Source organism: Euleptes europaea, chromosome 7, assembly GCF_029931775.1.
Source record: "Euleptes europaea isolate rEulEur1 chromosome 7, rEulEur1.hap1, whole genome shotgun sequence".
NCBI lineage: Eukaryota > Metazoa > Chordata > Lepidosauria > Squamata > Sphaerodactylidae > Euleptes > Euleptes europaea.
Window position 1 is genome coordinate 61,344,423 of NC_079318.1, and position 144,179 is coordinate 61,488,601.

At 43.1% G+C, this 144,179-nt stretch overlaps 2 protein-coding genes across 3 annotated transcripts; both read right to left on the minus strand.

Annotated features, from left to right (window-relative positions):
- Positions 1 to 6,903: 6,903 nt before the first annotated feature.
- Positions 6,904 to 36,792, minus strand: FBLN7 (fibulin 7). The gene is made up of 8 exons (XM_056852680.1): positions 36,647 to 36,792; positions 32,139 to 32,298; positions 26,409 to 26,579; positions 22,165 to 22,290; positions 19,901 to 20,038; positions 16,278 to 16,415; positions 8,782 to 8,920; positions 6,904 to 7,429 (listed from the first exon to the last, which is right to left on the minus strand). The coding sequence occupies exons 1-8, from the start codon at positions 36,719 to 36,721 to the stop codon at positions 7,057 to 7,059; spliced, it is 1,320 nt and encodes a 439-aa protein (XP_056708658.1). The 5' UTR covers positions 36,722 to 36,792; the 3' UTR covers positions 6,904 to 7,056.
- Positions 36,793 to 55,648: 18,856 nt separating this feature from the next.
- On the minus strand, positions 55,649 to 117,677 carry MERTK (MER proto-oncogene, tyrosine kinase). 2 transcript variants are annotated; one of them, XM_056852676.1, is made up of 18 exons: positions 117,319 to 117,677; positions 115,957 to 116,057; positions 114,534 to 114,707; positions 106,000 to 106,086; positions 103,330 to 103,445; positions 95,496 to 95,679; positions 94,367 to 94,518; positions 85,736 to 85,889; positions 82,885 to 83,014; positions 70,983 to 71,068; positions 69,356 to 69,451; positions 67,181 to 67,261; positions 65,457 to 65,549; positions 63,445 to 63,563; positions 60,376 to 60,485; positions 59,476 to 59,635; positions 58,064 to 58,200; positions 55,649 to 56,355 (listed from the first exon to the last, which is right to left on the minus strand). In XM_056852676.1, the coding sequence occupies exons 1-18, from the start codon at positions 117,591 to 117,593 to the stop codon at positions 55,854 to 55,856; spliced, it is 2,757 nt and encodes a 918-aa protein (XP_056708654.1). In that variant the 5' UTR covers positions 117,594 to 117,677; the 3' UTR covers positions 55,649 to 55,853. The 2 variants fall into 2 exon arrangements, with proteins under 2 accessions (XP_056708654.1, XP_056708653.1); XM_056852675.1 differs by having other exon boundaries at positions 82,885 to 83,041.
- Between the last annotated feature and the right edge of the window lie 26,502 nt (positions 117,678 to 144,179).

Sequence of the window (144,179 nt, forward strand, 5' to 3'; positions counted from 1 at the left end):
AAATGCATTTTCATTTCCAAGGTGCAAACTGGCAGATGTCCATTGACTTAATGAAATCCAAACTTCCTTGGACCTGGCATTTCAAGGACACCGTGTTCTCTCTCATTTATTAATTCAAGCGATGGGTATTCAAATATCACAAGGGTTTTACTCTGGGGTGTTTCTCACAGGAGTTAAGCTATTCACATAATTCATAATGGGAAAGACCTAGGAGGAGGGTGGAAATACAAATTATTTTAAATGATTTACAGGTCTCAGCTGGTATACTGATCATGTGAGCTGGGTGCAGTCAGAACCTATACTTGACTACAGTTTTCAGGATCATATCACAGATCAGCAAGACAAAAACTAAACAAACAAACAAAAAAACACCCTGGGTTTGCCATGATGCGTATACTCAACACCGAGCCACAGCCAATCCTGGCTCACTGGCAAATATACCTGTGTGATACATGTGCATTCAAACACCTTGCTTTTATTTGTTTATTTAAAATTTTATATACCACTTTTCTTACAAGCATTCAAAGCCATTTCTAGGTAAAACCATAAACATTAAAATGTTAAAACCAACAACAACAAATTTAAACAGTCAGCAGAACAGCAGGTCAGTAGCCAAGGGCATATACTGTTTATGCTTTTAGCTGGGTACTTAAGATAACTTAGATGTACAGCTCAAACATACCACATATGATTTCACTATTAATTTAACTCATATTCCCATTCTTTGTCTACAGAGAGCTTCGGTTGGCCTATTCATTAATTTCCACTTGTGGTGTCACATGCTGATCATGCACCTTGCAGCAATATAGGGTGATGCCCATCTGGATTGAAAACAGAAGAGCAAAATGTTGCTTGCTAGCACTTGTTAGATTTACAGTTCATTTCTGAGCTGGGAGGCCAAAAATGTTTAGGAGGCGGGCAAGGACCCATGCAGGCGCCAGGGCTGCTTGTGCTGGTGCCCGGGCCGCTTGCACCACCCAGAGTGGAACAGGCGCTGGTGTTGGACCGCTCATGCGAGCCTCCCTGTGCTGCTGTGGCAACGTGGTCCTGGGACATGCAGCACTGTCCTGGGACACGCATCCTGGACAGCGCACCTCCATCCTCTGGGATGTGCACCGTCCGCCCTGGGGCACACAACCTGGACGCCACACCTCTGTTGTCCTAGGTGCACTGTCATCCCAGGGGGCATTCCCAGGGTGTTCTGGGGGTGGAGCTGGCTTTAGGTGGCTTCTTAACCCCCCCTTCAGTCCAGGAACGTCCCCTTTTCTTTACCTGCAGTTACGCCACCTTTTTAGGTGGTGTAGCCCCGTGGAATGCTATAGAGCGGTTCCATAGGGCTTGCAGGTAACGACAAGGTTTTGGCTTCAGTGTGTGTGTGTGTGTGTGGGGGGGGGTGAATCCTCCTTTGGAGGTGGTGCAGCTGTGCTGCCTCCAGTCAACAGCTCAGCCCTCCCCCTCAGGAATGGGCTGCCCAATTGTATTCTCTTTTTCTCTCTCTTCTTTGGTTTTTTTTTTAAAAATGAAAGCAGAATGTAGTGGACCTCACTGCTTACACCAAAATTGAAAATGTCCTTGCATCCTGAAGACTCAGAAGACAGATTTTGTTGTGTATGTATATAGTTGGGGAGTAAGCAAGGGAGACTTAGGAGCTTGAGTTCTGCACGAAAGATCCTAAACCCTGCTCACCCTATTGGTCAAGCAAACGGACCCCATTGGCTCTAAGCCAATATGTACCATTGGTCACCAGGAGGTTATGTCCCCCTATCACGGATCAAGGGGGGAGTGGCCGCAGGCGGCCAAGGGGGCATAAAACAGGGGTTGCTCATTGTGTTAACCAGTTCTGTTCCTGTAATCAATAAGCGCGGTTGTTGTTTGAACTCCGTCTCCAACCTCGTGAAACCTTCCCACGTGGACTTAACAGTGGCGACGAAGGCTGGAGAGCGACCCGGCTGACCTGCTGAATCACTCCCACTCCGCCGTTTTACAGTGACCGGTATGCAGCCCGGTCCACATTGCTGAATCACACGCCGGCTGTCCCACAGCTACCGCCTCGCTCCGCGACCTTGCTGTGTCCGGTAGGCAGCCCGGCCCGATTGCTGATTCACTTGGATTCTCGGGAGAGATGAACACACCGCACTCATGGCCACCACCGGGTCGTTGGAAGTTTTTGACATCTCCAACCCCAGCAACTGGGAGAGCTACGCTTCCCGAGTCTCTTTCTTCATGGTCGCAAACAAGTTCACGGACACCGTGCAGAAGCGGGCGGTGTTCCTCAGTGTCTGCGGACCCCGGACCTTCCAGCTGGCCCAGACCCTCGTGGCCCCCGTGAAGCTCGAGAAGACCGACTTCAATGCCATCATGAAGGCGCTGGGCGGCCATTTCACCAACGATGTTGGCCCGCTGCCACGAGTTCCACCTCCGCGACCAACGGATTTATTAAGGTGATTGAAAGTTTCTAAGCCCAGCGTGATCCTGCAGAGCTGGCTCATGACTCTTTTGGCACATTAATAGACACCTAAAGTGTCCATTGGCCCTGTGCTTAGTCATGCTTAAGCACATTCAAAATTTATGGGTAGCTTTCCCAGAGTGGTGCACACTGATGTTAAAAATACCCATAGCTGCCAAGTTTAGCTTGGAAAGAAGGTGGCTGAGGGGAGACATGATAGAGGTCTATAAAATTATGCATGGTTTGGAGAGAGTGGACAGGGAGAAGTTTTTCTCCCTCTCCCATAATACTAGAATGCGGGGTCATCTGCTGAAGCTGGAGGGTGAGAGATTCAAAACAGATAAAAGGAAGTATTTTTTCACACAACGCATAGTTAAATTGTGGAACTCCCTGCCCCAGGATGTGGTGATGGCTGCCAGCTTGGAGGGCTTTAAGAGGGGAGTGGACATATTCATGGAGGAGAGGGGTATGCATGGCTGTTAATTAGAATGGATACTAGTCATGCTGTATACCTATTCTCTCTAGTATCAGAGGAGCATGCCTATTATTTTGGGTGCGGAGGAACACAGGCAGGATGGTGCTGCTGCGGTCGTCTTGTTTGAGGCTTCCTAGAGGCCACTGTGTGAACAGACTGCTGGACTTGATGGGCCTTGCAGGGCCTTTCTTATGTTCTTAAGTGCTGAGAGGTTCAAAAGACAAAGCCTCAGGCAAATCGGTGATGGTTTCAAAATGCTCTCAGCTTATTGCAACGTATTACAAGTCAATCATCAAGTCCTGCTACAGGCCACGATCCTTCAAACATCCATCCCTGTGCATTAATCCACATAACCCTCAATTGCTCTGCCCTCAGCACCAGCACAAGAAACAAGAACAGGTGAGTCGAGGCAAAATTAACATTAAAAGAAGAGCTTATTTTCCCATAGAGAAGCCCTGTCCTGGTATGTGTTACTGCCAGGAAAAATGAATGCCAGCATTCACCTGGCTGATTGACATAGCTAAAGCAAATACCGGCATCGGAGAATTAGCAAGGATCCAAATGCCCAACAGGGCAAGCTGAACCCTCCTGGAAGGCACGGTGGCCTGCCTACAAGATGAGGTGCTATTGGGAACCAATGCTGGGTGGGAAATTTGCACACTCGAGTTCATGCACCAGTGGGAACCATCAGCTTTACTTGCTCCTGTGTGCAAATGACTTCGGCTGAGTTCAAGCTTTTCAGACAGTGGCTTAGTCACTTAACTGACATAAATGGCCTGGGATAGCTTTATGTAAAAGGGATTGGATGGAGATAAAAGAGGTATAATCAACATCTGCTCATTCAGAGATCTCCCATCAAGCATCATTAAGTCGGATTTCCTTGGAAACTGGAAGAGCATCAAGTCCAACCCCGAGCCACAAGGTAGCAGGAGCTGTTGAGTTCTTCCTGCTATCCCTGCTGTGACCGAGCCAAGCCTGCCTTTGCGACTACAGCTTGAAAGCAGATTGTATATTGTTGCAACAGTGAAGTGAGGCAACCTCCAGTTCTCTGGCCATTTGCATAGTTTCTAGCTAAAGATAATCTCTTAAAGTGGTGCTTATTGGCTAGAAGACTTTTGCTTCCAAGAGCACTGATCATTTTTGAAAGCCAGTGGCTGCTAGCAGTTGGACATATTACATCTGTTTAAGTGAAGATTGGAGAGAAGCAGTTTTGGAAGCTGGAACGCAGGCTCCAAAATAGATTGGAGTTTTGCAGCTCTCTGGCAAAAAGGATAAACAGTATGCTTTTCAGGAACTGATGCTCTTTTACAGATGAGCACTGTTCCACTGTGCTCAGCCTGTGCATTTGTAAAGTAGTTCCAATGGAGCTGAATGAGCAAAAGAGTGAAACTTCTTACTGCTCTGGGAAGTGAAAAAGGAAGTAGCCCCATGTTATGCTAGAACTCTGAGTTCTGGGATAAGGATGAGATAGTCTTCTTGGACACCAAAGGTGGCACAAGTGCTTTGTGCTTTACCACTCCGGCCTACCTTGCACCACTGACTACAGTCTTGGCCAAATGGCTGTGTCCACTCACTGGCAAAGGGAGAAGACTGAAGGCACAATTTTCTGAGGCATGAGCCAACGTAGTATAGTAGTCAAGAGCAGTGGTTTGGACCGGTGTACTCAGATCTGGAGAACCAGGTTTGATTCCCCACTCCTTCATATGAGTGGTGGAGGCTAATCTGGTGAACTGGATTTGTTTCCCCACTCCTACACATAAAGCCAGCTAAGTGACCTTGGGCAAGCTACAGCTCCGATAGAGCTCTCTCAGCCCCACCTACCTCACAGGGTGTCTGTTGTGGGGAGGAGAAGGGAAGGTGATTGCAAGCTGGTTTGATTCTTCCTTAAGTGGTAGAGAAAGTCAGCATATAAAAACCAACTCTTCTTCTTCATCTCCCCCTTTCTTTTACTACTTCACTTACAAAAGTGCATTCATAGCTGATGGAGGTGGCCTGTACTATGGGGTGAAGTGGGATATCCCAGGAAACCAATGGCAAAGAAGGACATGAGTTGCAGGTAGCTGCACTGGTCCAAAAATGAAAGTCATCTAATACCTTTTATTAGGTATTACATCAGCCAATCGCAATAACACAAAACAATGTGTAAGCTTTCATGTTCTCCAGAACTTTTCGCCAGAACTCTTCTGCCCCCTTTTAAAAACACCCAGCCTGATGAAGAGTTCTGGAGAATACAAAAGCTTGCACACTATTTTGTTGTTGTTGTTTTTGTTAGTTTGGTTGGTTCTAATGAAAGTATTGCAACACCTTTTGGTTAAGGAACAACAAAGTATGCCTCATGGTGCCCTCTCTCATCCGAGCAAAGTGTTGAAATAGTTTGATAGCGCTAAAAGACTCTTTTACCACTAAAATATGAGCCAGTTAGCAGAGGATGCTATTTTATTTTTTTATATGGGGCAAATTAATTTGTGTGTGTGTGTGGAGGGGTAAGGCACACAGAAAGGTTGAAGAGCCTGCTGTTGGGTGTCTTTGTCCAGTCCTGACATAGGGAAACCCATTGGTTGGCAGGAGCAGGGCTAGGTCCTGCAGGAGGTCAAGGTCACCAGCACATATTGTTCCAAAGTTGTAACCAGGCCTGGATCAAGTATTTGGATCAAGAACCCTACAGCAAGAAGGAGTAGTTAGCAACAGGGACTTCAGCACCCTGGACAGGTCATACGGGAACAGAAAACTTGTCCCAACAACTGTTTTGGACAAGGGGTGCACAGCATATACCCTGGGAGAAGTATGTGGCCTACTAACACCTATGGTGCAGCCTGCAGCCCCTCCACCAGCTTGGTCACTTACCAAGCATTGGTGGATCCCCTGCTGTTGATAGGCTGCAGCTCTGAGCATGGGCCAGCTGGGTGCCAATGAAGGAGCAGCACAAGAAATGACACCCAGGACATTTTTTCCCTCTTAAAATGCTAACAACAAATTAGGGAGATGCAGTTTGAACAGTGAAATCAAGCGGAGGTTGGCAGGTTAAACCCCCTCAACCTTCTCTGCACCACCCTGAGACAAACTGAGGGTGCATGAGCCTGTGATTTGCAATTCATTTGCAATATATGGTGATCTTCATATAATTTGTTTGAGCACTAAATGTTGTCAGATCACCAGCATCCTAAACCCTGAAATTCATGGGGCAAGGCCTGGTGATGTCATGGGGCGCGGTATGATTATATCATACCTTTCACAACATGGCCTGATTTGATCCAGTTAAGGCCATTCTAGCCCATGAAAGTGTACAAGTTTTTGCTCCTGTCTTTTACTCACCCTAGTTTGAGCTCCTCCCTCCCCATCTCCATCTCTTTTCCTTCCAATGCGAGTGTTAAGTAAGCTTTGGGCTTCCTCAGAGTTTCACACATCATCATCTTTCCATCAGCTCATTCTATATAAGTTGCCTTTGTTTGCAAGAAGGATCTAAGGATCATGTCACCTTTGGTTATGTGAGAGAGGGTTGTTGTTGTTGTTGTTGTTTTGTGTGTGTGGGAAATCTGACTAAGGGGTGCCATTTTAGGGGGTCCTGAGTCAAGGTTCTCTGGTTTCATGGGTTCTTGATTGATTATTCATTGGGCCCAACACAAGGCACTGTAGAAGCAAGTGTTATTGCCCATGCCTAACTTTGTGACTCTTGTTCCTTGGTTATGATATCATTTGGGGCTGGGGTCATAGCAATATTAAAGATTAAATGAAAACAACAACAACCACAGGGTATTTAAGGAGCATTCACTGTGCTTTTTTATCATTCATTAAAAAAACAAAAGAGATATGGATTCCTCTGAGGAATGATCACAGATGGTCTGACAGGCAGAGGGTGGGTGCTGAGTAGCGGGTGCACATGAGCAGGGTTTAGTTTATGAGCTGCCAGCCCTTTGCTACAAGCCTATAACCAGGAGGGATGGATCTAAAGCAATATGGAAGTAGAAATGCAAGGGCTTCTATTATTATTGTAGTGCTGGGAATTATTGGCTGGCAAAATGAGCAAGTACCCAGAAAGCCAGAATCTCAACATGAATCCTGGCTTTTGCGATGTAGTCCACAATCAGCAAGAACAGTCTGTGACCTAGTTATTTCCTCATCGGTGTAAAAAGTTCCTTTAGAATGCATAAGGTGAGACAAAGATGGTTATCTTTGAGACATGCTTAGCTTGGAAGGTGCGGTCGAGGTATTCTGACATGTCCACTTCCACTTCCACGTTCTGAGGACCCTGGAGGCTCTGAACTAGAATGAGTTCTCCAGTCTGCCTGTCTGAACGCTGCATCACAAAATTACCTTGGCTGTTTCCTCCCACGATGCCAAAACGCAAGCTGTCTGGGCCGGGCCGTCCAGGAGCTGAAGCAGTTGCCATGCGGAAGAGAGGAGTGGGAGTGATGAGGTTAGATGGCAGGGGGAGGTAATGGAACGAGATGGTCTTTGGGGCGTGGTGGCATGATCCGCTGTCCATTGGACATGGGTTCCGCTCACATTGACTAGGAAGGAAAAATGGGGAGGAAACACAAGAAGATTTAGACCTCTGGACGGATTTGCAGGACATCAAAAAGCAAAGAAGGGTACCATCCAACCCACATTGTGTGTGTGTGTGTGTGTGTGTGTGTGTGTGTGTGTGTGTGTGTGTGAAGTGCCGACTTATGGTGACCCCTCTTGGGGGTTTTCATGGCAAGAGACTAACAGAGGCGGTTTGCCAGTGCCTTCCTTTGCATAGCAACCCTGGACTTCCTTGGTGGTCTCCCATCCAAATACTAAAAAGGGCTGACCCTGCTTAGCTTCTGAGATCTGACAAGATCAGGCTAGCCTGGGCCATCCAGGTCAGCCAACCCACATTAGGTACTCTTAAATCCCACTGATTTCAAAGGGAGAAATTTCAGCCCACAGTTGATTTTTCCACTGTACTCTATGGGGCTTGCTCTAAAAGAAAGATCCTACACTAAAAGAAAGATTCATTCCCTTCCCACTGCTGTGATAAGCAATTAAGGCACAGCATGTTGGCTTCCTATCATAGAAATAATAATGCAATCTTTCTGACTGGAGGAAAAATATTCATACTGAAAGTTTTGAGATGTTGTCAGATGATTTTACTGTTTTCTAGTCTATGATCCAACAACACCAGTAGCTTAATGATTATTGGTTTTGTTTCAGCTTTGAAGAGCAATTCTGAGACCTACACAGTGGATTTTCTGACCAGCAATTAATTCTCCCTTTATTTTCAGAATCTCAAAGGTCCATGCATGTTGTAGAAGTGAAGAAAACCTATCTCATTAACTTTTAGCTAAACTTGTAGTTTCCATTCTGGGCTAATGCACGCTCAGTCTTCTTATATGGTTAGTGCTAGGCAGTCGTAAACTTGCATTTGCTTTCACTGTGTATACACAGCTTGCCACTCTAGAAGACCTACAGAGATAGATGGTCAGTGGGGTGATCTTCTCCCCTGCATTCTAGAGGAAATGATCAATAACTTTGTGTTCATGCCATCAGTTGCCCAGACATAGAAGGAGAGGAAGTAAAGAAGTGACAGACATTAAAATGAGAAAATATTACTCTGGCCAGCTTTTGATCAATGCAATTCTACTCAGCATACAATACACCAACATTTTAATTGCCCGGGAGAGAAGGGTCAGGCTGTTTGCTTGACAGCGGTACATGGTTCTGTGCTTTCAAAATGGCCATTCATTCAGTCGGCTGAATAAACTGGAAAAGACTTGAAGATCTTTTCATGTTGTTGATACTCCTGGGAACTAATCTTTTAAAATAATATAGAGACTAAATTTTCTAGCCCTGTTTTTTGGAATGTCTGGAGTTTACAAGAATTTCCTGTTTTACTTACAATGGCGATGTTTTAACGTAGCTGACATTTCCGCTAGTCTTGGGACACTCCGGGCTAACACACTGAAAGCTTCCTCCTGTGTTAATGCACATTGTTCCTCTTGTGCAGTTGTGCAGCGAGAGACCACATTCATCTATATCTGCAAAACAAAGGGGGATGTAAAGACCATGGCACCCGTTTCTATGGATTAGGATTGACACACAGCAGTATAGCTGTGAAAGAGGAGCCCTGCGCATGATCTCCACTCATTCCCTGTTAGGGCAGGTTACAGTTTTCACAGCACCTTTGCTGCGCAGAAAAGGTTCCAGGTAAATTCTTTCCGATTTATTCTATTCATCCCAGAAGCTCAGGGTGGTGTACATTTTTCTCTCCTGCTCTAGGTAAATTATACCCTACATTACCTTATGCATCTGACCAAATGGGTTCACTTCAGCCCAGTGAGAATTCTGTGATCAGATATTCCCAGCCTTTTGTAAAGACAGCAGCTGGTGTGGATCGGGGCTGCGTGGGGGTTGGGGGAAGAAAGAGTTTTAATTCTTCCATCCCTGCATGCCACTTCAATTTCCTCATGCTACTATTAGCTTTGGAAAGGAAAGCAGACAGTCACCCATCTTCTTTTCTGTTGCAAAACTAATACTATCACAAGGCGATGGGAGTGGGAGAGTGTCTCTGGTGACTGAAATGGTGGTAAGGAAAGAGTTAGCCTCCTTTTCCTGGCACTGTTGCTTTAACTATATAAGATCCAGTCACAGATCTTCTCGCATCCCATCTAGTTATGTGTTTAGTCTTCAAATGCCACAGCCCTTCTGAGTTTGAGATCAAGGGAAAAGATCAATATACATGGTCAAAACAGCTGTCACATTGGCTTCCATATAGGTGATCTTCAGTGGCCCCAGTCAGTCCGGAATCTTATGCATACCATCATGCTAACACCTTATGCAGCCTTGATTCAAAACACTCATATATTAGGGCAAATGTGAAGCATAGGAACCTTTACACAATCTATGCAGCCCTTGCTGAAACCACGTAGGGGAGGGGCTGTGGCTCAGTGGTAGAGCATCTACTTGGCATGCAGAAGGTCCCATGATCAATCCCTGGTATCTCTAGTTAAAGAGACTAGGCAGGTAGGTAATGTGAAAGACCCCTGCCTGAGACCCTGGAGAGCCGCTGCCAATCTGAGTAGACAATACTGACTTTGATGGACCAAAGGTCTGATTCAGTGAAAGGCAGCTTCATGTGTTCATGTGCTCACATAGTAACAAACCAGTGGCCCTTTCTTCTGGGTGTGGGGTGAGAGGAAAAGGCAGCTCTACCTAGAGAAGAGCCTCAATTGACTGAATTTGGCCAGTGGGCCTGATACTTTTCATTCCTGTGTGAGATTCGAATGATCAGAGCTGTCTTGAACAGCACACCAAGCAGAACTTAACCTAGCAGTCACATGTAGTGGCACATGCAGTGGCCCACGGGTTGTTTAATGACTGCTCAGTCCTGCATAAACAGAGTGGTTGCCATTGTTCAGCTTTCCTTTCCCCCCAAAAAACGAATGAGTCCATTATCAATCAGGTAGGTACATTCAATAAACATCAAACTGAATTAAAGAATAATAAAGTATAACAGCTGAATCCAGGCCATGCAGAGGTAATGCTGGTTGGGAAGGCTGATATTCTAGAGGGAATGAATCCACTTGTCCTAGGTGGAGTGATGTTGGCTTTTTCAGAGCAGGTTAAGAACTTGGGGTGCTCATGGACCCTGCCTTGTTGTTTGAAAAGCATTCGGGCAAGGTGGCCAGGAGCAGCTTCTATCAGCGGCATCTGAATCTCCAACTCTCTTGTTACCTAGATCCAGCAGGTCTGGCCACGCTGATCCATACTTCTGTAACCTCACAGCTGGATTACTGTGGTTGCCCTTGAAGACAACCCAGAAACTACAACTAGTCCAGAATGTGGCAGCCCGACTATTGTCAGGGGCTAACTCCTGGAAACATATGTAGCCCATTTTGAAACAGCTACATTGGCTGCTAGCCTGTTTCCAAGTTTAATTCAAGAAGAAGAAGAAGAGTTGGTTTTTATACCCCACTTTTCTCTACCAAAAAGAGTCTCAAAGCGGCTTACAATCACCTTCCCCCCCACAACAAGCATCTTGTGAAGTACGTGGGGCTGAGAGAGTTCTGAGAGAACTGTGACTGGCCCAAGGTTACCCAGTAGGCTGCATGTGGAGGAGTGGGGTATCAAACCCAGTTCTCCAGATTAGAGTCCACTGCTCATAACCATTACACCACGTTGGCTCTCAAGGTGATAGTTATGATATTTACAGCCCTTCATGACCTGGGACCCACATATTTGAAGGACAGTCTCCTTCCATATGCCCTTGTGTGCCAACTATGGTCACTGGGCAGCCATTTGATGGCTATCCTACCAGTTAAGGTGGGATAGATTTGGGGTTTGTTATTTTATTTTTGCTTTTAAACTGAAAATGTGTTTCAACTATTATTGTAAGCCTCCTTGATCCATGAGTCAAGGTGGCATATGAATGTATGAATAAATAAATAATAAACAATACATTCCTGCAACTTTGAACGCATTGAATAAACTAACACCAAGTAGCTAAAATGTCACTGATCTGTATTACTGCATTCCATATATTGAATCATAGGTTTCTGAGTTGTATGCAATCATTTTACATCTGCAGATTTCTGATATCCCAACAATCTACTTAATGTAAGCAACTCTCTTACTTTATCCATTCCCTCTTTGAGGAGAGCTAGACATTTGTTTCCAATGTCTAGCAAAAACTAACTGTGCAACAATTATTATATTCCCCCCAAAAACCTGTCTTCCCTTTAGAACCATTATCACATAATTAAGCAATCATCGTTCTGGAAGGTAAGGAAGGTCTGTACCTAAACCAGCCAGCATTTCTTTGGATACCATTTTCCAAACCCTTTGGGCAGGAATGCACTTTTACCATATATGACAGAAGGGTGTGTTTTGCTTACTACAAAACCAAGGCTTTCCCTCTATTTTTTAAAAACACGCCTTAGCTAATTTCCCAGGAAATCATCTTTGCTCAGCTTGTCATGTCATCAGTTGTGCAAGCATGGATCCTTGCCAGGGCACCTTTCCCTCAAATGCACCCTCAAGGCAAGACCTAACAGGATATAATCTAAAGGCACGTGATGCAACATCCTGGAGGGGAGACCTCCCTGGAGTCCTGTGTACATTGTGCTGCCTTGCCAGCATGGCGTAGTGGGTAGCAGTGTCAGACTAACCAAGCTGTATATCCCCCACCCTGCCATGGAAACTTGTTGGTTGACCTTGGGCCAGTCACTCTCTCTCAGCCTAACCTACTTCACAGCATGGTTATTGGGAGGATAAAATGGAGGCAGGGAAAATGGTGTTATAAATTGCTTTGGGTTCCCACTGGAAAGAAAAGCAGGTATAAATAAATAAGTGGCAGATGAGCTAGAGATATAATAAATGGTAAATTCACTCCACAAACTCATGCTGTAGCTGGGTGAATGTTTTAGCTCCAAGCTCCTTTGAGACCCTGACCCTTATTGAGCAGGTCAACAACATGGAGGTCTGGGTTATTTTTCATAGTCAGGGTCTGTAAAGATTTCACACTGCAGTGCAAGTCAGTCCTCCTGAGTACACAGCATTCATTCTCATGCCAAGAGAAAAAGCCGCTTTTTATTTCGAGTTTGTTATCTATCATCAGGTCTAGCCAATCATTTCTACAAAAAAAAACAACGATTTTTTTAAAGAAACATGGTGTATGGAAAATCTAATTAAAACCAATCCATCATATCTACAGCAGTTAAAAAATACTGTTTCATCTGATGCTTTCAGATGTGAAATAACTGAAGTAAGACTGAAAACCCTGATTTATTGGTGTACTTAACTTATATATTACTTCTTTACCAAAGAACATGAAGGTTTTAAATCAGAATTATCCCTCTCAAAGTTATATTAATTAATGTCATCCAGTCCCGGATCTGGATGGTTTACTGACTACCCTTGGGGAGTTTCTTGCTGGCACTCCTGTCAAAGCCCCGATTGACTTCTGGAATTAGGAGATGAGTTTGGGCACTTGACACAATCATTCTTAGACAGTCTCTTTTTACCTGCAGAGCCCAGTGTTTATCCTCAGCGGGTTGGCAAAAGACATGGCCATGTGTAAAACTCACAAAATCTGAATCATTCTCCACCACCGCTACATTGTTGCAGAATTGTCTCAAGTTGTAAGGAGGCCCCTCACAGCAGGTTCCTGACAATGTAAACTCTGAGAACTCCACTGTGACATATTTTCTAGGCATGTCACAGAATGAGTATTTTTACCTGTGCCAGGACTTCACTATTGTAGCCGGTCATTTTCAGGAAGTTAACAGTCCACACTAATTGCAATTACAGTTCAATGGAAGCGTATTGTACCACGGGTGAAGCTTCCTTGTATTGAATGAGACCATTGGTCCATAAGAACATAAGAAAAGCTATGCCAGATCAGACCAAGGTCCATCAAGTCAAGCAGTCTGTTCACACAGTGGCTGACCAGGTGCCTCTAGGAAGCCCACAAACAGCAGCATTGTCCTGCCTGTGTTCCACAGCACCTAATATAATAGGCATGTGCCTCTGATCCTGGAGAGAACAGGTATGCATCATGATTAGTATCCATCTTTACTAGTAGCCATGGATAGCCCTATCCTCCATGAACATGTCCACTCCCTTCTTAAAGCCTTCCAAGTTGGCAGCCATCACCACATCCTGGGACAGGGAGTTCCACAATTTAACTATGTCCATCTTGCTCAGAGCCCTGACCTGGATGGCCCAGGCTAGCCTGATCTCGTCAGATCTCAGAAGCTAAGCAGGGTCAGCCCTGGTTAGTATTTGGATGGGAGACCACCAAGGTATACCAGGGTTGCTGTGCAGAGGAAGGCACTGGCAAACCACCTCTGTTAGTCTCTTGCCATGAAAAACCCAAAACAGGGGTCGCCATAAGTCGGCTGCTACTTGACGGCACTTTACACACATCTTGCTTAGTACTGTCTATTGTGACTGGCTGAGGCTCTCCAGAGAGGGGTCTTTCCGTTTACTTGAAAGCCTTTCACTAAAGATGCTAAGGACTGAATGTGGGACCTTCTGTAACCAACTTGTGTGCTCTGCCACTGAGCCAATTTCCGATATCACTTCTTAACTCTTGCCAGTCATGGTTAATTTCATCTGGTCAAAGTGGACAGGGAGCAGATAAACCTTCCGTAAGGAAGAGGATGTCCCAACTGTCTTGAGGTAGGCAGTTAAAGGCCCCTCCTGAAGAAGCCCTCTTCAAGCATGAGTGACCTAGGGAGCAATCCTAAGGAGGTCCACTCAGAAGTAAGCCCCACTTTATTTGGGTTTTACACCCAGGAAAGTGATCTTGGGATTGCACCATTACAGTGCAATCCTATGCAGTGTTACTCCATTTAGATTTAGAATGGATTTAGACTGGAGTAACACTCATAGGATTATACTGTTAACTGCCAGCTGGTGACAAATATCCCCTCTTTGGGCAAGGCACTCCGGCATTTTTGTTTGTACAACACTGGCCTTTCTTGAAGGCAACAGATTACCAGCTTCTGCTGTAGCTTTGGAGCTGAAACTTCTCTGGTCACTCTGATGATCTTCACTAGAAGACGGGTGGAATGCAACTGCTGATGCTCTTGGACTTCTTACTGGCTTTTGATGCCATCAGAAATAGTATTCTTCTGATCTAGTTGGATGAGATGGGAATTGGGGCTAAGATCTGGTCAACCAAAATCAGAAGACTGTGCTGGGAGACTGCTGCCGGGAGCCCCCTGTCACTGTTAGTTACTAGTCAAAAACAGTTATCTTCAGATAAGTGAACTGTGACTTGTGAAAGCTCATACCCTGCCAGAAATTTTGTTAGTCTTTAAGGCGCTATTGGACCCTTGCTCTTTTCTACTGTTATAGATTAACTGGTTTATGAAGTGGGCAGTAAAGTGTTTAAGCCATATAACATGAATTTGCTTTCTTAAGACTACTCCTGGCGACTAGCTCTGTTTCACGAAAATTTGGAGGGATTTTCTAAAGCTGTCCAAGACCACAGAGTGCCTGCTTCATGGATACAATATCGCTATTCAATTCCCAGCAGTTCTTGGCACCTTCACACCTCCCCACATACCTCAACTATATTACAATGTATACCTTGTCTGGGGTTCTTGCTCTCTTTGGTATTCATAGCTAGTATTTTTAATAGTGCATTACAAACTGCCGTGAAACTCTGAATGGCATTTTGGAAGCCCAATTCTTACTTTGTCTTTTTTCACTGCATTCAGAGGCATAAGATGTATTTGATGTAACATGCAGGAGCAACTGTCAGGCCGGTGAATGTTGTGTTTGGCAACTGAGAAGGGAGGAACCAGCAATCTGCACGTGCTTGAGGCAAATTAGATATTACAGTGGACCAACTTGGGTGTCAGCATAGGAGTCCTGCCAATTCCTGATAAAGTGGGGGGCATAGAATGCATTTGAAACAACGGGCTATTATATAGAGTACAAGCAGGGGACTCACAAGGACTTGTGCGGGCGCATCTCATTTCCCCTCCCCCATGATTTATTCTTTCCCTTCCCTGAAAGACCCCATAGCCTCTCCCCTTTTCCTGCTTCCTTCTCTCTTTCCCATTCACTAGTCAGCCTGCCTTTATCTACCCCTGGGTCTTCAGTTTTCTCTCCTTTCCTCCCCCTGGCAGCCTCTGCCTGGGAAAACTCTGGGCAAGTTAAACAGTGCCAGCTGGCAGTAGGGACGCCAGGTTCCCCCTGGCCACAGGCAGGGGGTGGGGGTGGGGATTGTCCCGTTGGAGAGAGCAGGCAACGTTTCACCTTTCCTCTTAATGTGTTCCAGTCCTGAGTTTGTAGCTCCCTAATGACAACCAGACAGGTCAAATGATAAAACCATGAAAAGCCTTCCAGAACAAAGCAAAAGCCTTAACCAGCCTTCTGGGTTTGTTTTGTTCTGTTCTGTTCCGTTCCAGAGGGCATTGAACGGTTTATTAACTGATTTATTTTGTTGTGGCTTGATTCTGTCCTAACGCTTTAGTGAGGGGGACCAGTTGCTCAGTTTTGAAGTTTCAACGACTACTTCTTAGTTTTACATGCTGTTACTTACAACTGGTTTTTAGTACTAATCCCACTACAGCTTTTTTATCAATTACTTTGTTGCTTTAATTTTATCTGTGTTTTGTCATTGTATATCACTTTGCTATTTCATGACAAAAAAAGCAAGTTAGGCATTTCCTAAAATAAAATAAAAAGTGGGCTTGAAGTCAAATTAAGCTCTGATGGCAAATAAATGCTCTGCATGTGAATCCTACTCTTCTAGCAGTTCCTCATCACCTAAAAGGTCTGAAGGAAACCTGAAAATAACACCACTGTCGTGAATGGCTTCTTTCTTTCCTGCAAAACACCATCTGTCAGACATGTAGCAATTGTAAAGCAATGTGTCACCTTCACAGCTTTTCCCATCACTGAAGACCCTGTACCCACTGGGGCAGGAGCAGTGGTATGAGCCAGGAATGTTGATGCAGGTGTGCATACAGAGACGAGGGGCTCCCTCCACCTTGTAAACTTCACATTCATTCACATCTGCAAGGAGAGAAAAAAAATGACACCATCCCATTATGCTGCAGACCATGGACAAATAGTTCATTTCATGGATGGAAATAAATAAACATCTGGGATATCCCCATTCCTGATGGTATTTGATCTCCGCAAGGAGTCTGTGTTCCAGATCTATGAAGCATATGTAATTTTATCACATTTCTTTGGTACTCATCTACTGGAATGTAGTACTACTGGAATGTAGTACATTGAGGACTACTCAAAGTCTACTAGCTGATAAGTGCCCTAATTTGACTGAAGCAGTTGCCGAATATTTGGCAAATATTTTAACTAAGGGTCTTCGTACCGATAAGTAATAGTCCATTTTATTGCCTATTTTGTTCATGGTGTTTGTTGCGGAATTGTATTACCGAATTTGTACTGATTTTGATCGGTACTGTATTATATTATATTATGTTATGTTATGTTATGTTATGTTATGTTATTCTGCTTTTTCTGTTTTTTATGCCATTAAAGATTTTGAAATTGAAATTAATACTTGAAGCAGCCAGACCCCTGATGCAGAACATCCAAAATAGGTATCATGTGTAGAAGTCTTGTATTTGAGAATTAATATTTAATCAGACATTTCCCATATCTGATCTGTAGCCACTCAAAAATATCTTAAAAGTTTGACACCCAGGAGTGGATTGGGAAGTGAAAATGGCCCTGGAACAAGCCAAGCTGAGTGGCCCCTCCCTGTAGTGCTACAAGCCAGCGCCCCAGCGGTTACTCGGCAAAGTAGTGCAGACAATGAATGCTAGCTCTCCCATTGCTTCCTCCTAAAAACTCAGTCACCAAAATCATTTTGGTGACTGTATAAATTGAGCATAGGAGTGTTCTTTTTTGCATGATTTGGCAATCCCCCTAAAAACTGGCAGCAGTGTGGAATGACACGAACTACTGTTGCCAATGAAAAGGTCTGAGCCAAGAAGCCCTGAGGTTTTGACAGAGTAACATGGTTTGCTGTCTTCATCTATTATAGCAACTGTGGGATAACAAACATGGAATTCAGCTTCTGCCATCAGCACTTACCTTCTTCAGGACATAGCTTTATGAGAAGCCTATGGCTTAACCCCTTAGTCCTAATCTTCTACAAAGGCTGCAATTTTGTGTTCGTTCAAATTGGGAGAAAATCTCATTGAACACACTGATACATCCAATTTGACACACAGTTGTAATCCTAAGTGTGCATAAGCATAAGGCAATGTCTCATACCCATCCTCCTCCTCTCTTCCTTCCCTCTCATCTATCATGCCCCTCGTATTTATTTTATGCATCTCTACTCTTAACCAAACTTGATTCACCAGGCAGCTTACAAGAAAATGAATAATAATGCAACAGAAAATATAAATAACTTTAAAGCATAAATTATAAAATAATCATAATATGCATACACACCCATATATGCTAGTGTTTTTGAAAATTCTATTGCTGATTGTTTTACAATTATTTATGTGTTCAGTTGTCAATTGCATTTTTAGCAGCTAATATAAGGGCGGGAATATAAAATTGCTAAAGCCATCTGATTTGATCAATATCAAAAACCCAAAAGGCTAACGCACTCACTGTTTGAAACATTTATTGAGACGTTTTATTGATTCATGATCGCACCTTCCCCCAACCCTTTGGTGGTGGAACTGTTTCGCAGTCACTTAATCCACGTGGTTTCCAGAAACGCTTATAAGGCAATCTTTTTCATTTCTCCGTTTCCCAGACGGCTTCCCCTGAGGTGCAGATAGCTTTAAGACGCAGTTTATTTCCCCGCCCCTCTGCCATCCACACCCACTGTGAAGCCCATGTCCCCTCCCCTTCCCCACCGGTGGCCATTTTCTGAGCCTTTAAAAAAAAAATGCACTTGGAGTAATGTTGGATCGTTCCTCTTTGTTTCAAAGAAGGGATCAGGATGTCAAACATGGTGTTTAAAGCCTGCAAAGAAGCGACTCATTCTCCAGCCAGTCTCTTTTGTTTCTGTTGTTACGGAGGAGGCTGTTCCTTTTGTTCTGGCTGCAGTAGAATGATTGTTTCAGTTTCTTCTCTCTTCTCTCCCCCTCCCCCCCGCCCCCATTTTCCTCCCGGTGCAATATCCCCAAGGTAAGATGGGAATTATTTCCTGCTCTGAGCAGTCTTTTGTCCCTTTGAGTGTAGCTTTTTAAAAAACAAATCCTCAGGCACCCGACTGTGCCTAAAGTGAACTAAACAAAAAAAGTTGCAGAGAAATTTGGAGAGCAGTTATGCAAGCTCTCTGAGCAGGGATTCCTCCAGGACAGGGGCTTTGCAGACACACCAGCAGCTTTGTGCAGTGTTTATTATAATTAAATGAGTTCTGTGAAGACTGTGGGACTGCAGTTTTCAATTGAAGGTGGCAGCAACGGGAGAGAGTTCCTTGCTTGGTCTTGCAGTCTCCCTCGCTCAACCCTATACAAGTTCTGCCCGGCTTCTCACGTTGCTTGTCCCAATTTGTAGGTGCTTGTGGACATTTTTATAGGGACAGCAGGGGGTCTGAGCAGAGATGCAGTCCCCAGGCTACAGGCTGCCGGGTTAAGTTTGCAAAAAATTAAAAAGGGGGGAAGGGGAGCTTGTCGCACATCCATGACATCTTGAATTATGCGATGCTCCCAGGGGGAAAATGCAGACAGGCAGTGGGAAATACAGCGATGAATTTAGCCAAGGTGTGCGGGGGGTGGGGTGGCGGATCTGACTGCGCAGCCAAGCCACATAGTTAGACCACGCTGATAATTTGGAGTAAATTAATGGTGCAGTAAGCCTCCCAGTAAAGAGCAATAAAAACCAGTATATAAGACATGTATCCTTAATGTGCATAATCACAGCAGAGAGGATGGGGTAAACACCCCCCAATGAACCAAATGCCTGAGGAAAAGGGTAAGTCTTAACTTGCCACCAAAGATTCAACAGAGAGCACCAGATGAACAGATGGGGGGAGGGCACTCCAAAGTCAGGACCCCACAGCTGAGAAGACTCTGTCCCTTGTCACTGCTTACCTTGCTTCAGAAAACAGGGACAGATGACTGAAATTGTAAGGTCCTTGGAGGTATCTTTTTGCTCTTCTCTTTAAAGCCCCATACATAACAATGATGATATTGTATGAATAAAAAACAACAATAATCCCTGTCCAAATTGTCTGCACACACATACGACTTCCTGCTAGAAAACTGTCATGTGTTATTAAAACTGTAGTAACTTGTCCATTTTACACTGGGTTTCTCTAAAATCTGGACATTCCTAATTGAGAAGATTCTCTGTGCCAGATTTCAGACTGATGGGACAAATTGTCTAGATTTTATGAGGAGTAGAATTTTCAGGCACTGTAATGGCAGAATAATGTTGAACTAGGATGGCTTGTAAGGAACAACTGCAGATTACTGTCTCCTGCAACTCTCAGTTACCGATCTGGCCGCCCTGGCACCCAGTGCTGACCCTTGAGATGCATCATTCAATCCATTGCTTACCCTGACATATGCTGTTTTCTGCAGTGCCACTCATATGGAATCCTGCTTCACAGCTGCAATGTTGCATCCGGTCAAATTTGGCACAGCGTGGCTTGCGACTAAAAGCTGGATCATTTGTGACGCTCCATGCTGGTGGCACTGACAGATAGCGGAGAAAAGAGAAACCCTTAAAAACAACAACAGAGATTCCCTCCTACTCTGAGTGTCTTTCTGGAAGGAAGGGTCGGCCAAAACATGACAATACCAATTAGATGCTTGGGTGTGTAATGCAGCTTTTGAGCTAAGGCAGCCCTAGAAAATTTTTAAAACCACTTTGTATACTAACCTCCATTTGCAAGATCGGGGGATAGAAATGGAAGGGAGTTCAGTAGTACACAAAAGCAGTGGATTGGTTCTCGTAGGTTATCCGGGCTGTGTAACCGTGGTCTTGGTATTTTCTTTCCTGACATTTTGCCAGCAGCTGTGGCCGGCATCTTCAGAGGAGTAACACTGAAGGACAGTGTCTCTCAGTGTCAAGTGTGTAGGAAGAGTAATATATAGTCAGAAAGGGGTTGGGTTTGAGCTGAATCATTGTCCTGCAAAAAGTAACAAAGGTAATGTGCTAACCATTGTCCTGTAAGTATCAAGCTAATGTGCTAATGAGGGTGTGGTATGTTGATATGGAACCATTGTATCCTGAGGTGATCTGTTAATGTGTGAAATCCAAGCTAATCTGCATGGCTATTGTTGACTGTGGTCTTTGTTAGTCTGGAGGTTTTCAATACAGGAAGCCAAGCCTTATTCATTCTTAAACTCTCTTCTTAGAATTGTCCAGTCTTTCAGTGTCTTGGAATAAGACCCTGTGTCCTGTTTGTGTCAGTCCATGTTCAGCCACTGCTGATTTCTCAGGTTGGCAAAGTCTGCAGTATCTTTCATGTTCTTTTATCCTTGTTTGTATGCTGCGTTTTGTTGTCCCGATGTAAACTTGTCCACAGCTGCAAGGTATACAATATACTCCTGCAGAGGTGAGGTGGTCTCTTTTGTCTTTTGCTGATCGTAGCATTTGTTGTATTTTCTTGGTGGGTTTAAACACTGTTTGTAGGTTATGTTTTTTCAAAAGTTTCTCCATCCTATCAGTGACTCCTTTAATAAATGGCAAGAATACCTTTCCTATGGGAGACTGTTTTTCCTGAGTTTTCTGATTTTTGTTTGGTTCAATGGCCCTTCTGATTTCATTCTTGGAATAGCCGTTTGCTAGCAGTGCGTGATTTAGATGATTAGTTTCTTCCTTGAGAAACTGTGGTTCACAGATCCGTCTTGCACGGTCCATTAATGTTTTGATTATTCCTCTTTTCTGTCGGGGGTGGTGGTTGGAGTTTTTGTGTAAGTAGCGATCTGTGTGAGTTGGTTTCCGGTAGACCTTGTGACCTAACTGAAAGTTTGTTTTACGGAAAGACTGGACAATTCTACCAACTATTTTGTCAGATTGCACAGAGAAGCCATTGAAATTCATAAACATCAGCACAACTTTAACAGAAAAGAAGAGAGTTTAAGAATGAATAAGGCTTGGCTTCCTGTCTTGAAAACTTCCAGACTAACAAAGACCACAGTCAACAATAGCCATGCAGATTAGCTTGGATTTCACACATTAACAGATCACTTCAGGATACAATGGTTCCATATCAACATACCACACCCTCATTAGCACATTATCTGGATACTTACAGGACAATGATTAGCACATTACCTTTGTTACTTTTTGCAGGACAATGATTCAGCTCAAACCCAACCCCTTTCTGACTATATATTACTCTTCCTACACACTTGACACTGAGAGACACTGTCCTTCAGTGTTACTCCTCTGAAGATGCCGGCCACAGCTGCTGGCGAAACGTCAGGAAAGAAAATACCAAGACCACGGTTACACAGCCCGGATAACCTACGAGAACCAATGAACTCTGACCGTGAAAGCCTTCGACAAAAGCAGTGGATTTGCTGAGACAAAATGGTAGGAGATCAAAGGCTGGGACAGACAAGGAGACGAAATCACCTCTTACATCTCCCAGGATCAGTGCAACTGATGCAAAATCAGGTGTTTGCCGAGTAAAACAGGGATATGCCCTCCTTTGCAGCTTCTTTGAATGACGTGATGTGGTGCAAATAACACATGGTAATTATATCCACAGTGTGGAAACTTGAATAGCTTCTTCCATTTGTTTGAATGGGATGTGAGGCTTAAATATTCTTTGTTCTACCTCCAATAGCTACATAAGCAAATAACATACCTGTCTGTGTTTGATACTGGCAATTGGTACCAGTCCACTCCTGTAGACAAATGCATTTGTACTGGTCAACTCCATCTATGCATGTCCCACCATTCTGGCATAGATGATTTCTGCATTTGCTGATACCTAAGAAGAAGCAATTAAAATACAAAAGGTTATGAGCTTCATTTTTTAAAAATCCATGAGCGGCTTTTGAAGTTCCCTGTGAAAAGCTTTTAGCATTTTTGCCAGAAACCTCTCTGACTGTAATGCGTGGAGCTCTATCTTTATTCATCTATTACAGTTTTATTCTAGAGGGGTAGCTGTGTTAGTCATTTATAGAAAAATGAAACATGAGTCAAAGGGCACTTAAAGACTAACCAGCATAAATTCCAGCATAAATATTCATGAATCAGAGCTCACTTTAGTTTTGATTCATGAAAGTTTATGCTAGAATACTTTTATTAGTGCATCTGAGGCAGTAGCCTCTGACTCAGGAAAACCTAAGATGGAATACATTTGGTACTCTCTAAGGAATCACTGGAGACATCTGTTACTTTTTAACCTGCGTTTCTTTCAGGAAGTTCAAGGCAGTGCACAATGTACTTGCTTCTCCTCTACACCATTTTTCAGAGCTGGACACTACAGCACTTGGTGGAGACAACCAACTTACGATGACAACCAACTTATGGTGACCCCAGCAAGGGGCTTCCAAGGCAAGTAAGAAGCAGAAGTGGTTTGCCATTGCCATTCTGTGCAGAGTCTTTCTTGGCGTCTTCCATCCACATACCAACCCTGCTTAGCTTCCGAGATCTGATGAGATTGGGCTATACCATGCTGCCTTCTCTCCTAGGAATATATTTACCACATGGAAACTTCCCAGTCAGTCATTTTCCTCAGAATGAAAGGAAACTCAAGAAAAATCCCGCTGAATTCCTTTGTTAGCAAGGAAAGGCCAGATTGCTCCTAAACAATTCCTATTCACCTGATTTTACTATTAAGTATTGACAATCCTGCCTTTTGATTAAAACCAATCTTTTAAAAAATGCTCATGAATCAAAATTAATCTAAAACCACAACAGCTGAAGCAGAACACAACTGAGAATAGCAGCAGTGGTCCATCCCAAGGCAGTCAAGACTTCCACCTTTCCCTGGCGTATTATGTGCCAAAATAATTAGTTTGGTGGAACGTCCTTGAAGAAGTAGGCGGTGAATGCCTTGTGGGTTGCAATGGCATCTGTCAGAAGCCAAGCTCTACTGCTCATCAATAGAATATTCTAAATAATTGGGTGTCACCAGACCATGAAAAGATTGAACAAGCAGCCAAGGAGCTTTAATCTCCCCCCATACATTCATTTGAGCGGAGATTCTCATCTGGCTCTCTACGGTGAGCCATGTTCATTGGGCCTCGACAACACCTGGGCTAGGCAATGGGAGGAGGTAAACAAATGTGTGGAAGTTGGAATGCGAGCCGCAGCAACAATCACTGCCCAGGTGTTCTAAAGAGAACAAGTGGCATTTTTTTCCTGACCAGAGGTAAGCTGCCCAAACTTTTCTAGCTCAATGGAGATACTGGTCATTTTTTCACAGACGTTTGGCACGGTTTCGCCTTTGTTTTGCCCTGCGGCAAATTTTTGATTTTTCATGAACGTTTGGAGTTTTAGCAGAAAAACCACGTCAACTCCGCTTCTTCTCAAACCTGTGTTGGTCCATTCTTTGTGGTTGCTACGCGTTTTTTTTCGCTCTATGAAAAACGTTCCTGGGTTCGGCCCTGACTCCCATAAGGCTTCTCTCGAGGCCTAACTCTCATGATCAACCCCTTCATGATAATGACAGCAAACCCACAACACTCTTGTAAATGTGGGGAAATCCTGTAATGTATTCTGACTAGGCTTTGCTGTTTTCTGCCACATTACTCATTTTCTTGCTACCACAGTCCAACACAATGGCTGTTCATCATCATGGAACAGACTTCTGCCCAGTCAGTAATTTTTAATAGGGTAATTATGTATAATTTCCTTGTTTGCCAATCTGGATCGACTACACATTGACAAAAGGGCATGTTTCCAAATAAGCACGTTAGAGTAATTACTATGTTTGGTTCATGCCAGTATCATTTTCAGATGCTGGCGTATGTTATTAGAAATAAGCAACTGCAAGATGTGATTTGTGCCTAGCCCTTCAGCCTTAACCACAAATGAATAACAGTTGCATGGATCTGAAATAATTAGCAGTATTTGGGGCGCAAAGCACTTATGGTGCATGTACAAGAGCATACCTTGAAATCTGGATGAATTGGTTTGGAACAATTGTTACACTGGTTCAAAATCAATTGCACTGATTAATATCACCCTTGCATGAACAAGCACTCTTTTACTTCCCATCTCATCTTGACAATTCCATATCTATATGAGATATGCACACTGAGAGGCATCCTTGATGACTCTTCTGCAATGTGAAACTCTGTTCTCTGGATACTCACCAAGTCTATCTATGAATGCCTGGTGCATCCAAAAACCTGGATGCTGGTAGTTTCTAGAAGTTCCACTCAACCTGATAAGCTATTCCCACTGTGGCAACCATTCCCAGAAATCCTACCTCTCCCACAATCCTTGTGATTTTGGCTTCATGTAAATCCAAGTGATTGTCAGCCAGTCAGAGCCCATGGAACTCCACTGGATGGGTGGGGATGAGCCAGCCTCAGCTTAAGAAGGGGGAGGGATCCCCCCCCCCTCAGACAGGAATTTTGTGGCTCTGGATAAGAGTGTCAGTTTAGCCAGGGTTTTATTTGGATTTAGTTAGTGTTTGGGGCCGGGTTAGACAAGAAAGCTTGTTTTAGTGAGACAAATAAGCATCCTGTTAAGGGCTTGATAAGAAAAGGACATAAGAAAGGCCATGCTGGATCAGACTAAGGTCCATCAAGTCCAGCAGTCTGTTCACATAGTGGCCAACCAGGTGCCTCTAGGAAGCCCACAAACAAGACGACAGCAGCAGCATTGTCCTGCCTGTGTTCCAAAGCACCTAATATAACAGCCATGCTCCTCTGAGACTGGAGAGAATAGGTATGCATCATGACTAGTATCTATTTTGACTAGTAGCGATGGATAGCCCTATCCTCCATGAACATGTCCACTCCCTTCTTAAAGCCTTCCGAGTTGGCAGCCATCACCACATCCTGGGACAGGAAGTTCCACAATTTGACTATGCATTGTGTAAGAAATACTTCCTTTTATCTGTTTTGAATCTCTCACCCTCCGGCTTCAGCAGATGACCCCGTGTTCTAGTATTATGAGAGAAGGAGAAAAACCTCTACCTGTCCACTCTCTCCATACCATGCATAATTTTATAGACCTCTATCATGTCTCCCCTTAACTGCCTTCTTTCCAAGCTAAACAGCCCTAAGCGTTTTAACTGCTCCTCATAGGGCAGCTGCTCTAGTCCCCTGATCATTTTGGTTGTTCTTTTCTGCACCTTCAGTATTACTAACTTGCATGTACAGGTTCTGTGGACTGGGGCTCTCTGTGTTAAAAGAGCACTGTTGAATCTGGAAAGGATCCTGACACCCCAGACGCAAACAAAGAGCAAACAACAATTAGACTTTTCATTGAATCTCCACAGAAGAGGACAGAATGGGTTACTGGACATTCTTCAGTGGGCAGTTGCCTCAGAATCCTCCCCCCTCTCTTCCCCACCATAGTCACCACACTAGTATTAGTATCACACTACCAGATGTTTTGCTTGCTCAGGACCATTTGAGCTTACAGAGTGAACGGAGTGATGGGAAAGGGCTGTAATTGGGAAATTATGGAAGGTAGGATACCTACCCTCTGTTGTCCAAAACTTTTGGGGCAAGTGGGACAATTGTGTTCTCCTCTGAGGATTTTCATATCAGCCTGGCTTTTTCTGAAATTTGATGCCCCATGTATTATACTGCTAGATTAAGCGGACCTTGCCTCTGCTATGCATGAACTCACAAAGTTCATGAACTCTTCATGTAGCCTCTGAAGAAGGCTGTCATTTTTGTGCTATTAACTGATTTCATAAGTCAAAGAAGGGGCAAGAGCTTGCTTGATAAATGAACAAGAAGCAACGTGTGTGGCGGGATCGTACAGTTTTGATTATTTATTCTTGCACAGTATCCCTACACATCAAACAGGAATAACATTTTACATAAGCATCGCTGCCTTGCTGATGTTTTTCTAACCACACCATGTACAGGCTTGTTTGCTAACCTGATAGGACAAAGAAGCAGAAGAACAAATTACCTTTGCATTGAGGAAATTCTCCAGTCCAGCTGCCATTTAGCTGACACACTCGAGAGCTGGAACCAACAAGCTGAAATCCAGCATCACAGGTGAAATGTACTTCATGGTCTACCATGTTCTTGCTGCCGAATCTTTTGCCGTTTGGAGGGGCTTCTTGTGGAGGGCAGAACACTACAAATATAGTTGGGTACACAGAAGTTATCAGCTCCCAGGCTAAAACACTTTCACACACTATTCCGGTGTGTTGTGATATGGATTACTATGTCCATAGTGACTGCAAATTGAATTCATGCTGAAGATGTCATTTGCTTGCCTTACCGTGAAACAATAGTGACTCCTTCAAAAAAGAGAAAGGCATTTTTACACATGCTGAATAATGCACTTTCAGTTCACTTTGCAGCTGGATTTTACTGTGTGAAACAGCAAAATCCACTTGCAAACCATCGCTAAAGTGCATTGAAAGTGGATTGAAAGTGCATTATTCAGCATGTTTGAAAGTGCAAAAAGCCAATATCAAAGGCCCATTCAAAATAATCCTTCTGAAAACAAACCACATTAGCATGTACAAAATGTCTGTTTTCTTAGTAGCTGCTCCAAATATATCCCCTTTATATATGATCCTCTGACTGTTACCTGTACCATGAGAACGTTTACAAATGTCAGGACCCAGTTATGGATACATGAAACACAACTCTTAGTTTCTAGAGGTGCATGATTTCTTTATACTGAAGATTCATGAGGAGATCAGGAAATGGCGTTTCTTATGTTCTTATGGATCTAGAACTTGAGATAGTTTCTTGAATTCCAAATATGAAAATTCTCTTTCCCAAATCCGCTAGTTCTTGGATTTGAAAAGCTTGTGCACGGAAATGCAATGGACAGCTGATTCTGTACATCCACTAGTACAAGTCCAGGAAAAATTGTGCTTGCCAAGGCTTGTTACAAGATGCATCATGCGCACCTTGTGAGTGCCAAGGGTAACAAAGCCCCAGTCCAAAGCATGTTAGTCATACTTTTCCTGAACAGATGTTTTGGGGAGGGGAGAATGAGGGACTGGGGCAAATAGTGGTAACAAGGCAGGAAGCCCTAGAACGTCTAGATAAACTGCAAACTAACAAGTCACAGGGACCAGACAGTATCCATCCTAGGGTTCTTCAAGAACTCAAATGGGAAATTGCTGAATTTCTAACAATGATAAGTAACATGTCCCTAAGATCAGCCTCTGTACCAGAGGACTGGAAAATAACCAATGTAATACCCATTTATAAAAAGGTTCCAGGGGGGAACCAGGAAATTATAGGCTAGTTAGCTTAATGTCTGTTCCAGGTTAATTGATGGAAAGCATTATTAAAGATAGAATTGTCAAGCATATAGAAGGGCAAGCCCTGCAGAGCATAAACCAACATGGCTTCTGCAAAGGTAGGTCTCGTCTCACTAACCTTTCAGAGCTTTAGAGCTTTTTTTGAATGCATGAATAAACATGTGGACAGGAATGAACCTGTGGTCATTGTGCATTTGGATTTCCAAAAGGCTTTTGACAAAGTCCCCCACCAAAGACTGCTAAGCAAACTTCATAGTCATGGGATAAGAGGAAAAGTCCTCTTGTGGATAGGGAGCTGGCTTAAAATAAGGAAACAGAGAGTAGGAATTGGTCAGGTCTCACAGTGGAGGAATGTGAGCAGAGGGGTACCTCAGGGATATGTGTTGGAACCAGTGCTTTTCAACCTGTTCATGAATTACCTGGATCTGGGGGGGTGAACAGTGACGTGGCCAAGTTGACACCAAATTATTTAGGGTAGCTAAAACAAAAAAAAATTGTGAAGAGCTACAAAAGGATCTCTCAAAACTGGAGAATGGGCATTAAAATGGCAAATAAGATTCAATGTGAGCAAGTATGAAGCGATGCATATTGGGGGGGGGGGAATCCCAACTTCACATATACACTAATGGGCTCTACACTATCAGTGACATACCAAGAGAGGGATCTTGTGGGGGTAGTGGATAGCTCGATGAGAATGTCAACCCAGTGTGCAGCTGCTGTGAAAAAGGCAAATTCCATGCTGGCCATAATTAGACAAGGAATAGAGAATAAAACTGTTGCTATTATACCGCCCTTATACAAATCTGTGGAGAGACCACTCTTGAAATATTGTGTATATTTCTGTTCACCACACCTAAAAAAGGATATTGCAGAGCTTGAGAAGGTGCAGAAAAGAGCAACCAAAATGGTCAGGGGACTAGAGGAGCTGCCCTATGAGGAGCAGTTAATGAGGGCTGTTTAGCTTCGAAAACAGGTGGTTAAGGGGAGAAATGATAGAGGTCTATAAAATTATGCACAGTGTGGAGAGGGTGGACAGGAAGACTGGGCAGGGAGTGAACATGGGGTCATCTGCTGAAGCTGAAGGGTGAGAGATTCAAAACAGACAAAAGGAAGTATTTCTTTACACAACACATAGTTAAATTGTGGAACTCTCTGCCCTAGGATGTGGTGATGGCTGCCAACTTGGAGGGCTTTAAGAGGGGAGTGGACATGTTCATGGAGGATGTGGCTATCCATGTCAAAATGGATCCTAGTCATGATGTGTACCTATTGTCTCCAGTATCTGAGGAGCATGCCTATTATATAAGGTGTTTTGGAACTCAGGCAGGATAATGCAGCTGCAGTTGTCTTGTTTGTGGGCTTCCTAGAGGCACCTGGTTTGCCACTGTGTGAACAGACTGCTGGATTTGATGGGCCTTGGTCTGATCTGGCATAGCTTGTCTAATGTTTTTATGTTCTAAGTTCCACTGAAATTACAACACAGTCCTAAGCAGAGTTGTATGCTTCTACAACTGTTGGACTCTGTTTAGGATTGCACTTCTAGCCATCACCAGCTTGCTTGCTTGAATTAAATGTGATACAAGTAGTACTATCTTTCTCTGGACTGAGGCCAAAGTTTTCAACTCAAGTAGCTACCAGGGCTTTTTCAGTTGTAGCAGTCGGACTCTGGAATTGCCTACCCCTTCACTTTTTTGTTATACCACCTTTCTCTTGACCTTCCAGAGATTCACCAAAACCACATTATTCCTGAGGGTGCTAGGCATTTTTGCTCTCTGACAATGCTATTTCAATGTGCTTGGATTGAAGTAATAGTGTTGGTTTAATTGATGAGTTATTAATTGTTTTATAGTTGTATATCATAATTGTTTTATTGTTACTTACATGAGTGTTTTCGCACTGCTGTTTGCTATCTGTTTTTTGTTTTACATCTTTTTAATTTTTTCTATTGTTGTCAATTAGATTCTATTTTAATTTTTGCTGTAAACTTCTTGGTGCTACATTAGTAGCAGAAAGGCTGGATGGAAATCTTCTCCACAAATATGTAACATTAATAGCACATTCTGAGTCAGGTGTACGGACAGACCTCAGTGTGTTCAACACATATCATTTACCTTTGTCTTCCTGTGGGTCTTGTTTTACAGATCCTACAAGCTGCTATATCTTGAGTTTGCTGCTGAATGTGTTTTTTTGTGCTTTTTTTTGATGGACAGTCTAAAGAATTCACCAGAACTAATTAATTCACATTCCATATTGAAGGCATTCTGTGTCTGAGCCGAAAATTCCTCTTATACAGGTGTCTTATCTATCTGTGAGATAATGGTCCTTTCTTCATGGAGGCTGTCAACATTATGGCTGATGTGCATTTACAAAGTCTCTCTGGGATTTTTTAAAAAGCATACTGGAGTATAAAACAGTGGCTGCTTAGTGAGACACTACCCTTTTGGAGGATGCAAAATCATTTTCCATTTTTAAAATATAGAGAAAAGGAAGAAAATAGTTATTGTTTTAGAAAATCCTTCATGTTCTCCCAGAAATGGTGTAGACCCCGCACATGCATTCAAAAAGCTGGATACCATTGTGAAAATTGATTACTCTGAACACTGCTCTTGATTTACTTACTGATAAGGTTTAATTTTTATATCTCTGCATTATATATTTGCAAATATCCATATTTCTGTTTTTAAGAATCTATTCATAGAATTATAGAGTTGGAAGGGACCACCAGGGCCATCAAGTCCAACCCCCTGCACAATGCAAGAAATTCAAAACTACCTCCCCCCTCCACACCCCTAGTGACCAGAAGATGGCCAAGATGCCCTCCCTCTCATCATCTGCCTAAGGTCACAGAATCAGCATTGCTGACAGATGGCCATCTAACCTCTTCTTAAAAACCTCCAGGGAAGGAGAGCTTACCACCTTCCGAGGAAGCCTGTTCCACTGTTCCACGATTCCCACATTTATTCTGAAGTTATTTCATACCGCTAGAAAACTGGCTGGCTGTTATACAAATAATGAAAACCATAGAATACGCCCAGCACAGACAAGCTAGGGTTGCCAGGACTCCCTAGCCACTGGCGGGGAACAGGGTACTAGGGTTGTCAGAGCCAAGTTAGGAAACCCCTGGAGATTTGGGGATGGAGGCAGGGGAGGAGAGGGACCTTAGGGGAGTATATTGCCATAAAGTCCACCCTCCAAATCATCCATTTTCCCCAGGGGAACTGGAGATGAGCTGTAATTCCAGAGGATCCCCAGGTCCCACCTGGAGGCTGGCATCCTTATGTAAAGTTTAGAGTTCCCAACCTCAAGGAGGGGCCTGGTGTTCTCCTGGAATTATAACTGATTTCCAGACTACAGAGATCAGTTCCCCTGGAGAAAATGGCAGCTTTGGAGGGTTGACTTTATGGCATCACTTCCCTGTTGAGCTCCCTCCATTCCACTCTCCTCAGGCTTTGCCCCAAATCTCCAGGAATTACCCAACCAGAATTGGCATCCTTACCTATCCACATACTTGGGGGAATTCCAAGGGATGCAGAAAAATATGATTTTATAAATTAATTGAAAAGGGGGAAAAACTCAAAAACCATCCTAAGGAGAACTAAAAATGCTGCTGAAGTGACTAAATGTTGAGAGCCACTGAGTATCAGTTAAAGAGGCAAGGGGGAGGGAGAAGGAGAAGCCCCTGAGATTTTAGTGGCTCCTGGAGGGAGGGGTGGGGTTCCACATTGTTTCCTCTCCCCCTGCAATGTCTTGTGGGCCCCCAGGTTAATTTTTAATACTTTTTAGTAGGTGGGGCTGAGAGAGTTCAGAGAGAACTGTGAGTAGCCCAAAGTCACCCAGCTAGCTTCATGTGTAGGAGTGGGAAAACCAACCCAATTCACCAGATTAGAGTCCACCGCTCCTAACCACTACACCACACTGGCTCTTTCTTTCTCTGTGCCATGGCCACAATCCAAATCTGGGCCCTGCAGTCTTGGGAAATCAGTGTGACTGACTGCTTACAAGTCAGTTGGGCACAACACAAATATTGTAATACGTAGTTTGATGTTGAGAAGGCCTTGCTTCTAGGGACAGACTGCCTCACCTGAGACAAAAGACGGAGGCTATGAAGAAAACTGGGAGTAGATGGTCCTTTTGGTACCCTAGTCCTGAGTTATTTAATGTTTTAAATGTTGGGACCAGAAGGGAACTGAACCCGCTGGCAGAGCAGTTGTCTTAAGACTGGCACAATGTTTTCTCTGTAAGTGGTGCCAATAAACAGTCTAGCTTTCACACTTTGCACCAACTGAAGTTAGCCTAATCATGGATAGACTCTTCATGGGCTCTTTACAGTAAGTAAACTATTAGTCAGTTACAAGCTGATCTTCCCACCCCCTTCCAATTTCAGATTTAACACACTGAGTTGTTTTTACCAGTTTGGAGGTCCGGTGTAGCTTTAGTCACTGAATTTTGGAGAGTCGTCAGTCGGTGCTTCATGATGCGGATGCCATCTGCAAATCGTGTTTCCTGCCCCTTCAGCAATTGCTGCATTTGGCGGATGGAAGCCAGAAGTTGCTGTTTGTTCATGCAGTTCTGAGGAGGGAGGGATGAAAAGAGCAACTAGATCAGATACCCTATGCACTAGCCCTGGTGCTGAGGCCTTCTCCACCACCACTGTTATGCATCAACCTGAATCAAGGTAGTGCACGAAATCTCCAGCCTGCAAAGGCAGAGGTTGGGCAAGAGCAGCTGAGGCACATCTAAGCTCAGGACACTAGCAAGAGGAGAATAGGCAGTCTCCAGAACAACCCCATAAAGTGACTCTTCACCCCACAAACCAATAATGAGAAGGGATCCGATCATTATCAAGGACTTCCAGGAATCTGTTGTTGTTTCTTTAAGCATCTGCACCCATCAGTGGTCTACGCTTGTTAAGTATAATTAGAAAGCAATTGTTCCAATGTCTTCTTCACTGGACTTATATCCTATACTTCCTCCATAGAACCAGACAAGATGATAGAAGGCCCATGAACACATTGCTGATGTGTTTTTATTCCTGATTTAACAGCCATGTGGGCCTTGGTTCAGATGGGGACAGTGGCCCAGGAAAGAAGGGGTTGACTCTTCCCCCTATCTTGCTTTCCAACTCTCAAACAGCACTCCCCTCCCTTACAGCTGCTGTTTGCCCTTTTGGAAGAAATGTAAAGGTTGCCTCAAAATGATAGACCACACATAGGGTTACCAGCACCAGGTTGGGAAATACCTGGAGATTTCAAAGCCATAGAGTCCAATTGCCAAAGCGGCTATTTTCTCCAGAGGAACTGATCTCTGTTACCTGGAGATTAGTTGTAATAGTGGGAGATCTCCAGCCACCACCTGGGGGTTGGCAACCCTAACTATACAATATCCCATGATATAGTGATTAGGATGGCTGCCATAACAAAATTTGTAGCACATTTTTTGCCTCTTTCCCCCATCTAATTTGGATGCAATTTGCAGGGATTGTATCCTCACTCAAGGGGCATTGTGCAGAAAAGCCATTCTGTGTGTTCCCACTCTGAAGGGGATTTGGGGAGGGTTTCCTCTGTCTCATTATGGTGGACTTGTGCTATCATGTCGTTCTATTGTGTTCATGCTATTTCACAATAACAAATACTCAGTGGCATTACTATAAAATGAGCAAGATTGCACAATAACATTTTTGTTTCTGTTGATTTCAGTGGGAAACATTTCCAGCTGTAATTTTTAATATAATTTGGATGAAATTTTCAGGAACTGTGTTCCTCAACCAAGGGATCAACACCACCAAATACCAGACACTCAAGAGAAGGGCTGCAATTTTATAGACAATAGAATAAATACTCATTAACCTAGAAAAAATAGATGTTGTAGCATGTAGAAGTCTACTTACAAAATTATGATGAAATGTGAGAAAACATTTGTACCCCTAAGGGGATTCTCACATGAACACTCGTCGAAGTAAACACGAAGCATTCAATCAAACATCAAACAAATACAGATCTTTTATTTCTGGCATGTGTGGTCAAAAGGAGGAGGAGAGAGAATAAGCAGAGATCAAGAGATGTGAAACTGACACATCGGAAGCATTCAGTCATTCATCAAAGAGGTATTTTATTCCTGGTATGTGTTTTGCCTTTAATTGTCTATAAAATTGGGCCCCTTTCTGCTGTCTGATACTTGGCAGGCTTGATCCCTTGGAGGAAGGACATAACTCCTGAATATTTCATCCAAATTATGTGGAAATGAACATGCTACAACTGCAAATGTGTTTCCCGTTTAAACCAATGAAAGCAAAAATCCATTATTAATCTTGGTGCTTTGCAATAATGCTACTGTGGATTTATTTATGAAAAAGCACAGGTGTTCCAGGAAGTGATACCAGTCCTCTCTAGGGATTGCCAAAACCCCTATAGTTTACCAGAGTTTTGACCAATTCCTAGAGTGGAATGATGTCACTTCTAGGTTTTCCGGGAAGTGATGTCACGCTGTTGGCCACCAGCCATTTTTAATTTTTTATTTTTCTCCTGCCACTGCTCTGAGGATCCCCAGACCCTACCAGGGGGCTGGAAACCCTACCCAGCACTGCTGCGTCAGGCTCACTCCTCTACATTCCAGGCTGTAAGCATTTGACATTCTACAGAGAAATGCTTACTTCATCAACCATGCATATATACGTTGTCCTTAAGAACATAAGAAAGGCCCTGCTGGATCAGACCAAGGCCCATCAAGTCCAGCAGTCTGTTCACACAGTGGCCAACCAGATGCCTCTAGGAAGCCCCCAAACAAGACAACTGCAGCAGCATTGTCCTGCCTGTGTTCCAAAGCACCTAATATAATAAGCATATGATCCTGGAGAGAATAGGTATGCATCATGACTAGTATCCATTTTTGGTAGTAACCATGAATAGCCCTCTCCTCCATGAACATGTCTACTACCCTCTTAAACCCTTCCAAGTTGGCAACCATCACCACATCCTGGGGCAGGGAGTTCCACAATTTAACTATGTGTTGTCTGAAGAGATACTTCTTTTTATCTGTTGTGAATCTCTCACCCTCCAGCTTCAGCAGATGACCCTAAGTTCTAGTATTATGAGAGGAGAAAAGCTGCTCCCTGTCCACTCTCTCCATACCATACATCAATTTATAGACCTCTATAATGTCTCCCCTTAACCGCCTTCTTTCCAAACAGCCCTAAACGTTTTAACTGTTCCCTATAGCACAGTTGCTCTAGTCCCCTGATCATTTTGGTTGCTGTTTTCTGCATCTTCTCAAGCTCTGCAATGTCCTTTTTTAGGTGTGGTGACCAGAACTGTACACAGGATTCCAAGGGTGGTCTCACCATAGATTTGTACAAGGGCAGTATGATAGCCGCAGTTTTATTGTCTATTCCTTGTCTAATTATGGCCAGCATGGAATTTGCCTTTTTCACAGCAGCTGCACACTGGGTTGACATCTTCTTCGAGCTATCCACTACCACCCTAAGATCCCTTTCTTGGTCTGTTGCTGCCAGCCAGATCCCATCTGTATATATGTGAAGTTGGGTTTTTTTGCCACAATATGCATCACTTTGCACTTGCTCACATTGAATCTCATTTGTCGTTTGGAGAGATCCTTTTGGAGCTCTTTAACCACCCTATATAGTTTGGTGTCATCTGCAAACTTGGCCACTTCGCTGTTCTGGAAGATTTGCCACCTCTTAACTTCATCAATAGCCAGCTTAGTCTGACTAACCAGTTAAGATGCAGCCCCTATGCTATTTCTGGATTTTTTAAATCAGATTTTGAAATGGAAAAAAATGGTCAGAAGTCTCTTTGGGGTATACCAAAATTTATCACAAATCCATGAAGTTTCAAGATCAAGGCACTTCTAAAATATCTAGAACTCAGCTGTTTTACAGCGGAGTTTTCTGGAATTTGGCAGAATTGCACCCATCTCCATGTAGATTCTATGTGCCAGAGCTCAGACTGACAAGAAAAATTATCAGGGTTTTATGAAGAATTGAATTTTCAGGCATTACAATAGAAGTAATTCATAAAAAGTGTGTTCTAGCAATCAGAAGTTTTGAGAAGCTCTAACAGAAGGCTTATATTCAAGAGAGACATACTGAATGGAAACAAAGATGAACAAAGTTGTAGTTCATGTCCAGCTTTTTGCACTTACTAATGGCTTGGATCCAGCAGAGGATTTCTGTGGATGGGAAGTTTTTTTTACTGATTTCCCTTCCTGTTGCAAACCTCCACCTCCTACCTCATGCTGTTCCTGGAGCGGGGGGTTCCTCTGTCCCCCAGGAGCAGCATTTCAGGGGGGATTTTGAGCTGTGGGGTGGGGGCAGGGAAGTCCCACTCGAAGGACAGATATCACTTCCATCAGCTGAAATTACTGCCTTCTTAATAGCTTCCTTGCACTGTTTATCTTTTTGATTTCCCTATATCAGCGTGACTTTTTGACTGTTGGTCTGAAGAGGCTACTCAAAGAATGTCTATAAAAGCCAGAGGGCACCAGCATTCATCATTGTGCTACCCCACTGCATTTGCAAGACAGACAGAAGAGAGCAAAATGAAGGGAAAGAAAAGATCAAATTTGGACTGGAGATACATGCATATTTCCCAATGAAAGTAAAACCTGTCAATTCAAAAGCAACGAATTCGTCTTATATGAAGGAGTTCAGTTTTGCAAATGAATCAACTGAGGAAAAGTCTACTAGCAATCTGTGGGAATCTGGAAGCCCTCCCTCTTGCTTTATTACAGCTACTGCAATGTATGTTTCCCCCCCACACACAAATGCATGTTTGCAATGTATGTTTCCCCCCAAATCAAGTGACTAAAACATGCATGCTGGTGTTAAATGTTAAGCAATGTTATGCAAATGAAACAAGACCACTTGTTGATCTGGAGAGATCAGTGCTAGATGGGAGCTTACCTGGGAAGCCTGAGATTCCTGACATACCGCTAGGCAGAAGGAGAGGAAAAGGCTGTATTGGAATGCAGAAATCATGGTCCTGTTATTTCCAGATAGAAATGCCTCCTTGGATTGCTTTGAAGTGCTTCGCTGAGCAGTTGCTTCAACAGTCAAGTTTCAGTGGCTGTGGTGGTGGGGGTGATGTTGCCAAGCTTTCCTTCCTGAGCTCAGGAATGACTGCAGCATCCCCCAGAAGGGGTTTCCGTAGAGTAAAATCCTCGGCTTCAACTCCTTATTGGTGGACTTCCTTTGCTGCAAGTGTGCTCCCACACAGGAGCTCCCCCTTCCACCCCTTGAGATTTTACACAGTAACACCTAAGAGTTTTGGCTTCTAGTGAGCAAATGACATCTCATTTCTGCCAATGTTGATTTTTTTTCCACTTTAAGAAGCAGCATGTTGAGTGGAAAAAAATATGAATATTTCCTGGTGCGGAGTAGTCAATAATTATGGATATTAATTTTGATTTAGAGCCTATCCCAACCTAAGAGCTTACAGTAATCACAATTGTTATATATTTTTCCCCCCAAGTTTGAGTCTCCCATATGTTTGTTTTTGGCTAGTCAGGAAGTGGAAGACATAATTTGTATACCACTTGAGTGGGTTCAAAGTGCTTCACATACATTAGCTGAATAATCCTGAGGGAGTCAGGGAATGAGAATCCTCCTATTGACAAGATCCATTTTGAAACTGAGCCCGCATGGTGTAGTGGTTAAGAGCAGCAGACTCTAATCTGGTGAACTGGGTTTGATTCCCCACTCCTCCACCTGAAGCCTGCTGGGTGACCTTGGGCCAGTCACAGTTCTCTCAGCCCACATGAAGACAGGCAATGGCAAACCACCTCCGAATGTTCTCTTACCTTGAAAACCCTACGGCAGGGGTGGGGAACCTTTTTTCTGCCAAGGGCCATTTGGATATTTATAACATCATTCATGGGCCATACAAAATGATCAACTTAAAAATTAGCCTGCTATATTTGGTCAAACATTTAGCCAAGAGGCACAACCGGAGACGGCTCCGAGTGTCTGCCATGTAGAGCGACTCGCTTTTGAGCTCTGCCATCCCCAGCTGGGCCCAAGAGATTCAGGCAGGGCAGCAAACACAAGACGGAGTGAGCGACAAGCTGTCCGGGACTTGTAGGCGGAGCCTGGTCCAATAACGCCCCGATCCAGCACTTTCCCACCCTAAACGTCTTTTGCAGGACTTAGAGGGGAAAGAACCAGAAGGGAGAGGGGGTACCGACCAAGCCCCAAGCAGGCAGCTGCCCAGATGACCCCCCGGCGCGGGCAAGCAGGCAGGCATCCAACCAGTGGCGCACTCACCCACCTGGTGGCACAGGATGGTCTGTTGCACCAGCAGGGTGTAGCCGTCCAGCCGCACGCTGGAGTTGCTCCTGCTCCGCATGGTTGGGGCCGGATTCTATAGCCGGCTCCTGCTACCTCCGCCTGCAGGGATGAAATGAGGACACACTGGCTAAGAACTCACCCCCACACATTCTGGCCCTGCCCCCTTTAACCCCTCCATTGTCTCCACTTCTGCCCCCAGCCCTCTTGTAGTACAGAGAAAATATGTTTCCCCATGGCCCGGGTGGGAAAGGGTTAACACAGGTTCTTGGGCGGTCTTAGCAGCTCCATAGCTAATAACTCTTATGCAAGGGGGAAAGAAGGTTCCTTTTCTCGGCAAAACAAACTCACATCTGCCTTGAATAGAGGCTATTCCTGTCTGCAGGAGGGGGCAGATCACCAGTCTTAGGGGTATTCTTCACGCAGATTTGCTGCTGTTTCGATGCTGATTTGTGTCGGAGGCAAATTTTGGTTATTCACTGCAGATCCGTGTTTTCCCCCACTGAGCAAAATAAGCCGGGTTAAAAGAGAGGCAATCCAAACCACTTCTGAGCCGTATTTTCCAGTAGAAGAGCGTTTTGTTGCTCGGATGCCCATGAAAAAATGTTTGCTTCGCTCCCCGGGACGTCTCCTTTCTCCTCCCCCAAGAACGGTGATTGGCTGGGGGAGTTGCCACTCTAACAGCATCGCACCAGCAGGAGGGAGACCCAAAGCAGACTGGCTGCCCCTCGTCAGAAGGGTGATGGGGGTTTTGGCTTGGATTTGCCGCTCTCAGGATGCCCACCCCCAACACACACACACATAAGATCTCACCGGCTGGAGGGAGACCCAGAGCATACTGGCTGCCCCTCTTCAGAAGGGTGACGGGAGTTTTGGCTTGGATTTGCTGCTCTCAGGATGCCCCCCCCACACACACATAGGATCGCACCAGCTGGAGGGAGACCCAGAGCAGACTGGCTGCCTCTCTTCAGAAGGGTGACGGGAGTTTTGGCTTGGATTTGCTGCTCTCAGGATGCCCCCCCCAAACACACACACACAGGATCATGGGAAGAGTGGGCAGGATTAGGCGGATTTGGAGCGGTGAGTCATGAGAGGCAGCAGACGTAAGCAGCGCAGAGAAGTGCGCTGTTTCTCCCGTGAAAAATTGAAAATGCCTTGGGATGGGGGGAGAATCTGCGCTGCCATGAAAAAGCTATTTAAATTGGTTTATTGTTTCCTCCGATTCGAAACCGAAGCAAAATCCACTGTGAAAAATACCCCTTAGATTCTTCTGAGCTAGAGATCTGTCAGTACCCACGAAAGGCCAGACCAAATGATTTTGCGGGCCTTATATGTTCCCCACCCCTGCCCTACGGGGTTGCTATAAGTCAGCTGTGACTTGATGGCCCTTTCCACCACGTTGAAATTAGACTTTCTCTAAAGACCTAGAACATATGTTATGTAGTCAGAGTGCACCAATTATGTATTTTACACCAATTATGTGAAAATATATCCTAATGTACAGGTAGTACCAAGAAATGTTGCTGTGTAGGGCTAAGGTTTGTTTGACCAAACTGGTATAATTTGATGGTGTCCTTTGAAATATAGGTCACGAACAGCAGAGGAAATGGTCAACCTGCTCTTGAGTTGAACTCTTCCAGAGTACAGTGGGATTCACACGAGTGAATCTTTGACTTACAAAAAAAATCCTTACACATAGAAAATTAGATGTTGGGAAGAAGTGTCCTGGCATAATCTTCTTTCTAACCACCTGAGAGCCAAATCACCCAGGCTTGCTAGAGATATCAGTTGTGTAGTTTAAAAGTAAAAAGCATTGGGGGCGGGGTGATGTGGGATGCAGCCATTGAAGTGGAAAAAGTGGTGATTAATTCCCCCCCTTGTGCCATTTTCTGGATTCCAAACATTCCCCAGCTATTATAATCCTTGGGAGAAAAAACAGGGAGGGGAATTACAATATATAAATGCCTAACTTTTTTTGCCTTCTAGGATTTAAAACAGTTTTCAATCCAGGAAGCAGCACAGGGATATTGTAACGGGTAAAGTCTAGAGATTTATTTTCCCCCTCCCCAATCAGTGCCCTGGCCCTTATTCATACTTGCTGCTTTTCATGTCCTTGCTGCTTTTATGCAGCTCAGCTTTACCTTTGTGGATTGGATCACAGATCCTCAGAATCATCTATAATTTGACCTTTTATCTCTGTCTATGGAACAGCACTGCAGCTAGTTAATCTGACTGCGTGCTGTAAGGTTAAGTACTTGAAAGATACAGCTGCCAGAAAATGCTGTCCTTAGCCTGCAACACAGACCAGTCCACCGATATGGGCTACCCTATGCTTTATACTAAGCTTTATGCTGTGCTTTAAGCCATTGCTGATACAGTTCAGGAGAAGGAGGGATTCAAAAAAAGAGCAGTTGTGTGGGACATCTTTTTATAAGGTGTAAGCTGAAACACTAACCAAAATAACACAAAAGAGCTTTTGAGTTCCCTAGAGGTCTTTATCATACTGGATGTTGAGGGGGCAGTGGAAAGACGTTTCAGGTCATGAAGGAGGAATCTTATGCACGTTTACTCTGAAGGAAGTCCCATTTAATTCAGCAGGGCCAGCTCTTTAAATGGACTACAGGATGTGTTGTGGACTGAACTGGACTGTGTGATGCTGGATGAAAAACAGATCTCTAGATGCATCAATGGCTGTTGGGACACAGAAGCAACAGCTCTCTGGTACTGTTGTTGGGAATGTGCCACTTTCCTTAGTGGTGGAGGTGAACTGTGGTTTCTGCTGTCCTGCTTAGTTGACATCCGCAGATGCACTCTGAGAGTGTAACAAATGCAAATGCCGTGGACCAAGGTGGATCTGAGGACCACTAGTTGCACAGGGGGTGCCAATTGTGCTGGTGGGCAAGCCCTAGTGAAAACACTAATGCTAAAAGGTGGCTTGTTTACACTATTTAGAAGTGGGTTGCCTAGGATAGCTCTTCACCCTCTCTGTGATCAGAAGCAGCAGGATAAATGGTACACCTCAGAAACTATAACACAACTTATTTAATTGGCATCAGTGGTAACTGCAGAATTTTGTTTCCCTTCGTGAAGAATATTTTATTTATTATTATTATTGATCATGATTTGTTTTTTCCCCAACAGAGTAGATATGCCATTCTGTCACAAGTCAGTAACTGCACAACTTCAGTCAGTCTTGGAAAGGAAAAATTATTTAGATTAAGGCTTGGGTCTAGTTGGAAATGACTTTGGTCACCCTGATTTATGCTGAGTGTGACAGAGGAGTGCGCCCCTGTTGATTCTTCTGGAGCTCTTAGTGGCTTGTGATACCATCCATTAATGTATCTTTCTGGAGAGGCTGGCTGAGTTTGGGGTCCAAGGCACTATGTTATAGTGGTTTTACTCTTACCTGACCAGTCATTTCCAAATGTTGGTGATGTGGGACAGGCATTTATCCTACAGGGTCCCACAGGGTTTCATTTTGTCTCCCAAGCTGTTTAACATATACTTGAAGTCACTGGGAGAGATAGTCTGGGGGTTCGGACTGAGGTGCTACTAATATGCAGTTGACACCCAGTTCTGTTTCTCCCTGACATCAGAATTGGGTCAGTCTGTGGATTCCTAGCCAATTGATTAGAAAAGGTAATGGGATGGATGAGGGCTAATAAAATGAAGTGTAATCTAGACAAGACTGAGGTGCTGTTGATCAATGAAAAAATGTGACTAAGGACTGAGGAGTGAGTCTCTCCTGGTGGGGCTTGTGCTCTCTCTAAAGAGCAGGTTCATAGCTTGGTGGTGGTGCTGGATCTCTTGGTCTACAGCTGGAAGCTCCTCTGTGGTGCAGCACCTTTTATTAGCTTCAGTTGCTACACCAGCTGTGCCGGTTCCTTGAAAACCATGTCTTGGCCACAGTGATCCCTGCTCTGATCACTTCCAGATTAGATTACTGCAATATACTATATATGGAGCTGTCTTTGAAGGTTGTCTAGAACTTCCAACTGGTCAAAATGAAATGGCAGACTGCTCTCATGGAGTTGGATATAAGAAGGAGTCTATCACTCCTGTGCTGAAATCTGGGCCGCTAATGCATTACCAGGCGCTACTTAAAATGCCAATGTTTACATTTAAAGCCCTGAACAACTTGGGGCCATGATTTCTCAAGGACAACCGTTTTCCTATACTATCCTGCCTGCCAGCTAAAATTATAATCACAAACTTTGCTAATGGTGCCCTCACCAGCAGAAATCAGGCAAGTAGTGAACAAGTCAGGGCTTTCATAGTAGTGGCTCCCTGGTTGTGAAATGCACTCCCCCTTGAAGCTTGGCTGGTGCCAACTTTGTTGGCTTTTAGGTTCCTGGTGAAAACATTTTTCTTTACTGGGCCTTTCTAACCTATCTCTGTATTTCAACACTCTCCTTATGACCTACTAATTGTCTGTAAATTTTTATAAGCTGATTTTACTAATTTTGTTTTATTACTGAGAATTTTACTGCTGAGATTTTATTAATCATTTTAACTGTTGCAAACTAATTATTATTTGGGAGGGAAGGCAGCATGGTATAGCCCGATCTCACCACATCTCAGAAGCTAAGCAGGGTCAGCCCTGGTTAGCATTTGGATGAGAGACCACCAAGGACTACCAGGCTTGCTGTGCAGAGGAAGGTACTGTCAAACCACCTCTGTTAGTCTCTTGCCTTGAAGACCCCAAAAGGGGTCGCCATAAGTCAGGTGCGACTTGATGGCACCTCACACAATTATTATTTATTATTTTATTCTTGTTAGCAACCTTGGGCAAGATTTTTTTGGAAGAGGTGGAATAGAAATATTCTTTAATTTAACAAAGAAGATGAATAACCCTGGGAGAAACTGGATCAGCCATGCTGTGCAATCAAAAACCAGGATTTGCAAAAAACGGAGTATAAAATTGTACAGCATTATGAGAAACAGTTCATGGGTACAGGGTGACTGCATAAATTGCTGGGGCCCCAAAAAACTTCCTGCTGTATTGTGGATCAAAAACAAAACAAAAACGGCACAAGTAGATCCTGAATGCTGGTGAGGCGGTATTGGTCTCCACACCTACAGATGTCGCCACCAACAAACAATGGACATACAGAGTGTGGGAATGAGTACAGAGGCACAGTAACATACACCTCTAGGTTTCCTGTTGGAAAATATATCAGTCTCCATCCCAACTGCTGGCAGGTTGGGGCATCCCTGCTTCCAGGAGCCAAAAAAGGTGGCAAAAATATGGTGGGAAGGGCTGGCTGTGATTAGTGGTGCACACTGTAAACTAGGGTTGCCAGCTCTAGGTTGGGAAATACCTGGAGATTTTGGGGGCGGAGCCTGAGGATGGTCGGGTTTGGAGAAGGAAGGGACTTCAATGCCAGAGAGTCCAATTGCCAAAGCGGCCATTTTCTCCAGGTGAAATAATCTCTGTCGGATGGAGATCAGTTGAAATAGCAGGAGATCTCCAGCCAGGAACTAGCCTCTTATTCAGCCAATATAGAGGCATACAAGAATAAAAAAGTAACACGCGATCAAGAAGATTATGCACAAGACCGTGTATACTTCTGGTTAGGCAAAGGCACTAGACGACCCCGTAGGATTTCCCCTAGGGAGGGACCAGTCCACACATCAGACAATTCCTCCGGGGAGCGAGGAGCCTCCAGTACTTCCAGTTTAGGTTCCTACGGATCATCTTACTCCTTATGCTCAGGAAGGAGGGATTTTCTCTTTTTTAAAAAACTTTTTATTGCTTTTTCCATAAAAATAATACATTTCTTATTCGGTATTTCATATAGCTTATTTTCCCATATATTTATGAATAATAATGCATAGCTTAATGCATACCTTCTTAATCAAATACGTATAATAATTTGAACTTCCCCCCAACTTCCTCTAACCCATTCTTAATCAGATTACTCCTTTATTTTAGTATTTATCTATTCCTTCTGAGCTAGTATATATTTATTTAAAATTGTCTATTTCTTTCTAGTGTCCATATATACTCCATTACTTAGTAACCCAATCTCTAATATATTCAATTAGCGTTAAAGAAATTTAAAATATTATTAGGTTACATAATTACTCCAAAAACAAGGATAGAACTATATATTCTTTACATTATCAAGTAAGTAAAAAAAAAACCTCATTGTTATTTCCCTGCACCTCCCTTTATTCCCAACATTTCAGTACCCTCCGACTCTTTATCCCTTCTTTTTAAAAGACTTTTTCTGTCGGGGGTTTCTATTGGTTTTTTCTTGCTTTCTTAATGTAGTCTCTTGGCATCCATGGTGACCAGTTACTGCATCTGGCCCAGATGAATTTTCATCCCGTCATATTTCTTCTTGGTCTCTTCCTTGAGTGGGATCTGTCAGTTCTGTATTTCTTGATAGAAATCTTTCAGCCTCTGCTAGTGAGTTGACCGCATATCTGATCTGTTTGTAGATGAAAGTAAGCCCTTGTGGTGTTAGCCAGGCGTATCTTATTCCATTTTTCCTCAATATCATTGTGAAATCCTTATAAGCATTTCTCTTTGCAACCAAGTGACAAGGTATATCTTTTAGCAATATTAATGATAATCCATCTACCAAAAGAGGGCTATCATATTGGATTTGCATGATTGTAGTCTTCATTCTGAGATCATGAAAGGCAATCGCAATTTCTCTAGGTGCTGATTTCTGCATTTTTGGTGACAAGGGAGCTCTGTATATTTTGTCTATTGCATATTTCAATTTTTGTTCATTTAAATAGAAAATATCAGCAAGTGACTTTATCATCGTCCCTCTAGTGTCTCCATATTTTTCCGCGAGATTGCGTATTCATAAATTGGATTCTCTCGATTTCATATCCAAAAGTGCAATCTGGTCCTTTAAAATCTCTCCTTGTGTTTGTAAATCTCCAATTTGTTTCTCATTATCCTTAGTTTCCATGCGAATTTCCTTTTGTTCTTCCTCCACTTTTGTTATGGTAATTTCCATCTTTTTCATATCTGTTTTTAACACCTTCACCTGGTCTTTAATTGTCTTAATCTTGATCAAAAGGTTGTCAAGTTTCTGGTCAAGTAGTTGAGACATTTATCCGTTGTTGAATTTGTTTGTTGAGTGTTTCAGTGTGCTGCATCAACAGTTCCTCCAGTCTTTTGTAATCCATGGTTCCCTGTGGAGCTGGTTGTATAGGCGGGCAGTATTAGTGTAACACAGACCATCAAGTTTCAAGAGTCCTCTAGTAAAGCCTTTAAAGACATCCGGTCCTTCCACAAAGTCTCCTCGTTCTCACAGCAAAACGTGGCAAGAAGACTCTAAAGCGAAATTATTTCAAATGGCAAATAGAACTTCGTCCCTCCCCCTTCCAACTCTGAATCTTCAGTTGCTGCATACAATGTCACTCAAATCGTCTGTTGTTATGTCTACCCGCGGGAAAGATTTAGTCCGGTTCAGTCCGGTTGGTGATTTTTCTTATTTTGTCAGATTATCTCTTGATCTTATATGGGGGGGGGGGGTTTATAGCTAGTTGGAAAATCTCCTCAGTCTTTTTCTGATTGAAAGGCAAACAAAAGGAGTTCTTAACACTTACAGGTCTCAGATGTCGGGGTTTCAGTAGTTTAAATGGTTCAATAGCTGGTGTTTGGTAGAGGAGATCTGATCCTGGATCCACTAGAGGAGCTCACAGCGGTGGTTTCTTCCTCAGCCGGGCGGGACAACATACAACCCCCCCGGGGTTTCATTCCCGGGGGAAAGTTTGGGAGTCAAAACCGCACTCTTTGGCAGCAGGAATTTCCTGCTCCACGTTCCACCTTTTAGGAACGTGGATCAGGGCACTAAAGTGTCCCGATTTTGGAGCGTCTCCAGGTTCTCTCAAGAGCTCTTGAGAGAAGTCGCTATCAGATCCGCCATCTTGCTGGAAGTTCAGGAAGGAGGGATTTTCCACGGGACCCCCGACCCCGCGGCCGCCAGAAAAAGACCTCGTAGTCAACCTATCTTCCAGAAACCTTTCTCCTTCTGAGATTCAAGTTCTCAATTTAGGTATTAATTTTGTTTTCACTCCCCAATATTCTAGGCTTCAAACCCACATCGATTTATTTAAGTTTTTCAGAATCTTAAAACTTAAAGAACAATTCCAAAATTCAGAACGTACTTTACCTCCTCGACAGGTGTTTAAACCTAGGTCTACCTACATTCCTAAAAATAGTAGCCATTTCATCCACACTTACCAGTCCCTAGTTCTATGGGACATTGACAAACTGGAACTATGCAAGGCTAGTCACAACAAAAATCACAGCAATTTGACTCCTGAACAATTTACTATTTTGGAAGATTTAGCTGCAGATGATTCTTTAATTTTCCGCCTTGCGGATAAAGGTGGCAGCCTGGTCGTTTTGAATTTTGAAGACTACAATGATGAGAATCTCAAACAATTGGACAACACGTTATACTATAAGAAATTACATGTTGATCCCACAAAAAAGATTTCTAATGTCATCAAAACAGTCATTCAAGAAGCTTTAGCACTCAACTACATTAACAAGAACACCGCGGACTTCCTCCTTGCTAAATTTCCTAGAGTACCCATATTCTATACTGTTCCTAAAATTCACAAATCTTTGCTACACCCTCCTAGTAGACCCATTATTAGTTTGGTGGGATCTTTACTTGAACCAATCTCAAAATACATTGACTCTTTCTTACAAGAGTTTGCCAAGGACACTCCATCTTACGTGGCTAATACATGACAACTGATTCAGGATATTGAGAACTTGACCATCCCTACTGAAGCGGCTTTAGTCTCCCTCGATGTGACTGCATTATACACTAACATCCCCCTTGAAGAAGCCCGACTCATCATAGAAGACAAACTGAAAACTCAACCTGAGGAATTGCCTCCTACACACTTCTTAATGAGTCTCACTGATATCCTTTTTGAGAACAACTTCTTTAGTTATGATGATCAATTTTATTTACAGGTTAGGGGCGTAGCAATGGGGGCAGCCTGCGCCACCTCCATTGCTAATATGTTCATGGCACAGTTTGAGAGCACATATATTTTCTCTTCTTCCATGTTTTACTCACAGTTCCTTTGGTATTGCCAGTACATTGATGATTTATGCATAATTATTACACACAGGGACTCCTTTCATCCTGTGTTGGACTGGATCAATTTCTTACATCCGTCCTTATCTTTTTCGGGCTCTGTTGACACCAAAGCTATTCCGTTTTTGGACGTTATTATCTACCGCACAGAGGCCAACACATTAGCTGTCAAACCTTACAAAAAACCTACTGACTGTGGCAGCAATTTACATTTCTCTTCACAGCACCCTCTACACATATGTAAGAATCTGCCTTACAGCCAGTTTCTTTGCCTCAAACGTAATTCATCTGCTAACACTGACTTCCATGTTGCGGCTTCTGAACTCTCCCATACCTTTAATAGGAGAGGCTATCCGACACCTGTCATTCAACAGGCATTTAACAGGACACAATCTAAGGACAGGTCCTCTTTATTCAACAAGCAGATCATCACCAAGAATGATGAGTCTAAGCGTATCATAGCTTCCTTGCAGTTCCCCCACCTATCTTATGACATCAAAAAGATTCTACAGTGCCATTGGCATCTAATACAGAACATTCCTGGGTGTCATGATCCACCCATTTTAGGGATGAGGAAAACCAAGTCTATCAGGAACATCCTAATTAAAACTGATATACACAAGGAACGTGGAAGCATCCACCCTAAAGGGCATTTTAAATGTAGATGCTGTTCAATGTGTCCTTATAGCCTTCTGATTAATAAAGTCAGCTCCCATGCTTCTAACTTTACCTACACCTTGAACCAGTTCAGCAACTTTGCATCTTCCATGACGGTTTATGCTGTGGTCTGCCCGTGCCGGCTTATGTACATCAGCTGCTCGACATGCCCTGTTTGCCTCCAGATCGGGGAACACCGCTCCCGCATTCGAGCCAGAACCATTGACGCTCCCCTCGTCCAACATTACATCACTAAACGGCATTCTGACACCGACTTGTTATTTTTCGTCCTATGGCAATTTAAACCCAAACTGTTTCTGATTCAAGACAGTCAAAAGATCCTCCTACAACAAGAAATGCGCCTAATATATGCCTTCCAAACTCTTACACCTAAAGGTCTTAATAATGCGTTTGATCTGGCATGTTTCATCTGATCCTGTATGTCTCACATCTCTACATTCCCTGGCCTTAGTGCTTCTGTCCCTTTAAAGCCCACCAAGACTATGCATGAATGAGTTCTACCCCTTTGATTCTGATTGGCTGATCTTTCTATTTGAGATAGAATAGAGCCGAACACTATACCGCTTTCAGAGGAAAGAATGCGCGATTGATTGTTTCTTAGGAAGCATTTCCCCGGGTAAGATCTTATAACACCCCCCACCAGGAATGATATAGGAATACTTATTTTGTGTTGTATAGAATGTAGTTCTATCTTCAAGAAGGGGAAAAAGGAGGATCCAGGTAACTACCGACCTATCAGCTTGACTTCTATACGAGGAAAAGTGTTCGAACAAATCATCAAACAGTCCGTCCTTGAGCATTTAGAAAGGATGGAACTGATCACTAAGAGCCAGCACGGGTTTCTCAAGAATAAGTCATGTCAGACTAATCTTATCTCCTTTTTTGAGAAAGTTACTACCTTGCTGGATCAGGGGAATGCTGTAGACATAGTTTATCTAGATTTCAGTAAGGCTTTTGATAAGGTTCCACATAGTATTCTAGTTGACAAATTGGGAAAATGTGGGTTAGATCCTATTATGTTAGATGGATCTGCAACTGGTTGACAGATCGTACCCAAAGAGTGCTAGTTAATGGTTCCTCGTCCACTTGGAGAGAAGTGACTAGTGGAGTTCCTCAGGGATCTGTGCTGGGCCCTGTGTTGTTCAACATCTTTATAAATGATTTGGATGAAGGAATAGAGGGGATGCTTATTAAATTTGCAGATGATACTAAATTGGGAGGGGTAGCAAATACGGTAGAAGACAGAGCCAAGATGCAGGATGATCTTGACAGGCTGGAGAAATGGGCTAGAACTAATAAAATGCACTTCAACAAAGACAAATGTAAACTTCTGCATTTAGGTAGGAAAAATCAAATGCATAATTATAGGATGGGGGAGACTTGTTTGAGCAGTAGTGTGTGCCAAAAGGATCTTGGGGTCTTAGTAGACCAAACACTGAACATGAGTCAGCAGTGTGATGCTGTAACTAAAAAGGCAAATGCAGTCTTGGGCTGCATTAACAGTAGTGTCCAGATCACGCGAAGTGATGGTATCGCTTTACTCTGCTCTGGTTAGACCTCAACTAGAGTACTGTGTTCAGTTTTGGGCACCACAATTTAAGAAAGATGTAGACAAGCTGGAACGTGTCCAGAGAAGGGCAACAAAGATGGTGAGGGGTCTGGAGACCATGTCCTATGAGGAAGGTTGAAGGAGCTGGGTATGTTTAGCCTGAAGAGGAGAAGACTGAGAGGGGAAATGATAACCATGTTCAAGTACTTGAAGGGCTGTAATATAGAGGAGGGTGCCGAGTTGTTTTCTGTTGCTCCAGAAGGTCGGACCAGAACCAACCGGTTAAAATTAAATCAAAAGAGTTTCCGTCTAGACATTAGGAAGAATTTTCTAACAGTTAGAGCGGTTCCTCAGTGGAACAGGCTTCCTCGGGAGGTGGTAAGCTCTCCTTCCCTGGAGGTTTTTAAGAAAAGGTTAGATGGCCATCTGTCAGCAATGCTGATTCTGTGACCTTAGCAGATGATGAGAGGGAGGGCATCTTGGCCATCTTCTGGTCACTAGGGGTGTGGAGCGGGGAGGTAGTTGTGAATGTCCTGCATTGTGCAGGGGGTTGGACTTGATGGCCCTGGTGGTCCCTTCCAACTCTATGATTCTATGATTCTATGATTCTAGTTTTAAGCATGTTGTTTTTTACAGCGTGACGGTCTGATATCGCCTATTCCGGATACAATTCGTCCTCAGATTTTGCCAGTTCTCATTAAGCCATATTGAGCTGAAGAAGCCTTTGTGAAACATGGATGTATGACTAGCCACACGTTCTCTAGTTCTCTAGTTCATGGTTCTTTGGACTCCAGCCTTCGGGCTTTCTTGGACCTCTCACACCCACTGGATTTCCTTCTGAAATCTCTGGGGTATTGCTGTATGTTAAAGGCAGTGTGCCTATTCATTTTTGCGTTGTGCTTTACTGCAGGCAGTGTGCCTTTATTTTCCTTTTTGTAGGCAGTGTGCCTTTATTTTTGAGTTTGTGTTTTCTTGTTTATTGTATTCATTTTTTCTTGTTTATTATTTATTATTGTATGGACTCTGTATATATCATATCTGTTAGTCCTTTTTTGGCATGAAGTTAATGCTTTATAATACAGCATGATATCCATCAGTGTATGTTCTCTTCATATTTAATTGGTTAGTATACCATTTTTGCTTATTGCTTCTGAGCCCTCGTGCTGCCAATTTCTTCAAGTTACTTTAACTCTGGCACAGGTGTGCTGCATTTGGTGTAACCACCTGGAGGTTGGCAACCCTACTGTAAACTTAGTAGTGCATGGGCAAGGCAGTGCACTATTGACCCTTCACCTGTGAGTAGTTCCATTGTCATTACTGGATCAATGACCGTACCTTCATGGACTCATGTTCTCTGGACCAAGTCAGGACCAAGTCTGCCTAAACATCTGGTGCCAGCTTGATGCTTGTGTGTCAAGAAACTATCTAAAAGGCAGACTTGGTCCTGCCTACCCAGAGCTGACCTTTGGACGATTACACTGCATACAGGCAGGCACATTAAATTATACTCACCCACCTTCCCTGCATCATTCTAGGAAGGCATTTTTCTGGAACTACCATGAAAGCCAAAAAAGACGGGGCGGGGAGTGGGGGGGAGACAGGAGGATGGAAACTAGAAATAATGAACAATGCAGAGCACAAAATCCCATCTCTCTATACAACTGGAACCCACATGTACATACTCCAAAGTCTTACAGCCTTTCTCAAGCATTTGGGAATTTAATTTTAAAATCACAACCCATGAATCTGGGAGCTGAATATTTGCTTAGGTAAAAATGCCTACCTAATTCTTCAGACACCAGATCACATTGCCCCAACTGACGTCTCAAGTTGGACGAAAGCATTAACGCTAACTTTCAAAACCTGAAGGAGGGTATTAATATCCTGAGTTTTAGCACCACCTGCTGGACCAGATTTTAAAGATGATTAACACCCAGAGATACATAATGCTAGGTTAAATTTTCCTGCTGCACTGGGTAGAAAAACTCTTCTAAAATTAACCGACCTGAGGATTCTATTACATAAAAATAAAAGAATACATTAACTGCCAGTGCCAGTGAATTGGAAATAAGAGAAGAGAAACAGCCAAGCACTTAAAATAAACAAACAAAATTGAAACCATCTTCATACTACCAAGGCAATGATTTTCACCCATGAACATGGACAAAATTTTCTCTGTAAAGCACCTGCATGAGTCAGTATTATAAAGCAGACAGAAAAAAAAATGTGCACAGCAACAGAGGTTGCAAGGTGTTTATCTAACAACTTGTAGCTACTACAAAATAATACAAAATATCAGTAACACTGAGGTCCCTCCCCTCCCCAAATCCCACTCTCCCCAGGCTCCACACTCAAAATCTCCAGATATTTCCCAACCCAGTGCTGGCAACCCTACTCCCACAAGTCCCTTGCACTCATCATCTGGCTAGAAACATTCTTTGCCTCCACCTGCCGTCAGGATGGCCAAGCGGTCCAAAACACTGCTGTTAGGCCCCAGTTTCCCTCCACAGGTGTGGGCTTGAATCCCACTTCTAATACGCTTTTGGAGAGGTGTGGGAAGCGTGGGTTTGCAGGCTTTCTCCTTTGGCTGCTGTCACACTTGTTGAGGCGTCCAAGGTGCTGAGTGTAGGCTGTAGCCTGTCCCATGTATGCTTCTCCTGACATGCCTTTTTTGGCTTGTGGCTTTGCAGGCACATTCCCCTAGGAGGCCCTGCAGCTTTGGGGCCATCAGGATGGCTAAGCAAGTCCAAGGTTCTGTATGCAGGTTGCAATCTTCCACTAGAGCTGTGGGTTTGAATCCTACTCCTGGCAAGCCTTTTGGCAGGCATTTTTGCCTGGAAGGCCTTCTGTCCCAGACTATCATCAGACTAGCAGCCCAAGTCACTGAATTGTCACACTATCTCACACTATCCCTCTGCTGGTGTTCAAATCCCCTTCTTTACATGTTTTTTGGGATCAACAGGTAAGGGACTGCAGGCTTTTTCACCAATGGCTTTGGACTTCCCCTGTCTGCCCCTTAGGGTTGCTTGAGCACTTCAATGGGTTGCGTTCCTGTTGCGGTCTCTTCTGGCAGGTTGGGTTGAGCCCCCCACCCCCAAATAGGGCATCTGTGCCTTTTTTCCTGAGCTCTGTCAGCAGGTATGTGGGGGTATGTGGTCTCAAGCATTGCTAGCCACACTCCTTTATCTTTGCCTTGCCCCATCAGCCCTACATGCATGTCTGACCTAGGGGGCTCTCCAGAGTTGGTTGCCACCAAAATGGCCAAGCTGCCCAGAGTAATATTTTAAGGTCAGTTTCCCTCTGGAGGTGTGGGTTTGAATACCACCCATGACATGCCTTTGGGCTTGGGAGGTGCAGGTTTGCAATGCCTACCCCTTCTCCTGTCGAGGCAAGACCTGGAATTCACCCAAAATAACAACTGATCTACACACTTTTTTTTGCTATCAAGTCACAGTTGACTTATTTTTCCACACTATAGAGATCAATTCCCTTGAAGGAAATGGGTGCCTTGGACAGTAACATTTTGGTTTTCCATAGTCTAACAGAAACAGAAGTACTAGAGTGGCTACAGCAGCTGGATGCTCCGGGACTTCTGCTTCTCCTGTGGTACCCCACAGAGTATATGAGAAACTGACCGGTTGTTGCCTGTAAAGACTAAAAAGGCCAGTTGGGAATGAAAGAGGGATGGGACCTCTGTTGGCTGGTGTCCTAGAGGTCTTCAGACAGATTTTTTCTCCTTAACACTGAGAAAAATCTGAAGAGGATTTTGAGACATGCACACATCCACACAACTCTTTCATGGACCAGCCATTCACACATGCACCCTCCCCCCCACTCTGGTAGGGTTGCCAACCTCCAGGTACTAGCTGGAGATCTGCTATTACAACTGATCTCCAGCCAATAGAGATCAGTTCCCCTGGAGAAAATGGCCGCTTTGGCAATTGGATTCTATGGCATTGAAGTTCCTCCCCTCCCCAAACCCCGCCCTCCTCAGGCTCCGCCCCAAAAACCTCACACCGGTGGTGAAGAGGGACCTGGTAACCCTACACTCTGGCCTTCTTGGAACCGAAGCCTTTGTATGTATATATTGCAGACTGGTGCAGTATTTTCTTATACAATGAAACCATTGTTCTAAAAAGGTTGACTTCTATTAACTACACATGGATAGATTGAAGGCAAGACAGAAAGGAAAATGTAAATGTCTGTTGGCAATCAAAGTACTTGTCAAGTCAAAATAAAATATTGCAAATATCTACTTGGGTAAGTTATAATTAAATGATTACTAACATCTTTGATGATTAAGATACCCAGTTAAGTCTCACTCATGGCTAGTCCATGCATGGATGTGTGCGTGTCTCTAGAGAACATGAAAGGAGGAAGGCTAAACGAGAGGGAAGGAGAATACAAAGTAATGCAAGGAGAAGGCTTGGGGATCAGAGATAGAGAGGGAGAGTTATGCTGGAGAGCTGGACAAAAAGGGGGGCTGACGGAAGCCACAGAAGCAGGGGCCCTGGAGAGGGATGTTGGGAGGCTAAATGGCATGAACAAGGAAGAGCGTCAGAGCAACGTGGAGAAAGAGTGAGGGGACCATGTGCCATAGTGAGAGAACAAGGGAGAGATTGAGCCAGAGGGAGAAGTTAGATCGCAGCTACCAGTCTTGAAGAGTGAGTGCTGTCTCCTTAGTGGCGGAGGTAGGTTTGCTGGAAAAACCTGACCTGGAGTGTATGGCTGAATCCCAGATATTATATACTTAATTTCCGATCATCAGGAGGCAGGGATCCTGTGATAGTGAAGTCAAATTAAATTGTCTTATCTGCTAATTGCATGACTCAAGGTACTTTCCTTTGCCAATATTTGTTTGGGGCAAAGCTAACTGTGACCTGAGATTGTGTCCATAACCTGACTAACTCAGAAACAATGATAGAATATTTGTTTATCGATGTATTAGGACTCAGGAGATGAGGTTTAGTCCTTAAACTCAGGAAGATTAAGTTGCTCTCTTGTAAATATTAGCTTAAGAAAATCCCTTTATGTCTTCTGTAATAATTGTCCTCTGTTGTCACAAAAACTGACCATTTCTTGTGGCTGGAATGTGAAATGATCACAGTTAAGTCAGGACTGTTTGCTTTTAGGATGAGCATTCTTGCAAAGGGTTCCTAGAAAGCTTGTTCTGCATTTTAATGAATTTTAGCGATTATTTCCTCTGAGTCTAATCAAGCTGCTTCTTTCTCTTGGCCTTTTGGCATCTCTTCCCTGGGTATGAAAGGGAGAGGGGACTTTAGCTGCTTCCGTTTCTATTTTCTAGGACAGCCTGAGGCCTTAGATGACTATCAAGGTGAAGGCATAACAGACGGGGAGAATTGGAAGAGCTGGTCTTGACCTGGGCACAACATCACAGCATGTGATATCATATGCCCACTGAGCTCTCTCCTCCTCCAAACTCTGTGTCCTCCCTACCTGTAACTGTCCCTAAATTGCTAGGAATTTCCCAAACTGGAGCTGGCAGCCTTCTCTCGCCATCATAGAGGGTTATGTTTTAGACTGTCAGGAAGGGGGCAAATTATGTTTATTGTTCATTTTATTTTTTTCCTTTGTCAGTGGTTGTTAGACAATTGTTTATTTCACTCCACACTTTTCCTTTTAGTAACCAATGATAGAAAATATCAATGAAATATTATAAAATTGGCGTTATGGAGGTATGTCTGCACCCACATTAAGGACTAATATGGCTCATGCCTACCAAGGTATAAGGTGTGGCGCCTAGATCTAAAATGCTGTTAACAAGGCTTCCCTTACATCCAGGGTGGGTGCAGTAGGTAGCCAGGCAAGACCTGAGATTCTTAATCTAAAGAAGAATCTTTTAAGAGACAACAAAAGAGAGCCTAACAGTATAATCCGAAACAGAGTTACACCTTTCTAAACCCACTGGGATTGGCGTGGTCAGATTATGTGATTATTTTTAGAATTATTGTAAAAGAATAATAATAAGGATGTTTTATGGATTGTTTTTATGGTTTACTTGGGGCAAAATTTTGCTCCCTTTGAGCAAAATGGAAAAGCTGTATATAAATATTTTAAGGAAATAAATAATTCTTAGCCACGACACTTGATTGGTTCATGTTAATGAATCTCAAATCTTGCTGAAAAGTTCTGAGAGTACCAGAAACATTAAAAAAGCTGCAAAGAAAGCAGATGATGAACCATGTGTGTGCAAGACTGTAACTTGAGGAAACACTACAGGGAAAGGGGAAAAGACCTTCAGACTGAAAACTGAGATAAATATGAATAAAATAGACCATCATCATGGAGTGTTTATTAAAATATAATCTCTATAAAGATACCATATTATACAAATAGAGAGACAAAACATTACTTCTATAGTTACTTGCTGTACAAGATTCAGAGAGAAACTATACATGACTGGCTTTGTATGGCTTGAACAATGTCTGACAAAACTATTTCTGGTGAAGGAGTTCTGATCTTCAGCCCACAGAAGGTCCTATTTTTGCTTTCACAGCAGAATTGTAGAGTCCTCCAAGGAGTCATCTGCATACCGAAGCTCATCCGTCAGCGTGCTTCCTACGGGAAGTGTGCTAGCTTGAGACCACAATCTTCCATTTTGAGAGAGGGCATGATGAAGCAGAGGAAAATCTTCATTTTCTGTTCTCACAAGACTGGCTATGCGTTCCTCACTTGCTCCACTTAAAATGTACCTGTCCCCCATCCCATTGCTCTCGTGGACATCAACAGTGACCACTGTGGTCTCTGGTCTTTGGGAACAGGACTCTATGATGTCATGAGGATCAAGGTCTATATCTATCTGAGGAAACTCAGAGTCTTCCATTTGCTCATCTGCATTTTCCTCCAGCAGATCAGTGTTAATATAAATAACACTGTTTGGCTCACTCTGTGCAGGTAAACTTTCTGACAGCTTCTGCAGGTGAAACTTAAGTTCCGAGAAGGTGGGTCGATCCACAGGATCTGCTCTCCAACATGAATACATTATTTCATACCTGAAATAAAAAAGAATATGCTAAAATAATTTATTTCTGTAAATAAAAATGAAAAAGCACCTGGGCTAAAAAACAACCCCAGAAACCTATGCATTTTGCCACTGGGGCAGTTTTCCAACCCAAACCCTTTTAACAGATTGGGGTAAAAATACCCCAAGAGTTCATTCAGAAAACTCTGATCCAGGGAAACATTTTTAAAGAGAGAGAGCGAGAGAGCGAGAGCGAGTAGAAGTAGAAAAATGTCCAAAATATCAAAAACATTAGAACTTATTAATGTTTTAAAATGTTTTCCTTTAAGATTCACAAATATTTATGTAAGTTATATAATGCCTTAGGTTCAAACCCTAGTTTTTGTTGTCGTCCCCCCATAGCTTTCCAAAGGAATCTTACTAGTGTGAGTTAGTCAATGTGTCAAAGGGGAGGGGTGACTCTCTACAAAGGAAACATTCTGCCTCATGCCAAAGTGTGTTTTCAAGGTAAGGATTGTTTTAGTACTGTGAAACACAAAGATTTTTGTCATCGAAAACAAAAACAGTTGTGTAGGATTTTTTTTAACCTCAAAACACATTGGAATTTGGCTTGGGGTAGACATATATCCCAAATGTAATATGTGTAAATATTTTACATTGTTGTTTAAACAAGAGAGACCACTGCTGGCACAAGGTTGAGATATCTGCTAACTCCATCTGTTAATCTCTCTTCCCTCTGCAGAAGGGTCCAAAGTTTAGTAACAAAAACCTTACTTTTTGTTTAGTGGAGAGAACACAACAAGAATGAAACAGAAAGAGTGCCTCAGGGCTTAGCGAGGTGCACCTCAGAATCTCCATTTTGGCAAGCATTCCTTAAGAACCACAGTGCAGTAAGATCTGCTTCCCTTGGGAAGGAGGAGGTGCAAAGTGATCAGGTGTAATTCTATTTCCTATGGGAGGAACTTCCTGAGCAAGATGAAGGAAAAGCATTCAGCAAGGAAAAAGTCCGCCAAAAAGCAGCAGATAAATAGACCTCAAAGAGTTCAGCTTCCAAAGATGGCACCTTGGTATTCTGCATAACTGTAGAATTGCTACAGAATTATTAATAAATTATTGTATTTAAAATCAAGTTAGATGAAATATATACATATATCAATAAATATGAGAGCAAAAGCAAAGGCCAGAGAGCTGCTGACGGCCTGGTTCATACATTCAGGAAAATGAAATAGGAATGAAGCGGCCAAATACTGATATGGTAGGATGGACTGCACCACTTCAGATGGCAGGTAGTGGGTTCCAACTCCTTGTCATAAAAACTCCAAGCAAGTTAAAAAAAACCCAGAAACACCCTAGCACAGCAGGGAGACAGGTTCTTTGCTGCGCTGGTTTTCTGTTTCATGGGACTTTCTAACATAGCTGAGCCTTCCAATATTTGTGCATCTGCAATCCTCGACCTGCAGTCTTGAAATGGAATTTCACTTTCTTGTATGAAAACCAGGCTAAAGAGACCAACAATGGCTTGAAAGAACTTAGCTGGGGCAGCCATGTGCTTTCAGGGAAAAGCATGAGAGAAGCAGCCCCTGAGGCTACAGAGTTCATATCTTCAGTTCCTGAGTGACCTGAGGTAATGTTTTGCTGTTTACTCTTTTATCTTTCAGTATTTTAAACTGTAAACCACCCTTGAATGCCTTAAAAGAAAGATGGTAATATAAAGGCAGTGAATAGATACGTTTACTTACAGTTCGTCCAAGCAGCCTTCTGGCTGCTTCAGCCTGTGTCCATGAAAAAGGTAGTCATAGATTTCATGGTTCTGCACTCCCGGGTATGGAGTCATCCCTCGGGTTGCAATCTCCCACATAGTAACACCAAATGCCCACTACAAGGAAGGAACAAAGAGGGGAAAAAATACCAGGATGTCATTTCAGGAAGAGCAAATCATCCTAAATATCTGATCTGTTCCCTCATACGTTGTTGGCAACCATGTCCCCAATATTCAGTTTGCACAATTGTGGGGGGACGTTTGATATTATTTTAGTGGAACTTGCAACATCTGAAAAGCTCTGTTTTGGTACATGCAGTTCTCCTAGCAACCTGGGCAAGTATAACTTGTTGATCAGGGCAGATCTACTTTGTAATACATTTTTGCATGTGAGGTTTATCAGCTGTTTCTTGCTAAAGAGCAACACTACAAAAAAGCCAGTGTGATGAGTATTGGACTAAGTTCAAATCTCCCCTCTTCTCTGAAGGTCACTGGGGGATCTTGGGCCACTCAGTGTTTTTCAGCGTAACTAATCTCACAGGGTGTTATGAGGATAAAATGGGAGGTGCCATGTTTACAATTCTGAGCTTGCTGGAAGAATAACGCTTTTACACTTTGAATAACATAATTTTCTTCAAGTTTAGGGGCTCCAAAGTTCCATCTTTGGGTTTCTCCATTCAGTTCAGTAGAAAAGGCAGCTCTGCTCACGGATTCCTTGTGCACATATAGAGATATCCTTTCCAGTGAAGTGACCGGGGAAACTTGTTTGTGCAGGGACAAAGGTGGTGTTTGGAGTGCCTAACGTTATGAAATAGTGGCAGCGCTCTTATTCCCTCATATTTTGGATATTTACCTTGCTAAAAATAGTTACTGAAACTGTTTCAACAATCTCCCATCTAATGTGGGAGCTGTAGCAGCAATTCATTAATGTGAGAGAGCTGCGTCTCTGGATTGTCACATTTACCACCAGTGAACTCCTTGGTCCACCAGCCACCAAAGGAAAAAGCCTGGAATCTGGGCATTTAATCAACTGTCGGAGGTCGGAAGAGACTGCCATGAACTTATTCCTAATACCTTATGTTGTATCTCTGTGTTGTACTTTAACATTGTGAGCAGTTGGCTGGAAAAAAAAGTAAATATAAGCAGTAGTCAATAAATCTGACTTACAACAAAGACCTGAATAAGCAATTCCAGGTCAAAGGTAGATCTGCCAACATTTCAACCAGCCAGTGCAGTTAGCTGTGTCCTTAACAGAATCTTGATGTAGTTAGCAAATAATTAGCTACAAATAGTTCCACCTGATTCCCTCATAGCTGCTGTCTAGCAATCCAGCACTGCCTGTTGGTCATAATGCAGCCCATTTTGTGAGAAACCTTCTCCATATTTACATACCACATCACTTTTTGTTGTGTAGACTCGATCGGCGAGACTTTCTATTGCGATCCACTTAACCGGCATCTTTGCAATGCGTCCTTGACGATAATAATCTCCGCTATAGATCCTCTTGGACAAACCAAAGTCTGCTACACACACAGTCATGTCATCCCGTAACCTGTCGGTTGATTAAGGCTCACTATTAATATGAATCAATTTAAAAAGAGTAAGAACTACTTGAAGACACAAAATGATGTTGTGCACATGCTTCAGGAAAAGGCAAAGGTGGAATTACAAGGCTTTGAATCTGCATGGCTTTCCTCTGAACATGCAAATTTATAAAGCACTGAGAGATTCCTAATAGAGAATTCTCGGCACCTTCAGAAAACCACAAATCCTAGGTTAATTTGGGAAAGCTGTGTCAGTTAAAAGGGGTTGTAAAACTACTTTAATTGTATAACTTGTATGCAAGTTATAACTTGTATGCAAGTTTCTTGCTAAAGAGGACAGTTCCAAAATAGTATCCAAAATGTTATTCTGAAATCTCCCAGCATGGTTTCAACAAACACAAAAAACCAGGTTGCACAGCTTCTTCATAGATGCAGGACGATGTTGGAATGGATTACACTCTACTTACTGTATGGACCCTAGAATTATGTATTTTATTAAAATATATCTAGCACAAACTGGAATTGATGACTGAAACCTAGAATCTTTGCTGCCTGGCCAGACTAAGACCAACCTACACAGAGAAGGGCTAAGCAATTGAAAAAACATGGGTTCAAACTGCCCCAGATTCTGGTACACTGAAACCACCAGAGAATATCAGAAACATCTAATGTCCTCTTCTGGAGTTACAAGCACAGATGAAGTTGAGATATTTTATTCTGAGTAGGAGAAGGGAATTTAGGAACTTACATGCAGTTTCGAGCAGCCAAGTCTCTATGGAGGAAATTCTTGTTACTGAGGTATTCCATGCCCAAAGCGATATCTATCATAAACTTCAATAAAGTCTGTAGCGGTACATACTGAGGAAGAGAACGCAAACAAAAAATTATGATGATTGTTTCATAAAAATAATAAATCTCACACAATTAGGGCCAGGTGTCAATTGGATTTAATGCAACTGGAAACTCAACTGGATGGGAAACTCTGCAGTGATCTAATGCTTAATATTAAGGAAACAAAAACCAAAATATATTTTACCTATAATTCCATAGGGAGACAAAGCTAGGTGGCAAAAAACTGCACTTACATATCCCTCTAGTTGCATCATATGTTACTGCAAGATCACTTAACATACATTTTACTTGTTATGCTTCTTATCTGACTCCCCCCCCCTTAAGCTCAACACAACTTCCCTGCGAGGTAGGTTAGGTGGATAGATAATTTATAAAATAAATAAATAAATATGTGTTCTTATTGTGCCTGAGTCAGATAACTCACCCCCTTTTCAAGGCAGTAAAAGAACAAAAACAAAAGTATGTTCCCTTCTACACACCCTCTTCTATTACATACGATGCCCCTTCCCTCTGTCCCTTCCATGCATACAGTTAAGTGTATTGGGGATTTTAACCCATATTGTTGAATGTAGGGCCTTGTTCCCATCAGGCGAGGGGGGGCTATTTGGGATTTTTTTGTTCTTTGTAATTTGGATTTGTAAGGCTTCAATCCTAAAAACTCTTTCCCGGGAGTAAGCACAATTGATTAAAATGAGACTTGCTTTTAAGTATACCTCCTTAGGCTTTCTCCCTTAACAGCCTTGAGCCACGAAAAAGGGAGTGGAAAAAGATGGTTGGCACCCGGGAGGCCAACAGTCTGTTTCGGAAGTTTAATAGTTTGCTGAGAGTGGGAGATGCTCCCACATAGTCTTTCTCAAGTAAAATTCATCAGGCAGTTTATAGCAATGAGAGAATGCAATTTAAATGACAATAAATACAGCAGTGACAGGTAGGGCATACTCAGGGAGGACAATGGCTCCCTAGGGCTGTCTCAGGTCAGGAAAATGGTGTGCCACTGTGATGCTTAACCCTCCTCCTTGCCACACACTGCAGATCCAGTTCCAATTGCCCCCCCCCCCACAAAAAATTAAATTTCAGCAAGAAACTTCTAGTGCACATCTGCTTGACCGTGAGCTATGGCAGACCCAGAAACACCCTAAACAGGTTCCAGAATGCCTCTGGAAAAAAAAAATTCCCCTAAAAACAGATAGCGATGGCATTATTCTGACCTCCTCAGGCAGGTCACCCTGACAAGAGAAAAGGCCTGGGCTGAGGACGAGTGGACACCATTCAGGAGGGTACAGTGTGCAGGAGTTGACGAGTGGCATGACATTGGCATGTGGAGACATATGTGGTCGCTATTACCAGTGAAGTAGAGATTTTATATTACAGAGTGGTTAATTTGTGGTATATACTTATAACAATATCCTGTTAGATCACTTTACCAATGGAAGAAGAGGCTTAAGCAAACTGGAGGCTTTTAAAAAAAGAAAAACAATTACCACATTTGGGGCAAGTGAATGAAACTAGTTAATTTTTCTCAGTTCCTTCCCTGCAAAGTATACAGAAAGTCTTCTATATATTTCTTCCTCAACAAATTCTATGCAGACACTGTATCTAGCTGCGTCCTACCAAATGAGAAAATGATTGCATCCGCCAGTCCATTTCCCACTCCTACAAAGGCTGCCTTTGATAATTCCCAATTACATGCAAAGACATCATTTAATTTTCCACTTGTTTGCAACTCGAGCAAATTCATATGCCAAGCCCTGAACAACTTCATTGTTTACAGCAGTTCAACATAATCATTGTTGACTTATCACAGGGTTTTTACTTTTTTAAAACCAAAATAAAGTATGGGAGATGATAAAATTAAGCAACTGAGTCATATCACAAAATGGAACATCAGCAATAGATTTGCTTTCTGACTGCTAAAACCTGCAGTGCATTGTCTAATACTAATAATGCTCCTCTGTGAGAAAAAGCAATCAAGACAGAACCGCTTCCGTCTTAAAATTCAGAAAAGCCTTCTCTCCCATAGGTATTGTTTCTGAAACAACTAAAGTATTTTTTCCACTGGCCTAATAGAAGAATGGCCATATACAACAATAACAAAAAAGTCTAGAGGCTGCTCAAGCTGAGGGAAAAAATGTCCCCCCCCAAATGTCATCTACCTCAATCTGACATCAATGAGCTTCTGAACAGTCACTGGTTTCCCCTCTCTTTAGCCTATCTGGCCTTTGCATCTCTTTGATAATGTCACACAACTAAACCACACATCTAAGCCAGGAAATGGCAGTGCAGCTAAAGCAGAGAGGAAAGCAGTCCCTCTTTATCCAACCTTAAGTGACAAAGCAGATGAATTCTAATACCTATTTTGGTTGGCATAAGTGCTGTTCACATGCAATTCCAGGTCACAGCATCCTAGGGTTGCCAAGAGGCCTGGTGGAAAAATGTCCTGTCCCTTTAATGGAGGCATAATGGGATCTTATTTACCACGTGATGTAATTTACCTCTATGAAAAGCTTCAACTGTTATTTCCACACTAAGTCTCTACTAAAGGGAGAGGACATTTTCTCTAGGCTTGCTGACAACCCTACAACATCCCTCCCATTAAAATTCTAGGTAGAAATAATTTTTAAAACATACATGATATGTGACCACTCATTTTTAAAAGACATTGAAAGTCCACACCACTTAGTACCTGAGAACACAGTAGGGACCTTTCATTTGTGGCCCCTGCTATATGGAATTCTTGCCCCAAATGATTCACCTCAGCCCAGACTTCCAGTTCTTTTCTAAGTGCCCGTAAAAGTTTTATCCTTTGAAGAAAGGCTTCCAGTGAATGTGTTTAATTTTTCATGAATGGTATTTCTTTTTTGAAATAACTTAATTTTTAAAATGTTGCATTAGAATATTGGCATTAATCTCAGCCCTTTTCTATGCAGCTTTCCAGTCCTTTACTGCAGGGTTAGTTGGTGTTTACCTGTGGGCCCATTCCAAGCCTTGAACGAAGAAGGAAGCTGTGCAAGTCTCCGTATTTCATGAATGGGAGAATCACCATGGGCTTTGGAACCTGCTGAGAACTCGGTTCTATACACACACCTGGAAAGACATTGGCAAGACACTTTTATTCAGTACTCGGGAGCAAGAAACAATGTATGAAGTCATCAGTTGAAAAGCAGTAGCTTACCATAGAGGCCATAAAGTCAGATACAAATACATACAAAATAGGAAAAGATAGGTTTCTAAAAATAAAACGGTAGGATGGCAGAAGTGAAACAAATCACAATATTGCCTGTTGTATGCTAGTTAAACCCTGCTGGGTAAACCCTTTTCACTCTATATATTTCTTTGTGACTCAAACCCATTAACAGGACAACTTTATGGAAAAGATCCACATTCATCCCATCCATAACATTCTACCATGTTATGCAGTATAGAAGCCAGGTTGATGAAGGGAACAGAACGATGAGGGACTGAGGTCATCAAGTGGTAGAGTGTACTTCAGGCTGTAAGTTGTGGATCACGTTTATTTATGTTCCCCTACTCCCTTCAAGTAGAAAACTAGTAGAAAGAGGGGAGAAAACTAGTAGAAAGAGGGGAGAAAACTAGTAGAAAGAGGGAGCAAGCTGGGATAAAACTCCCCCCCGCCCCGGCATACTATGTTAATTCAAACAGGAATTCGGAAGAATATTTACAAACAACAATATCTTCCACCTGCAACCAATTTATCACACTGGAGACAGGGGAGACCAGGATGGCTGGGAACACCCTTGTTCAGGGTCTGCAAATTCAGACCCCATTGTCCAATCCCCTTCAAATTTGTAGAATCTTTAGGAGAGGGAGTGGACTTGATAACCAGCAATTGTGGTGCCGTTTACTCTAAATACCTGCTCCAGATTCCCTCCCCCCCCGGAAAGACTTTTTATTCCACCTGAACTTATTTTGTGGCTTTTCCCTATAATTTTATTTCCATAAATACACAAATCAACCCAAAAAGGCATTTTTTGGGGGGAGGGGGGTATATTTTTTGGTTCATATCCCTACTCTGGATCCTTACAGAAAAGAACAACAGTTGGAAAACAAAGTTTCGAGGTGGAAAGCGACTGGTAAAAAAAGGCTAAGCATCTCCTGCCCCTTCTCCATTGCAAGGGGGTCTCTCCATGTGTTGGGCTGATGCCTCATGTGGATGCAGAGGAATTAGTGGCTTGGCCCTAAAGTCACAAGAACGGTTGCTAATTTTTCCAAAGTAGCTAAATAGATTTAATAACAAACTACCAGGGCAAAAATGTGGGCAGTGATATTTCTAATGCAAGGTCTACTAGTCAATTAGCAATGAAGTGCTAATACAAATACGTGCAGGATACTCTACTCTCGTATGTACAGGCACATGTGCCCTGTGATAAAGCATTTGCTCTGCTTCTAGAAAGTCCCAGGTTCAGGGACCAATTTCACAATAAATCTTCCCCCAGTATGTCTCCAGGTCTGATCTACAGATGTAGTCTGGGCTTACGCATTCCCAACACACTGTCTTCCTGACCTGATATAGCCCCAGGAAGCTGCTATTTGCTCTGCTGAGGAAAACTAACCTGTACACACATTGAAGGTTGGGAAAAAGTTATGTGGATGGGGGGAGGTATAAGCCCCCTCTCCCCTGTGCACTACAGTCCCAATCTGTAGTGCACACTTCTCACACACCTCAGAAGAATGGAACTCCCAGATCACATCCATTAGCTGTACCCAAGCACACACTCAGGAAAAAGTGTGTCATACAGTTAGGCCCTGGCATCTCCCGTTTAAAGGATTTCAGCTAGCTGGTGTTATGAAAGGGCTTTTCTCTGCCACTTCCTGTTTCTAGGTCCATATTTCAAACTATCTTGAGGACTAACTTTACTGAGAAAGGGCAATTTGTTGGATGGGCAGAGATAATAACCCCTTGATTTTGCTACTGATAAAAGCTAGTAGCCCACAACGACTAGGTGTTGGTTGACCCACCAAGAAGTTTGATGACATTGGGATGGTCAAAGTCTTTCATACATGCTGCTTCCCGAAGGAATTCTTCTATTTCTCGTTGGGAAAAGTTGTCCACTGAAAGCAAGAAAATTGTTGCATTAATAATCCAAACATTTCTTTTTAGTTGCAACATATCCCTTTGCCTGCCATTTCCATATCTGTACACTGGAAGCAGTAACATGCCCTGAACAGATAAAAAGACAGATCATCCCTTGGGGATTGATGTAAGAAGGTTATTTTGGAGGAAAGGAAAAACACATTTTTTCTCAAGTTTACGCAGGTCAGTGAGGATGGAATTTCTCCAGAACAGAGTTGTTACTTCAGCAACATTTTTAGAGCAAGTACATGGATATTTTGGATGGGTTTTGGGGACAATTTTCTGGATTCAGTTTTTTACAAAAAATATTTTATTTAAATCCCTTTTTTCCATGGAGTTGAAGACAGGTATTCAAAGGGTACTCAGGACATCTCCCATCTGAGCACTGGCAAGACCCAGGCCTGTAGTTGATGCATTAAGAATGTTGCCGTCACACTATACCCTGAGGTGAAATTATAAACTAAAGTTACCTATTTGATCCATTGCTACTGGATTTCGACCCAGTTCTTCCAAGTGTATGAGTACAATCCTGGGGGGGGGGGGGGGGAGGGAAATTGGCATAGGAGTCGGTGTGACCCTGCACCAGCATAAGTGCCCATTTATCCTGGGATAAGGGGCATTTACACTGGTATGGCGGGCGTTCACACTGGCCCCAGGATGCCACGCTGCTGTGCGAGGCCCCACCGCTGACACTGCCTCCTGGCAGCATTCCAGTGGCGCAAGTCCCCGCACCAGCGTCCTGGGAGGTGTTCTGGTGGTGTTCTGGAGGGGGGCGGAGTTGCCTTTAGGCAGCTTCCTAACCTCTTTTGCCCTGGGAATGCCGTCTCATGTTGCAGCATTGCTATGCCACCTTTTTCGGTGCCGTAGCCTCGCTGTTTTCTGTGGGGGCATTTCCCCCCTTTTTTCATTTTAAAATGTTTTTATTTTATTTTCAGCTGCCAGGAAGCCTCTATGGAGGCCTTATGGCCGAACCGCTCCCAGCATCTGAGCATCCACCCCCCCTTTCAGGAATGGGCTGCCCAGCTCTATCTTTGGACCCATGTGGAACCCATGTATTTTTTAAAATAAAATTTGTGCCATTTATTTCATTCTGTTTTCTGAACTGACAAAACCTAACCTCAAGTAAAGAACTGCCATATGTTCTGGTTCAAGAAGAACATGCATTTCTTTATGAATTTTAGTCCCCAAAGCAAGAGACACTATAGAAAGGTAATGAAGAAATGTAGCCCTCATCCCTTTCTTAAACTATGCTTAAGTATATGGAATTGAATTGAATACATACACTTTCCCAGTCAGTCTTCTCTCCCATCTTCCTCATTCTATAGCCTCCTCATCTCAACTTTTAGATTATAAACTCCTCAGGGCAGAGACCACAGCCTTCACTGTTACTGTGTAAAGTTCCATGCACACTGATATCACTTTTTATTCTTTGATGACGCTTGGATTGCACTGAGGGAGTTCACTGGTCACTAGATTTTGAATACAATGTAGTACGTTTTCAGTGATAAACTCTGCACTGCTGCCCAGCTATTTAGAACAGCATACTTCAAGGAATCTGATTTTTTAAAAATAAACAACTTCTGACCTGTCAAGCTCTGTGGCTACTTACACTTCATTGTTTTCACAGCTACTTTCTGAGTGGATCCATCAGGATTGCTGAGGTTGCCTTCCATCACTGATCCAAATTCCCCTGCATGAATGAAAAAAATAATCTGCATTTCTCTCTACCTTCAGAATCACACCATCTAACACAAATGAGCAGTTTCCTTATGAAAGAGGCTCTAGCACCATGGCTGTTCTAAAGATTCTTCAGGTCCATGACCCTTTAAAGAAGCTACTAGGGGTAGACATAGCTGCTATTTGAACCATACTAGCCTGTCACTAAGTCATACCTCTGAAGCATTTGCTTCATCTCAGGGCAGAACCAGACACTTGTGTCACATACACACGGCCCCATCACTGCATTGGCTGAGATAGCAGGAAGGACCTCTCCTCCCATATATTCCTGCCTTGGAATTAAGATCACAGGGAGAGGCTCTTCTGATTGTTCCATCAATCAAAGTAGGTCGTTTGGTGGATACATTTCAGTGGCAGCCCCCTGGTTATGGAACAACCTCTCCAGGGAGGTGTGCCTGGATCCTTTACTTTTGCTCTTCAGGAGGCAGTTGAAGCTGATTTTCTTAAGGACTGCATTTGTTTAAGTGTAATAGCAGTCCTGAGTACTGATTTCAAATTTTGGTTTTATATTTTTAATGCATTTTATCCCATGTGTTTTATCTATTTTTGTAAGCTACCTGGAGCTCCGTAAGGAAGAAAGGCAGCTAATAAATATTTTAAATAAATAAAATCCAGGGATACACTTTATTTATTTTATTTGTTATTATTCTAATATCCTGCTCTCCCTGGTAATCAGCCTGGCTCAGAGCAGCTTTCAGGCTGATGGTAGGTAATGACCCCTACAAACACCTCTCATCCCACCAATGTTTGCCTGCAAATGCCATCCCATTTCTTGAGTACAGTTTCCCCCAAATGGACCCATTTCCTATTCCATCTGGAGAAAAAAAATTAAAAACTGATTGGGCAGGATGGTAGATGGGAAGAATTAGTGGGTAGGAAAAGGGTCAAGCATCCCCTCTCGCCAAATACAAATTCTCTCTAGCAAGTTCTCCCACCAGCCCTACATTAGTGTTACAAGAGAAACTCCACATCTAATTGTGACCTCAGATATAGTAATAACAGAGACTAGGGGCTTATTCACACGATTACAGAATAGCTACCCAGCTGAATTTAGAAAAGTACTTTGGGATGAGGAACCAGTCTCACGGATGCTTACATGTGTCAAGGCAGGGTGCTTGTGAAGAGCACATGGTCCAGCATTCTGCATGGTTTCGCCCCCGTGGAATACATGTGTAGACTGCTGATTTGAAAGTGTCCCTGTGTAAAAGTCTTATTTAACATAGCTTCCTCCTTTCTCTGAGAGGCATACACTGTACATATAAGGGGTGCCTGGAAGTCAAACAAGAAATGCCCCATGTGTACTCTGAGGGCCTCCTTTATATATTACGATGTCCTTATGTCTCATTTTCTCCTCCTTGCAATACCCTGTGGAGCTGCTATTGACTCCATTTTTGATATTATGCTATTTATGTGGCTGCATGAAAGTTTCCCAATGGAGCAAATAGCAGAGTATTTTAAAAAGGGGGGAAGGTACAGAGGGAAAGGCAGCCGCTGATTCTGCCTTTGCACACTGGGTGTGAAAAGAAAAGGGCTTGTGTGAATATGGGAGACACAAAACTCCCACTGAAAATCTGATTCTACATCCTTGCATCATTGCTCAACAGAGACAAGGGCACTGTAACATGTAAAGAGGCCCAAAGGCAATACTATGTAGCATGGAAGATTATACAACATGAACCAGTGAGTCACTTCTGAGGTTCACCATATCCTAACTCAACACACTTGCAAAGGTGTTCTAAGATATAGCAAGTCATGATCTCAACCCATGTGCATTCTCAAAACCAGTCTGCCAAAACGAAATAATCCAACAAGCCAAGTCAGGGTCATCTTACCATATAAGTATCAAATAAAAAAAGCAAATTTGTTGGCCCATAATCTCTCCCTATTTCAAACAGAAGGAATAAAAAACCTTTCATGAATTAGTGGACCAAACTGACCCTTGCACCAGGTCTGTGATGGGCTGGGATGTAATACACGACAGTATAAAGGAGTGAGTATAAGAAGTTTTAAAAGGAACTGGGCTGTCAAAGGGGTCTGGGGTACTTACCCTCTCCCAGGATCTTCCCCAAAGCCAGGTTGTTCCTGACAATCACAACATCCTGGAGTTTCTTCTGCAGTTCTTCACTGACACCAAGACTGCCCACTGTAAGAGAGTGACTTTGAGTGCGACGGAAAAAGGGACAGAGGATAGATTCCAGTTATCACATGCCTGAGACAACCAAAAGGCCACCAGCTGGTTCAGAAGAAAACCAGTTCTCATTTATATTTAGTTTAATGCCAAACTGCACATACTGGAGAACTGATCCATCACTAGGCATATCGACCTTCACTAGGGTTGCCAGGTCCGACTTGAATACACAGGGGCCATTTTTTTCATATACAATCCAAACTGAGTGGCCAGAGTTCATATTAATGCACATGGGTGTCACAAGATAGTACAGGAAAAGCAATGAGAAAGAAACATGTTTTTTTAAGTGCCTCAGTGGAAAAATTAATTTACAGTTTAAGGGCAGGGACAGTGTATCTGGCTCAGGGAACCTCCCTCTATTTGTAAGACAGAATCAAAGTTTCTGTATAAAATATATAATAGAACACTGACATTATCATCCTGCACAGAGTTACTCCAGTTTAAGCCCACTAAAATCAATAAGCTCAGACGAAAGTAACTCTGTATAGACTGGCAACGACAGATCATCCCATACATATTTTCCTTTCTTCTCTCATAGGGAACGTTCTCAATATGAGTCTCCCTCTTGGAAGAGAAAAATAATTTACAAAGCAGTGGATTCATTGCAACTTCAGTGAATGAATGATGGTTCCTTTAATCCATTACGTGGTCGGCAAGCTGATGAAGGATTTCGAAACGCGTCCTTGCTTTATACCCACCTGTTCATCCACCAGCTCAGGTTTCTTTGTGTTGAATTATGGACTATGACTTTGAGCTTTTGCACCAATTATTTGATTTGTTCTTTATAATAACAGCCTGGTGAGGCTTCAGCCCGGTGAGGCTTTTGTTTCCACCTTTAAATACATTGTATATAAGCCTAGTGAGGCTTGTTTCAAGTTTTCTTTACTGTATCCATTTTTTTCAGTTTGTTTGAGGCTTATACATTGTAACATTGTATACACTGTATCCTATTCGCCTTGTTTGTAGTTTGGGGTTTCCGTGTGCATTCCAACACAGATTATGTGACCTCATTCAAGCTCCTGTGCATTATTTGATGTATGCTAATTATTTGATGTTGGTGTATTAATATTGTTTTGGTTTAGAATTAATCACCCTTGCAGTTCTTTTCATACATATATCCCAATGTGGGTTTACTTTAGTTTTACTATTGAGCCACGTGCTGCAACAGTCTCCACTAGTTCCAGCATAGGTTATTCTCTTAGTACCTGGAGGTTGGCAACCATAACCCTCACAGATTGCCATTTTCCAACTGCAAATAAAACCAACTTCATTTTGGAAAATGGTCAACACAACAAAGCCACAAAAAAGGGCCAGGACAGTAAGTATCAACTAGTTTCTAATCATTTTTTAATGCAGAAATTCCTATTGATTCCATAATTACAATTATTGTTTTATAAATCTTTGAGTTACCCAGTGGCATTGTTAGGGGTTATTTTGGCTGTTTGTTTTTCTGTACACATCTGGAGTGACAAATCCTAAAACTTACATGTCAGCTCAACAGCTCTACGGCAGTATGACTTCTTTGCTTTATAACTAACTGCCAGCTCTGACTCATCACTGCTGAAAGCATACCTAATGGGAGGGAAACAAAAATACATCTTAATGCCATCACAATTTATTCCCATCATCTTGAATTCTTCAGGCGAGCTGCAGCTGTACAAAAAGCCATTGACTTTTTTGTCAGAGAGCTGTCACAGACAGGTGGTTGGCTTGTAATGAATAACAACAATGCAAGAGAAATGCTCCATTTTTCTTGCCTCTTTGTTATACGATACACCTGTTTCCAGCATTTTATTATAATATAAACTTGGTAAACTATGCTTGCCTATAAAAAACATTGAGTCACTCAAACCTTGGGTGGGGGTTATGGGGACATACTGCTCCACCTACGTTAGTTATTCATTTCCTATTCCTATAATTGTGTTCATTTGTGGCAATGTAAAACCTATGAACTTTCACTTCCGTACACTGTTTTCCCCTACATGACTTAGCAGTCCAGGGCCTGAAAACGAAACATAGACCTTTTGAACTGTAACATCCTGGCCTCAGTTTACCCAGTCAGCTCTATACTTCAACTCCTTTACTTCCTCCACTATGAAAAATTTCTCCTGGAACAAAACAGACACAAGCCCTGCCTCCATTTCAAAATATCAAAAATTACTTCCTCTTCCTGACATTGAATTTATTTTCTTCAGAGACTCAGAGAAACAGGTTAAACCCTTCAAACCTGAGGCCAAATCCTGACACTGGGCAGCTGTATTTATGTGAAGAAGCCTATTATTGTGGTCTGGTCTATACAAGAAGAAAAATGAGTCGGTAAAATCCAGAGATGTTGGGAAAGCATACATGCCAGCTCTGCAGTAGTCCCAATTTTCTGGCATCTGTCCCCTTTTTAAGCTGAAAGTTTGCCTCTGAATGTTTTTGATATGGTGAAATGCCTGCTGTCTCTAGGTTAAATTTTGGTGGAGGGGGGAGATGTCTCTAGTGCACATGCAAGCAAACATAAACATTAAGTTGCCATATAATGCACAACTTGCCATTTCACAGCCTGCAGATAACGAAATTCATTATGAACTGCTGATTACACAATATGGGAATATCCTTTCCCATGGTGCAGAGTGTTAAGCTGCAGTACTGCAGTCAAAAGCTCTGCTCACGACCTGAGTTCGATCCCAACGGAAGTCGGTTTTAGATAGCTGGCTCAAGGTTAACTCAGCCTTCCATCCTTCCGAGGTTGGTAAAATGAGTACTCAGCTTACTGGGGGTAAAGTGTAGACAACTGCGGAAGGCAATGGCAAACCACCCCGTAAACATAGTCTGCCTAGTAAACGTTGGGATATGACATCATCCCATGGGTCAGTAATGACCCGGTGCTTGCACTGGGGACTACCTTTACCTTTTTAATAGTTCTTTTACCAAAACATAACACTCTTGATTCTAAAGTACCACCAGACAGATTATTGTAAAGCTAAAGAACACAGCATGTAAAGTGATTCCAGCAGTAGTTAAACTGTTAATCGTGACAGGCTGCTGGGAAGACACTGAGGCTGTGATCCTATTGTGAGGGATATTACAAGTATACAAGAGCGTTCCAAATTTCATCTGTGAGGGTGTGCTATAGCAGACAGCTCCACTTCAGGCTGAAAGTGAGAGATGCTGATGTCATTTTAAAATGCCTCCTACAGAAACACTCTCTGCAAGTAAAATACTCTGAGAAGAATGGGTCCAGGAAAACAGATATGCTAGTTTACCATTTGCATAAAAGTTTATAATGTGCTAATCTGACCATTATGATATTAAATGTAGTATTAGGAGGTAGAATAAGACTTTACTCTTAGATTTTTACTTCCTGATCCTTTCTGTCTCTCCCTAGCATATATATATAAAATCCAAGATCAGGCAACAGTTGGGTGACTTGTGGAGTCTGGGGATCTGGCCATGAAATCCTACGCAGAATTACTTCAGTCTACACCCATGTAAAACAAGGAATAATTCTGTATAGGTTTGAATTACAAGGCATGGAAATATTCCTGGGTTTTCAAGCTTCAGAAGTTTCTTGAGGCAGCACTGATTGCTGGATGGGAACTCCAGAAACCCTCCCCCACCAAACCTGCATAATATAGTTGGCACTTTGATACATTTTGGACTATATAATTATGCTTCTCAAGGACCGGTGATGGTATTTAATCTACAAGGGTATAACCATTCCAACAGAGGAACAACCCCATAAACTGTTGCATAAGTGTGAAGAAAAAAGAAAAATAATGACCTTACAGTAAGGTTTCAGCGATGCCAAATTCCCAGAAGTGTGTTATGAAAAAATATTTTCTGTACCATCATAATGGCTGGTTGTTTCAAAAGGCTTTGTAACTAAAGGGCAAGCGCAGTTCTGTTTGGAGCTTCATTGTGTAAAGTCACAAGGGGAATGAGTTCTGTGAACCAGGATTACAATGGAACTTTGTTTGGCTGTATAAAACAATTCATCAGATTACATAACACGGCAGAGAGTGGAGAACTCATTGTAGAAAACATTAAGGATTAGAAGTGGTGTGTGTTATAGGCCGAGGACTAACTGTCACACAGCACAAGCTGTTCCATTTCCAGTGAGCTGTGTCGCATGACCTGCTATAGACCCCAATCCCCATTGACGGTATGACTCCCAATTTTACAATAAACAATGGCTTGGATCCAATGCAGGGCTGGTTGTAAGTAGAAGGATTTCCATCCATGGAATGTGACTTTTTTTGCACACACTCCCTCCTGCTGTGGTCCAAAGTGCCCCCCAAATGCTGCTCTTGGGGTATTCCAGAAACAGCATTTTTCTGGGGCATTTCCAACTGCAGCGGAAGTCAGGAGGAAGGAAAGACTCAGTGTGTAGGTGAAGATCCTTCCGCCCATGGAAACACTGCGCTGGATCCAAGCTAATGACAGAAAGTTTACCCCATAGGCCCATTTTTATCACCAAATACATTTGCTGAAATTTTCATTTAAAAAGTCAGTCCTCAGATACTCAGAATACTCCAATCAACTTAATTTAAGCATGTACCTTAGTCTATTGATTTTTTTCCAATTGTTGACATCGTTTGCTTCCAGCCTATTGCTTCCAGACTATTTTAAGAGGATCTTTTCATGTAGCTAAATGTTTTGTGCTGGTTTTTATGTTTGGTTTGGACTTTGATCTGGAGAACCAGGTTCAATTCCCCACTCCTCCACATGAGCGGCGGAGGCTAATCTGGTGAGCTGGATTTGTTTCCCTGCTCCTACACATGAAGCCAGCTGGGTGACCTTGGGCTAGTCACACTCTCTCAGCCCCACCTACCTCACAGGGTGACTGTTGTGGGGAGGGGAAGGGAAGGTGATTGTAAGCCGGTTTGATTCTGCCTTAAACGGTAGAGAAAGTCAGCATATAAAAACCAACTCTTCTTCTTCTTTGTTAATCTTAGCCATTTTTATGTTTTATGATTTTCATAATCTTTTACATTGTAAGCTGCCTCAAGCTTTGTGCTGAAAGCTCCCTCACTTGCCTTGAAAGGATAGATGACAGAACATAAAGAAGAATAGGTGGTAGAAACCATGGCCACTAAGTCTCCTGCTGTATGAGGGAATTTAATTGATAAGATTTCTGGGCTTGAACCTGGCAAGCCTAGCAAGATAGTGGCAACTATACAACTAGAGCCCTCTCCTCGCATCTACAAGTTGCAGCTACTAAGGCCAGTGGGAAAAGAGCAGCAATCATGCCAGGAGTGAGACATCACACCCTCCCTGAGAACCTTTTAAAATCATATTTAATTGCTAAGAAAAGCAGGGTTACATACCATTCTTATCGTTAATAATACATTGTACCAAAGGCTTAGGGGGCAGACTAGAAAAGGTCTACAGTTCAGCTATTATGATGCTGTTCACAATCACATGTTCAAATGAATCATGCCTCACAAAAAAAGAGAACCAGATTATTAGGAGCATCACAGGAAGCATGTGCTCCCGACACATGTAGTTGCCACATGCCAGTATGCATGGATGTATGTCTGAAAAGGGCTAGCAAGCAAGATGATGGTTTTGGTGGTGTCGCTCCTAGATAAGATTTATTCCCAGGGCTAGCATCTGCAGGTGAAGGTGAACATGAATTCACTCTGACGCTCTGCTACCAAAAGAGACTTCCCTTCACCACCTCACTAGTTTAACAAAACGAGGATAGTTTATTGATTCATCCCAATATAAAAAGTTGATCAGATAGTGATGTGGCTAGTTCTGCTCACTCTGTCTCGGGAAAGAAGACCCATAAAACACAGCAGTCTGCCTTTTCTGGAGAGGGACTCTTAGAGAAACAAAAATCTGACAAAATAAGTGTGGTCCATTCATCTTCTTGTATAACCCGGGAAGATCTCACAGGACCACTGGCAAATACTCAGGCCAGGCTAGAGAAAGTTGCCTCACCATTTTGAAGATGAGTTTTCAATTTATGTTTGGTGGAACCCCATCACTTTATGGAATTTTATCAGCTGTTCGACTAAGGGTCAGCAGGGGGGGGACATGACTGAGATTTATGAAATTATGCATGAAGTGGAGAAGGTGGAAGTTTGTATGCCCTGCCTGTGGCTTGCTTTTAAATAGCTTATTTTAAATACTGATAATTTATGTTGTTTTATGGTGCTAAGGTACCGTTTTTACTTGCAAGCTGCCTATAACTATCCTAAATGAATTAATGAATGAACAATAAAGTTCATTTCTCCCTCTCCTATAATATCAGAACTCCCACGCAGCTTATTAAGTTGGTGACGAGAAAATTAAGGATGGAAAAAAGGAAGTACTTCTTCACGCAAGATTAATTAACTTGTGGAATGGCTTGCCATAGGGTGCAGTGACTATCATTTGTGTGTGTAAAGTGCTGTCAAGTCGCAGCTGACTTATGGCGACCCTTTTTGGGGGGTTTTCATGGCAAGAGACTAACAGAGGTGGTTTGCCAGTGCCTTCCTCTGCACAGCAACCCTGGTATTCCTTGGTGGTCTCCCATCCAAATACTAACCAGGGCTGACCCTGCTTAGCTTCTGAGATCTGACGAGATCAGGCTAGCCTGGGCCATCCAGGTCAGGACTATCATTTAGTTGGCCTAAAAGGGGGATTAGCCAAATTCATGAAGGATAGTCATTCAATGGCTATTAGCCACAATGACTAAACGTCTTGAGGCAGGAACCTTCTGAATAACAGTGCTAGGGAGCAACAAGGGGAAAACTTTCTTTAAAATATTTGTACCCCCTTTTATCACCTTAGAATCCGTCCTTCATGTCCTGCTTGTAGGTCTTCTGGGAGCATTTGGTTGGCCACTGTGAGAAACAGGATGCTGAACTAGGTAGGCCATCGGTCTGATCCAACAAAATAGCTTTTCTGTTCTGCAATGAAAAGATCGGTAATGGCAAACAAGTAACAACTTGCCTGCCATTACTGACTTTGCCCTGCCGCAAGGGAGCGTTGGAGGTGGACTAGGATGGTCACACACTAAGTTCACACGAGGCAACAGGAAGCCCAACAGGCCTGGCCAGCATCTTGTGCAATTACAGCATGCACATTACATCTGCCTGTTGCCCAAAGCCCGCCAGACCCTTCTGCATGTACAACTGATGCTTACTCAAAATAGCCAGCTCAGTGCAACTCAAGTGAGTTGCTTCTAAACTGAGTGAAGAAGGCTTTGCTCTGTTCCTGTTCCCAGAGTATTTAAGGAACCCCTCCTACTCTAGCAGGATCAGCTCTTCGTTTCTCTGTTGCTGCTGTTTTACCACATGACTTCCAAAAATAAGGGGGGAAGTCTTAAAAGGTGATCTACTGGAAGTTGGGGGAGAAACAGAAACTGCAGCACTTCATTAAATGACAAAACATCACCCTTGTCTTGCAGCACTGCTGTTTCCAAGATTTGACCTGTAGAAGCATTGTGTTTATTTCAAATGCTCTTCCCTTCCTGTTCCTCCCTTTCAAAATGATTAGATAAATCACTGAAAATTAGGCAACAGTAATTTCTGAAAACCACTAGACTCTTCCAGCTTATTTATGGTTATTCAATGCCATAGAGTCCAATTGCCAAAGAGGCCATTTTCTCCAGGGAAACTGATATCTGTCGCCTGGAGATCAATTGTATTAGCGGGAGATCGCCAGCCACCACCTGGAGGTTGGAAACCCTAATGGTTATACATCTGCAATGCTGATTTCTGTAAAACTGGTGGTAGAAAGTGCCATCAAGTGGCAGCTAACTTATGTGACCCTATAGGGTTTTCAAGCCAGAGACAGAGATGGTTTGCCATTGCCTGCCACTGTATAGGAACCCTGGACTTCCTTGGTGGTCTCCTATCCAAGTACTAAGCAGGGCCAACCCTGCTTAGCTTGCAAGATTCTGACAAGGTTGGGCTAGCCTGGACCAACTAGGTCTGTAAAATTATCAGGAGTATAAAGAAAGACACATGCAAAAATAATTTCACTTTCATTGCCCAGGCCCAGTTCCATGGCTCTGCCTTAGCTGAAGAGAGTTTTGCTGTTGTTATGAAGGCAGTCTGTGGAACAAGGGCAGAGAAAACCATCCACCCTTACATGTATGTATCCATCACAAATTTAAAGATAACACATAATCACTGAATAAAATGCACTTGAAGCATCGCATGAAATAAAACTGACCACGCACAATAAAATGAAAAAGAAATCTGAAACAAACGCAATGCAAGGAATATCCCTGGCTGCATCCACACATCATTGGATATTACGATATTGTTGTGCTATAGCTATCTTTGCAACAGGGCTTTCCTGTGAGGATTATGCAATCCAGATGTAAATGACTGCTATAGCACAAGAACAATATAATATGAAACAATGTGGATCCAGCCCTTGACTAGTTGGAAGAGAGGCACCAAGTTGCCCCAGCTTTCCTATGACTCTAGAGTCCTTTTGGCTGCTAGAATACCTCTCCATTCTTGTCCAAAACACAGCAGATCACTACAAATATTCTTCTAGTGCATCACCATGCAAATATTGGAGAACCAGGGCAGCAGCTGCTCTGTTTGCAGCAGCCCTCAAGTCTGACCACTGCTAGGCCTGCTCAACATCTTATAAATTCACACCGTTGTCCTCAAGTGTGTCGCCCACAGCGACAAAAAGAAATCTTGTGTTGCTAAAAGGATGCACTGATCTAAATCAGAAGAGTGCTTCAGTGCAGAAGCAAATGGCCCACGAAGATGTGACAAAAAAAGAACCCCTGTGAAGGTACAGTTTGTGAGCAGAGAACTGACTTGGTGGTAGGTGTTATGTATGTATATAGTTAGGCTGGTAAGCAGGGGAACACCTAGGAGACTGAGTCCCCACGAAGGCTCCTAAACCTGCACGCGCCATTGGCCCTAAGCTGGCACGCGCCATTGGCAACCCGGGGTTCTTCCCCCCATCACGGATCAGGGGGCGAGTGGCTGCGGGCGGCCAGGGGGGCATATAAGCAGGGCCAGTTCACTGTGTTCTCTAGTTCTGTTCTGTTCACAATAAACGCGTTGCTGTTGGAACTCCGTCTGACCTCATGTGTCCTCCCCACGCGGACTTAACAGTGGCGACGAGGATGGGATATGAGCCCACGCGTGCAAGCACAATCGACGCCGCCGGCATCCACCCGATGCCCGCCAAGGTCAAGGCCATCCACTGCACCCCCCACCCCAGTGCAATCAGGAGCTTCAGGCGTTTCTAGGGCTCTTAAACTTTTACCACGCCTTCCTCCCCAACAAGGTGTCAGTCGCCGAGCCCCTCCTTGACAAGACTACCCCGTGGTCGTGGGGCAAGCCCCAGCAGCGCGCTTTCGAGGCTGCCAAGGGCCTCCTGTCGTCATCCAGTTTGCTCGTGCACTTCAACGAGCGGCTGCCAGTGGTGTTGACCTTCGATGCCTCGCCCTATTGCATCGGAGCAGTCCTCAACCACCTGATGCCGGACGGTCGGGAGGACCTGATCGCCTTCTACTCTCGGACCCTCTCTATGGAGGAGCGGAACTACGCCCAGATCGACTGGGAGGCACTTGCCATCGTGGCTGTGTCAAAAAAATTCCACGACTACATGGGCTTGTTCGTGTCAGATCGCCAGATGCTGCAGATCCTGTCCACTTGCATGCTCCGCTGGTCGATCTTCTTGAACGCGTATGACTTCCGGCTACTGCATCAGCCCGGGAAGTGCATCGCCAACGCGATGCCCTCAGCCGCCTGCTGCTCGGGGGCCCCGACCCCTCCTCGGCCCATGACATCCCCCTGCTGGAGACCCTGCCGGAGCTGCCCCTGCATGCCGCGGACATTGCCGCCCACACTGCCAAGGACTGCACCCCGGCCGGAGAATTCACACCGTTCGCCACCCACCAACATGAGCCAGCGCAAGTCAAGGCGGTGGAGACCGAGCGCGCCGAGGGGCGACCATCAGCGGACGAAGAGGACGCCCCCGAAGCCCGTCCGGAGGAGGGACTGGCCGCCGAAGTGCGTCCAGCCCAGCCATCGCCGAACAAGCGGCTACCCCCGTTCCAGCGACTCCCGTTCCAGCGCCGCGTGGCTCACAGCGGACACGAGCAAGACCGAGCCATCTCAAGGACTTTGTGTGTTCGTGTACTGTTCGGACCTAGGGGGGAGGGGTGTTATGTATGTATATAGTTAGGCCGGTAAGCAGGGGAACACCTAGGAGCTTGAGTCCCTGACGAAGGCTCCTAAACCTGCACGTGCCATTGGCCCTAAGCCGGCTCGCGCCATTGGCGACCCGGGGTTGTTCCCCCCCATCACAGATCAGGGGGGTTGCCGCGGGCGGCCAGGGGGGCATATAAGCAGGGCCGGTTCACTGTGTTCTCTAGTTCTGTTCACAATAAATGCGTTGCTGTTGAAACTCTGTTTCTGACCTTGTGTGTCCTCCCCACGCGGACTTAACAGCAGCAGAAAAATTCACTTTGCTTTTTAGAAAAACGGGAAAGCTATGAAGAATATCATCTGGTTTGTATTTGGATGTTTTACCTGTGGCTAGGTAAAATCCGGAGAACTTTCCCCCTTCTTTATATGTGGCATCAGTGACTCCCAATGCCTAGGGCCTCTTATGCAGGGCTGCTTCCCAGCGGTCAGCCCCGCCAACTGTTTTGGGGCTTCCTTTCAATTATGCATGCCTTTCCTGACCGTCAGAGGTCGCCTTGTGCTCCCCATGGGTTTCTGCGAGTTTTGCCCATGTTTTCCAGATTTTGGCTAAAACAGCATCTGGAAAACACAGGCGAAATGCACGGGGAGAGCAAGATGACCTCTGACAGTCAGAAAAGGCATGCATAATCAAAAGGAAGCCCTGAAGCAGTATACGGGGTGACCTCGAGGGAAACAGCCCTGCATAAATGGCCTATATAAGCAAGCTATTGCATGGTGTAGTTTAACACACTATACTCCCCCTCGGGATTATTCAGGGTGAGGACAAAAATAAAATTTATAGATACATGAGGACAATTTTGAAGCACCCTCACAACTCTTAGTATATACATACACATTCTCCCCTCCTCCATTTTATCCTCACTACAGCCCTGTGAAATAGGTTAGGCTGAGCGAGAGTGACTAGCCCTATGTCACCCAGAATCTATTCTAACCACTCTAACCACTGCACCACACTAGCTCCCTAAATAAATCAGTACAGTGCAGAATTCCAGCAGAAGCCTGGCAAGACAGGCAGCTGGTAAAGAACATTGATATACTGTAGCAGGGGTGGGGGTGGGGACTAAAGCATCAGGTACAGACTAGACAAGTCTGAAGCTAAGAAGGACTTTACTGGTGTGCTTCAGCCAAAAATATATATCAGATGCTCAAAACATCTAGCATTTAAAATGCTGCTTACAATCACATGTCTAAATGAGTCATGCTTCACAAGGATACTTAGAACCTCTCTTATCTTAATCTTCTGAGTGCGTGAATTCCCTTTTCTCTATCCTCCAGATTAGAGCCATAATAATACTTAGCATTTATCTAGCACATTTCCAAGCTTCAAAGAACATCATGTGCAGTATCTCAGTAATCACAACAGCATTGGAAAATATACAAGGATTATTATTAACCCCAGATCTCTATAGGGAAGGGGAAGGGTTAGAACCGAGAGAAATGGCTTCCCACAGTCATTTAGTGAGATGAGCTTCCCACCAGGAGTCTTGAACTCGCAGATTTAATCACTATGTTAACATCAGTGATGACACCATTCCAGAATGTAAAACAATCCTCATGCTTTGAACCTGTTGTGCATAGCCCTAAGGTGATGGTTTCTATGATATTATTCAAATAACAATGTATTTGTGGAGGGTCTCTCATATGTGCAGGTTAATATGCATTAACGTGGTTAAAAACTTTAAAAACTATCTTTTAAAATTAATACTGATCCTTCCGAAGCATAATTTATTCATTTGGTCAAAGTTAGAGCAATGTCTTTGATAATGATGTGTCTATCTTCCCTTACCATTGCACCCTTCTGGAGGGAAAGAGGTCAAAGCAAAAGAAGGAAAGCGACTCATATGAGCCACCGGTATGCATTAGCTACCAAGGATGATGGGGAGGGGTTTCAGCAGGGAAAAAAGACTTAGGGGTGGGGAGGCATTGTCCATTTTTTTCTGCTCCTGTACAGCCCAGTTTCACAAATTAAGTCCCTTGGCTATTACATTTGACAAGAAAACCTTTCAGGTGACTTGCTCCCTCTGGATGCCCAGCTCAGCATGAAAGATCCCTTTTCACTTCGGAGTTTTCTACAGCATCACAGGGACCTCACTTTGTGGTGGATGTGAGAAACTGAACTGCAGCGGGCAGCCAGTGAGGTGGCGCGTTGGGAAATAAGAAGACACTGCTGCTGAGTGGTAACCAAGGGGGAGAAGGATATTGCAGATTTGAAGAGGCTGCTGTTTGGAGGGTCTGCCTAAGACAGGAGTTAGACCTGGGTTTTTTTTTTTTTTTTTGGCTTCTTCCAATACTATAATTTATTGCTAATGTTAATCTAGAGCCAAAGTTAATACACAAAGTTGGTTTCAATGGGACAGAATGTTGAAGTCTCCTACTGAAATCAATGGGGCTTAAGAGTGCTTAACTTTCAGTGGACGCAGCACTTGGTATTCAGAGCGCTTTATAGTTTGTGGATCCAGTGCTTGAAGAGGGGTAGGGTGAGATGGAGTGCTGCCTTTCAGCACTCTGCTGCCAAAGTTACCACTCTTTGATGGTATATTACAGGGATCCCCAACCTTTCTAAGCCCGCAGGCACATTTGGGATTCTGACACAGCATGGTAGGCGCAGCAACAAAATGGCTGTGGAAGGAGGTGGAACCAGACACAAAAATGATTGCCACAGCTTAACTTCAGTAACACAGTACAGATCCTTGTGTTGTGGCGGCAGCTGCTGCCAAAGCAACATTTTAAAAAATCTGCACAGCCAGTCAAATCTCCAATAGTCAATCAGAAGCCTTGCTGGGCAAAAACCCTATCTGGCCCTGCCTACTTCCTAAAAATACTTGGTGGGTGCCAGAAAAGGTGTCAACGGGTGTCATGGCACCCACAGGTACCACACTGGGGATTAGGTATAGGTTTCAAAAGGGTTTTTTCTTGGCTACCAAGATTGTGCATATTCTAAAATAATGCAATTACTCTGCTTAAACATGGAAGGTGAGCATTAACTTCAGCTCTTGCACACTGGTTTTGGGAAGTAATCAACTCTCCTAACAACCAAAAAACGGAATTGTGGCTAACAGTGCAGTCCTAAGCAGAGTTGCACCCTTCTGAGCCCACTGAAGTCAGAGGGTTTAGAAGGACGTTTAGGATTGAACTGTAAATGACTCATATGGATAAGTCTCCAGAAACCTCTTCTCAAGCTTAGCTTAGCTGTATTTTATCTTTCCTTATGTAACTTACCCAAACTTATTTTCCTCCACCAATTTTTTCCTGATAATCACCGACAGATACAGGATTAATCCAACAGCAGCAATTCCACATATAAATCCCAGGACAATTATGAATGAATCTGAATTTCCAGATGCTGGAACTGATGAAGGTGCAGTGGATATCAAACCTAGGACAATAAGATATGTTACAAAGAAAAGGGGCTATTCCTCTTCATACAGTTCTTTGGGAGGGAAGGCTGCTTTACAGTGGTGTTTCACATCAACAAATTTGGCTTGCATGTTTTTACTAAATTTACATTGCTCTTGGTTCAAGATCTGACCAGATTGCAAAACAATCATTCCTGGAACAGTCTCAGCCGCTCCTCTGAAACAGGTCATACGATTTATCACCCACTTAACTACCCAAATGTCTCCTCATAAATAGTCTACTTACATGAGTTGTGTGACAAATGATAGAGAGTGGCCTAAGCAAACTTTGAGGCCTTCCTCCACTAAGCAAACTCTGAGGCCTTCCTCTAGCCTAAGGAGCTTTGGGCTGTGGAAAATCCAATTAAATTGAAAGAATGCTCCTTAGTATGGAGGATATTGCCCAAGGAGTTGCACAGACTACTTCCACTAACAGAGCATGCCAGGAACAAAGAGACCAGCAACCAAGGAACTGCTCCAACTTCTGTTAGGATTCTTATCAGAAGTTATACCGTTCACACAAATAAAGCTATGATCACAAGCTGTTATTTGAAGAGATTCGTTGGCTGCAAGAATGCATGAACCCTATCTCTGCAAAAGCTGAATGAATAGACCCTACGCTATGAGCGGGAGAGAGTTTGAAAAGCATTCTGTGCAAGAAGCAAAATTTAAAATTAAGCAGAAAGTCCTGGTTCAGCTGCGGAAGAAAGGAGGCAACGAAGCATAATGATTAATCCATCTTTGTCCATGAAACAAAGTGTAACATATGACAAATCGATCTTGTTTAGAGGATACTGGCTCACCACAAACCACACATCATCAAGCACATCTGATAAGAGAGAGTAATTTCATTCATAGCATAAACAATTTGCGATGGTTTCACAGTCCCTTCTCTCCAAAATTTCCAGCTCAGATTTAGCAGTTCTGATATATTTTGTCTTGGTTGTTGAGCAGTGCTGAAGCATTTACTTCTGGCTTGGATTTCTGGCATTTGTAAAGGCTGCTGTAATGGCACTATGAATGTGTAGGTTTCCCCCCCAAGATATTTTCCATCTTTGAAATCTCCCAAGGAAGTGTGTACAAAAAAGGACAAAGAAGAGAAAGAGGAGATGAAATCTGCAATGAGAAATGTCAATTTCACCTCACTGTTATTGACCTTACTTTAACTAATAGGACTCCCTGCAGAGCTCAAGAGAAAAAAACGTCAGTTTCAGGCAATGTGCACTTGCCCTAGTAGAAATTTGTATTACTTTTAAGTTAAAATACATGCTGCACACAGCACTAGTACAGTACTTTGATGGAGGGGGGGGGGGAACTGAAAACATATAGCCTGATCCTATGCTCAGAATAAAATCTCAATGGGCTAACGTGGAGGGAAGTGTATGTCCTTATACATTGATCTTATTATTTGTAATATGCTTGTTTTTTGGTGGCTAGACACAACAGAATATGGATGATAATATCCATTTGAATTAGTAGCAGTCACCAGTACAACTAGGATCCCCATTCAAATCAGAAAGGGAGATTGGAATTCAGATGCAGTTATACATGCTCCATAAAATAGTTATGTTGTTTCAATATGCACAATTGCTTGTGGGCATGGTTCACCTGCAGGAAAAAAGTAATCCACACATGCAAATGAAGGGGACAAAAAACTTGCAGCAAGGGCAAACTGTAGCAATTCTGAAACTAATTATGGAGATTTGCTATGCACAATCAGGAGACCGAGCATAACACTAGACACAGCCAATTTACAAGCCTAACAAAACAGAACAGAAGAAATCCATCCAATTTTAACTATGTGGAGGGCAGGGACTAAACTAAGATAGGAAATTCTAGTTGGAAGATGCTGTTTTAAAGCTCTTTAACTTGTGGAATCTCTCTGCTTGTAGAAAAGGTTAAAGGTTAAGCAAGTATCCTTCAGATATGCTTTAGGAATGCAATACCCTAAGTATATAAGGAACTGTGTCTTACCGAGTCAAACCATCTCATGCTCAAGCTGCCCTGAGCTAAGAGGAAAGGTGGGGTATAAATATTTCAATAAATAAACACTGTCTACTCTGGCAACAGTTCTCTAAGGTAGTGATATGCAACTACAGCCATCTCTGGCACACTGGGTCCCACCCTTAGCACATTCACAGCAAGAGGAGTATGTGTAGTACGGTATATCAGCAACAGGCCTTTCTGGTAGTCTATACTACAGGCCAGGAATCTGGGCCTACCATCCTCCCTCTCCAAGCGGGTCTTCTGAAAAACCATTTGTTGATCATCAATCCAAGATCTCAGGTGTCCTGACACCCTCAAACTAGATAACCAGGGACTGAATCTAGGATCTTTTTTTAATGCAAAGCAGATATTCTTGATAAGATGTGGCACCTCTCTGGTGTAGCTGTGGAGCTGCAGGTTCAAGTCTCAGCTGGGCACTCCCTGCTAGAAGGGAAAGGAGATGAACCTTTAATTGTGGATGGGGCATATGTAGGGATGCCAATCTCCAGGTGGTGGCAGGCGATCTCCCACTATTACAACTGATCTCCAGCCGATAGAGATCAGTTCACCTGGAAAAAATGGCTGCTCTGGCAATTGGACTCTATGGCATTGAAGGCATGGTCCCTTCTACATTCTGCATTTATTTAGATCCCAGCCTTAACCCGCATCACTATGTTATTCTGACTCACCATTCCCTGGAATAAAAACTTCTACTGGATCACTGAATGGCCCAACTCCACCTTTTGTGACTGCTGCTACTCGCACAATGCAGGTGGCATTAGTGGCAACAATAGGTATATGGATGGCACTGGTATCTTTGCTGGTATGGGAAGAGAGATTCCTCTGAAAGAAAAGTAAAGAAATAAATGCCTAACTCATTGGAAAACATTTACTTTTCATTAGAACCATTAAATAATTAGCTGAAAACCCAAGACTAATCCCCATTTACAGATTTCCAGATTACATTTTATGCTTGTTTGTCTACAGTAACTAGCAGGCATTAATAAGAGGCACAAGAGAACAACAATCTATAAATAGACAGTGATAAAGTGGTTTATAAAAGATAGTTCAGCAATCGGATGGGAACAATGAAGTAGCTGACAAGCATTTCTTTATAAACCCTCTTACTGTTAAAGCTATAACTCAGTATAAATTTGACCCAGTTGTACAAGCTGCCGGCTGTTGACCATTAGACCTAGTCATCACGAATCTGTCCTCCTACTGGTAAACCAAAATAAAATTAACAATAAAAAGCTGAGTTTTGTGGAAAAACACTGGAGGAGAACAGTTTGCAAAGTCTATTTATTTTACTATACTCAGCCTTGTTTTTCACTTTCTGACTTTAGAAAACCACAGGAATGATTCCAAATCTTTTAAACAGGATACTTCTCTGAGCTTTCTTTTGCAATCATATTTCTTTCTATGGTTTTGTAGATATATTCACTTCATCTGCAAATTTTACTGCATTAATGGTGACGGTGGTTCTTCCCTATTTCTATCTGAGCTTCCTAAAGTTCACTTCACAATACAGGCTTAATCCAGGCAAAGTTAAGTGCATACATCTCACTGATATCAATGAGAGACATGAACAGTGCATTTCTGAGCTTTCGGCGTGCGGGGATGGCTGGGAGAAGGCGCCACTATGGCGCCTCCTAACCCGTTTCCCCGGCATCGAAAACTCAAAAAAAAGCCTTTAAAAAGTTTTTTTGATTTTAAATGGGCTTTTTGCCCCATAGAGAACAGTGAGGCCACACCTGCTAAAAAATGCTAAAAGCAGGCGCAGCACTACTGTTCTCGCTGCTGGCATGCCGGGCTGAAAATTCCTCTGGCACGCCCAGGAACACCTCCAGGGATGCCAGAACGCCTCCCAGAATGCTGGTGCGGGACTTTACGCCAGTGGGACGCCGGTGGAAGGTCCCATCGGAGTTCCAGGACGGCGCTGCTGCAGCAGCGCCAGGAGACAGGCCTCCCAGCTGGCGTTGCAGCCACTTATGGTGGTGTAAGTAGCCCGGATGCCTGTATGGAGGGCCCCAATGCATGCATGGAGGGCCCCAACTTTCTTCCTCAGAAGTCAGGAATGTGCTGTTAAGAATACAGGTATTGCTCCTGTTGAAATCAACAATATAAATGTGCTTAATTTTGGGTACCCAGTGGAGGATGTACTTAAGGCATACCCTGATTTTACTGCCTTGTAATATGCAAAACGCTTCCTAGGAGTTAAGAAGATGAGAATATAGACAATAATTATTTCATGAAATGGGGATTGAAGACAACTCAGGCATTCACGTTCTACATTTCGCAAAGCCCTAATTAAGACTGACTTCTGGTTAATAAACCAAACTCAAACCATGAATCGAATAGACCCTACCTAGCAAAAGCTAGTGAAGTGCCCCTTATTAGCACTATCATTAGTACAATCAATAGTTGGTTCAATTGAACCATAATTTCCTGTTAAATCTGTGCTGAGACAAAGTTTGCTGCTAGACTATATCCTTATTGAATAAGTCAGTTCTAGGAGGTGCTGAGTAATTGTTGAATTCTTAATCACGCACCTTTATCCATAAACATGAACACCAGAACAAATTATAAATATTGTAATATTAAGGAGGGATGAGTTGCAAACACTTTCTCCCCATGAAAAATCAAACACTCTTCCTGCAGTTTTAGCGAGGGGGGGTCACAGATAGCAGCAAAAGTGTATGCACATTCAGAGTAAGGATAAGAAGTATTCCCCCCCTCCAAACTTTCTGAGAGACGTTGGTACACAGACAAATCCAATAGGATATAAAGCATTATGATATTGGCCCAATCTCAGTCTGAATTGGTTTTATAATGTGGCTATGTGATTCTTGATTGGCTGGAATAAGAAGATGAATGCTTCAAATTATTGTGCTAAAGCAGCAGCTGCAAGAGACAGAGAGTAGATGTGAAAAGATAAACATTTCAAAGATGGGGGGGGCATTCTGGGCACTCTAAAATCCTATCTCATGCTAAAAAGTTCTCCCATGCAAACATTTCATACAGTCATTGTCACAAGCACCATTAAGATCTTCTTCATGGACACGCACATTGTGTCCTTTTCAGGCTAGATGCCATTCTTGTAACTAGAATTTCTCCAGTGATGAGTGTGTGGAAATTTATTGTCTCACATAGTCAGTATCAAATAGCAACGCAGATTGTTTAACAGGCTCAACTAATACACACTGTCCCAAGCAAATACATCTCTTGTATTCCATCTCATAGTTTTCCCGTCATGCTTTGGGGAAAAAAGAGATTCCCTTTCCCGTAAAGTCAATGTTATTTCCTGGATTTCTAGTGAGTCAGCTGAACAGCTGAAAGAGCAATACGCAGCACTTCCTAGAAAACCGCTGCTAAAAACACACATGCACACATCTGTTCAATGACACACAATACAGCTGGCAGGTTGGCATGCAATGTTCATAACAAAGCCATAATGTATCATAATGCATGATAAACCACTATAAAAATTCAAGGTAAACAGGAACTATCCACTGTGCACAATTATAAAACTATTATGTTGCCAAATGATTTTTTAAAAATGTACCAGCACATCAAGATGGGGAGGGGGTGGCAAAAATTGGACAAAGGAATCACTGGCTGTTGGTTAAAATGGCCAAAGCAGCTCAAGACGAACAGGACTGAGGGCTTTTAACTGTGTGGTATCCCTTAATTGCCCTAGCTAGCTTGATCTTGTCAGATCTCAGAAGCTAAGCAGGGTTGGCCGGCCTTGGTTAGTATTTGGATGGGCAACCTCCAAGGAATACCAGGGGTGTGATGTGGAAGCAGGCAAAGGCAAAAACCACCTTGGAACATCTCTTGCCTTGAAAACCCCATGAGGTTGCCATTAGTCAGCTATGACTTGGTGGCACAAAAACAAAATCCCTTGATTATTTCTTTTCACTTATATCTAAATAATGTAAAAATAAAATTCAATATATTTCCACATTGCCTAAGCCAGAATTTAAAACAGTGTTAATAATATTCTCTGATATTGGAAGCTACACTTCCCTCATGCAGTTCTGGCAAGGGCTAAATATTTTAGTGACTCTGTGGAATTAACTCTCAGAGGGAGCTGAAACTGTCAAAGTCAAAATTATCTAGGTGGCCTTCCATGTATAATAAAGCAGAGAAACATAAAGCAATCTGTTGTGTTTTAATAGCTGCACTCCCCATTGCATTCCCCTTAGAAGGAGCAAGGAGTCTTCAAGATTAAGCAGTGGAGAGAAACTTTAATTGTAGAGATAGCACAGCTGCTTTAATTGTAGAATAGCACAGCTGCTATTCATTGATGCCCTGAAACTGCACAGGTGTAAAAGTAAACCAGAGTCTTGATCTGTTATTTAGTTCTCAGGTGCGTTTTTATCGCACACTTCCTTCAAAGAACTCAGGGTGGTGTTCATCATTCTCCCCTTTTTGTCTTTTATCCTAACAACAACCCTATGAGGTAAGTTAGTCTGTAGAAACTGGTTGAATCCAGCCAACCACCAACAGAAAGTGGTGATGGCTGTGGATCTTCCCTACATCATCCTCTTGCCAGTAGTCTTTTCCCCAGGAACCTTAGGAAAGTTTCTTTCTAGTGTTGCTGGACCCACATGGACTAATAGGCACATGGATTGGGAGGTTGCAGTGGGGAGGGGGAAGGCGACATAATGCTCTTTCAGCCTCTTCCATCAGTTGACAGTGCATTGTGAAGAGCTATAAGAGAATCTATCCAAATTGGGTGAGTGGGCAGCACTGTGGCAAATTATGTTCAACATTGATAAGTATAAGGTAAAGCACATTGGAATAAAATATCCCATTTTATGCTGATGGGTTCTGAACTGTCTGACACCAAGACTGAAAGACTGTGTGGATCCTTTCCAATCAGGTTCCAGGCATGGTTATGAGACTGAAACAGGCTAACAATTGTGCTTCCATCTACTGGGGAATATCAACTAAACAATGAAGATATTTTATTACATCTGAGTAACTATAGGTAGATGTAAAATATAAACTGTAGAAATAAAAAAAGTTATGGTATCAAAGAAAGTCAAACACATAATTTATTTTATTTTTCCGAGGACAAGGGAAAGGAAGTGCAGCCCCTTCACCTCCTCTGCAGTATTAAGCCGATGAGTTAGCATTTCTCTTGGAGTCACAAGATCTTAACACACTGTTTTAGTGACTTCAGAATGTCTGGGCCATGAGATTTCTAAAGCCCAAAAACATTTAAGTAAAAAGGGAACAGAAAACTCAGTGTGTCACAGAACAACAACAACAAAACATATGAATCACTTTTTCTTCCCCTGTAGGAAATTTAAGTGTGCAATAATATTTAATGCTTCACATAATGGATTGTACAAAATCACTCTAAATAAATGAAATCAGTTAGGGAACCAAATCACAGCAAGTGAGGAAGCAGGATTTGTCTAAGAAACATGATCCTATCACAAGTGCAAGCTTCTGTTTTTGCTTTCCCATGAGATTGTTTGTTTCAAAACTGTTAGGTTAACTCAGCATTTTACGATGCAGAAGGCATTTGACACAACAGGACTGTTCTCAAACAACTGCTGACTCAAAGTCTGGGAGAGATAAGTGAATCTTGCTTTGGCCTTTTATGCACAGGTTGTTTCCGTTGCTGTCGCCCTCCAAGTACTTCAAGGCTTTGTTTTCATTATGTAAGTTTTCTCCAACCTTTAGAAGTCCCTTCGCTCTAGCCTCATGTTTTCCCTGCCTTTTCTGGCTGCTGTTTTACCCCAAGGTTAATATCTACGTCAAGCCCAAATAAATTGCTAGTCCTGTGCGTTGAGATACCAAGACATTTGTAATGGAATAGTGCATTGGTGGACATTTCTCCTTTTGGTAATTTTGGGTGGAACTGTGGTAAAATAGGTGTGTGGAATTGGACCCTTTTTTGTGTGATTCTTTGCTTTGGTTGTGAAATGGCTACTTGGTTCAGTTAAAAGAACCCCAACAATTTATTCTGTTTGCAAGTACAAGATTAGTGATAAAACACTGAAATAGCATAAACGACCATGCATATTTTGAATAAACACTACATGAGTGCCTTTTTTTGCTCGCAATCTAGTGATCTATCATTATAGCGCATATGTAAACCAAAAAAAAGAGGATGGCAAGCCACAAAACAATGATGACATTGGTGACCACTCCCCCATTACTTCAGACACTCCGCTTTTGTCCTAGTAATTCAGAAATTTAATCCCAAGTATGAGGGGAATTTATTTGGAGGAAAAGCCCCTGTGTAGAGTGATTTGAGAATTTGATTGCAAATACTGTGCATCGAGAGAGCAGCATATCCAGTGGAAACAACCAGTACCTAAAAGGTCTTTGAGCCAGACTGCCAGCTTACCAGTTCAACTAGTTCTGAAAAGCCAGTTCTTCTCATCATGTGTCCAAAGTACGAAAGCCTCCGTTTAGTAATTTTAGATTGCAGCACACAAAAGTTGCAAAGAAAATGTGGAATGGATGTACAACGAAGGCCTCCAGGTCCAGACAGACTGCTCTGGGACTGGAATGAGAGCCCCCAGAGTGGAATGACAGCTCCTGGGGTAGCATAAGTGCTCTGGGACTGAAATGACAGCCCCCTGAGTGGAATGACAGCCTCTGAGACTGGAATCAATGATCTGGGCCTGGAATGACAGCCCTCACAACGGAATGATGGTGCCAGGAACCAGGTAAACTGCTCTGGCATGATGCCCCCTAGGTGAGTGGAATGACAGTCCCTGGGAGTAGCATAAGTGTTTTGGGACTGGAATGACAGCCCCCAGAGTGGAATGATGGCCCCTAGGATCAGTGCTCTGGGACTGGAATGATGGCCTCTGAAGAACCCCCAGGTTTCAAATACATTTGGTCAATGGTTCCAATTCTGTGGGTCCCTGAACAAGGTGCCCCCAGCCATCCCACATTGTTTTCAAATGTGGGGAAATATTCATGCTTTCTCCAGGGCAAAAGCCAGTAACAGAACACACTTGAGCATTCTGAAACAACCACTGGTCAAATGCTTCCCATGCAAACAGAACCAACAAGCCCAACAGAACCAATGCAGAGACAGGGAATCTCAGCAGAACCACAAGCCAATGTGGCAAGCCCAACAGAAGCAATATCAATCCAGAGAATCCTAGAATAACTTAAGCAAGCCCAGCAAAACCAATGGCAATCCACAGAAGCCCAGCAGAACCAGAGACAGCCAGGCAGTCCTATAAGACACTGACACAGACACACAAGCACACACACTAACATCCGTTTCCCCAAGGTGCAATTCCACTTGCCTATGACAACTGCCTCCCCTCCTCCTGTTACCTGGGAAACCTGCAAAAGTGTAAAAACCAAGCTGCCTTTGAGAGCTTTAAAGTTTAAATTGCTGGCTCTGGATATACCTGAATAAATCTGGATATATTCGGGACTGGATTTACCAGCTTTGGCAGAGATTTTTGTGTGTGTGTTCAGATCTGGATATACCCAAAAAATACCAATAAGTTTCTTTTTGGGGTATATTTTGGATCAGATATTTCTGAGTGCACATCCCTAAACTCAGGAATTTTTAATAATATCAGATCACTAAGTCTTTGCAAATGTTCCCTTCAGATCAGAAATCTAGGCCTAATTCCCCTTCAATTTATAAGGGTGTGACTATGGAGTAAATGTAAACCCAACAGCCCCTATTCCTTCACCATGGTTAAGTAATCAGAAGCTGATCAGAAGGACACATACTTCATCCTCAGAGTGATATCTGCTCCCATCAGGCCTAATTACTGTCTTCTTGCCCCCTCTTGCCTTAACAATGGTTCAGTGATATGTCAGCACCAACTTCGACATGAATAGCATTAATCTGGTTTCCCACTCAAACAGGATTTCAAAGCAGGATTCAATACTGGTTAAAAAATTGATAAGTTTGGAGAAGAATGTATTCTTTAACCTTGGCTAAAGTGGAGGGTGGGGGCAGGAATTTGCTTTAGTGACAGGAGGAAGCATGCACCATGCTCAAAACCATTACATTTGCACTGCCCCTACCAGGCTTTCCAAGACAGAAAACAGATCCTACAGATGGTTTCTCCTCTGCTGCTACCTATTTTAGACAAGTACGAAAAAAGAGACATTTGTGCTAAAACTAAATGCAACAGTAGCATTTTCTGTGGCTTTAACATCCAGAACTGCCCCAATCACACATAAACTGGTGGCGCTCTAGAATGCTCTAGAAGTGTGCAGGTAATGAGCTCAGCACCCTCCCTCACCAGCAATGTCGCTCAAGTGATCTCAGCTAGGCGATAAGTGTTTGGGAAGAGAGAACATCAGACCAGAAGAAGAGCCTGCTGGATCAGCCAGTGGTCCATCTAGTCTGGCATACTGTTTCAGACAGCAGCCCACACCCAGTTGTCCTGGAGAGCCAAACAAATCCAGCATAGAGGCCAAGACCCTTTTGTGCTGTTGGCTCCTAGCACTGGCATTCAGAGGTTTGCTACCGCTAGAGATGGAGGCTCTCTTCACTCACCATGGCTAGTAGCCACTGATGGAGCTCTCCTCCGGGAATCTGTCGAGCCCCCTTTTAAAGCTATCTATGCTCATGGCCATCACTACCTGCACTAGCAGCGAACTGCACAGTTTAATTACTCATTGAGTAAAGAACTATTTCTTTTTGTCTCTTCGGAACCTATTTCCCAACTATTTCACTGGGTGCCCCTGAGTTCTTGTATTATGAAAGAAGGAGAAAAAGTGCTCTTCACATTCTCCACCCCATGCACAATTTATAAACCTCTGCCTTGTTTCCCCTTAACTGTCATTTTCTAGTCTGCAAAGTCCCAGACTGCAAAGTCTCCAGCCTTTCCTCATAGGAAAGGTGCTCTAATCCATCTTGGTTGCCCTCCTTTGTGCTTTTTCCAGTTCTGCAATGCCCTGTTTAGCGGCTAAGCTGCAAAGGGTTTTTTTGCCATCTTCTGGGAATGGAGCAGGGGTCACTGGGGGTGTGAGGGGGGAGGTAGTTGTGAATTTCCTCCATTGTGCAGGGAGTTGGACCTCGGTGGTCCCTTCCGACTCTATGATTCCATGATCGGAGGAGCGCTCTGCTTCTCACACCTGTGCATCCTTTTTTTGCACCTGCTACCTATTTGTTTGGGGCAGCTTCCACTGGTAGAAAACACCTTTTTTATGCTGCCTGCGAAAACATTTAATATTGCAGATGTTTCCACTGTGGACAGCACACAAAATGCTAACATTTTAAAGGAAGAAAAATGGAACCAGGAGCAGCAAGCCATTTCCTATGGATTATCCCCCCCTCCAAGGTTATCTGTTTTCCCCATACTTACAGACACATCAGAATTCTGCCACATGTGGGATAGTCTGTAGCCCTGAAGTTCACCATTCATCTGTGAAGCAGGAGGTTTTGCCCATGAGACTACCACCGAAGAGCTGGACTCATTAATTGACAGAGTAACATTCACTGGTGAAGCTGATGGAGCTTAAAAACAGAAACAGAAAAGGCAGATCAATTTTTTTTACTCAATGTGTTGCTTTCAAAAATGAATAAAAACATGAAATAAGAGGAAGATGCCCTAAATCTAAAGGTGGTGTACCCCCAAGTTTTCTCTCACCTAAACCTCATTACCCCCAGGGGGGCAATTACCCATGAACAACAGAGAAAAGGGTTGCATTCAGGGTGGCCAGCTGCCGGGAGGGGAAAAAAAAGTCCTGTTCCTTTAACAGAGCCTTTATGGGGTTGTCATTTACCAGGTGATGTTCTTTACCTCCATTCCATCAGAGGTTTCAGATGGCCATTTCTACTTATTAAGCTTTTGCTAAAGGGACAGGACATTTTTTTCCAGGCCTGTTGGCAAACTTAGTTGCATTTCGCATCCACGTTTTTTAAAATAATGGAAGATGTATGCCACAACGCTGTTGAAGTAAAAAATATGTAACAGGCATAAAACAGACACACAAATAAATTAAAGCAGTTCACAACATGGTGAGGAACATGAAAGAGGGCACTTGCTAACGATTTCTGCTTTTTTTAAAAAGTTTGTGTTTTAGCAGACATACAGCTCACCATCTGTGCTTCGGTGATACAACAGATGACGCATACCACAAAATGGCACAAGACAAGGGGCAGGAGAGGAGCTACATTGTTCATTACAATGACAGTGATGTCACTGACACTGTCCAATAGGTGCCCATGACAAGAATGGAGAGATTCCTAGCCATACTAGAGAGTGTTGCTTAGCAGACAGATCTGGATGGGAGAAATAGGGATTTGGAACTCTGCTTAGCCATGAAGCTTCCTAGATGACCTTGGCCCAGCTGTATTATTTTACCCTATCCTACCTTCCAGGGTTGGAGGGGCACTCTTCTTTTAGCTTCCCTGAGCTTCTTGGAGGAAAGACAGGATACAAACATAATAGAATGAATTAAAAATTACTTTAATTGTATTATTTTTCTTACCTCCTTCTGTTGTACTGGCTCTAACCCAAGGGCTGAAATCAGACCAGCCTACTTCATTCATACAAGAAACACGGATGTTATAATCATTCACAGGCCACAGATTTTGAATGCTGTACCGATGAGGTGGTATGGAAGTATTAAAAATCATAACAGAAGCATTACCCAGTGAAACAACATCCTTCACCTAAAATGAAAATTAAGTTGATAAGCAAAGATTATTGAACAAGAAGCCCCAACACTACCAGGAATTCAGACAACATATCTGTAAATGTGTGTGTGATCAAGTCACAGCTGACTTATGGGGAGCCCATAGGATTTTCAAGGCAAGAGACATTCAGAGGTGGTTTGCCATTGCTTGCCTCTGTGTGGGCTGAGAGAGTTCTGAGAGAACTGTGACTGGCCCAAGGTCACCCAGCAGGCTTCACAAAGAGGAGTGGGGAATTGAACCCGGTTCTCCAGATTAGAGCCGGCTGCTCTTAAGGTGACAAGATTCAAGTTGGGCAGGAAGCCGTGCCTCACCCCCAGAATCACAGAAAGTAATAAAGATGAATTAATGGCAAGGACAGTTCTCTCTGCACATGCTCATCCACACTGCCACCTCAACTCAGCCTCTACGAGTTCATAACTGCCAACTACAGACACATGTAGATGTACCTGTGTGGCTTCCACATGACATGGAGGTTTTGCTCAGTTATGATATACAACTGAATGGATTTTTTTTGAGCATCCAGATGATGTCCCAATTACTGATAATTTACAAAGTGAAAAAAACAAACAAGCAAAACAAAAAGAAAAAAGCCCTCCAGTGGTACAGCAGGGGAAAAATAGAAACATAGAAATATAGAAACATAGTGCTGGTAGGAATATCTCAGGCGTCATCTAGTCCAACCCCCTGCACAATCCAGGAAATTCACAACTGCTTCCCCCACCCCAACTTCCACAGTGACTCCTACTCCATGCCCAGAAAATGGGGGGGGGGGAGAGAGAACCCTCCAAGATCCCTGGCCAATCTGGCCTGGAGGAAAATTACTTCCTGACCTCAAAATAGCAATCAGCATTACCCTGGGCATATAAGGCCATGAGAGCCAAGCAATGACTCATCCCTTCCTGCCCTCCCTCTCATAATCTGCCTAAGTTCACAGAGACAACGTTGCTGATGCCGGCAGAATGGTGGCTGACAAAGGAAAGAGGACACAAAACATCTGTTTTGTGAGAGGCTCCACTGCTAGTGTGAATTATAGAATCATAAGAGTTGGAAGAGGCCATACAGGCCATCTAATCCAACCGCCTGCTCAATGCAGGATCAGCCTACAGCATCCCTGACCAGTGTTCATCCAACTGCTGCTTGAAGACTGCCAGTGAGTGGAGCTCACTGCCTCCCTAGGCAGCCAATTTTACTGCTGAACTACTCTCGCTGTAAATATTTTTTCCTATGTCCAGCAGCTTCTGCCCCCAATGTTTTTTATTTAAAAATGTATTATTATTTGTGGTTTTTCCTGCCCTGAATTTGTACCCATTATTGAGAATGCTTCTGCAAACACAGCAGGGAAACACTGAACAGGCCATTCTGAAGTTATCTTTGTTTTGACATTCCTCTCTTCCCCTGTATAGCTGTTACAAAGACAGAGATCTGTATTCATACCAAAATGGATAAGTATGGTTGATAGCAGGAATCTGGAACTGCCAGCCCAGAGGCCAAATGAAGCCCCAGGGTGCTCCAAATCAGGCCCCCCACATAGTCTCAGATACCAAGGACTCCGCTTCTTTTTGTTAGGTTTATCATATGTTTTGTCCCAAGCTGAAACATGAGTAAACAGCAGCAGTTACAAAATAATGGAACGGCTGCGCCAACCCCACTGTTGCTGTTCACACCAGAAAGGAAGGGCTTAAAGAGCCCTTTGTCTGTGGCCTGGCTTGTGTGGGAGAATTAGTGGACACAGAGACAATCCTAACGATCCTTCAGTCCATGCTCAACTCAAGCTATGGTTGCTGTTAAAAACAAAACAAGGCAGCAGCTGAACCAAGGGCTCAGCTATTAGAACTGGGTTTTCATCTCAGTCTAAGAGAATCTCTTCAATGCTCTAAAAGGTAGAAAGAAAAGCAAAACGAAACATTCTGTTACGCTACCAGATGTTCTGGCAAGCAACTGTTAGGACAGTAATCATAACCAGATGTTTCTATTTTGGGCACATTTCATTTTGTATGAAAGAAATCAATTTTCTGGCTCTTGTATCCCAAAGCAGGCAAAACAGTAGTGTCCACAGTAACCAAACCACACAATCTTTCACAACATCAACATTATAGTAATTCTGGCCTGCTTTTGCAAGTTCTCATGTGCTCTGTGATTAAAACACTCACTAGTCTTAGAGGTTTTGAATGCTTTCTAACTAAGAAATCTCCTTCTGCATGCATCACGATAACTGTACAGAAACCAATACAGAACATGAAATCATAGGAAATGTTTTGGACTCTCCAGCCTATTTCCGGAGGTTCAATAAGAATGCAGAGTCAAATACCATCAACATGACAGCATATGGAAAGAAAAAACACCTCCCCATTCTTTATCCACCCACTGTACCCTATGAGAGTTTATTCTGAACTGCCAGAGGAAACGACTCTAAGCCAACAAGTAGGAAATGGATATGGGTAGACTCATGGGCTTAAATTATACTACAATTTTTCAGAATCTCATTCTATGGTTCAGGTGATAAGAAGGCAGTGATTCATGCGTGTGAAATGTGATGCACTAAAGCTTTCCCTAGCCTTTCTTATGAATGAGTACCAGCCCCAGGAAATCCTGATTATGTCCAGCTATCTACAAGCAAGGGTTTTTCTTCTGTTGCATATAACAATTCTTAGGGGGAGGGGAACAGCACAGTAACAAAGGACACCAGCTGCAAAGTTGATGTGTAGACATGACTCCAACCCATTGCAAGATATTGGCCTGTATGGTGTTGTAGCCTTCCAGCCAAGCCCTTTGGCGGAGACTTTCTCCTGTCTGGACAGCACCAAACACCTCACTACGACTAAATTAATGTTAAGCAATAGCAGTAGCATATGATTTAACATTAATTAACGTATATATGTTAAGAATGATGTTCTTTTATGCTATAGCTGGCTTTGTTTTTCATCCTTTTTTAGCGCACAAAATGCAATGTTTGCATTTTCAACTATTTACAATGCAAATCTAAAATCTGTATGGCACAAATAACCCTTCCATTTTAAAATGCCTCTCTGACTTTTGATCCTGGGTTGACAACATTTGTGTGGACAGAAGCAGCACAAGAGAGGCACTTTTGGTGTTGTGCCCTGAGTGGGCGGGGGGCGGGGGGTAGTCAGTCTCCAGCATAGAAGAATAGCCCAGTGCACAGAATAGCCCAGTGGTACTTAATTGCATATACACATTATATGCACACATATAATCAAACCCCATTGATTCCCCCCCAACCCCCAACAAATATTGTTTTGGAAGGGAGACAATTTTGAGAAGCAGAAGTGCTGCTTTACCCTTTCCCTTCCAAACAGTTCTCTGCTCAAAATCTGTGTGTGTGGGGGGAAGCAGCTTGGCAGGGGAGGCAGTTTGGGTAGTCTGATCTCAGATCTCAGAAGCTAAGCAGGGTCAACCCTGGCAAGTATTTGGATGGCAGACCTCCAAGGAATACCAGGGTCGTGATGCGGAGGCAGACAATGGAAAGCCGCTTCTGAACATCTCTTGCCTTGAAAACCCCACCAAGGGTCATCATCATGAGAAGAGTTGGTTTTTATATGCCAACTTTCTCTACCACTTAAGGGAGAATCAAGCTGGCTTACAATCACCTTCCCTTCCCCTCCCCACAACAGACACCCTGTGAGGTAGGTGTGGCTGAGAGAGCTCTAAGAGAGCTGTGACTAGCCCAAGGTCACCCAGCTGGCTTCATGTGGAGGAGTGGGGAATCAAACCCAGTTCTCCAGATTAGTCCACCGCTCCAAACCACCACTCTTAACCACTACACCATGCTGGCTCTCCTACACTGGCTCTCATAAGTCAGATGTAACTTGATGGCAAAAAAAAAAAAAACTCACGGGGAAAGGGGAAGCACCCAGTTACTCCTAGTCCAATCAAAATTACGTCCTTTAGATGCAGGTGATTTGAAAAAAGAAGAAAAAACGGGCACTGGGGCTCAGTGGCCAGCATTTGCATGTAATGTGTAGTTAGATTCTAATATAGTCATACATCTGTGGCTTATGTGTAACACTGGATGAGGATCCTAATCCCTTCCTTTGCAATAGCACCCCCAGTATTATTTATTATTTCATTAGATTTATAACCTGCTCTCTTCCTGGCCAAGATCAGGCTCACAGCAATATCCCTGGAACTGGCATCCTTCCCAAAAAACCCTCCTCCCTGTCACACACACTGGCAATGCATGTGTATGTTTCCTGTATTGAGAATGCCCTGTGGGAATTTTAATTGCCTGAATAAATAGTTTACATACCTGTCCTGAAAGACTGAATGTTATACAAGCCAGTTTTGTGTCATGGGAAGAGTTTGGGCTCAGCCTGGGGAGCCTTGGGTTCAAATCCCTCCACAGGCATGAAATTCTTGGGTTGCCACTCTGGCTTGGAAAATTCCTGGAGCTTTGGGGTACAGCCTGGGGAAGGTGTTATTTGGGGAGTGGGATATAATGCCACTGAGTCCACCCTCTGAAGCAGCCATTTTCTGAAGATCCCTTGTAATTCTGGGAGATATTCAGGCCCCACCTGGCGGTTGGCAACTCAACTTGCCCTAGTTATGTCTTTCAGTCCAACATACCTCATAAGGTTGTTGGGAAGATAAAATGGAGGGAATCAGAAACTGTGTATGCTGTCCTGAGCACATGGAAGAAAGATGAGCCAAACATGTAATAATAAATAATTTTAAGCATCCATGTATAATTTGATAGCTCTGCTTGTCCCCCCGTATCCAAGCATGTGTCTCCAACTCCAACATTCACCAGATAAATTATTCTGGCCATCATCCTGCCCAGTGTGAAGCTGTCTAAACCTTCCAAAAGTTAATGGGATTCAAGCAGCTCAACTCCCCGTAGGATGACAGCCTACTTCTTCAAGAATTTTTTTATAGTCAAACAGTTATTGTGAAGAAAGCTGTTTCAAAGAGGATAAGGGCCTCCCATTTCAGCAACCAAACATATATACTCCCCTCCAGGATTTATACCACACTTATCATGTTGCATACTTCTGTCCGTTTGACATATCTTGACCACAGGAGCAAATGAAAGCAAGGGCACTTCATAGATTATGGTGAAATTTCTTAAGCAGCTCACATGGATAACCTCCATCCATTTTCTAACTACAGAGCATGGGTGGATACAGCACACAATAAGCTCTTTGTCCTGCATCAGAGTGTTATCGACAATGTAATTAAAAAATACAAAGAATTCATAGAGGAGGAGATCTAAACCAAAAGCTCCTATGCAAGGAGGTTAGGAGATCAATGTTTATCCTTATTTCTTTAAAACTGACTTTCATTTCCATTTTTAGTTATAGAGTACTCATGGTGGCATACAGTAAACTCTTGCTTAAATATTTTTGATATATTGTAAAGCATGTTTATTACTGGGCAGTAAAGAATGACTACATATGATTTGCATACAATAAAAGAAAAAGAAAAAAACATAATAAAAAAGTTCTTCTCCCCACAACCCTCCCCCTCCAAATGAACCCACAACAGACTCTGGAAAAACTTCCCAGTAAATAAGTTTTCAGCAGCTAGCAAAAGCTACAAAAGGAGGTACCAAGCTGATCTCCCAGGAGAGATTTCCGAAGTGAGAATGCCACAACAGAAAAGACGTTCTTTTCAGCCAATGGGACTGCTTTTTTAAGGAGAACGGTATAGGGAAATAGGAGCTCACTCACCTTCCCTACCATTTTCTATCTGAAAATAAGCAACCCTTGAACTGCTTTTACTTCTACACTCACAAGTACCCATGTTTTTTTTACATTAGAGGCACAAGCAGCTTGGCAGTGAGAAAAAGAGAAATGAGCCCCCCCCCCATTCTTCTCCTTGAAAAAGTTTTGTTAACAGCATTTGCAAAAGAAATAAAAGTATACTTTAATTAACACAAAAGAAATGTGTGGTTTGAGCCTTAGTTTGTCTACAAAATAGGGTTGCCAACCTCCAGGTACTAACCATAGCCCATAAATTGTTTTTCTTTGTACTTGAAAGCTTTCATAGCATTGTTCTTCCTTATCTATAGAGCCCGTGTGCTGCCAATTGTTACAGTTACAACCTCCAGGTACTAGCTGGAGATCTCCTGCTATTACAACTGATCTCCAGCCAATAGAGATCAGTTCACCTGCAGAAAATGGCTGCTTTGGCAATTGGACTCTATGGCATTGAAATCCCTCCTCTCCCCAACCCGCCCTCCTCAGGCTCCACCCCAAAAATCTCCTGCCAGTGGCGAAGAGGGACTGGTAACCCTAATACAAAACCACCTCTTCCAGATATTTATTTGCACATGGTACAGTGGGTGCTGGAAATTTGTTTATTGTTGATATTCTCATGTAAAGGTTCGCAATTCCAGATGAATTCTGGGAACACTGGAGATCTCAGATCCACAGTGAATATTTGGACAGTACTTGGAGGCTGGCAACCCTAGGCCCCACCCGCTTCCTAAAAACACTTGGCGGGCACCAGAAAAGGTGTTGGCGGGCACCACATTGGGGACCTCTAGCCTACAGTATACATGTAGTCCAATACATATTAAGTTTCCCCAAGGGAGTAAATATCCAAGGTCAGGAAAATGGCGAGGGAGGGGGCTTAAGCTCCTCCATGCACGCAGCAGTCCCCATCCATGTGTCAACCTGAAAATGTGCCAGGTTCTGAAAGCTGGAGCAGAAGAGAGAAATTCTGTTTATGGAACTCCTTCCCACTGGAAATTCACCAAGCCCCAAGCCTGAGTAAGCACCGTTTAAGCAATTTGGGCTGGTGTATAGGCTCAGTCAGTAGGAAGCAGGGGGCTTTTAATGCACTAGGATTGTATTCTGGATAGCTGGTGATGTTGCCCATTGTTAGGATGAGTGGGAGCATTGCCTCTTTACTTCTCAGGTGATCAGCAACTGTCACCGGACACTTCTCCACAAAGAGGCCTAAAGAGTTCTCCATAGTAATTGCTTATTTGTCACATTTAATTCCTGCAACTGGCAGCAGACACTTTGCCCTTTGGCAAGAATGAGTCACCCTGTCTAGATATGACACCCTGGATTCTTCTTGAGAAGGAATCAAAACTGTCATCTCCTAAGTACAAGGAAGCCAATTATTTCTTCACCTTTGCAGTAGGACAAAGTGCACTTTGTAACCTGTCCTCTTTTATTTGGATAAGAAATGCAGACAGGAACCCACATAGAAAAGGGAAAGATCTTGCTTCTGTTTCCTTTCCACATAACATATATTATTATTTGACGAAGGGAGCTTTGACTCTTGAAATCTTGTATCTTGAAAATCTTGCTACTGGACTTGAATTTAGCTCTTCTACAGCAGACCAACATGGCTACTCTCCTGAAACTATTGCTATTAGGGAAACCATTTGATTAAAAAAAAAAAACCCTTAATCATTTCATTGTAATGGATTTTAATCAATTTAAACAATGATCTCTTCATAAACCTTAAAGAAAACATTGAGAGATCTAATCCCAGATCTCCAATGAACCATGTAACATGGCCCTTAGCCACAAAGTTTACTATTTGAATTTCAATGGAGAAGACTGAAACTTACACACAGAATGAGGATCGGCATGTTTTCATTGCAAATACATGAAATGACAAGTATTATGGAGAGCAGTTGTAAAGACTTACCTGAACACTACAGTTGCTCAAAGGAGAATAACCATCAAAACCTGGGACCCAGGACACAACTATTGTGTGAGCAGTTCTATTTTGAATACGGACTTCAACAAGTGGGGATGGGATTCCTGCATTAGAAACAGCAACATCTTCAACAGTTATGTTTGCACATGATATACAATGCAAAATCCATGCAACTGAAAGGCAATTTGGTCACAGCACAAAACCACTGGAATTACTTGAATGTGGTGGGAGAAGAAAGGGCTACAGGCAGGTAAGTAGCCACATGGGAGGAGAGGATATGGAGAGGGAGAACAGAGCCTTGGGGTGCAGCTGGCGGAAGTCTAGCTCAGATAAACTTCACTGCAATTCCGTCTGGTAAACTGTGTCTTGCCCTTCCTCCAAGAAACTCTTCTCCACAGACTATAGCCTTACACTAACTCTGAAGTAAATCAGCCTGACAGTGTGACTGGCCCCAGATCACCTAGTGAGCTTGATGGCACCATGAGTATTTGAACCCAGGGCTCTCATATCCTGGCCCAACACTCTGACCACTACACTACACTGGCACCACAAGGTGTGAAAGCAAGGTGTTATCTTCCTGCTCCCAACCAACAGATGTATCTTTTGCAGATCCGGGCTGACATGCAGGTATGTTTCCACAAAATCTAACATATAAACTCCAAATTATGTAGAGCCAAACCAGGGCCTCCAAGCAATGATTCCACCTCATACCACCTCATACCCAACCCAAATATCATATGAAAACACACCACATGATATTCTGTTAGCATTAATATTATAATAATGGATTATTTCTAAGTGGACCTAACCTTACCAGGCGGTTGCCTACTTCTCATGGGAGCGCTCCTGCTGGTGGGACCGCCCTCTCACCCCTGCTGCCTGGACCAGCAGAAGAAAGATCTGAGGGTGGAGATGAAAATGTGCAACACATGACATCACATCTGCCCCAGACCCTGGATATGGGGGGCGTTCTAGCCATCCTTGAAAACCCCATGGTACCATGAAGTTTTCAGGGACAGCCAGGTAATCACATTGGAGGTTTGTGTGGATATATATAATGTCACATATTGTGCAACATTTCCACCCCAATCACTCCACCACTAAAGCTCCTGGGGACGCCAGCCAACAGCTTGGCATCCCTAATTCCTTATCCCCCCTTCCTCCAAGAAGCTTAACACAGCGTACAGAGGATGGTGCCCCCATTTGATCTCCAGAATAGGCCTGTTCTGTAACAGGTTCTATTGAGATGTGGCACTTGGGCTGTTAAGTTCCTTGCAGCTGCTGCAGGGAATACAAATGAGTTAAGGAGAACACCGACCCGATTCACAGCCATATGTCTTGAGTAGCACATGGCTGAGCTGCCTGGTATCCTTAGGTAGCAGAACTGAATTAGATTGTTATCCTGCCTGGGACTTTGGCTTTTTCCTTACATTTGTGGTTAGAAAGAGAAACATCCATGATGAATAAATAAACAGATTCATGGGGTCCATACCTGTATATCTTCTTTGATTAGGTACCAAAATAATGGGAAGCATATGAAAAAGTGAGTATGTGAAGACTGTATGACAAGGATCTGAAAGGACATCCTGGGGGTTCACCCAACCACCGCACTGTTCATGGACAACAGTCCTATGCCGTAACAATTTGATTGTAACAAATGTGACCTAATACAGTTTTGTTTTTAAATTGCTGTTAACTTTTGGGAAGATGCAGCCTAGAAACGCAAAGAAAAATTTTAAGTTAAAAGGTCCATGAAGCCAAAAATGGTCACTTTTTGTGCACTCGAAATAAAATGGTCTTTTTACTGGCTTGGCACTAACAGTACAACTGGTTTAATTTTGCTAAGAACAACAAGATATTTTATAGCTCTCCAAATGGCATTACTGCATTACTGTGAGAAAAACATTAAAATGGAAAAACCATTAGGGTGGACTGTTTCAAGAATTACAAAGTTATTTACTGCTTATGCAGTACATTGCAAGACCCTGAGAAATATACAGCTGGTAGGTTGAATCACGTAGATCAGTTCCTGTAATAGCACCATCTTCCCGTCTCTGCTCTTAGAGGAACAGATCTGCAGTCATGCCACAACTCCGCATGTTCCAACTGTCCCCGTATACTAGGCCTATACCTATATATTTCTGGTACTTGTTCCTGGTCAATCATTTGTGCATCTTTTTTTTTCTTTTAGGGACTGCCTGCTCAAATTTTGTTATTGTAAGTTGCCGGTGTTTTAATTTTTTATGGTCTAGAAGTTAAATCGCAGGGCGGAGGAATGGACGCAGTGCACAGCCTACCATTTCACAACCAGTTCTGAGGTAAATTTTGCAGTGTTAATCGACTGTTTTAGGACAATGTTGTTCTTCTAGTATATGGTTAACCAAAAGAACAAACACACTCTTGGCTTTTTAAATCACAGTCACAAGGTAAATGAATGCTACCTATAGAAGGCAGAATCGTCTTCAGCAATATGTAACAGTGTGTGGTGGAGGGTTGTTGAGCAATGGGCCTTGATATGAGAATTGGGGTATTCCAAGCATGTCCCTATTTTTTGTCTGTAAAACGCTAGCAGTCAGGTGGGTACTCGTGTGCATACCAACCCATTACATTAAGAGCAATGAGCTAGAACAAGCTAGGCTTCTTGAGACTACTACTGACCTTTTATGTTGACTCGTCCTTCCGTTGAAGTCGCCAGTCCTTTCTCATTATGAGCTTCACAGTGGAAAATAGCAGCTTCATTAAGACCTGGTCAGATTAAAATAAGCCATGCAAAGTGAGAATGAAACAATACAGCGGGAAATGCGATTGTGACAAAAGGGAAACATTTAGCCCATTTCTCTTCTAAGTTTTTTTTAAAAACACAGACCGCAAAAAGAAACCAACTCCCAAGTGTTGTTTTACAGTTTGGATAAACATGTCTTCAAGTACAGCACTTCTCTGACCGCAAAGGGAGACACTTCATGGGAAAGGCTGGCTTCTTTTGTTATTTTTTTTAAAGCTACTTTCCTGTGCCAAAAATGTGACTGAACTCTTTGACATAGCTATTTAAAACCTGCCAGTGCCTCATGTTGCAGCTCAGACCAAGCACAGGGGGAGAAAGCCATAGAATGGAAAAGTTTAGCAAGCCAGAAGCAAGTAGGAGGCCGATAATTCAAGGGGAAGCATGCCAATTCTGCTGCTTTAAAGTCTCTGAGCTCTTAAGCACAGGCAAATCACAATGGCACCCCTCTCATTTCACCCCGTGCCATGGATTAAGGTGCACTAGCAAAGTTCCCTCTTGCACTTTCAATTCAACTATCTAGCATTACACCAGAAAGGCAGGAACGGGGTGCAGAAATCCAAGTGTCTCCTCAAAACTTGTCAGCAAGTAGGTTGCTAAAAAAGGCAGGAACCAGATCTCCTTTTCTACTTCTAGTGTACTGCTGTTTGCAGGGTCTCCAAGATTTCTCTCCTATTTCTGACTCCACACCCATCAACCCTCATTTTTATTTATAATTGGGGGAAATTCCTATATTAATTTTGGGCTGTTGTTTTCGTTAAGACAAGTAGTCAGATCTATTGGTGACTCTATAAAGGAAATAAATGTACCCTTCTTGTTTTTCTTCTTATTAAGCATCATTAATAAAAGGTACCACATATCATAGGGAAAACTGGATTAGGTTTAGATGAAGGTGGAGTAAAAACTGTTAGAACAGGTGGAAGATATGCAGATGACACCACATTACCAGCAGAATATAATGAAGACTTGAAATGATTACTGATTAAAGTTAAAGGAGAAACTGCCAAAGCATGATTACAGCTGAACATCAAAAAGACAAAAGTAATAACTACTGAGGAATCACACAATTTTAAGTTGGATAATGAAGAAACTGAAATTGCTATAGGATTTCTATTCTTTGGCTACATCATCAACCATAACGGAAACTGCAAGCATGAAATCAAAAGAAGACTAAGACTCAGAAAGGCAACCATGAACTCGAAAAGATTCTTAAGTTTAAGGAAGTGTTGCTGATAACCAAAATCAAGATAATTCATGCCATAGTATTCCTCTTGTTTTTCTTTCTTCCTCTGTTCCTTCAGTTCTTTACTCTTCCTTCACTTACATTTTGTTCTTCCTCCCTTTCTTCCTCCTTCAATGATCTTTTCAGCATTTCTATCCCTTGCGTTCTTTTCCCATACAGTTCTCCTCTTTGTTATCTGCTCTTTCTAGAGTTGCCTACTTCAAGTTGGGGAATTCCTGGAGATTTGGGGGTAGAGACTGGAGAAGTTGGCAACCCTAACTCTTCTCCCACTTTTTTACTTTCTCAGCAACACTCTTTCTGGTTACTTTTACTCATCCTTCTTAGGAAACTTCTTTTCCCCTATCTTTAGTACTTCTCCATTTCTCCCTGCCCCCACACACTAATTTTTAGCTTTCCCCATCTGCTTTTTGTTTCAAACTGCCTATAGAAAAGCTTGTTGGCTTCCAAGTTTTATAATAAAATAAAATAAATTGCACCTGAATACTGAGGTTTTAGTTTAGAAAAAACAACTCATACATTAACATATTTTGTCTTAAAAGAAAAACACAATAACAGAGCTTTTAATGATACAAACAACTTTTTATTGAAAGGTAAAAGTTTGCATTTGGAATGCTTTTGAACAATTAATGTGAGTTTTGCTGTTGTATGCATGCTGATAATTTGTCTAACCTTGGCTCATACTTTGTATGAGAGCAACACATGCAGCACTCAGGTCATCTGTTAGTCTGTTTCTGGTGTCAGATTTGATATAATTCAAAGCTGAAAACAGCTGCTCACAAGCATAAGATGATCCAAACAAGTGCTTTCATTATTGACTTAAAATTATTTGGCAGAGAATTCCACACTTTTGCAGACCTTTTGGCCTGCTCTGAAAAAGGCATCTGAGTGCATTTCCTACCTTTGATTCACCTCTGCTGTACATATATTGGACCTATGTAGTCCAGCTCCTGTATCTCACAGTGGCCCACATCTATAATAAAGAGGTAGCACATACCCATCAGGGCAAGTAACCCATGATGGACTTTTCCTCCAGAAATTTGTTCAATCCCCTCTTAAAGGCATCTAGGCTAGATGCCATCACCACATCCTGTGGCAAGGAGTTCCACAGGTTAATTACATGCTGGGTAAGTGGGTGTTCCTCTTTTAGTAGGGAATTTCACTGAAAGGTGGGAGGCGCCGCAAAGCCTGCGCTGTGACCCGAGCGCTCTGCTCCCCTCCAGCTATGCCACGCTGTGAGCTATGCTCCCCTCCAACCTAACTCCTCTCCAACCCCACCATGGGAATCACCTTCGCCACAGACTCAACAGGCTGCCATCTGCGCCGCACCCTCATGCTCGCATGTGAGCCGCCCAGCCGCATGTGACAGGGGAGGGAGGAAGCGCTCCCATTAGGGTGCTGGGCAGAGGGCCGGGTGATGTGAGAAATGCCCTCAGGCGCACATGGAGAGGGGAGGGTAGCAGCCCGACCCCACATCCCTCTGGCTTTCTAGTAACGAACTCAGGCGAACTCTGTGCTGGGGCGACGGTGCGTGTGCCCACAGAGAGGGCTCTGAGTGCCCCCCTTTGGCACGCGTGCCATAGGTTCTCCACCACTAAAGAATGGGCAATGAGTAAAGTCACTCCTGTATTATCCACTGCAAGAGCTCTACCCCTCAGTCAGTCTGGCTCTTCTGCGGCAGGCCTAGACTCCAGAGCTTGATTTAAGGAACTGCTAATTTCTTTGCAGGTATGGCACTGGCCCAACCAGGGAGACTTTGCATATTGGAAGTTTCCTTTCTAGAAGATTTCCTTGGTACAAAATCTTGAGTTCTTTGTACTAGGCCACTTAAATAAATTCTGCACAAGCAGAAAAGGAGTATTTATTTATCTGTGAGGATTTTATGCCCCACCTTTCTATTCCTAAGAATAACCAAGGCCAAGAACGCATGGTCCCTTAACCCACTTTATTCCCCGTTTCAGCTAAGATCAAATTGACCCAGGATAAGGGAAAACTGTACGCATTACTTTGAAAAGCAGGGACAAAACTGTGTGCAAATCCATCCATGTAAACAGAAAGTGCGGGAGACGTGCACAGTTCCTGTTTAGCTTGCAACACCCTCGCCTCCGGTGATTGGTCATTTCCCGGGGCAGGGAAGGCCCTCATTGGTCAATTTGAAATGACCATTCACTGGGAGCATGGGGTGCGTGCCAAACTAAACAGGAACTTCATGTCTCCCACACTTTCTGTTTACATGGATCGATTGGCACAGTTTCGTCCCTGCTTTTCAAGGTAATGCGTACAGTTCCCCCCACCCCCCCGGCCCGGGTAAATTTGATCCTGGCTGAAACAGGGAATAAAGTGGGTTAAGGGACCATGCGATTTTGGCCCAAGGCAGCTTTAAATTAAAATAGCCTATAAAACACCAACTACTAAAACAATCAATGGCTAAGAACAATAACATAAAACCAGCTAACTGGAACAGTTCAGCATTGGCTTATACTATAAACGATAATAAATGAGCAATGAACAGTTAATTCAATGGCAGTCAAAGATCTAAAACCCGGCAGGTAAATATGAATTTTCTGAAGATCTAATTGCCCTAGAAACTGTTTCCAGCTCTCCTAAGATATAACAAGAAGTATCATATTCAGCAATGCAATATGCTGCCCTGCTGATGTTTTAGTGCCTGACCTTAACTGTACAGTCTAGCAATAAATGGAGCATCAACCTGGTTCCTTAACAATGCAGGAATGGGTTCTCTGAATTGCAGTGCAGCCAGACAAGCAGAGGACAATGAAGTGCCCCAAATAAAGGTATTTTACCTGTGGCACTATTAACTGCCCCTGTGTACATAAACAGGTGCAGGAATCCTCCTTTTAGACATGACACCCGTGTAGATAAATGCGTGTCAAGAACCACCACCTCGTCCTTTCTTTTCTCTTTCTCTCAATTTAGTTAGTTTGCATAAAGCACATAATACACTAACATTCCTCAATGTTGCAACCTCCCAAAACAGCGGTTTCCTCTACTTTGCTAGCGCGTTATCTATTACAAAGACCTTTGTGTCCCGGCAAAAGACTTTGCTTTGCAGAAATGCTTGTTGATCTCAGTAGCCAATAATGACACCATGGGAACAATGGGAAAGTATCTATATTGTTAGAATTCTATAAAGGTTGCTGAATGTTAAGCGGCAGTGTTCTTCTTTCTTTTGCTTGCGGCTGGGGAAACTTGAACCCAGTCTGTATTGTTAAACTGGTATACCATTAAATAGCACAGCTGTAAAAGTACTTCCTGATCTCCAGTGCGTTATCCTTGATCAGATCTACCTGGGGTAACATTTTCTAGGCACAACAGCAAGACAGGGAATATCAACCCAATTGCCTTGATAATACAGAACTGTGGTCCCTCTCCACCTGACACTCCCACCCTACAATTGAATTATTTATCCTCCATTTGCAATCTCCCTATAAACTACTACTTATTTGCTGTAACTAAATTTCGTACAGTTAAGGAATGCCTACAATATCTACATGCACACTTGTTTTATGCAATTACATCCTGTGCTCTCAGTCAAATTTGGACCATCAGTTTGCTTACATTAAAATAAACACAATACAATCCGCTGGAGAAAAAAAGTTAAAAAAAATGGCAAGAGTGTTACAGTGCAATCCTATGCGCAGTTATTCCAGTCTAAGCTCATTGAAATCACTCAAGTTTAAGCCTAGAGCTAAACTATTAAAAACTTAAAAACAGCCTTCTTCCCATATACTTTAATCTCTTAACTTCCCCAACCCAAAGACATGCTTTCACCCTAGCAAGACTAAATACATTCCCCACACAGGTTTTAAATGGCCACTTTCTAAAAATCCCATTCAGCAATGCCTGTGTGACTGCAGAGTTGGTGAAATTGAAACCCTAGGACATCTAAGTATAATCTTCCTTTAGAACTCTAGATCATCCCTTTTATCAGATCTAGAGGTGGATACTGAGAAAATTTATCAGGTGGCAAAATACTTAACTCAAGTAATTAAGTTTAAGGAAGTGTTGCTGATAACCAAGATCAAGATAATTCATGGCATAGTATTCCTCTTGTTTTTCTTTCTTCCTCTGTTCCTTCAGTTCTTTACTCTTCCTTCGCTTACATTTTGTTTTTCCTCCCTTTCTTCCTCCTTCAATGATCTTTTCAGCATTTCTATCCCTTGCGTTCTTTTTCCATACAGTTCTCCTCTTTGTTATCCACTCTTTCTAGAGTTGCCCACTTCAAGTTGGGGAATTCCTGGAGATTTGGGGGTAGAGACTGGAGAAGTTGGCAACCCTAACTCTTCTCCCACTTTTTTACTTTCTCAGCAACTCTCTTTCTGGTTACTTTTACTAATTCTTCTTAGGAAACTTCTTTCCCCCTATCTTTAGTACTTCTCCATTTCTCCCTGCCCCCACACACTAATTTTTAGCTTTCCCCAGCTTATTTCTCCCTAAAGCTAAAATATAAGCTAAAAAAATAAGGTAGTTTCATCTCCTTGACAGACTACACGTTGAAAGCGACTATCAAGCAAAGCACCAGAAAACCGCTAAAACTTCTCACAGCTTGAGAAGACAAGAATCACTGGAAAAGACAATAATGCTAGGAAGAGTTGAAGATAACAGGAACAGAAGAAGCCCCAACATGAGATGGATTAACTTTTTCTGAGGGGACCCATGGTAGTGCTCAACAACTCTGCTTCTTGCTGAGGAACCTCTAATAAACTCCTACTGAACTTCGGGTTCTCCAGTACACAGCTGAAAAACCCCTGGCTTAAGCCATAGCAAAATATACAGGTCATTTCTAAAACGTACAAAGAAATGTAACCTCATTAAGTAACTCAAGATTTCAGATCAGAATAGAAGGAACTGATGAAGAAATATTACATTCTAAGTCAAGGCAAGTTCTTGTTTAGTAGAATTCATAACCTCATTCCTCCCTATTAAAGTCATTAAATTTTGCAATTTTTCTAACTAGATTATCTAACGTACAGTGATTTAATTTTTCAAATGTAAAAAAAGGAAACACCTAAAACATTATGTAATACTGGAATTATTTTCACAATTACTTGGTAAAACCAGATAAACCTCTTTTAGAGGCAGCACTCATTCAAACAATTCCTCAAAAACTAGGAAGCAGTGGCTCTTTCAAATTGTTTTAAATACCTCAAGTTCTTCAAAGGAATTTGACCAAAGAAAGTAAGTGTGGTGTAGAGCTACGTGTTTCAGACTTCTGTATTCCTAGTCCTATTATACACTTTTAATCTCCCTCAAATCTCCGTGAAAAAAGCAGACTGTAAATAAAGTGAATCAATAAATCAAGTAAATAAACCCCCCAGGGTTAATCCTCGCTCAGATATGCACTGGAAGAACTGGGACTAGTCAAGTGTGAAGGTAGGCAAGCTCATTTCTAGCTCCTCGAACACATGTTTTCTCTGTGGGGGTGTAAAGGTTTCTGCCAACTCCTCATTGGGAAATTCCTGGAAATTTGGAAGTGGAGCCTGAGAAGGGCAGGATTGGGGAAGGGACCCCAGCAGGCATAATGTCTACAGTTCACTCTCCAAAGCATCCATTTTCTGTAGGGGAACAGATCTCTGTAGTCTGGAGATCAATTGGAATTCCAGGAGATCTCCCTAAGTTTGTTTCATCTTACAGCAGTGTCTAAGGGCCAAACCAGGTAGGTGCTGGGAATGTGATATCCGGAGCTCCTAACTATTTTTAAATGCACTGTACTCGGGGTCTGATTTAGAACTGTAATGCCTGAAATCATTATATTCTATGGGAAATGTATTAGAAATGGATTCTTTGATTTGAAATATATTCTTTGTAATCAATAAAGTATAATCTGCACTTATGAATATGCCAGACTCAGCATATAAGAGTTGGCATCCATTATAAAGTCACACCAAGCACACATATGTTAAAGGCCTTGAGTATAAGAGGCCCAGTTTTGCTTGTTAGAAGTTAATTAGAGAAGCTATAGAAGATCTTAGTATGCTCTCATAAGCTGGGCCCCCCCTTCCCTCTTCGGGCCAGCCAGGAACACTCCCTTAGTTAGCCTTGGCAAGTGTGAGGATCCAAGATAAGAACTTCAGTAGCTTAGGATCAAAACATAGCAGCACCTGACACTGAAAACTCTTCTTGCTCATTAGTGGACATGAGATCATAACTTTCTCTGCAACGCCTTCAATGCTGTTATAGGCTATTCTAATTTAGAGGTCCCAAGTATTGGGCAGTTGGGTCTTACGTGTGTATTACGCCTCTGTAACCACCCATTATCGAAGTCTATATCCATGCTTGCAACCCTTTGATGTGTGTGGAAATTGCTCTGCACTTTAGGCAATTTTCACCAGGCTTTTTGTGTATTGACCAATAAAAACAAACTGCTTTGAATCATCAACTTCCAACTGTTTTATTGTGATTGAATATTGATACGATGAGACAGACATATCAGAACAAGACCACACCACACAGGGAGGGATAGGGACCTGAAAAAGCCCCAAAGGAGCTGCTATTTTGCATGTGTCTTTATGGCATAATGTGATTTTGTTCTATTTATTTATTTAGAAAAAAATTATGCTCCCTCTCTAGGAACCTGCCCAAGGCAGCTTACAAAATAAAAACAATAAAAACAGAACATTAAAAGTTATTAATTAAAGTCCACTATTAAAAACTCAGCCCAGCATCAAAACACAGAGCACATGTTCTGGTTATTATGATTTCTGGTTTTGAGGTTATTCACTTCCTAATTTTAAGAGCTGGATTTCTTGTGCCTATAGTCTTGTTCTTGTGGTTCACCTCTTTCTCTTTTTTACTATCACTTTCCACTGGTTTCTTCTGTGCGTCATATCAAAATCATGGCATCATCAGTTTTCTCAAAAATATAATTAAAAGCCAAACCATTAAAAAGTTGTCCAAGTACACATAAGTTTAATACAAGTTAAACCCAAATAATGCTAATGACTCCTATACGGCCTTGCAAGGAGCCTTCCAAACACATATATTAAAATAACACAATTGGCATAATATATTTGAAAATTAGATAGTTAACTGTCTACCCAGGGGATGTTAACACATTCCTGTGTGCATGTAGAATGGCAAGTGTTCACACCGACACACACACAGACATGCAGACACACACACATCTAGAAACCAACATGCTGTTCAACTTACCTGGCATCATCAAGACAGATGGCGAAATGTCAGGTTTCTCACGAACTTTGCTGCTGTTCCAAAACCAGTGAATCACAACAGGTTCAGGAGGCCCCACAGCATGGCATGTGAGATTGAATGGCTTATTTCGGGTAATGTTCAGCTCCCGAGGCTCCTTAATGAAGTACGGCAGCCCTGTATAAAGGTAAGGGAAGAGAACTGTTATAAAGACTAGAAGGACAAAGAGGCACACACAGTATAAAGCAGAACAGCAGGCACTTCAGATTGACCTATGGCAGCTCAAATCCTAGAGATCAAGAACAGGGATGCTGAAATGGAAAACTCCAAATCTGGAAGAGAGAAGGGAGACATTTACTCTTTGTGCTTCAAAAGTGCAGTGAGTTTGTATTTTCCCCACACATAGATCATATCCATGTGGTGCATTTGTAAAGGATGTATTTGTAAAGGGGTTCTGGGAACTGATTGAGAAAATAATTATGTCTATTTTTTTTTATGTAAGAGAGGTGAACCTTCAGTTTTAATTCTGGGGGGGAAATGACATTTTTGGGAAATACTGCAAATCGCTCTCTGCTTGCTTCTTCTATAGAAGAAGAGTTGATTTTTATATGCCGACTTTCTCTACCTCTTAAGGAAGAATCAAACCGGCTTACAATCACCTACCCTTCCCCACAACAGACACCCTGTGAGGTAGGTGAGGATGAGAGAGCTCTAAGAGAACTGTGACTAGCCCAAGGTCAACCAGCAGGGTTCATGTGTAGGAATGGGGAAACCAACTCTGTTCACCAGATTAGCATCTGCCGCTCATATGGAGGAGTGGGGAATCAAACCGGTTCTCCGGATCAGAGTACACTGCTCCAAACCACCGCTCTTAACCACTACGCTGGCTCTCTATAGTTTCCAAAACTGGTTCTGTGTCTAATTCAGTTTTTCTCCAGTGCTCCTGGAATAGTCTCATTACTGTGTTGTAGGGTTGCCAACAACCTGGAGAAAAAATGTTTTGCTCCTTTAACCAAGGTTTAATAGGATGTTATTTACCAGGTGATGTTATCTACCTCCATGCAATGAAAAGCTTCAACTGCTTGTTTCCATACATTAGGCTGTGCAAAATCCCCTAAGCGGGAAGCAGCTCTCAGTTCAGTATTTCAATAGCTGTCTGTTAACATCACATAGAATCGTAGAGTCATAGAGTTGGTAGGGACCACCAGGGTCATCTAGTCCAACCCTCTGCCCAATGCAGGAAATTAACAACTACCTCCCCCACACATCCCCAGTGACCCCAACCCTCCCCCCGCCATGCAGGATACCACAATCAAAGCACTCCCGACAGATGGCCATCCAGCCTCTGCTTAAAGACCTCCAAAGACGGAGACTTCATCACCCTCCGAGGCAGTGCATTCCATAATTCTTTCAAATCTAGGCTTACCTTCCAACAGGACCAAGATAGGATCTGACACTATTTCATGACTGTTGACCTTCAATTTGCAGCAGTAAGATCCATTATCAGAGCGTTGGACGTTGATTATACTGCAGGGGAGAAAGGAAGAAAACCTTAGAAAGCCTTCAATGCTTACATGGTGACAGTCAAGAAGCTAGCATTTGCCATGTATGCTTTTTGTTAAAAAAATGCTGTGGTATTTTAAAACTGATCTAAAATAAATATGGTATGTAGGCAACGTTGGGAACTGCTAAACACAAAGAAAAGTAACCTGTGAATAATCTAGTTTTGATCAGAATTCTCAAGGGCTTGGAAGCATTCCGAATTTTTTTTAATCTGTGGATCTAGTAAGTACATGATATACTTTTTCTAGGTTTGCCAGTCCCTCTTTGCCACCAGCAGGAGGTTTTTGGGGTGGAGCATGAGGAGGGCACAGCAAATAGCAATTCTCTTGGGCGATTTCAGGTCAGGGAAATGGCTTAGGAGGGTAAAGCTTAAGCTCCCTCACATTGCATGGCATGGGCCCAGTCTGAATTGGGTCCACGTGAACTTGGGGAACATGGAACTCCCAGACCACATGTGTTGACCAGACTCAGGGTAGGCCCGGGGAAAAGTGAGGGTTGCCAACCTCCAAGTGGTGTCTGGAGATCTCCCGCTGTTACAACTGATCTCCAGGCAACAGAGATCAATTCTCCTGGAGAAAATGGCTGCTTTGGCAATTGGACTCTATGGCATTTAAGTCCCTCCCTTCTGCAAACCCTGCCCTCCTCAGGCTCCACCCCCAAAATCTCCAGTTTTTCCCAACCCAGACTCCTGGATGGCAACCCTACTCCTGGATGATGTCACTTCAGGAGTTCTAAGTAAGATCCAGTTCCCGCATTACAAAAGGAAAAGAGCAGACCTGCGGCCTTTTATGCAGAGATGTTTCCCTGCGGTCACCCCCAGTGACTGCTTCGGGACTTCCTTTTGCTTATGCATGCCTTTTCCAACAGTCAGAGGTCGCCTCCCTCTCTGTGCGCATTTTGCCCATGTTTTCCAGATGCTGGTTTAGCCAGAATCTGGAAAATGTGGGCAAAATGTGTGTGGGGGGGGGGAGAGAGAGGGGGGACCTCTAATGGGCAGAAAAGGCATGCATAAGCAAAAGGAAGCCCCAAAGTAGTCGGTGGGGATGACCGCGGGGAAACGTCCCTGCATAAAAGGCCGTAGGTCTCCCGACAATTCCTCTTACGTTAGTTTCTTTATAATGTATGCAATGGTACTAAAACTTTTGTAACCTTAAGATTCTAACATGTAGGTTTCTATACGTTACAAAAATTAACTGTAAACTTTAAAATTTTGTAAGTTACTTACCTGAAAGTAGATACCATTGAGGTTACTTCATTGTCATCAAACTGATAAAACTGGCTGGCTAGTCGGTCAGCATCCAACAACTCCTTCCCATTTTTCCACAAGGAAATAAGTGCAGAGTCTTGGTTGATTAGTGAGTTAGGAACATTGATGGAGCAATTAAATTTAATTTCCTTATGTTCAGCAATTAGAATAGTCCCTACTGTAGGATTAAATTTAATTGACTGAAGAGAGTGAGCTGTATAACCTTCACTAGAGGGGGCCTTATTTGTCCTCATAGTACTGGATTCCACAGGATGTGTTGATGCAGAGATGACAGAAATATTCTTCAAAGAACGGGGTGTACGGGGTGTAATCTTAGAGTCTTTTGAAGGCAGATTTGATTTTATGGAAGATGAGAAATCAAATCTCTTCCTTTCTTGTCTCCCTTCAATCGGACCTGCAGATTAAGACACATGATGTTGTTTCATCAAATGCTGTTTTTCACATTGTCATACATTGTGAGTTTCTCATTTCATATCTGCTGATAATAATAACTTTAAGATTCCTACAAGTAGAATAGCCATTTCTGGTTTTACTGATGTGAGCCTTTTGCTCTATACTTAATTGTTGGTTTATATTGCTTTTGCTTACCTTTTTCTTGACTGATACTATAATTTACTTCAGAGATTCCACTGATGAAGGGAAGGCACATAGCAAGTGCCTTGATAGAAAACACACACAACTGTATCTGAATCTTCTATACACTGAGTGGGCTCAGATCTTACTTGTGGCAGATTTGATCATTTGTGATACATATTTCTATAATTCCTTACCAACTCATTCTATGAATAACAAATTAATAGCAACTAACCACACCCTCCTAAGTATGCAAATTGCTAGAGTAACCCCAATAGTCTGGACTATCCCAATCATGTCAGAAGCTATGCAGAGGAAGGCAGTGGCAAACCACCTCAGTTCATCTCTTGCCTCGAAAACCACGAGGTGGAACTTCATGTGGTTGCCATGAGTGAGTAGCGACTCAACGGCACACTTTACCTTACCAGGAGTTGAATCCAAGCTCTTGGGTTTCTAGGAATGAAACTGAGCTTGCATACCTCTGCCCAAGGCAAACTTGGTGAGAGAACTGCAGGGTAAACACATGCGTTTGCCTGATGCAATTTACTCCCCTGGATTGAATGGAAGGAAGAATAATATTATATATGTCTCCCTTGTGGCTCATGCTCATTCCTTCCGTCTAAGCACCCTGAAGATGACTTTTTGTTGCTGCTCTCACTGCTGTGAAAACAATCCTCCTTCACCTCACATAGCCTTGTTCTGTCATCTAGGAATGGAGCCAGCCACGCACAACACTGGTTCCTTCTGCGGCTATAATATGACAGCAGAAAGAGAAGGAAAAAAACATGCTGCTGGGGAATGAGGCAGGGCTTTAAGTAGCTTCTCCTTATTGTGTAGCAGTAAAAACACCTGAACATTCTGGGCCAATTCCAATGGCTCCTTTTTCAAGGCTCTTATCTAGCAGAGCCACAAATGTATTTTGTGGGGCTAAACTAACTCAAATTCTGTGCCAAGAAGAGCTGGATTCTACAATCTGCATAAATTACATGTACTGCAGACACAATCCCATCTATGTCCCATGCTCAGCCATCTAATGAGCAGCTTTCCACACAAACAAGTCTTTCCACCCACAGGAAAGGGATGTGTGTCAGCCAAACAGGAGACAAGTAAACACCTAAATATATTCGATTTGCGTATTTTGCATAGTTTATCTATGGGGCAGGGAGCCCGACTCTTTGGCCATGCCCTCTTCTACCTTTTGAGAGTTCGCCAAACAGTACTAATGCGCTATCTTCATAACCATAAATTCTAGAAGAGCTATTGTGATGCAGTGGTTAGGGAGTTAGGCTAGAATCTGGGAGACTTGGGCTCAAAGCCTGTGGTGCAAGATCTTGGGGCAGTCATTCACACTCAATCTAAGCTACCTCATAGGGTTGCTGTGAGGATAAAATGAGAAACTAAAAGTGGGGTAAAAATGTCAATAAATAGTATAGAAGCTTGCTTTCTTTTTAAAAAGAGATTCTCAGAAGCTGCCATATTCTGTGACTATTCTATATCTATATGGAATTGCTTAATGTACACAGATCTGACTGAGGGTTACATCCTCTCCATGTTTACTGTGAAGATAAGAGCAATAAAGATGAGACAGGTCCAAAGTCTTCCAATCATACAGACATTGTGGCACATGCTAAATAATAGTTGAGAAATAAAAAAACAAAATCAGAAATAGTCAAATGAATGTGGGCTGTAAATCTTGTTGTAATGAGTACAAATGCTTAACCTGAAGCATTTGCTGCGCTCTCGTTAATTTACATTGGGGGGAAAAAGATTGGTCAGTTTGGGATAAACAGAGTATGTGGTTTGCACCCTGCCATCCATTTACTCCATACCACTCCCATGTATTTTATAAGATTATTCTAGAACAGGGAAAGTCAACTTCTACATTCTTAATGCCACAGCACACCACTCCATTCCAGATATTACTCTGGAGGCCTGAACTGTCCATCTCCTCACCAACAATAGTCAGGTTCCTAATACATAACCATTACCTTCTTGTTACAGCAGGAGTTCCTTCTTTGTTCAGTCTCACTGTTACCAACTTCAAGATGGGGTCTGCAGTTCTCTCAGAACTACAACTGATCTCCAGACTATAGAGATCAGTTCCCCTGGAGGAAATGGTACCTTTGGAGAGAAGACTGTATGGCATCACATCTGCACTGAATTCCCTGACCTCCCCAAATTCTGCATTCCTCAGACATCTCCCCAAATATTCAGGGATTTCCTAACCAAGTTTGGCAACCCTAGGTCTGCATGCACGTTTGGACTTTTAAAAGGTTATAGGGCTGCCACAAAATGGCTGTGATGGTAGATAGGGCCAATCACAAAATGGCTGCCATGGGAGTGGGACTGGTTCTTTGCTTTAGAGAGAGGGTTGCCAGCTCTGGCTTGGGAAATCCATGAAGATTTTGGGGGTGCCTGAAAAGAGCAGAGTTTGGGGGTGAGAGTATGTGATGCCATAGAGCCTCCAAAGCTGCTGTTTCATCCCGGGAAACTGATCATTGTAGTCTGGAGATCAGTTGTAAATTACCAGGAGAACTCCAGGCCCCACCTGAAAAGCGGTAGTCCGATTTGGGGCAGAGATGTTATTTGGTCTCAGTTTTTCAAAGAAATTGAAAAACTCCCTGCACAGTCACAGGGAGAGCTTTTCCAAACCAGGTTATCTTTTTCTCTAGTATTGACACCACTCACTGGCTAAACATTCTCCTGAAAATGTTTTGAGAGTTTGCAGCCTATACCACCTAAGCTTAAAGGGCAAATGACCAGTATGTGCCATAACAATAATATGTAGCATTTTAAAGCATTTTGGGGCATTCAAAAAGTTTCACATACCTTATCTTGGAACAAGGCAGTATTATTACCCTCACATTAATGCTGGCTGAGCCATTGGTGAGAGAGGATTTGTCTTGCCTAAAATCACCTAATAAGCTCATTGTAGAGGTGAGGTTTGAGGCAGGGGCCTCCTGATGTACCTTATGCTTTTTAGCCACTATGTGGTATATGCCCATGTGTAAATGGTTCTGTTTCCTTGCAATAAACACAAAAGCAGGCGATGCAAGAATTAATTGAGTTGGAATAGCAAAGGGCCTAAAATCAATGAATGAATACATATACAATCCAAACTGGGTGGCCAGAGTTCATATTAATGCACATGGGTGTCACAAGATAGTACAGGATAGTACAGGAAAAGCAATGAGAAAAACATATTTTTTAAAAACCGTCTCAGTGGAAAAATTAATTTACAGTTTAAGGCAGGGACGGTGTGTCTAGCTCAGGGAACCTCCCTCTATTTGTAAGACAGAAGCAAAGTTTCTGTATAAAATATATAATAGAACACTGACATTACCATCATGCACAGAGTCCAGTTTAAACCCACTAAAATCAATGAGCTCAGACGAAAGTAACTCTGCATAAGATTGCACAGATAAAATCTTTTATACTGACTTCAAGGAAGTTGATTTTCAGAACCATCATCTACTACATTTAGGGTTGCCAGGTCCCTCTTAGCCAGCGACAGGAGGTTTTGGGGGTGGAGCCTGAGGAGGGCGGGGTTTGGGAAGGGGAGGGACTTCAATGCCATAGAATCCAACTGACAAAGCTGCCATTTTCTCCAGGTGAACTGATCTTTATTGGCTGCAGATCAGTTGAAATAGCAGGAGATCTCCAGCTAGTACCTGGAGGTTGGCAACCCTAACTACATTAATGGTACTTCAGTATACCAAAGGATCCACCTTCTTCTTAGAAAACCTCAGCTGAGAGCCTGATATTATAACATACTTTGCCAAGAACTCATCGTTATGCTTACTCATAATAGAATACTTTGGAGCGAATGAGCAGGCTTTCTAGTTAGAGTCTCCTTTTGTTAAGTAATCAGAAAGGCTTGCCTAATCTAAAGTGCAACCGGCACTGGTAATTCTCCTTCACAGGAGGTACAGTCCTAGGCAGAGTTATAGTTTTTGGTCTACTGACTTCAGTGGGTGCAGAAAGGTGTAACTCTGCTTGGGACTGCACTGTAAAAACAAATCCAATCAAAACATAATCTGAATGCCACAGCACATTTATAGTTGAAGGCAGGGGCTAGGGTTGCCAACTCCAGGTTGGGAAGTACCTGGAGATTTTGGGAGTGGAGCCAGAGGAGGGTGGGGTTTGGGAGGGGAGGGACTTCAATGGGGTATAATGCCATAGAGTCCACCTTTCAAAGTGGCCATTTTCACCAGGTGAACCGATCTTGGAGGTTGCCAGCCTCCAGTAGTAGCTGGAGATCTCCTGCTATTACAACTGATCTCCAGCCGATAAGAGACCAGTTCACCTGGAGAAAATGGTTGCTTTGGCAATTGGACTCTATGGCATTGAAGTCCCTCCCCAAACCCTGCCCTCCTCTGGCTCCGCCCCAAAAAACTCCCACCGGTAGTGAAGAGGGACCTAGCAACCCTATTAGCAACCCTAGTAGGGGTGCCAACTCCAGGTTGAAAAATTCCTGGAGATTTTGGGGGTGGAGCTTGAAGTGGGTGGGGTTTGAGGAGGGGAGGGACCTCAGCAGGGTATAATACCATAGAATCCACTTTCCAAAGCAGCCATTTCCTCCAGGAGAACTGATCTCTGCAGTCTGGAGATCAGTTGTAATTCTGGAAGATCTTCAGGCTCCACCTGGAGGCTGGCAAACCTAGCTTGAAGGTCTTCTCCCAACCAACTGATAAACTAAGTAAAATAAATATCTTTCATTAAGACTAAGTTAAATGTTGATGTAGTGACCAAGCTTTCAAGTTCCCCAAAGCTCTTCAGCAGGCTAAATGTTAAAACAAAAATGGGGCGAAGAGGAGAGTGGGCATGCTGGCAAAATTTCTTTGTCAGCAGATTCTAACAGAGTTCAGCGATGTGTAGCTTCTCTACTTCTGCTCTCTGCCTTCCAAGAGGTGGATGTGTTCTGCGTAACACTGGAGAAAGACCTGAATGGCTCCCGGTTTGTATGTTTTCAAAGAAAGAATTGCCCTGCATTTGTCCCAGTGGTCTTAGTCCAACCTGATAACTGTACTGCATCTAACATGGCTTAACCTCATTAAGTCTGCATAACTTATCTCTTATTTTATTAAAGTTCCAGCGCCAAACTAGAAGAGGCACAAGGAAATCCAAGAATGAATCACCTAAGCATTTTTTTAAAAACTGTTAAATAGTAGCCAGGGGCGGGGGCAGTGTTCTGATCTGGAACCTGACATGGAGGAGTTTAACCCATTCTCTCCCTCCACTATTTTCCTGATTTCAAACAGCCCCTTCCCCATCTGCAATTTTCCATTTGCATACAGGCAACTTGACCAGTATGTTCTCCCCCCACCCCAGTAAATAGAAGCTCCAGAGGACAGAAATTGGGAAAACAGCTTAGGGGAAAGGACTAAATTGCACTTCCCCTCCTAACCCCTGTCTGAACTGGGGGTGGGTAGAGTTTACCAGTAAAGTACTTTGGGAGATACATTAATCCATCTCAGCATTAATTTGTTTTCAAATGAGAAAGTTTCTAGCCCTTGTGGTTGTAAGTGTGTGTGTGAGTGTGTGAAAGAGAGATTTCAGCAGCCCCCCCCCATCTTTTTTTTCATGTATCTTAGCTCTTCCTGGGAATTGTAGGGCATGATCAAGCCAAAGTTAAAAGCTATTAAGTTCCACTGATTTCAGTGGGAAAGAGTTAACAATCAGTTAAGGATACGTTTCTATTGAAAGCAACAGAATTCAGATGGGTTCATGTATGTGTGGATTCATACTCTAAAAAAAGATGGTTTAAAAATGTGAATGATCGAGCCTGATTTATGTGATTTTAAATTTGGTAAGTCACAAGACTACACACCCATGTACCCCTGGACAATCTCTCCTTCTACACTTCTGTTTACCATTAAAGGGTGACCCTTTTTGACCTTTACCTAAGGTGGTAAGAGACTTTCCAGTTTAACCGCCTCTCCCTTTTTCTCATTCACAAGATCAGAAGGCTTCTTTCTAGTGCACATATAAAGGGAGCTTGTCTAGTGGAAGACTGTAGTGTTTGCTTCCCAACCAAGGCTGATTTTCCAGTCTCTCAAAGTTGAGGATATAACAACAACATACATAAAAGGTTTTTCAAGTATCATCATGCTGGCTCCCTATTATTATCTTATAAAAACAAACCCTTAAATACCACAGGTTTCCCCACTATTTCATGAGAATTACTTTGCAAATCCAAACACATGCCTCTTGGAATCCTACAGGATTATAAAGGCAAGACCTTTATCCCACTGTATTCAGCAAGAATGTTCAGATTAATGAGCAGATGCACGTATGTAAAGATCTGGGGATTAGGGGGAAGGTAGTTGTGAATTTCCTGCATTGTGCAGGGGATTGGACTAGATGATCCTGATGGTCCCTTCCAACTCTATGATTCTATGATCTCAGGTTGGATCAAGACTAAATCAGTGATTTCCACCAATTTTTCCCTTCCCATTGCAGACCCCCTTCATATCATTCCTCAGGATCCCCTGATTAACGGGTAGCATTTTGTGCTGGTTAGCGAGCTGCAGTACAAAGGGGGAGGCGGGAACTTTCTATTCCACTAATGAAAATTTTAGTCTGGATCCAATCCTGCTATAGCATCAAATTATCTACATAATAAACATTTCACAGCCTTCCAATTTAAAACTTTTAAGTTTTCCCCTCAGTGGTTAAATAAAATAAAAGCTCTTTGTATCTAAATGGGTTTCCATGCATCCCCCTCTCTGCTTCTTCCACCTAAGTGACAAGCAGGTGTTGTGTGGGTTGTTCCCACATTCTCTGGTATTGATACCATTCACTGGCTGAATGTTTTCCTGAACATCTATTCTATTTATTTAAAACATTTTTATGCTGCCTTTCTATCTGATCAGTGGCCCCAAGGTGGCGCACATAAAAACATCAAAACACCGATAGAGGGAGACAGTACAGGAATCTCCTTTGGGAGGGAGTTCCAAAGTTTTGTACTCTGAGCAACAATGTTTCTCCCAGATCACGACACACACATCCACAACCTTTGGTTTGAAGTGCCACTTTGGATAACTACAGTAAACATGGTAGCACAAGCCTTTCTGGTGTGACCTGTCATAATGCTCTTCTCTCCCCTGGTTTGATGATGACTGTGTAATCATCCCTATCTTTATTACCACAACGCTCCTCTACCGTGCCCTTCCTCTACTATGGAGCTTCTGGAACTGAAACTCTAAGGACTCTGCCTAGAGTTTCAAGGCAAATGAGACCCACCCATTAGCAAGAACTACAAACAAAAAGGGAAAAGCTTGTCAACGTCACATTTTAAAGCAGCCTCTATTCCAAAAAGTGAAATTGATACACTTTGCCTTCATTCTCCTCTTCAGGAAATCCCCATGCAGTTAATTTTGTTTTTAAAACGAGACAAACCACCTCTTCAGTTCTTTCATATTGTGCGAACTACACATAGCATAATCAGCTCTGAATCAGGCTAAGAGGCTTGTGCAGTGTTAGCAAAAAAGGGGAAAAAATCCTGAAAATTCTATCTAGAAAGCATCTGGGAAGTGAGGAAGTGCCTGCTTTAGGCTTGGCCTGGCCAGGCTTCCCATGGCTAGTAGCCACAAAATGGTGTTGCAGATTGAATTTCTTTTTACCACTATGGATAGTTCTCATTTGTCCCCAGATTTTATGATGTTACAGTTAGTCCTTTACCAGAGTTTGCTTTCTTTCCAGTTGCCACTAATTCCAAAATACATGTATTGGTAGGTGGCTAACATGCATTTTCTGTTATACATACATAAACCAAGGTCTGGTGTCTTGGATGCCTGGTGTGTATCCCTGGAGCACACATATATTGTTAAATACGGGCTTGTTTTATGCATACATTTCATTTGTATTTTTTTATTTAAAATGTTTTACACGTACATGTCCAGTTAACACAATGCAGTGGTTAGAGCACTGCACAAGGATCTTAGAGATCCGGGTTCAATTCCCCACTCTGTTACTGAAAATGGTTGGGTGACCTTGGGCCAGCTACTCTCTCCCAGTATATCCTTCCTCACAGGGTTGTTGTGAGGATAAAAATGGAGGAGGGTAGAATTGGGTCCCCATTGGGGAGAAAAGAGAAGTGTAAATACCCATTTTTTTAAAGTATCCCACAGTGCTTCCATGGAACGCATAATGGGGTACATGGAAATAGTTTTATCTTCACATGATCACACACAGGAAGCTGCCTCATACTGGATCAAACCACTGGTCCCTCAAGGTCAGTATTGCCTTTTCAGACTGGCAGCAGCTCTCCAGGGTCTCAGGTCTTTCACATTGCCTGTTTCCTGGTCCTTTTCACTGGAGTCGCTGGGGGTTGAACCTGGGACCTTTTGCATGCCAAGCGGATGCTCTACCCCTAAGCCACCCACTCCTCCAACCAAATGCGAGACAGGTTGGTCTGAGGGACCAACCAGCCAGGCCACCCAACGAACTCCGTAGCTGAACAGGGATCTGGCCCTCTTTCCTACAGGTCAACCCAGCAACGCCGCCCACTGAACACACTTTACTGCCTCAAAGGCTACTGTGTGATGAGCCCCCTGACCGGTCCAAAGGGACTGATTCTGCACAGTTCCCTCTTGCCCACAGCACTCAACGCTGCCAGCTGCCCGCACGCCTCTGTCCTGTCTGTCAGGCTCACCCAGCAGATACAGACTGAAGTCCCAGCCTGAGCAAACAGACCAGCCGAGGCCAATAGGAAGGAACAGAGGCGCCAAGCAGCTTTGTTAATCTCAGCATACCCTCCCCTTCTCCAGGGAAGCTGAGCGCTGGTCTGTTTGCAATGAGTATGCAGCACCTTAAACACCGAAAATTGGGGCGCGGGCGCTAAGACACTGCTTAATTTATAAAACGCTAAAGCATGTCTACCCTGACCTGGGTGGCCCAGGCTAGCCTGATCTCGTCAGATTTCAGAAGCTAAAGCAGGGTCAGCCCTGGTTAGTATTTGGATGGGAGACCCCCAAGGAAGTCCAGGGTTGCTATACAGAGGCAGGCACTGGCAAACCACCTCTGTTAGTCTCTTGCCATGAAAACCCCATAAGGAGTCGCCATAAGTCGGCTGCGACTTGACAGCACTTTACACACACACACACAAAGTATGTCTGGAAGTTTGGGTCCCCCATCGAATCCCTTGCTCCCCTATTGTCCGGAAACAGATTCTGGACTTTCTCAGAGGTACTCTTGCCGCTGTTAATGTACAGGCGCCGCCAGATCGGAGCTCTGCCACGCACCAAGGCAGTGGGGACCGTCGCGGTTCAAGCGAAGCAGGGGAAAGGAACTCGTTCCCACTCTCGCAAAGACCCTTGGTGAACAGCCCCTCCCCCTCTTCAGCACCTTTCCGGACCCCCTCTTCTCCCATCCGCGCGACCAGAAGCGGGGGAAGAGGTCGGAACGCGCGCTGGGACGAGCGTCTCCCCTGCACCCATTGGGCCCCCCGCCCCCATGAGCTCTGCCCCCAAGCGAAACTGCCCCGTCCCTCTCCATCTAGCTCTTCGGAAGCGAAAAGGTTCGGGGAAAGTCCATGGGCGAAATCGCACGGGCGCTTGAGCCTCCTTTCTTCCCTGTTCCAGCCAGGATCGATGGCTGGATCCTGGCTGGAACAGGGAAGAAAGGAGGCTCAAGCCACCGTGCGTTTTCGCCCCATGTTTACCTTGTCCAGAGGAGGCCGAGCCGTGCAGCAGCAGCAGCAGCAGCGAGAGCCAGAAAAGCTCTCCCATGGTGGCCAGGTTTGGCAGGAGTCCCATCGGGGCGCTCGACGGCCCCCGGGATCGCCCCCTTCCCAACGGGCTGAGATCCCCCCACCCCACCCACTCCCCTTGGAAAGGCAATTCCTCCCGACGCCTCCCGGCAGGCAGGGAACTCCTGCGGCGCTCAGCCGCCGCCACGAAACTTCACTCCGGCCCGGAGACTGGCCCAAAACAAAAGTCGTCGCGTAACTTTAGAAGAGGCGGGACGAGGGAGGTTCCACCTCCAGCCCTGGTGGGAATGCGTGTAGAGGAGGAGTGGGGGGGAGTAACAGAGGAGGAGGTGCTTCCCTATGCCTGAAATCGGGGTGGGGGGGGGGAGGCCAGGGGCTCTGATTCCTGAACGGGGAGATTCTGCCGAATGTAGACCCCCCCAGGGTTCCCTTTGAACCCAAGTCCTTCCAGTGGTTCAACTCTATACCGTTCTGTCTAATTCAACGGTTCAAAATGGTAATGTTGTATTATTAAATGAAAGAGGAAATTAAGTAGTTCAAAATAAGTATAGAATATTTTATGAGTTAGAGGATAACTGCAAAGGGGATTATTGAGATAAGTTAGCGATAGAGGAGGGAAGAAGGGAAGTAAGAGAAAAATTTATGTAGCGTTATATATTGTAGATTAAAATATAGGTCTAGAAAGGATTAAATGACAATGTTAATTAAATGTATGGAATTATATAAGAAAATATTTTTTTAAAAAAAAACAAACCTCTATACCATTCTCTCGGACACCCAGATTTTACAACAGCGGCAGCAAAAACTAGACCAGATCACATAGCTTGCAGAGACGCTAACATTTTATTTATTTGCTTGATTCATGCCCCACCTTTCTCCCCAATGAGGACCCAATGCAGCTTACATCATTGTCCTCCATTTTATCTTCAAAACAACCCTGTTAGGTCGATTAGTCTGAAAGAGTTTGGCTTATCCCAGGTCACCCAGCGAGCTTCCGTGGCACTAGTGGGGATTCAAACCTGGGTCTTCCAGGTAATAGTAGAAGAAGAGAGAGTTGGTTTTTATATGCCAACTTTCTCTAACACTTAAGGAAGAATCAAACTGGCTTACAATAACCTTCCCTTCCCCACAACAGACACCCTGAGTGGTAGGTTGGACTGAGAGTGTGTGACTAGCCCAGGGTCATCCAGCTGGGTTCATGTGTAGGAGTGGGGAATCAAACCCCGTTCTCCAGATCGGAGTCCACTGTTCCAAACCACCGCTCTTAACCACTTAGGCTAACATTCTTAACCACTGCACCACACTACAGCTTCCTCTACCCTTTTTTCATTTTTAAAACAAGATACTCAGAAACGCTGCCCAAATGATGATAATGCCAGTGGAGTAGCCCTGTCAGTGTGCTGTGGCAAAAGAAATAGGAGTCTTATGGCACTTTAAAGACTGACATTTCATTGCAGCATAAACTTTCATGGACTAACACCCATTTTGTCAAATACAGTCACCGCATCTAAATAAGTTTTATGTATTTATTTATGCCATTTATAGTCCACCTTTCTCACTGGGACCCAAGGTGGATTACACAGAGTGAGCCAAAACAATCAACAAGATGGGACATTCAATAAACAATTAAATAGGATTTGGGTTGCAGAACCAACCAGAAGTCAAACAGAACTGAAGCAGAGCATAAGTGTTAACAAGACACATTACATGAAGCAAAATTACATCATAGGATCTACCTTACAGCAAGCTATATACAGTAGTATAGACCACAGCCCCTACTAATTTATCTGAGTAACTTTGTGAAGGATTTTGTACAGTGCTACCCTATTGCCTGCATAGAAAAGCCCTCTTGAATAATTCAGTTTTGCAGTTTGCCATGAAAATTTATGATAGAATAAAATTTTGTTAGGGTTTAAGGTGCCACAGAACTCCCATTTATTTTTTGCCCAAATGGCTCTCGATGGGGACAACGTAGTATGAATAGCATTAGGGTCAAATCATAACAAGCTTAGATTAATCCTCTCTTGATTCCTTTCACACTTCTGGCATGTAGGGTTTTTATTTTTTCAGGGTCATATTTACCAGTAAGTAGGTCCCACTGTAATAATAGGGTATACTCTCTTGTAAAAGCGCACAGGATTGCAACTTTCATGGAACTGTGACACTTCACTGTGTGCACCATCCCAATTTATGCACATTTCAGTGACAGATTGCTCTTTGGGTAATTTTAAGCTTGAAGGCAAACCCATGCTATCAAGAAACACAAGAATTTGAAGGGTGAGGCTGAAAAAAATTAAGTACTTTTTTAGACAGTGTATTATTAACATGGAAATCAGTCACTGGATCTAGTCATGCAGCACTATGGGATGGAAGAGTCCTGAGGAGATAGGATGGACTATACCATTTCAGCCATTAAAGGTGGAATTACATGTTTCAAAGTTAATAATTCCCCCTCAGTGGAAAACAGGAATTGCATGTGAAGGTTAGAATCTTTCTCCCTGATGTGCTTTAAAAAATGGACAGGGAGATATTACAGGAGGCAGCATTACAATATGACCTTCCCGCCTGCAGCCTCAAATGGCATTTCCCATTCTACCATCTCAAATTCCTGCCACCTCATTAGATAGGTATAAAAATGGAAAGTAGTACCTATAGTGTATGTGTATATATAATCAGAGAAAGCAATAATTTTATACAGTCTGTAGGTTTCTAATATAAATCCAATTTTTACTAATATACACTGTTCAAGAATACTGTTGATTGTCATAGTTTCACAATTTTCAGTGTTCAACGTAGTTTGTAAATGTACATACATAGTATTTCTTTGTCAATTATACAATTTTTTATTAATTACTCCAAAAGATGTAAATTACAGAGTAAAGTCCAATATCACATAAGTTCAACATTAAATGTTCTCTTAAACTGTTTGAAATTGCATGTGAATTGCATGTGAAATACAATGGAAATTGTATTTCCTACATTTTTATCCTGACCTTTCTTCAAGAAGCTCAGATGAAGATGTGTGATTTCTCCTTCTCCCCATTTTATCCACAACACAATTCTGTAAAAGAGGTTAGGCTGAGAAGTAGTGACTGCCTGGCCCAATGTCACTATAATAGAGTCTGAATCCAGGTTCTAGCCTCACATGTTAACCACAGTCTGGCGTAGAGGTAGCCCCTCTACAATTTAGGTCTCCAATTTAGACTTATTCTAAAAAAGATAACTGAGTGGTCAGGAGGCAAGGATGTCATCTTGTTGGCTGAAAGAAATATGTAAATTTAAAAAAGAAAAACCTCTGCATGTATCTTTGTCTCAGTAGGAGTTAAAGTAGCTGGGGGGGCATGGGGAGGACAGTGGGGGAAAGCACATAGGGAAATGGCTAGGAACTCCACTTCCCTGTGGTAAATGTCAGTCTCAGTGGATACAATGTAAACCAGGAAAAACATCCCTCCAAACCATCATGGAACTATACATAACACATAGTCCTGCTGTTAGAACTCAATTCTATCCCCCCACAAATTCCCTAATATTATCAAATGTAAGCTACCACCTATAAAAAGCTCAAACTTTACCCCCCCCATTTACTAGAGAACTATATGAAAAATTGCTTTGCATGAACCTGATGCCACAAATATTAGCAAGCTTCTTCCAAGAACAAGAGCTAAAGAGACTAATATTTGTCCTTAATATCCCTTAATGAAGAGCATCTTAGCTCTAAAAACATTGGGACCTGATATATTTGATTGATTTTTTTTGGTAAAAGTTGCTTTAAGTAGCTTTCAACGATGCTGTAAAATGGGCCAGATTTAAAAATATCCATGACAACCATCTTAGAAGAAAAGCACTAAATATAATCAGATATATACAATATTCCAGACATTAAGTTTCAGTCAGAAATAAGGGGGGGGGGGGGACGACGACTAGCAAATTGTTCCCAGATGCCTTTGACTCCGGAGAACGCTTGCTCAGTTCAGAGCACAAGCTGCTTTGCTGGCAGAGATTTTGGCACCTCTTTTTTATCCCTCAGCTTCCAACATCTGTAAGCAATCAGCCACTGAGAAAAGGCACGTGCCTCTAGTAACTGAGGAGTAAACTGGCTGTGACATCAGCAGACTCAAATCTTAAAACTGAGCCTCTGCCAATTTTCTGTAAAGTGGGGTTTGGCAGAAATCTAAAGCCAGCATAGGCAGGTGAAATGAATGTGTACTGAGCCTCCCCCCACATGCTCCTTTTCTGCAAAACTCCTCCCCAGCTTTCATCCCCACCCCATGGGAAGAACACACCCATTGGGGAAAAAAACAATGGGGAAAAGCTGTTCTAAATGGAAACCAGGGGGTGGGAGCAAAGGCACTGCACACCCCTGAGCTTTCTGCCCATGCTAAACTTCAATTTGTTTCCCCACCTCACCCCCAGCTTTGCAGGAAATGAATGAGACCTGATTCTGATATGTGGGTCATGTCACTGTAACATCTAGCTTGTCCCTTGGAAGAGAACAAAACAAACCCTGCAGAATAGCTGGTAGAAGAAAAGAGGGGGAAGCTCTTTTCCTGTTTAACCTGTGGTTCTCTCTTTCGCTGCATTCCAGTGAGGCCCAGACCCTTCTTTCCGCTTCAAGTTCCAGTAATGCAAGGCCAGGGAAAGAGGCCTGGAGCCATTTATTAATTTTAGTGAAGGAACTGCTTTTTTTTTAACCTACTGTTTAGTTTTGACTTTAGCTCAGAGGCTTTCAAACTGTCCATGATTACAAAAATCTGCTCACACAATCCAGTTTCCAGGAACCCATTCTGCGCCATCTGTCAAGGAGCCCTTGCATGCAGACTTTCCTTTGTTCCAGGGTTTGCCAGCGCTTACTCTTGCGCAGGGGTCCCCAACCGTTTTGAGCCTGCGGGCACCTTTGGAATTCTGACATGGCGTGGTGGGCACAGCGACAAAATGGCTGCTGTGGGAGACAGAGCCAGCCACAAAATGATTGCTGCAACTTAAGTCACACAGTGAGGATCCTTGTGCTGTGGTGGTAGCTACCACCAAAGCAACTTAAAAAAAACAACAACTACACATCCAAACAAATCTCCAATAGTCAACCAGAAGCCCTACTGAGAAAAAGCCCTTCCTGGCCCTGCCAACTTGCTAAAAATACTTGGTGGGCACCAGAAAAGGTGTTGGCAGGTTCCATGGGCGCCATGTTGGGAATCCCTGCCCTACTCTCTGTGTTAAATGTTAGGTTCCAGCCTGGGACTGTATGAAATACAAACCAATGAAAATACCCTGAAGCAGTTCCCTCACTTCCAAGCAGCTATAGAGGGTTCCCACAAATGGAGAGCTGGGAGAGAAATAGCTTCATTATCAGAGAATGGTTTTTCCAGATAAACCAATACCTCTTTTTCTAGAAATTAAGCATATGCCGTGGAGCTTCTTAGAGTTGCAGAAGATTTTAGGAAGTGTTTTACAGCACCTGTTGAGAACCTGGCTATATTCAAGCATGTGAAAAGGAGCCATATATGGTGGCTATAGCTCTTCTACCTGTACAGAATTTTGGAGGCTTCCCTCAGAGACATGCACAAAAAGCTGGAAGGGATCACAGGCAAACAAAAGGAAGGCAGGAGCCCCTGGTCCCCCTGTAAAGCTCTGCCTGCTTATCATTTGGTCTTTCATTTTCCCAAGAACTTGGGAGAGGGAGAAACAGAAAATTAGCCAGTAAGGAGCAAGACAGGCTGAGATTAATAATGGAGGGGGGAAAGTGGTCAGCAGTTTCCATATTTGCCTATGATTTTTCATTGCCTGTCTCTGGGAGGGTTCTTTCAGAATTCTTAGGGGGAGAACTAGGCTGCATGTTGCTTGGTTTTAATATGGTGAGTGAAGCTGAGCTGTTATTTCATTAATGATGCCAGTCAGGCCTGTTGACTTCATAACTGCTCTGTGTGATCTGGGGATGCACCCCTGAGCTGTAGTCTACAATCTTTCCAGACCCAGGAACCCATTAAACATGGGGTCCAATGACCTCATTACATGACAGGAAGTCCTGATGGGTCATCTGAGACACGTGACAGGAAAAAGGGGAGCCAGAGCTATGACCTCACCAGTGCTGAGGTAGTGGATCAAGAGCGCTGGAGAGGGAACACACAAGATGAGTACCAGAAGGTGTAACATAGAACGTCCCATTGGTCAGAGACATATCCTCTCCACCACTGAGTGACATTGGCCCACTGTCCTGTCACTCCATTCAGCATGGCACCAGTGTTCTCTATACATGTGAATTGGCAGCAAGTCCTTCTGAAAGAGGCCTTCCAAGACAGCTCTATAGGGGCTCATGACCCATCAGCTGGAGCGCCACAAGCCAACTGAAGGTCTCAGTCAATTGACTGAAGGCCACTATCCTAGAAAAGAACCAGCACTCCACTGCTGCTGTACTTATTAAAGGACTATTGGTTTGTGTTTATACAGAATTGTGTCTAACATTGCAAATACAGAATCATGCGTTTTCAGTCCTACACAAGAGCATTTTACCTACTCAGAACAACACAAATAAAAAAGAAATATAATTATATTAATGTTTACTGTTTTTATTCTTGTTTAATGTCAACTATCTGCACTACTTTCTGTCTGCATTATTTAACATGCAGTGTCAGCTTGGTGTTCTCCTACTGTACCTGGTTCCATATCTTATCTTTTTCAAATAATTTCTCTGAAACGTCTAGCTTAGTGCTATGGTGTTGACTAGAGAACAGAAAAAAAATTCCATGCAAATTTGCGATAAAAATAAAGCATACAAGAATAACAAAGCATGCTTGAAAAAATACAAGCAAAATATTTAAAGAGGGCAGGTATACTTTTTTTACAGGAATTTCCCCAAAATGTTTGGAAGAAGTAGTACCAGAGGTATTGTAATACAGAGTATCCGGGTCTCTGGAAATTATTTTCAAAGTTAAAATGACTGAGGATCGGTTAGCAAATTGCTGGAACATGTTGATAGCTTTCAATTAGAAAACAGAATTTTGGCAGATATGAATTGACATTTAGGGGTGAATAAAACTGCATACAAAAAGTCCTTTGGAAAACTGGTAGAAAGTCCTGTCCTCTTTTTCACTAAGTCATCGGAAGAAAGAAAATTCCTCCAAGCATGTGCAGACTGCTTCTCCCTCATTGCTGGTTAATTAGAACTATGCTTTGGTTATCTGGTACTTCAGGGCAGGATTGAGTCCTTGCATGCAATTTTAGTAATGTAGTTCCAGTACTGTCGCTTCTAATCAGAAATGCGGAATGAGTTGGCAGTGAATTAATCTTTAGCTTCAGAAATGCTACATAATAATAGAACTGCTTGTGCTATTGGTTCACTGCTAATTGCACTCATTTATTTACCTTGCAAAATAAAATGTTTTAGTTTAACTTGGCTGTCCAAAATTGCCATCCTAAGCAGAATTAAATCCTTCTAAGCCCATTGAATTTAACAGTTGTGTGTGTGTTAAGTGCCGTCAAGTCGCTTCCGACTCATGGCGACCCTATGAATGAAAGTCCTCCAAAATGTCCTATCTTTGACAGCCTTGCTCAGATCTTGCAAATTGAAGGCTGTGGCTTCCTTTATTGAGTCAATCCATCTCTTGTTGGGTCTTCCTCTTTTCCTGCTGCCCTCAACTTTTCCTATCATGACGGTCTTTTCCAGTGACTCTTGTCGTCTCATGACGTGACCAAAATACGACAGCCTCAGTTTAGTCATTTTAGCTTCTAGGGTCAGTTCAGGCTTGATTTCATCTATAACCCACTGATTTTTTTTTTTTGGCCGTCCACGGTATCCGTAACACTCTCCTCCAACACCACATTTCAAAGGAATCTATTTTCTTCCTATCAGCTTTCTTCACTGTCCAGCTTTCACACCCATACATAGTAATAGGGAATATGATGGCATGAATTAATCTAGTCTTGGTGGCCAGAGTCACATCCTTACACTTCAAAATCTTTTCTAGCTCCTTCATGGCTGCCCTTCCCAGTCTCAATCTCCTTCTAATTTCTTGGCTGCAGTCTCCCTTGTGGTTGATGGTGGAGCCAAGGATTAGAAAGTCTTGAACAATTTCAATTTCCTCATTGTCAACCTTAAAGTTGTGTAATTCTCCTGTAGTCATTACTTTTGTTTTCTTGATGTTCAGCTGTAGTCCTGCTTTGGCACTTTCTCTTTTAACTTTCAGCAATAGTTGTTTCAAATCTTCACTATTTTCTGCCAATAATGTAGTGTCATCAGCATATCTCAAATTATTAATGTTCCTCCCTCCAATTTTCACTCCACCTTCATCTAAATCTAATCCAGCTTTCCTAATTATATGTTCTGCATATAGATTGAAGAGATAGGGAGATAAAATACATCCTTGTCTGACACCTTTGCCAATTGGAAACCATTCCGTTTCTCCATATTCTGTTCTAACTGAGGCCTCTTGTCCAGAGTACAGGTTGCGCATCAAAACGATCAGATGTAGTGGCACACCCATTTCCTTTAAAACCAGCCATAGCTTTTCATGATCCACACAGTCAAAAGCTTTGCTGTAATCTATGAAACACAAGCTGATTTTCTTCTGAAATTCTCTCGTACGCTCCAGTAACCAGCGTATATTTGCAATATGATCTCTAGTGCCTCTTCCTTTTCTGAAACCAGCTTGAACATCAGGCATTTCTCGTTCCATATATGGTAACAGCCTTTGCTGTAAGATTTTGAGCATCACTTTACTTGCATGAGAAATTAATGCAATGGTCCGATAGTTGTTGCAATCTTTGATGTCTCCTTTCTTGGGAATTGGAATGTAAATGGATTGTTTCCAGTCTGTGGGCCATTGTTTTGTTTTCCATATCTGTTGGCATATTCTTGTCAAGATTTTGATGGACTCCGTTTCTGTGGCTTGGAATAGCTCTATTGATATCCCATCTGCTCCTGGTGATTTGTTTCTCCCAATTGCTCTCAATGCAGCTTTCACTTCACTTTCTAAAACTGTAGGTTCTTCTTCAAAAGATTCTTCTTGGAAAGAATCTTTTATCCTTTCATCTCTTCTGTATAGTTCTTCAGTGTATTGTTCCCACCTTTTCTTTATTTTGTCCTGTTCAGTTAATGTATTTCCATGCTGATCTTTCAGCATGCCTAACCGTGCTTTAAATTTCCCTTTGATTTCTTGGATCTTGTGGAACAGATCTCTTGTTCTTCCTTTTTTGTTGTTCTCTTCTATTTCTTTACACTGGTTATTATAATAGGTCTCTTTGTCTCTACGTGCTAGTTGCTGGAACGTTGCACTTAGACTTTTGATTCTATTTCTGTCACCTTCTACTTTTGCTTCTCGTCTATCTCTGGCAATTTTAAGAGTTTCCTCAGACATCCATCGAGGTTTTTCTTTTCTTTTGGCTACAGGAATAGTCTTTGCACATTCTTCCTTGATAATATCTCTAGTTTCCACCCATAGTTCTTCAGGTTTACATTCACTTGAACTTAGTAATGCAAATCTGTTCCTTACATGGTCTTTAAACTCTTCCGGAATATTGCTTAGATTGTATTTTGGTGCTATGAATGTTTTGGAGTTTTTCTTAAGCTTTATCTTTATTTTCGATATTAGCAATTCATGATCTGTACCGCAGTCGGCTCCTGGTCTTGTTTTGGCCGAGAGAATAGAGCTTCTCCATCTTCTGCTTCCAATTATATAATCTATTTGATTTCTATACTGGCCGTCTGGTGATGTCCATGTATACAATCGTCTATTTGGTTGCCTGAAACATGTGTTTGCAATGAACAGATAGTTGTCTTCACAGAATTCTACGAGGCGTTCTCCTGCTTCATTCTGTGCTCCTAGCCCAAATCAACAACATTTGATTCTGCTTTGTTTCCTACTTTTGCGTTCCAATCACCTATGATTATCAGCATATCTTGTTTAGGTGTGTGATCAATTTCTTCCTGAACACTGGCATAAAAACTTTCCATTTCTTCCTCATCAGCATCTGTAGTTGGGGCATAAACTTGAAGGATGCTTATGTTGATAGGCTTTCCCTGAAGTCTGATTGATATTATTCGGTCAGACTTTGCATTATAGCTCCTGACTGCCTTTGCTACATCTTGCCTCACTATTAAAGCAACTCCGTTTCTTCTCTTTTTGTCATTCCCTGAATAAAACACTTTGTAATTTTCTGATTGAAAATGTCCTAATCCAGTCCAATTTAATTCACTTATTCCCAGGACTGAAATGTCCATACGTTCCATTTCTTGTTTAACAATTTCAAGCTTACCCTGATTCATGCTTCTCACATTCCATGTTCCTATTTTATGCGTCGAACAGCTTCGGACTTTCCTTTTGCATCTATTCATGTCAACCACTGAACGTCCTTTCGGCTTTAGTCCAATCGCATCATTAAGAACAGCGCTACTCGTACTTGTCCTCTGCTCTACCCCAGTAGCAGATTGAGTGCCATCCGACCTGGAGGTCCCATCTTCCAGCACTATATCTTTATTCATTTTGGTTTGTCTCATCATAGGGTTTTCAAGGTAAAGGTTGGTCAGAAGTGGTTTACCAGTGCCTTCTTCTGCGCAGTACTAACCAGAGTTAGCCGTAGTGGCACTGCCGTTGTCTACGAAAGATCTTCCGCCAGTGTCACCTTCCACTACTGCTGCTGCCCAGTAGCTAACCTTCAGGGATTCCTCTACCCCCATCCCCATTGGAACTGCCTGTTCTCTTCTGTGGATGTGGCCATTGATCCCTTAAGGGGGTGGATGCATCTTCGTCTGGTGTCTCAGCTGTGACCATTCCGTCTTGAGTGACTCTGCTAGGAGTTTAGTCTCTTGATAGAGTCTAGACCCCTTACGGTATTGCTCTCAGCTTCCCTGACACTCACAAACCCCCTCACCACGTTAAGGTGTGCACCCAGAAGGGGTTAGAAGAGTGTAATTCTTCTTAAGATGGCACTGCAGGTCAGAGGAGTCCCATCAAAGCCCAGTTTACTACAGGATTGTCAGAAAATGCATAGTGATTTGAAGTATCACTCCTATGCACTTTATTGCATATGACTATGTTATCTTAATCCTCTCTGAAAGAAGAAGCCTGGAGTAATAAATCACAGGGCATCATGATGGCTGCCTGACACCTAGTGCCACTAACCGGAGATGCAATTTAATTGTAATTACATCATCACACATGGCTTTTCAACATCTGGAATGAGAAAGCTTCTATAGATTGGAAGTCACCAGCAGTTGGGTCTTAAGTTCAGAGCTTCAGAATGTTTCAGGTTATCTTTCTCAGAGAAGATTAAATGTCAGATGATCAGAAAAGACTGCAATATTAATAAAATTTGTTTGTATAATACAGTCTGCCCTGACCACAAGTATAGTTGCCTTTAAAAAGGCCAGGGTTTAGAGAAATTCTGGTAGGATAGGTCCATCAACGGTTTTTAGCCATGTTAACTAAATGGGAACCCCATGGTCATCTTCTGACCACCAGTGCTGGTGTTCAGCACTGGACCTTGGGCTTCTACACTGTGCTTGTAGGCCTTCCAGGGGCATCTGGTTGGCCATTGGGTGAAACAGGATGTTAGACTCCACGGACCATAGGTCTGATCCATCATGGCTGCTCTTGTGTTTGTATGCTCTCTTATTCTACCCCATCTCTTCCTGTTCTTGGCCACCAAAACTACATTTAAGTAAAAACAGCTTGTATTGCTTTTGAAATTTGTATAGGCTCAAGTCTCCAGGAAAAAGAATTTCAAAGCTGAGGAACAGCCAAGAATACCCTGATAGTGCATATCCGATCTATGGAGGAGAACATTCCTGTTAATCTTAAAGCTCACACAAAGACATGGGATGGAGGCCATCTCTTAGGTATGCTGGGCATAAATTGTTTAGGGCTTTACAGGTCTGCACCATAAATTGAGCATGTAAATGGAAAAATGGCTTTCATCCTTCATGCAAATGAGGAGGGGAATAGTAAAATAATAGAGTGAGGACTGTGCCATACTTGCTGTCTAACGCTGCCATAGACCCCTGACAGCATGAATGCAGAGTGGCAAAACACAATCCTAATCATGTATACTAAGAAGTGCCATTTAATTCAGCTGGATTTTCTCCCTAGTAAATATGCTTAGAATTGCAGCCTCAGTCCTGATACTCAACTTTGCAATCCTATAATTTGCTGGGAGCACAGGTCAGAGAAGCCACCTGCTCCCTCCTCTACCCTCACCAACAAATGAAAACATGAGGCTGCTTTATACAGAATCAGACCATTCGTCGATTAAGGCCAGTACTAACTGGGGATGGCTCTCTACAGTTTCAAGTAGAGGTCTTTCGCATTAGCTTCTAGCAACCGCATTTGTATAAACTTGCTTTATTTATTTGGGGCATTTTAACTGGCCTTTCTCCCGCAAAGGACTCAACATAATTGTTCATGCATCAGTCTGTAGGATCAGGCTGATAAGAATACTTTTTCTCCCCTTTAGTAGAGTACCGTGAGGTTCTCTCCTTGTTTTCGAAGGTGTAAGCTGCCAAGCTAACATTTGTTGGTATTCCAGTAAACAGATAAATGGAACCCTACTTGGTTCTCAGTGAATGAATATGAAGCAAGGGGTGTCATCTTGTGCCAGCAGTATTAGTATTTCCTGAGGACATATACAAGAAACTTTTAAAGCAGCTGAATATTTTGGCCATGGTCACAGCTCCCAAATCTGTGGGATTTGAATGGGAACTGAATGGGACTTCTGGCATGTTAATTGGTTCAGCCTGTAATTCTTAACGAGAGGCCACAGTCCAAGGCACAAATTGCAACGGACATTGCTTGGCATATTAACTTGCTGGACACACTCCAGATGCTTGTCATTACTTTGACGGGTTTTTACATAGTTGAGCCTTATTAAATGTTTGCATAATTGTGGCTTTTGTCATCCACTTGCTGAAAACAACTTGAACCAATAATATCGTATTCAGTAAAATAATGAGGACTCACTTCAGGGCTACGCTGAAATTCAAGAGAGCTGCTTGAATTAGCCTTTTACTGGAACTCTGAAACAACAAGTGCTAGCTTAACAGCTTGTGCTGCTAAAAACAAAACGAGCCTTGGGTACTTACCAGTGAAGGCTTCTTCTGCTCTGGGAGACGAAGGCCATCTTCAGCTCGGGTTCTTGTGTGTGCTTATCCGGGAGGCAGGAAACAAAACTGCAGATCTTCCTCTATCCTGCAGGAAGTAGCCCCTCCCCTCTGCTGCAGCTCCAGTATTTTTAGAGCTTGACCGTAATCTCCCTGCAATAAATTCTTTTTTTTTTTTTTAAACAAACATGAAAATTGTACAAACATGCCAAGAGGAGCAAACGACAAATAACAAGGCAGAAAAAACGCCAACTTTACAACGAAATATACCAAACGGTAGAACGTCTACGATCTCTGCGTCTCAATAATTTATAAATATTATCATTTGTTTGCTTGTGAACAGGTACCGGAAAAAAGGGTAAGGAAAATATGAAGGTGGAAGAGTCTTAATGATCTTAATTGGGAGGGGAAGATGGCCTTCGTCTTCCAGAGCAGAAGGAGCCTTCACTGGTAAGTACCCAAGGCTCGTTCTCGCTCTGTGAGAGAAGGCCATCTTCAGCTCGGACGTACAAGAGCTTAGGAATCTGGGTGGGTGTAATTAAGACTCCTCCACACCCTGTAACACCTTTTTCCCAAAGGTGGCCTCAGCGGAGGAAATCAAATCCAATTTGTAGTGCCGAATAAAAGTAGAAGTAGACGACCATGTGGCCGCTCTGCAAATTTCCTCTACTGAGACATTTTTGGCAAAGGCGGCCGAGGTAGCCGCACTCCTGACAGAATGAGCTGTGATGTTCACTGGTACCGGTAAGCCAGAGGCCTTGTAGGCGTGAACAATGCACTGCCTAATATTGCTGCTGATGGCAGCCCTGGACATCGCCCTTCCCTTATTTGGAGCCGTTAGAGTGACAAAAAAAGAATCTGTGAGTCTAATGTGTTGGGTACGTTTAATGTAAATTCGTAACGCCCTCCTGAGATCTAGGGAGTGCCAAGATTTTTCCCTAGGAGAGGACGGATCTGGATGGAAGGTAGGGAGGACAATATCTTGTTCTCTGTGGAACCTGGTGTTTACCTTCGGGATGAAGGAAGGATCAGGACGAAGAACCACCCTGTTATTATGGAAGATGCAAAGATGAGGGGCAATGGACAATGCCCCCAGTTCAGACACCCTGCGGGCCGATGTTATGGCTGTTAAGAAAAGTACTTTGGATCTAAGCCACTTCAGGTCCACTGTCCTGAGAGGCTCGAATGGTGGTTTAGCGAGAGCCGTAAGTACCGTATGTATCTTCCAGGTCGGAAATCTGTGAGCCACTGGAGGGGCGGTAGATTTAAACCCCTTAAGAAAAGCTTTTATGTGAGGATGGTTGAGAAGCGGGTATCCGGATACCCGAGGTACCAGAGTAGCTATAGCCGCCAGTTGCCTTCTCAAGGTGGCACACTTTAGACTGATCTTGCAGCCTTCCTCAAGAAAGGCTAGGATCTCTGAGATCTTAGGTTTAAGTGGATCCACTGAACTTTTCTTACACCAAGAATGGAAGACCTTCCATGTGGCGTTATAAATGCGAACAGTGGATGGGCGCCGCGATGCCAGAATAGTATTTACGATGTCTGGAGTGTAACCCAAGGCTAAGAGCCTCCTCCTTTCAATGGCCATACGGTCATTCTGAACCACTGAGGATCCGGATGACATACTGGGCCCTGTAGAAGGAGGTCGTGTTGGACTGGTAGCCTCCATGGTTCCCTGAAGGACATTTCCCGGAGAGCCGGATACCAAGGGCGTCTCGGCCAATCCGGAGCTACCAACAGCACTGTAGCCTTCAGAAGACGTATGCGGCGTATTACTCTCGGGATTAGGGGCAGGGGGGGAAAGGTGTAGAGAAGTCCCGATGGCCATGGTGCCAACAGGGCATCCGTCGCTTCTGCTGCTGGGTGTTTGTACCGTGTGAAAAATCTTGGGATTTTGCGATTCGTGTTGGATGCAAAGAGATCCACTGATGGATCTCCAAACTTCTGGGTAAGTTGGAGGAACACAGTCGGATTGAGCTCCCACTCCGCTTCGTCGATTTTTTGACGACTGAGCCAATCGGCCTGCACGTTTAAGACGCCCGAATGTGTTCCGCTGTCAATGACCGTAGATGATGTTCTGCCCAGGTAAGAATCAGCGAGGCTTGTTTGTGAAGGGTGGACGAACGAGACCCCCCTGTTTGTTGAGGTGGGCCTTCGTGGCCACATTGTCTGTTCTTATTAGTAGATGTGTCATCTCTATCTGAGGGGCAAAATGTAGAAGTGCCCTCCAGACTGCTTTTAGTTCGAGGAGATTGATACTCCGACCCTGTTCTGATTGATTCCAAAGGCCCTGAGCCGGCTGGCCTCGGAATGTGGCTCCCCATCCCGACAGGCTGGCATCTGTAAATAGCTGTTCGAGAGGGTCGTGAATGTAAGGAAGACCCTTGCACAGGTTGTTGGTGACAGTCCACCATTTTAGAGTCAGACGAGTGGCATTGGGAATAATGAGGTTCCTGTCCCTCTTCCTCATAATGTCTTGTTGGAACTGCAGAAGAAACCACTGAAGCGGCCTGGCGTGGAAGCGCGCCCAGGGAACTGCTGGAATGCAGGAGACCATGTGTCCCTGCAGTTTGGCGAGGGTCATTAGTTTGGAGGAGGGAGACCTGATTACCTTTTTGGCAATGGCTGCAATCTTGAGAGCCTTGTCCAGGGGGAGGAATAGAGAATTCTGGGCAGTGTCTATCAATACCCCTAGGTGTAAAAGCCTCTGAGTGGGTTCCAGGTGACTCTTTTTCAGATTGACCAGGAACCCATGATCTTGTAGCGTCTGTAAGACCAAGGTCGTATGTCTTAGGCTCAGATCTCTGGATGGAGCACATATGAGAATGTCGTCCAGGTACGGGTGTACCTGGACCCCTTGAGCCCTCACCAGTGCTATCAGGGTGACTAATACCTTGGTAAACACCCTTGGGGAGGACGAAAGCCCGAATGGCATGGCCCGAAACTGGAAAGGAAGGTTCTGGAAGGAGAACCTTAAAAATTTTCTGTGGGATGGATGCACCGGAATGTGTAAGTAGGCTTCGGTGAGATCTATGGATGTAAGGAAAGAGCGGGGGCGTAGGGCCTCTTTGATGGAAGTTAGGGTCTCCATCCTGAACCGCCTCTTGATGACATACCTGTTGAGGAACTTGAGGTCCAGGATGGCCCTCCAGTCCCCGTTCCTTTTGGGGACTGTGAAGAAGTGAGAGTAAATTCCGCAAGAGCGCTCTGATGGCTGTACGGGTTCTATGGCCCGGATGTCTAATAGATGCTTTACCGCCTCCACAGTGCGCAGGCGTTTTGTCCTGGAAAGAGATCGATGAAGGTATGTTACGCGGTCTGGAGGAGAACGTGCAAACTCTATTTGGTACCCCTGGTTGATGACCTGCATCACCCATGCGTCCGATTGGACGTCCGACCAAAGGGTAGCAAACTCCATGAGACGTCCCCCCACTGGGAGAGAGTTGG

Bases quoted from the DNA above. Each gene is read 5' to 3' on its own strand.
- FBLN7 (XM_056852680.1), bottom strand. From the start codon at position 36,721: ATGATTTCTGCATTCCAATACAGCCTTTTCCTCTCCTTCTGCCTAGCG. The intron at 20,039-22,164 runs GTATGTTATTTG...GCTATCTGTCAG, and splicing joins CCAGTATCAAACACAGACAG to TGCCACCAGCATGGAGCGTC. The intron at 7,430-8,781 runs GTAAGTAAAACA...TTTCCTTCCTAG, and splicing joins TACGTTAAAACATCGCCATT to TCAATGTGAGCGGAACCCAT.
- MERTK (XM_056852675.1), bottom strand. From the start codon at position 117,593: ATGAGGACAAATAAGGCCCCCTCTAGTGAAGGTTATACAGCTCACTCT. The intron at 94,519-95,495 runs GTAAGAAAAATA...TCTGTTTTTAAG, and splicing joins AGCCAGTACAACAGAAGGAG to CTCCATCAGCTTCACCAGTG. The intron at 85,890-94,366 runs GTAAGTATGGGG...CTTTTCTTTCAG, and splicing joins GGCAGAATTCTGATGTGTCT to AGGAATCTCTCTTCCCATAC.